The sequence below is a fragment of the Malania oleifera genome, chromosome 9 (assembly GCF_029873635.1).
Source record: "Malania oleifera isolate guangnan ecotype guangnan chromosome 9, ASM2987363v1, whole genome shotgun sequence".
In the NCBI taxonomy this organism is placed as follows: domain Eukaryota; kingdom Viridiplantae; phylum Streptophyta; class Magnoliopsida; order Santalales; family Ximeniaceae; genus Malania; species Malania oleifera.
This window is the reverse complement of record NC_080425.1, coordinates 88,251,818-88,359,282: the sequence shown is the minus strand read 5'-3', so window position 1 is coordinate 88,359,282 and position 107,465 is coordinate 88,251,818. Positions and strand designations below refer to the sequence as shown.

The 107,465-nt window shown below is 36.3% G+C and overlaps 3 protein-coding genes across 7 annotated transcripts; 2 read left to right on the top strand and 1 right to left on the bottom strand.

Annotated features, from left to right (window-relative positions):
- Window positions 1-7,836: 7,836 nt before the first annotated feature.
- On the top strand, window positions 7,837-26,270 carry LOC131163614 (putative disease resistance protein RGA3). 3 transcript variants are annotated; one of them, XM_058120223.1, is made up of 4 exons: window positions 7,883-8,179; window positions 8,422-12,643; window positions 19,510-19,563; window positions 25,921-26,270. In XM_058120223.1, the coding sequence occupies exon 2, from the start codon at window positions 8,492-8,494 to the stop codon at window positions 12,464-12,466; it is 3,975 nt and encodes a 1,324-aa protein (XP_057976206.1). In that variant the 5' UTR covers window positions 7,883-8,179; window positions 8,422-8,491; the 3' UTR covers window positions 12,467-12,643; window positions 19,510-19,563; window positions 25,921-26,270. The 3 variants fall into 3 exon arrangements, with proteins under 3 accessions (XP_057976205.1, XP_057976206.1, XP_057976207.1); XM_058120222.1 differs by lacking the exon at window positions 19,510-19,563 and having other exon boundaries at window positions 7,837-8,179; XM_058120224.1 differs by lacking the exon at window positions 19,510-19,563 and having other exon boundaries at window positions 7,902-8,244.
- Window positions 26,271-28,855: 2,585 nt separating this feature from the next.
- LOC131163626 (SAC3 family protein C) lies at window positions 28,856-37,704 on the top strand. Of its 2 annotated transcripts, none has more exons than XM_058120247.1 (9): window positions 28,856-29,234; window positions 29,394-29,494; window positions 31,396-31,617; window positions 33,045-33,263; window positions 33,366-33,451; window positions 33,682-33,778; window positions 34,341-34,433; window positions 34,528-34,679; window positions 37,476-37,704. In XM_058120247.1, the coding sequence occupies exons 1-9, from the start codon at window positions 28,940-28,942 to the stop codon at window positions 37,477-37,479; spliced, it is 1,269 nt and encodes a 422-aa protein (XP_057976230.1). In that variant the 5' UTR covers window positions 28,856-28,939; the 3' UTR covers window positions 37,480-37,704. The 2 variants fall into 2 exon arrangements, with proteins under 2 accessions (XP_057976230.1, XP_057976229.1); XM_058120246.1 differs by lacking the exon at window positions 37,476-37,704 and adding an exon at window positions 34,766-34,921.
- Window positions 37,705-38,452: 748 nt separating this feature from the next.
- LOC131163627 (GTP-binding protein ERG) lies at window positions 38,453-71,885 on the bottom strand. Of its 2 annotated transcripts, XR_009139077.1 has the most exons (9): window positions 71,236-71,885; window positions 65,434-65,523; window positions 64,386-64,531; window positions 62,125-62,283; window positions 61,963-62,033; window positions 43,936-44,039; window positions 43,688-43,827; window positions 38,897-39,198; window positions 38,453-38,782 (listed from the first exon to the last, which is right to left on the bottom strand). XR_009139077.1 is itself a non-coding variant. In XM_058120248.1 (8 exons), exons 1-8 carry the CDS (start codon window positions 71,716-71,718, stop codon window positions 39,114-39,116), a joined length of 1,278 nt encoding a protein of 425 aa, XP_057976231.1. In that variant the 5' UTR covers window positions 71,719-71,885; the 3' UTR covers window positions 38,453-39,113. The 2 variants fall into 2 exon arrangements, 1 of the variants encoding a protein (XP_057976231.1); XM_058120248.1 differs by having other exon boundaries at window positions 38,453-39,198.
- Between the last annotated feature and the right edge of the window lie 35,580 nt (window positions 71,886-107,465).

Below are 107,465 nucleotides of genomic sequence, written 5' to 3'. Positions count from 1 at the left end.
GAGAATTCCACCAGGAGCGTCATGGTAGCTTTGGATCGTTGATCCGGTGATTGGTAGGGCCGGAATCAAAGAGAGAAGGGAGAGGAAGACGTAGAGAGAGAGAGAGGCGCTGGTAAATGGATAAAAATCCTGGTTTTCCTTCATTTATACTGCCAGATTCGTCGACGAGACTTGTCACCTCATCGATGAGTCCTTCATTAATTTCGTCAACGAAGCCTTGTATTCGTCGACGAAATTCAGGCTTCCCTAGAACTCCTCTCGGTATTTTCTCATTGACGATGCGCTGAATTCATCGACGAATTTTGTTATATACTCATCGACAAAGCCTTGTATTCGTCGACGAGTTTCCTTATGCACTCATCAACAAAGCCCTGTATTCGTCGACGAGTTCTGGCTATCTCTTGAAATTATTATTATCTTCAAAATGCGATGTCGTCGACGAATGCTTCGCCTACTGCCTCCTTTTGTTTTTGTTTTCATTTTTCCTCTCTCTTTAATATTTGAATATCAATATTTTCTGGCTTGTTACACACTGCCCCTTATGGCAAGCGGTATCACTAACATATATATGATCGTAATCATATAGCTACAGTACCGTGCTTCGTGAAAGCCTAAACCATGCCAACCAAGTTTTGATAACATATAATATATTTTCAAACAACGATATATGGCTATATCATAATAATATTTGTCATGTTAATATCTTCATAAAACTTTTTATAACTTATCATATAAAATTCACGGCCCTTACGCCGACATTTTGTATCTTGTAAATCACAGTCCTTACGCCGGTATAGCATATCATAAAAACCTTCGACCCTTACGCCGATATTTCATATAAAACCTTAGCTCTTGCATTGGCATATTGTATAAAATCCTCGTCCCTTACGCCGACATATCATATAAACTCCTTAGTTTGAAAAATCCCTGTATCATTTTAACATTTTCCAGAAAGCAGTAATAACATACTTATTTTGAAAACATAATAATTCATCATCCTAATTTCCATGGTAATTTTTTTTCATGCCACACAAAAGATATAATAATCTTATTCCTGATATTATACATGAAATCCATATTTCTTATCAACAACATTATTTCCAACATAATTCTACAATACACATATTTATCTGAAATTAAATGTTGTAAAATAATAAATACATTTTCATGAAATCTTGACTTAATTTATCCCCTTACCTGACTTCTGGAAAGCTCCTAAAATGATCAGTCCTGCACCCACAGGGTTCCTTGTTCAACACCCTGTAATCAACATCGCCCCGAACAAAACTTCAATTTTTCTTCAAATACTACCTTTCCTACAACTGTAGGAAAGACAAATATTAAATAAAACACCTTACCCTGAACTTGGGATGGAGTCTAAGTTAGCCCCACCAACGATCTACTCCAACAGACTTGGAAAAAGCTTCCCCAAGAGTAGCGTGGCGGCTTCAGATCGTCGATTCGGCAAAGAATGAACCCAGAATCTTAGAGAGAAGGGAGGAAAACCGAAGAGGAGAGAGAATATCTGATTTTCTTGAATAATCTGCGATGAAATCCGAGTTTATGGCTATTTATACACCTGCCCTCGTCAACGAGACACGTCACCTCCTCAATGAGGCCACAAAAGGAGTTCGTTGATGAACGCTTATTCCTCGTCGATGAAATTCAGAACTAAAAATAGCCTCTCGGTAACTTCTCATTGACGAGACACGTGTCCTAGTCGACGATCCCATCAAGCGTGTTCATTAACGAATGTGCTGCGTTCGTTGACAAGACCCTGTTTGAATTCCAAATTCTGTTTCTTTTTCTCTCCTCCTTCTATTATTTAATTAATATAATTCACCGGGTCTCTACATTCTCTCCTCCTTATAAAAATTTTATCCTCAAAATTTACTATCCATATGATTCACTATCCCCTAAAGGTAAACAATCTACTTATTTTATTACTTACCCTCACTTATGGCGGAGGAATACCGTGGTTACATTCAGAGTTCTGGGAGATTACATATATAAAATAAAATTTTCCCAAAACCAAAATACTACTCACTAACTAAACTACTACATATATTGACTAACCTGTAAAAGAAACATTTCATAATTACTTACACTTTTCTGATTACAACTGAACTTCACTGAATAAATGCAGATATTTTTGCCTTATCTGTACCTCGAGCTCCTAAGAAACTTCTTCTATTGCATGATTTCTCTATAGGAATTTCACTAGAGGAATTTTCATATTACGTAATTCTTATTCTTTCCTATCCAGAATCTGTACTGGTACCTCCTTATAAACTAGTGAATCACATTCTAATTCACCATAACTGATTACATAAGAAGGGTTTGAGACGTATTTCCTCAACATGGAGACATGGAATACGTTGTGTATCCTGGACATCACAAGTGGTAAAGCTAACCTGTAGGCAATTGGCCCCACTTTCTCAAGTATCTCGAATGGGCCAATGAACTTAGGGCTAAGTTTACCTTTCTTCGAAAATATCATAACCTCTTTTAATGGAGCTATTTTCAAAAACACATAAGTGCCAATATCAAACTCGAATTTCCTGTAGCGGGTATTGGCATAACTCTTCTGTCGGCTTTAAGCTGCACTGATTCTATCTCTAAAGAGCCGGATTTTATCATATGCCTGCTATACTAGCTCTAGCCCCATAACTCGCTACTCACCTATCTCATCCCAATATAAAGGAGAACGACATCTTCTATCATAGAGCGCCTCAAACGGTGTCATGTCAATGCTGGTATGATAACTGTTATTGTACGCAAACTTTACCAACGGCATAAACTGGGTCGAACTACCCCCAAAGTCCAGCACGCATGCTCGAAGCATATCTTCTAATATCTGAATCATCCTCTCAATCCACCCATCTAACTGAGGATGGAATGTCATGCTAAAAGATAACTGATACCCTAGAGCTTCATGTAAGCTTCTCCAAAATTGTGACGTGAAATGCAGGTCCCGATCTGACACTATAGACACAAGCATACCGTGAGAATAGATTATCTCCTGAATATAAATCTCTGTCAGTCTGTTAATAGAGTAACTAATCTTGATGGATTTCAGCAAGGTCTCATCGATGAGTGAAGAAGTGCTCATCGATGAGCAGGGCTCTTCGGCTCGTCGACAAGAACTTGTGTCTCATTGATGAGAAATTACAAAGAGAACTTCTTCTAGATACTGAAACTCGTTGACGAGAAGAAAGTGTACATCGACGAGATTATCGCTTGGATTGGACTCGTCGACGAGGAGATGTGACTCGTCAACGAGACCATGTGGACAACAATTCTATAAAAGGCCAAGAATTCATTTTTCCTATGAGAAAATTTTCAGGAACTCTCTCTCTCTCCTACGACTCTCTCACATTTTCTCTTCGATTCTGACTCCATCCTTCGTTGGTTCAACAATCGGAAGCCACCATGCTACTCCTAAGAAGATTCTCTTCAAGTCTACTCGAGTAATCGGTTAGGTAAACTTGGGCACCATCCCAAAATTTGGGTAAATTAGTTATTTTAATATTTATTGAGGTATTTGATATTTTTGGGCTCAGGAAAGATATTGAATGGGTTTATACTAAAGTTTTGTTGGGGGAAATATAAATTTCACGGTGTTGAGTTGGGAACACTACGGGTGTAATTTTGGGGTAATTTGTGGGCTTTTCAATAAGTCAGGTAAGGGGATAAATTAAGTTAATATTTTTCATGAAATTATTTACCATATTACAACATTTATTTTCAGAAATTATGTATGTATTAGCACAGTGTTTGGGAATAGTGTAGTTGAACAGGAAAATGGATTTAATGTTATTTATCAGGGAATATGATTTTAGATCAGGTTTTACACTTAAAAATATTATTCATTTTTGTGTGACATGAGTATAATTTTCATGAAATGGTATTATATTAGAATGTTGTGATTTTCCCCGAATAAGCATATTATCACTGTGTTCAAGAAGATATTAAAAATGGTGCAGGAACTATGTTTAAAGTATGGTATTAAAACGGTACAAGGATTTCAAACTATGTATGTTAAAATATACTGGCGTAAGGGCCGTGGTTTTACATGATATAATATGTCGGTGTAAGAGTCATGATTTTTACATGATATACTATGCCGGTATAAGGGCCGTGATTTTTACATGACATACTATGTCGGTGTAAGGGTTGTGATTTTTACATGATATACGATACCAGCGTAAGAGCCGTGGTTTTACATGTTATAATATGTCGGCACAAGGGTCGTGTTTTATATGATATGTCATGCAAAATTTATGAAAATATTATCATGACAGATATTATTATGAAACGGTTATGTATCATTATTTGAAATTTACTATATGTTATCAGAACCCAGATGGCTTGGTTTAGGCTTTCACGAAGTACGGTATCATAGTTATATGTTCACGATCATGTATATGTTAGTGCTACCACACATTCTAGGGGATTGTGGGAGAACAACAGTCGATGTGGTTTTATGGTAGTGTAGGCGTTTCTCTGGTAGTCCGGACTAGGAGGGGCAAACCTATCGTACTTACAGACTTATGTTAATCTAGCGTGGTCAGCCAGCCATTGCTAGGTTCCGCCTTCGAGCCGCGCAACTTAGTCAGGTGGGGGTAAGACATGACACTTGCCAACTATCCATCTAGGGTGTTATTTCATCTACGGTTATATGAGATGATTTTCATGTATAGAAACTCAGTATGATATACCATGATACGATAAATTATGTTTTATCCAGATATGATACAGACAGTTTTACCGAATATGATTTATGTACTGTCACATGTATAATACAAAATGACTCATGATGTCACACACTGATATTAGTTTATTTCCCTTACTAAGAGGTGTCTCATCCCAACTATATAAACATTTCAGGAAACCCAGATAGAAGAGCGGATAGAGCTCCACAACGTTAGAGGTCGACTTTCATACTGTGATGACCAGAAAAATACTGATATTTAAATATTAAAAAGAGAGGAAAATGGAAAAAGGAACCAAAGGAGGCAGTAGACTTCGTCAACGACATCGCATTTTGGAGATAATAATAATAATAATTTCAAGGAATTTCCAAGACTCATCGACGAATACAGGGGTTCGTCGACGAGTGCATAAGGAAATTCGTCAACGAATATAGGGTTTCATCAACGAAGGTCTTCAGTATCTCGTCAACGAAGGCAAGATTTCGTCGACGAGAAAATACTAAGAGAGGTTTTGAGCAAACTGAATTTCATCGACGAGGAGTGGATTTCGTTGACGAAATTACTGAAGGACTTGTTGACGAGGTGATGTGTCTCGTTGACGAATCTAACCCTATAAATAGCTAAAAATCGTATTTTTATCCATTTTCAACGCCGCTCTCTCTCTCTCTCTCTCTCTCTCTCTCTCTCTCTCTCTCTCTACGTCCCTCTCTCACTTCTCTTTTCTTTTTTGGGCTTGTTTCTTGCTGGATCGAAGATCTGAGGCTACCACGACGCTCCGGACGAAGTTCTTTGCAAGTTTGTCAGAGCTAATCGTTGAAAAAGTTGGGTTGGATTTCGTCCTAATCTCAGGGTAAGACATTTTATTCAGTATTTGTCTTTCCCTCAGTTATAAGAAATGTTGTAGGTAAGAAAATACTAATATTTTGTTCTGAGGGATTGTGTTTTCAGGATGTTGAGTTAGGAACCCTGCGGGTATAGAGTCTGAATTTTATAGGGACTTTTCAAAGTTAAAGTAAGGGAAATATGCTATGTTAGGAATTTTCATAATACTATCAGAGATTTCACATACACATATTTATACCAGTTTATTATACAGTATTTACAGCATATGAGTTTAAATACTTGTGTGGCATGAGTAGATTTTCATGTGATGAAGAATTTATATAACTTTTATAATGTATCATACTATACTGATTATACAGATATAGATATATATATATTCACAGAGATTATACAGAGAAATTTATATGCATATATAGCTTTTATATGAATAGTTTCCTGAAACATATATATATATATATATATATACACACACACACATATACATGTATACAGTTATATTCAGATCAGTATATACAGAGTTATAGCATACCATGTCTCCTATTACCATAACATATAGAGTATCCAGAATAAAGTATATAGACAGAGTATACAGACAGATATATAGAGGTAGCATACAGAGATTACAATATTTACGATACAAAAAGATAGCATTATGGTAATTTTGGAAACATGGCGAAAACAGTAAAAGAGTATATATGTATACATGTATATAATATCAGATCCCTGTGGAAAGATTACAGACAGATACAGTACAGATATAGATTACAGAGCACAGTACTGTTGCTATATACAGATAGAGTGCAACCACATATCTCAGATAGTGTGTGGGTACCGTCAGCCGTGTTCGGAGAGATTGCAACTCCCCAGTTCACTGGGTGGAGGGAGCCGGTTTGACGAGTTAGTAGCTAGTCCCGAGCCTAAGAGTGGATGCAGTTTGGTTAGGTTGAGGTAGTGTAGAGTATATTAACTTATCTAGAGGGCTGACCAGATGAAGTCCCGCCTACGGGCCGCACAACCCTGTCATGAGGGGTCAAATCATGACGTACAAAGTCCCAGGGATAAAGCACAGTTATGTATATGTATATAGTTTTACAGTATATGATGAGTATAGTATGATATTATCAGTATGAAAAGTAGAAAATACAGACGATACAGTATATTTTAAATTGAGAAAGAAAGATATGTTTTACAGATTATTTGTTGCATTACAGTTCGGTTATTATTTTAAAAGTATCTTTAACTTAGTTGTCACACACTAGTAATAGCATATTTCCACTTACTGAGCATCGACTCACCCCATTACGTTAACAATTTTCAGGTGAGCCAGTTAGGCGAGCAGATCAAGCTTGCGGATAGAGAGTAGTTTGATTACCCTAATTATAAGGTGAGTTTCTGACAGAGTTGTGTATATTTTGTGAGTAGATGATGCTGGAGGGGTATTTTTGTATGGCTATGGTCTGTATATACTGGATTTTGCTATTGTATAGCATATATGTGAATGGTTGTATGAATTGTGTTTCCGCTGCTTAGGTATGGATGTAGATATACATATATATAAAAAAAAATTGTAAGAATTTTGAGGATGTTACACATACCCTATCAGAAGGGTAAGTTATTATGCTAGGGTCTAATGGATTTTTGGGTTATGACCCTAGGATACTTTTTGGTCTTTTTGGGATGTGTATATGTATATGACAGGTTTGATAGAACTCTGGTATTGTGTTGGTTGGATGACTTGATATGTATATGATTTATGTTTTCCGTTGCTTAGGTATCAGAGTTATATGACAAGTATATCCCTGGTACACATGCGTCTAGGTTGATCATGTTTTATCAATTTAACAGGATATCAAGATTATTATATTAAATGTTATTATATTAAATGAAAAAAAAATTATGGTAAAATTGGCAGGTCGTCACATTACCCATCTAAATTTCTACATCAACATTACAATTATGAAAATATGAATTTATGGCCTCCACAAGCATGGCACGGTGGATAACAGCGGGCAATAGAGTAGGAGCATTGGGAGTTCGAGTCTCGATTGATGCACCTAGATGAAATGACCCCGTGACCTTAGAGGGTGGCTGTCACTGGAATGTGTCCTAAGAAATGAATTGGCCGAATGTTCCCATATTCAGATTAACTTGGGAGGTGCATCAGAGGGGAAGGTCACTGTCTGGTGCCACATCGGAGGGTCCCAAGGGCTCGTAAGTGATCCACATAAAAAATAAAAATAAAATAAAATATAAATTGATTTCAGGAACAGCAAATGGCAAACAATCTGACTAGAAATATGCATGCGACCTTACTAGAAATATCCATACGAATGGTAGCTGGAAACTACATCCATAGTTTGTGGTTGTGGTCACTGTGCGAACAGGACTTTCATCAAACACATGGCGTTCATGCGGGGAGAGCCGTTGATGGCTAAGCTTGCGGTGTTGGCAAAGTACGTGGTTCTTCCTGGAGCCATGGCCGCTGCTCTGATCTATTCTCCTCCACAGTACTCTAGCAAGAAAGATCAGTCCAAGTGGAAGTTTCATCCTTCATCATTTCCCGCTGAGGGGCTTTTTGACGGCTTAAATGTGCTTGCCTAGCGTAGTGCTTTAGTAGACTGGTATGTAATAATTCTCTTGGCCTCCTTCACTGATGTATTCCATTCATACACATATGGAGGCTCAAGTATTTTTATTTTCCCCTAAACTCTGGACAATTCTTTTCACATGCTTTTGCAATAATCAGACATTATTAGATTGATACAAGTTCTTCATTAAACTCCAAAAAAAAAAAAAAAAAAAGATGATAATGGCTACAATCTTATTCAGATCGAGATTTATTAAATTGATTTTCTCCTCTCAGCTTGGATATCACTCCTATCACTTGGACTGCTGCTCCATCTCAAGGTAATCTTCACACAAAGTCATCACCAATGGCTGAAACAATTCTGTTCGGCTTGGCTGAGACCCTCCTTCAAAATTTGGGCTCTCGGGCTTCTCAGGAGATTGGATTGGCGTGGGCTGTCAAAGATGAAATCCAAAAACTCAATACCACAGTTTCAACAATCAAGGACGTGCTTTTGGATGCGGAGGAGCAGAGCATCCATAACCGCAAGATCACAAATTGGCTTCAAAAGCTTCAAGATGCAATTTATGATGCGGATGATTTGCTCGATCATTTCTCTGCCACAGTTTTGCAGCAACAAGTGAGGACCCAAAACAAACTGGCGAGAAAGGTATGCATTTTCTTTTCGAGCTCCAATCAGATTGCTTTTGGTCTGAAAATGGGTCAGAGGATTAAGGCTATAAGGGAGAGGCTGGATGAACTTGCAAGGGTTAAGAACCAATTCATCTTAACTGATCGCCCTGCGGAGTCTATACCACTTAAATATAGGCCGAGCGAGCAAACTCATTCCTTTGTTCTTAGAGAAGAAGTTATTGGGAGGGAAGATGATAAAAATAAAATAATGGATCTTTTACTGGAGAGCAATCCCGTTGCTGTTGGAGATAATGTTTCAGTCATTCCAATTGTTGGAATTGGGGGCCTAGGAAAGACTACTTTTGCTCAATATGTGTACAATGATGAGAAAATTGGAGAACATTTTGTGCTAAAAATGTGGGTTTGTGTGTCAAATGATTTTAATGTGAAGAGAATTGTTGAAAATGTTTTAGAATCTTCAACTCAGAAGAAACCTGAGCGCCTTCAGATGGATGCACTGCAAATTTGCCTTCGGGAAGAAATTGGTGGTAAGAAATACTTGCTCGTGTTAGACGACGTGTGGAATGAGAATTTTGGGTTATGGCGTGAATTAAAAAATTTGCTAATGGTCGGTGCAAGTGGAAGTAAGATTATAGTAACAACTCGAAGCCATAGGGTTGCAGAAATTACCGATATGCGGGTTCAACCATATATTTTAAAAGGACTTGATGAGGAGAGGTCCTGGGATTTGTTTAAGAAAATAGCATTTCAATCGGGTGGAGAGCTACAAAACCCAGAACAAGTGGAAATTGGGAAGGAGATTGTAAGAAAGTGTTCAGGTGTTCCTCTTGCCATAAGGACTTTGGGAAGCTTGTTGTACTCCCACGATACCAAGTACTGGTTATCCATTAAACATAAAGAATTTTCAAATATTGATCAAAAAGAAAATGATATTATACCCATCCTGAGGTTGAGCTATGATGACCTACCATCATATTTGAAGCACTGCTTTGCTTACTGTTCAGTATATCCTAAAGATTTTAAAATTAAGAAGCGAACCTTGATCCAACTTTGGGTGGCAAATGGTTTTGTTCATTCGGAGGATGGAAACCAATGTGCAGAAGAAATTGGGGATCAGTATTTTATTGAGCTATTAAGGAGATCATTTTTTCAAGATGTAAAAAGAAATGAACGGGATGATGGTATAAAGAGTTGTAAAATGCATGATCTGATGCATGACCTTGCAGTATCTGTTGCTGGGGAACGAATTTGTAGTGGGACCTTAGAGGCAGTAAAGTTTACAGAAAAGACGCGTCACCTATCATTTCATTATGAATCGGAAGGTTCATTGAGGGAAATTCCATCTCCATTTTTCAATGCAGGTAAGTTGAGAACGTTTCTTTTGCCATCCCATTCAATTTTTCCGAATATAGAAGTGAATGAAACATGTTGCCGAAAGCTTATTTCGAGATTCAGGTGCCTACGCGTGTTGGATTTGCATGGCCAAGGGATCGAAATGTTACCGGGTTCAATTTGGAAGTTGAAGCAACTAAGGTATCTTGACCTTTCTAGGAACGGCAATATGAAACGACTCCCTGAATCTATTACTCTCCTGGTGAATTTACAGACATTGAAGCTCTCTGTTTGTCGGAAACTCGAAGAATTGCCGAGGGACATTAAGAATTTAGTCAACTTGGTGCATCTTTATTTGGATGATTGTATGAGTTTGAAAGGTATGCCACACGGAGTGGGGCAGCTGTCTTACCTTCGAATGTTGAGTGATTTTGTGGTGGGTGAGGATGCAACCACAAGCAGTGGACTCAGCGAGTTGAAAGGGTTAAATAATCTGGAAGGGAGGTTGAGCGTTGTACTTGGGAGAAAGTTGAAAAATGCAGCAGCAACATCAGGAGCGATTTTGAAGGAGAAGCAACACCTTCGAGAGCTGTATTTGAAGTGGAAGCAAGAAAGGAATGGGCATGGGGAGGAGGTGGGTTATGATTATGACTATGCATCAGTATTGGAAAGCCTCCAGCCGCATCCAAGTCTGAAAAAGTTGGAAATATTTGCGTTCGGTGGAAGAAGGTGGTCCAATTGGATGATGCATGATAAGATGTGCTCCCTGCTGCCAAATCTTGTTGACATTAGATTGCGGGAATGTCATAAGTGCCAACATCTCCCACCATTTGGTCAGCTTCCTCATCTGAAGTTTCTTTCGCTTTATTTTATGGGGTCAGTGGAGTACATGGAGGAGAGTTGGAAAGAATACAAGTCGTCAACGAACCCCCCGTCTAACAATGTGGACTCCTATTGCTGCCTGCCCTCAATATCAGCAGCAGCAGCAACAGAAGAAAATGCAAATTTTGTGACAGGGCGACCATTCTTCCCTGCCCTTGAAGAACTTCGGCTCTCCCTTATGGAAAATTTGAAGGGATGGTGGAGGGAGGAAGTGGCAGATAGTGGTACTGCTACTGCTACTGCTACTGCGATTGGTGGTGTGAGGCAACAACAGCCACTATTAGTAGCACCATTATTGTCATTTCCCCGTCTTATGAAATTGGAGATCAGAGAATGCCCTAAGCTGACATCCATGCCTCTGTGTCCATCTGTTGAAGATCTGTATTTGGAAGAAGTTGATGCGAGGGAGTTAACTCAACAACTAATGAAAAAGGCGATGACGACGACATCCGCATTAACACAAGAAAGCCGCCTAATTGCAACAGTTGCAGCCTCCTCCTCCTCCAGCTTTTCTCTTCCTTCATCTGCTTCTTTCATCTCATCATTCCCTTTTTCCAATTTGAGGTCTCTGTATATAAGAGGAATTGGGGATCTGGAATCTCTGCCAGAGGAGTGGCCTCGAAACCTCACTTCTCTTCAGAGTTTGGGCATTGATGGGTGCCCTAGGCTACTGACCTTGGGAGATGAAGAAAGATTCAGAGGCCTCACCTCTCTGCAGTCTCTCTATATTTTAGAATGTGATGGTCTGAAGGCTTTGCCTCTTCATGCTATTCAACATCTAATTTCCCTGGAGGCCCTCGAGATTAAATATTGCAAAGAGATGGAATTGTCAAATGATGATGGTGATGGTGATGATGAAGATGATAAGCAATGGGAGAACCTCAACAAGAGCCTCAGTTCAGTGAAAATTGCAGGAATTCCAAAGATGGTGTGTCTCCCTAAGTGGCTTCAGCATTCCACATCTCTGTGTTATCTCTATATTTCACGATGTGATTGTCTGAAGGCTTTGCCTCTTCGTGGTATTCAACATCTAATTTCCCTGGAGGTCCTTGAGATTCTATATTGCAAAGAGTTGGAATTTTCTAATGATGATGATGATGATGATGAAGATGGCAAGCAATGGGAGAACCTCAACAAGAACCTCTGTAAAGTGAGAATTGGAGGAATTCCAAAGATGGTGTGTCTCCCTAAGTGGCTTCAGCATTCCACATCTCTGCAGAATTTATGCATTCATGATTGCCCTGGTTTGAGGAATTTACCGGAGTGGATGGGCAACCTCACCTCATTTCAAGAGCTTCATCTATGTGAATGCCCCCAACTAGAATCACTGCCAGATTGGATGTGTTCCCTTACCACTATGCAATTTCTCCATATTTACAGCTGCCCTATCTTAGAAGAGAGATGCAAAAAGGACACTGGGGAGGATTGGCCTAAGATTGCTCACATCCCGCCTTTTTCAAGAGAAACACTGTGATATTAATAACATTATAGATTCATTTCTTTTTTAATTTCTTTTTTTTTTTTCCAAATAAAAGTCTTATCTAGACAAAACATGGCTCCACAAATTTCACTTACTATTTTAATGATTAGATTCATTCTATGCAGAGTTTTGCAGCAGGACTCATGAGGGTACCCTCCTTTACTAAGATAGGTACGTGCTGCCTGCTCCTCCTCCTCCTATTTATTTATTTTATTTCTTGTTGTATCCTCTAAAAAGAAACAAGAGATTCCATGAAATATCCTTCATTTATTTTCCTTCTTCTGGAAATTCTCATCATAAATATCTGTAAATAATGATTCTGTTTATTTCATCAAAATCTCGACATATATCTGGGACAAAAAAAAAAGGCAAAAAGGAAATATCTTCTTGCATACAATACACCAAACAATTTACTTTTTGAAAAAAGAAATTACTCGCATTCAACTTATCGTTCTCCTCCTCCTCCTCCTCCTCCTCATCCTCCTTTTTTTTTTTTCCTGGATAGAATACTCTCCTTCTTCTTTAGAAGTAAATTTTTTGTTATCTAATTAATATCTCAATGGTATTGGGCTTAAGTTTTATTCTATCATTCCCTTTTCCTTCTTGGAGCAAGCTTACTTTTAGGGAGCCACTAAATGCTTTGGTTGGCTTCTTCCTTCCTAAAATATGTTTCGCAATGTAAAATACAATGTGTTGGATAGAGCAATTAAATATAAAAAGAATCGAAGCATCATTATTAAGCTATGAGCTATGTATGGTACAAATTTATTTTTTTCAAGTCTATATAATAAACCCCTCTGCCTCCCTCCCTCCCTCCTTTATTTTCCGATATTAAGCAGCAGTTTTCTGTGGTATTTAAGCCTTGCTAGCATTCGTAAAATTTATTCAGTACCTCTTTTTGCTAAGCAAAATTTTTTGTCTTTTTGGGACTTCATGCCTGCCCCTTTAGTTGAATTTTATGTGTGCTTAAGGGATGAAGAAGTCCCTGATATGCAACTGTCATCCATCATCCTTACTACACTTGGCTACTAAGCTTTAGAGCCTACCTGGCATTTTGTTGTTCTAATCAACAACACTGTAATTGAAGTAAATTCAATTTCTTTATTGAAATCTTTTTTGAGAACACTGGAATTTGTATTCAAGGAAGTTGTAAGACACGCCACACATTGGTCAATTTAAGTTATGTGGTTTGGAGAATCCTAATTTAAATTCAGTGTGTCACCGTGCTGACCATTTGCGGCAGCTTCTGAAGTTTATTCTCATGCCTAATTCTTGTGGAGAATGCTTCTATGCCTTCATAAAGAGAATGTTTTCAACGTGGAGTTCTGGGGATTTGATCAGGGTCTTTGTTTGGGGGCTTCCTTACTTTGTGGAGTATGGATGAATTTCCATACTAAACCGCATAATAAACAACTAATAGTCAAGCACGTTTGGTTTAGGACCCAGTAATCCTTTGACACTGTTATTTGACATAGGCCTCCAAATTGGATCAAAATGCTTCATCCAATACCTGCTTCTGGTCCTGCACCATTTTGTTATCTAACATTTGCGGGAAATGAGTGTAATTTGGTTAAATTTTAATGCTATGTTTTAGGTATGGGCTTTATTTTTTTCTTCTTTTTTGGCCATGCTTTATTATTACTTGTTACCGATAAGCCGTTGTGTCCATGTTTATGTTTTTTCAATGCACATAGATTTTGAATGTCATTTTTCATTAAATTTATCTCAAAAATTTTAATCTATTTTGTTGTCCTTTGAAGTTATTTTCGTATTGTGTTGCTAATGAAATGCTACTTTTTGTGTTCCACTCTTTTCTAAAATACATATAGTACGAAAGACATTATCTTCATGTTTACTTTAGATTTTAAGATTTATCATCTTCAAGTATCTCTAGACTCCTGCTTGTTTTTTTTATTTCCACATTAGTAGAATAGTTCTACATTGGTAAAAAAAATTATTTTGAATTTTTTCTTTGTTTGTCCCACATTGGTGAGAAGTGTTTTTTGAACTTGAGGTTGAAGCTACATAAAGAGCTCAACTTTTCATTTGTAAAATATACATTAAAGTTGTACTTTGTCAAGAAGTAATGGATTGATCGTCAGTGCCCGAAAACGTAGGTAATTCTATGCCGAATTTCGTTAATTTCTTGTTTTATTCTTTTTACTGTTTTTACTATTTGTTTCTGCATTGTTTTAGTTTCTTATATATTTAATAGCATTAGTTGTAGTATTGGTGTTTGGCACAAGTGGGTTGCCCGACACAACAGTTGGTATTAGAGTTAGGTTGAATAGTGTCGATACGGAGGGATATTCTTTTATTAGTATCCTTGATTCCATATTTGATACTTAAGAAAGATCTTGTCTAAGCAAACGCTCAGAGATCATTGCGGCTCAGTCGCTCCCTGGAGGTCGGCGTAGTTAAAGTGGAATTTCATAATATAAAATAGAGTAGACACAGTTGGTACGTACTATTCATCTTAGGTCATTTGCTTTGTTGGTTGCTATTGAATATATAGAAGATGGCAAAAACTAGTGCAGTAGTAGAAGAAACTCTGTCCACACGAACTTCAATCCCTTCAACTTCGACATCATCGTCAAAGACAATAGCTAATGCTCGATTTGAGGTGGAGAAATTTGATGGTATCAATAATTTTGGTATGTGACAATGTGAGGTGATGGACATCTTGTATCAGTATGAGTTAAATATTGCTTTGGATGATAAACCAGTGGATATGAGTGACAGAGATTGGGAAAAGATCAGTCGTCAGGCATGTGGTACGATTTGTCCATGTCTCGCTAAAAATCAGAAATATTGTGTTATGAGGAAGACATCTGTAAAGAAATTGTAGAAGACATTGAAAGATATATTTATGACAAAGAGTCTGGAAAATCGGCTCTATTTGAAAAAGAAATTGTTTTGCTTCCAGTATCAACCAGGTATTTCGATTAATGACCACATAAATGTTTTTAATAAAATTTTGGCTGATTTGTTAAATTTGGATGAAAATGTGAAAGATGAGGATAAAACCATATTATTACTAAACTCTCTCCCTAATGATTATGGACATCTAACCACCACTTTGTTGTATGGGAAAGATAAAGTTACGTTTGATGATGTTTGTACTACATTGATTTATACTGAATGCAGAAAGAAGGATCAAATGGTCCATAAGAAGACAGCAGAAGCACTAACAATAAGGGAACGTTCTCAGAGTCGTATGCTTGGAAGGAGGAGTAAATCTCATGGGAAGAGTAAATCTCATGGGAGACCTGCTAAAGATGAATGTGTCTTTTGTCATGAGAAAGGATATTGGAAGAAAGATTGCCCTGAACTACAGCAAAAGAATAAGGGTAAAACACATTCTAATGTCAATATAGTCAATGATGATGGAAGTGAGTCAGATTTTTCTCTTGTTGGAATATGTTCGTCACGTTATTTTGGTAAGTGGATTTTGGATTCTGGTTGTTCCTATCACATGTGTCCTCATAGGGAATGATTTTCTAATTTTGAAGAATTAGATGGTGGGATTATTTTTTATGGGAAATAATAATATTTGTAAAACAAGTGGAATAAGATCAATATAGTTGAAATGTCAAGATGATGTTAGGTATGTTCCAAGTCTAAAGAAAAATCTAATTTCATTAAGTGTCTTAGAATCTAAAGGGTTCACTATTACTTTGAAAGATGAAATCTTAAAAATTCAATCATGTGCGCTGGTGGTGATAAAAGGAATAAGGAAAAATAATTTGTATTATTTATAGGGTAGTACAGTTATTGGCTCAGTAACTGTTATTTCTAAGAAAGATACAGGTTCAGATACAACCAGGTTATGGCATATGCGATTAGCATATGCAAGAGAAAAATTTTCACAACAATTAGTTAAGCGAGGTTTGTTAAAGGGTGTAAAGGTGTGCAAACTTGAATTTTGTGAGCATTGTATTCTAGGAAAACAGATTAGAGTGAAATTTGGCACTGCAATCCACCAGACTGAGGATATTTTAGACTACATCCATACAGATGTATGGGGCCCCACAAAAACAGCTCCATTGGGTGGTATGCATTATTTTGTCACTTTTGCTGATGATTTTTCTAAGAGAGTTTGGGTGTATTCTATGAAGCATAAAAATGAAGTGTGATATTTTCTTTAAGTGGAAAAAATTAGTTATATTCAAACTAGCAGAAAGATTAAACAATTTAAATCAGATAATGGTGGTGAATAAAGGAGTGACCCATTTATGAAGGTATGTCAGGATGAAGGTATTACTCAACACTTCATAGTTAGAGATACCCCACAGTAGAATGGGGCGATAGAGCGCATGAATCGAACTTTATTGGAGAAAGTTTGATGTATGTTGTTTAATGCTGGGCTAGACAAAAGGTTTTGAGCTGAAGCTGTTAGATATGTGTGTCAACTCATCAATCGTCTATCATCATCTGCAATAGAGGGAAAAACACCCTATGAGGTATAGTCTGGAAAACGTGCTAGTGATTATAATTTTTTACGTGTATTTGGTACTATGACTTATTATCATGTTAAAGAATCTAAGTTTGATTCAAGAGCCAAGAAATCAATATTCTTGGGGATAAGTGCAAAAGTCAAAGGATACCGTCTTTGGTGTCTAGAGACGGAAAAAAATGATTTTAAGCAGAAATGTAACTTTTAATGAACTTGCAATGATGAAGAAAACAATGCGCAAAGAGTCACAAATTGAAGAGAAGACCAATGGTACTCAACAACAGGTGAAGGTTGAGACAATTTTGAGAAACTCAGTGATAAATGAGACTACACAAAGTAACTCTCCAGTTACGGTGGGGAATAGTGTATAAGAAGAAGAGATTTCAATTCGAGAATCTTCACAGCAACAAAAATCAATTGTTTCTCAGAGGCCAAGACGAGAAATTCGAAAACCTGCTCGGTATACTAATATGGTGACCTATGCACTTCCAGTTGTGGATGATAATGTTCTGTACACTTTCAAAGAAGTAATGAGGAACTCTGAATTAGACAAGTGGAAAAGAGCAATGGATGAAGAAATGAAGTCTCTTCATCAGAATCAGACTTGGGAGCTAGCCCAGCTGCCCAAGGGTAGGAAAGCAATTGGTTGCAAATGAGTTTATGTAAAGAAAAAAGGATTTTCAGATGCAAATAATGTTTGTTTCAAAGTTAGATTGGTAGTTAAGGGCTACGCACAGAAGGAAGATATTGATTATAGTGAGGTATTTTCTCCAGTTGTTAAATATTCTTCCATTCGAATTTTGTTGGCTTTGGTAGCACAATTTGATATTGAATTAGTTCAGCTCGATGTAAAAAATGCATTTTTACATGGTGATTTGGAAGAGGAAATCTATATGACTCATTCAGATGAATTTCAGGCTGTTGGAAAAGAAAATTGGGTATGTAAACTGGGTAAATCGTTGTATGGTTTAAAACAGTCCTCAAGACAGTGGTACAAAACGATTTCATCAGTTATGATGGGTTAGAAGTACATCGGAAATAAACATAATCATTGTTTTTATTTCAAAAACTACAAAAATAGATCTTTATATATTTACTCTTATATGTTGATGATATGTTGATAGCTTCAAAGAACAAAGAAGAAATCGATAAGTTGAAAAGTCAGTTAATCAAGACTTTGAGATGAAGATCTTGGAGTGAACAAGAAGATACCTTGGTTGGAGATTCCGCAAGACGATGAGAGAAGAGTTAGTGTCTCAACATATTTGAAGACAGGTATACAAAGTTTTGGCATGTCTGAGCAATTAAAACCTGTAAGCACTTTTATTGCTCCTCATGTCAAACTTAATGCAACTTTATCTCCTAAATCAAATGAGAATGTAATATATTTCACAAGTTTCTTATACAAGTGGTTTGGTTGGTAGTCTATGTATGCACTGGTTTGTACTAAGACCTATTTTTTCACAAGCTAATATGGAGTAGGTATATGTTGATCCCGGGTAATGGACATTGGCAAGCGTAAATGGATTTTAACATATATTATAATACGATATATCGGTATAGTTATTTGAGAAAATAATACGATTGAACATGGGGTGTTGGATGTGTGTATTCTGATTTTGCAAGAGATTTAGATAATCGTCGATCAACTACTGATATGTTTTTTACATTGCGATGTCGTGAGTGAGGTCTATCTTACGTCTACAATTGTCGGTCTATACAGAAGCACAGTACCTGACAGCTTCAGAGACTATTAATGGAAGCTATTTCGGTTGCAGGGGTTTTACTTAAAATTTGGGAGTTTGGAAGCACTTGGTTGTATTTTGTGATAGCCAAGTGCTATTCCTTTAGCAAGATCAATCTACCATGCACGAACGAATCACATCGACATCGTTTATTTTAATGCGGTATATTATTGATGAGGTAAGAATACTTTCAGAAAGATGTTACACTGAAAACCCCGCAAATATGTGACCAAAATTGGGTGGGGGGGGAAAAAAACAACAATCAAGTTCAAACATTGTTTGGACTTGATCAATCTCCTGCGAGTATGAAATTTTTTGGAATGCGTCGTGATTGGAACTTTAAAAATTTGGTGACTGAAAATTTTGTTAAATTTATCGTCAAGGTGGAGATTTTGTTGTTTTTTTGTCCCCACGTGGTAGAAATAGTTCCACATGATAGAAAAAATTATTTTGAATTTTTTCTTTTTTATCGTCACATTGGTGAGAAGTGTTTTTTTTGAACTTAAGGTTGAAGTTATATGAAGAGCTCAACTCTTCATTTGTAAAACACACCTCAAAGTTGTATTTTATCAAGAAGTAGTGGATTGAGCGTCGGCGCCCGAGGATGTATGTAATTATTCCAGAATCTCATTAATTTCTGTCTTTTTTTTTTTTTACTATTTTTATTATTAAGTTTTGCATTACTTTAAGTTTATTATATATTCAATATTATTAGTTGTATAGTTTGGTGTTGGTATAGTCGGGTGCCGCACGACAAACATTTATACAGAATTGTTTCCATTGCTTCCAAATATGGATGCTGTTACATGGATATATTCAACATTTTTTTCCTGCAGGAAAAGGAAGATTTCCTTTTACCGTTGAAGAACCCATAATATTTGATCCACTAGGTACTGTCTTAAATTTTCACACCCAATTTATTTTATTCACGTCATTCATTTAAGTAATTCTGAAAATCGTGTGATTACTTGAGGATAATAAGTTTTAGGATCTGCTTATCAGAGTTGCTTTTTGGCGCATTACCTTTGGTTCTGCTCTTTATTATGAATAATATTTATGATGGTCATTAGAATTTGGGAATTTGAAATCTTCACCGCCTACAAGGCATCATCAGTGCCTGAATCATCATAAGATGCAATTGTGCAAGTTCTCCACCATCACGAGGGCATATCAGATTACCATTTGTTAGAAATTGTTACCTTAGTTCTCCCAACCTGCTACAATCTCTGTTATAGTTAATGCTTTTATAAACGATGAATAGTGAAAAATCATCTTATGATAAAAATATCTTTATCTTTAGAAGTAGGACTAAAAATTCCTAAAAGTTAATTTTTCTATCAAATACATCACAATCTTTTAAAAGAAAGATAGGAGTGCTTCTAAAATAAGAATAAATATTCATCATACCATGCATCTAAGTGAAAATTTGTGTATCATTTTTTGTGCAATAATGTCTTGATTTTTTTTTTTTTAATATGATTAAATATTCTTAAAGAAGTACAATTTAGTATCCTATAAATAAATTGCATTAAACTAGATGAAAATATATTTTGAATGTCTAGGAATTACTTGTTTAAAAATTAAAAAGAACTTTCATTTGGTTTTAAAGTAAATAACTAACTATACAGGTATACGTGTATTTATATCTATATTAATATATAATCAATAAAAGTAAAAATAAGATAAATGATGTTTAAGAAAAAAGTATCCTTATAATTTAAAAATAAGATAAGTAGCTTTAAAATAAAATAATTTAAAGAAAATTTGATAATATTATATTTATAAAATATATTTTTAGATAAAGTTAAATGTTTAAACCAAAAAGAAAAAAATCCATTTGGCTAAAAAGCAAACCAGACTTACACAATTGGTATAAAATATTTTGTAACAAAAAATATATTATCCTTAAATATAAGACAATATTTCTAGAAAAAAAAATCCAGATTAGATAGATTTAGATAATTAAAAATTTTAGCTTTAAATAGCATGAGTAAAAACTGATTTAATAGTATTATTCAAAACTAATAAAATATAGTCTCAACATAAAATAGGTATATTCTTTTGACACCATCGCAAAGTTTTTTTGAATAATGGAAACATTTTAGTAATACTATTTTTTTCTAAAAATTGAATTTTAAAAATAAAATTATAGACCTAAAGAAAAAAAAAAGGAGAAAAAAAAAAACAAAAAAAGAAGGTACTCCCAAATAATTTATTTTAAATTTATGACAAAAAAAATTAATTGATCATGCAGTAGCAAAGAGAAAAAAAAAAAATAATAATTATAATTATTATAGGTAGCCAGCACAATTTAAAATTGAAATAAATTTATTATTTTTCATGGAAGAAGTCATATTTTTTCATTGAATTTCTTTTCCCCCCTTTCATTGCATGAACTGCTGTTCATTTATAATGGGTTTGAGGCTTTGAGTACTTGCATTAGTGAAAATGGAAAGACATATTTTTTTTTGTTTTTGTTTTTTTTTTTTTTTTTTTTTGGTGGTGGGGGGGTTTTTTCTAGCTTTCAATATCACCATAATGGGTTTGATTCAGCTAATTGGCCCCAACAATTCCAGTATATATAAGTGGGATTGATGTCTTTTGCTTATATGAAAGACAAATTCCAACGTATCTAATTGTATGTGGCTTTAGTTAGGGACTAATATAATGCTCATTTCGTTCTTCCATCTTAGGAAAAAATCAAATTGTAATGCTCCAAGCCCAAAACTCGGTACAATACTTTATACCTTAATAAACCGTACTTCGTGACGCCCCGAACCGCCTAGTGGGATCCAAATGTCCCGTCATTCCATTTATTTACCTGATACCTGACATTCTATTATCATTACGTAGTGAAAAATATAAATATTAATCTCTCCAACAATCTAATACTAAAGTTTTCTACATTTGTCTACATTCCAAAATAAATCATTCATGGCCCTACGTGTATCCATATATAGATTTATACATATTTTCAAAAACATAATTTACAACTTTCCAGTAGTCACAACTCAGAAGACTTTAAAATATAAAAAATAAAACTTATACATCTCAAAAGTATCATCAAAGTTTATACCCCTTTTTTTTTTTATATCCAAAAATGTGATAACAATCTCAAACTCTCTAAGTTCGATCATGTGGAAGTCCTGAAAACATAAATTTGTATTCAGGTGAGACACATGCTTAGTAAATGGAATAGAAACAATATATTAAATCAGCGTGCGTTCCAACATGAGCTTTGTAAATAATATTGTATATGGGGTATATGTATTCATTATTTGCAATTCATTATCATAATTTTCTAAATCCTTTCAAGCTGAGTTTTGATCAACCACATTTCAGGTATTTTAAAATCCACAATAATACCTAAAGATAGGGTGATTATTCGCCCATGCAAGTAGCACCCATCTGCTCTCTAACTCTAGGCAATCAATGGTCACAACCTGAAACATATCAAAGGCACTTACCTTACCCAATAAACCCTCAAGTGAAAAAATAATCTCGTATTTCACACATTCATACAAAATTTACTAGCAAATGCTCCCCCGAGAATCTGATAACTTACCCGCCCATATAAGTAATTTCTTTCTGTCCTAATACGTTTATGCAGCTTACTGCTACAAATCTGATACCTACTAGTGGCACTCGCCTTTCTCAGCAAGCCCGTCGGGCAGAAGAGTTTATCCTGCCCATATAAATACATATCATACTAGCATGGTACTGATAATACAATAACTACAATTACTTTATCTGTCATGTATTTCTGTATTTCTTATCTGTTCATGTTAAATCAGCTATTGACATTTCACTCTTTCCCATTTTACACAAACGTTTACAATACAATTTCATTTCATTTTTCATTCATTTCATATTCATTTTATTTTCATTTTTCATTTCATTTCCTACATTCATACTACAACTCTTTTCAGCTGTACATCAGTTAATCCACATAGATATGTACTATTCTACCCTCTTGCTACTACATCGCTCCTTTCAGCTGTTATCAGTTAGTTTACAGCTTCTTTCAATTGTTCATCTGTTTCCTCCTTGGTTAGGAACGGTTACAATCACATTAGCATAATTCATAACATATTTATTTCATTCTCATTGCATTTCCTCGTATAACTTTCATATCACTACTATAACATAATTCAACACAGAATAATTATACATTTTACTCATGCCACACAATTTTCGTAAGATATTTCAAACATTTTCTATAAAATAAGTCAACCCTCATTTATCGTTCATATACTGAAAGTATACTTTTAATTTCCTATACAATTATCTTGAAAAATCTTTCACTTTCATCAATCCATTTTCACAATACACATCTAATAAAACTAGCTTTTAAACTCAGAAATCATAATTTAAACGGTTGACATTTTAAACTCATACGAAAAAAACATATACATATATACATAACATAATCCATTTATCCGTTTAATTCATAAATCTGGTTTAATATATATTCCTCCTCTTACCTGGTGTTCTTCAATTACGCCAATAGGGACCCCAAAAGATACATGCGGCGCTTACCCGAATCCTGAATCAAAAATGTTAGTTATATGAAATCAATCCTAAATAAAATACTATTTTAACATTTCCTAAACCCATAAATTTTAAATATAACTAATTTATTTAATTCCCTAAATCTTACTTTTAGGCTTTGGAGTGGTGTTTTAGGATAACCCAAATTGAAAATTTACTCCGAATCAAAAATGACAATGATCGAAACTAGGACCCTATGGTGGTGTCGATTGTCGATTTAGTTAAAGATCTAAGAAAAATGTTAGAGCAGGAGAAAAAGTGAAAAAAAGGGGTGGGGGGGAGGGGAGGGGGTTTTGGGAAGGAGTTTGGGGGGGTTGGGGTGTTTTTTTGTGTTTGTGGGGGGAAGATTTGAAAAGTGAGAGGATGTCAAGGGAGAGAGGGTGTTGGTGGTGTTTTTGTAAAAAAAAATTAATGAGGTGTGTGTGGTTTTGTGGGGGGGGGGTGAGTTGTTGATGGTGGTGGTAGGGGGTTGGGTTTGGGAGGAATTTGTGTTTTTGTTTAAAAAAGTTATTAAGGGGGGGGATGTGTGGGGGGTTTTATATGGTGTGGGGGGGGTAAGTGGTTTTGAATGGGGGGGGTGGTTATTTTTGAGGGGTGGAAACGGATGGAAGGAATAGGTTGAGGAATCTACTAAGAATAGTGGTGAGGGGGGTTTATTATGTGGGTATATGAGCCCAGTTGTTTAGGAGGGAGCTGGTATGAGGTTGGTTCGTCGGATGGGGGGGATTTTGGGTTAACTGTGTCAACGGGGGGGGTTATCCGGGGGGTGGACATGTAGGCGACGGGTCAGATGGTGGGGTGCAGTTGTGTGTTGTTTGGGGATGTTTTAATTGGTTTGGTGGGGGGTTGTGGTTAAGGGGTGGTTGGGGGGTGGTGTAGGAATGGGAGGTATTATAGGGGTCTCGAAATTGTAGGGGAATAATATATTATTTTAGTTCCTTTTGGTTGGGGGGGGGTAGCATTTTTTTTTCTATGTGGGATAGGGGGGGGGGGGGGGGGGGAAGGGGGTCGAGGGGAGGAGAGGGAGGAGAGGGGGGGAGGCGCTTTGGGGGAGGAGGGGGTGGGGGGGGAGGGTTGTTTTTTTTAAGGGGGAGTGGAGGGGGGTAGGGGGGTTTTGGTTTTTTTTTTAGTGTTTGGGGTGTTGGGTTGGGTCCTCAGATGCCTAAATCGACAAAATCCCATCCGATAGAAATATCGGTGACGGAGATAGGAATCCAACAGTTCCTTCCGTTTTTCGATCGGTCAAAAATCTGCTGAGAAATTTTAGAGAAAGAGAGAAATGACCGTGGAAGAGAGTTAGAGAGAGAAAATGGCGTGAGGTTTCTGTTTGCAATTGGAAAAGGATTTCCAATTTAAATTGTTTAATTTGGATTGCTTACAAAGAAAGCATCCAACCCACTAACCTATATATACTCATATATATCTATCATACCATTTATTTAATTATTTTAATTTAATAATACTTAATTAATTATTTGATTAATAATTAATATGTATTTATTTATTTATTATTTCATACTATTTCTTTTATTTATCTATTTATTATTTTTTAAAATTATTTTAATTATTTTAATTTTTCGGATCTTTATACAAATGCTTTCTCCATAATGACTCAATAGCAGCATTTCAGCTGTCAACCCTATTACTTTGGTCAACTTGCATGTCTCTGTTTAGGCATATTCTTTGGTTTCATTTTCAGGAAAATGATTTTTCTATTTTCAATACCTTGCGTTTTGGAGCATAGCATTCAAGCCGTGAATTTAGACATGTGTTAAATGTATTAAAATATAATACAACTTGTATCACTTTTTGTCTGAATCAATCAACACAAATTTAAAATCCAAAATTAACTCTGCCCCAAAAACAGCCTTGAAAAATAGAATGTGTGAAATCACTGCAAAGAATTTCTCTCCTTTTTTTTTCCTTTTTTTTTTTTGGGCGCTGACAAAAAACTGTAGTCAACGACAGGCAGTCCCCCTGGGTCAATTTTTCAATTATCTCACTTATGTAATGAATAGATCAACAAAGTAATTGCTCACCGAATCGATTGTATTCTCCATTTATGCATCTTTCTATCAGACATTGAAATTTATTTTTTTCCAATTTCTTAGTCATCAGTTGAATTAATCAGCAAGATAACTTAAGTCTCCTTATCAACAGAGCGAGTATGCTTGTGGTAATAGGTTTGTAAAATTGTGACAGAATATCTTGGAGTTCAGTTTCAAGAGTCTGTTTTTTGCTTTTGTTATTGAAAGATATTGATTAAGATTTTTTTTTGCATGTTATTTGTAAGACTTTGATGTCAAATATTGCATCCTTGGAACTTTTTCGCAGTTGGGCAATATGAATTTAATCCATTCCTTATGCTACTAACGTAGCATTGGCATTCGAGTAGATGCCCAATAAATTACACTAGCAAGTGAATTTCTTTATCGCTCTCTTCTAAACTCTCTTTTAAATATTTTTGCTTTTTGTTTATATAAACTTGATGATGCCAATATAATTTGCTAAAGTGGCACTGTATATATCTATGTTGCACTCAACAATATTTATCTACAATTTTTAATTTATTTTTTGCGTCTATAAGTTGCTTTTCATATATCTTATGAATGAAATGCTACTTTTTGTGTGTATTCTCTTTCTTAATTACATGTGGCATCCAAAGCATTTACTTCACATCTACTCTTGAATTTCAGGCTTTCATTATGTCTTCAGTATCTATGGCATTTTGTGAGATAGAGACTTGCGGGCTCAACTTCATTCCTTCCAAGTATTGATTGCTTACGCGCCCCCAACATTTCTTTAGGGGAAAAACCCTATTGAACATTTTTTTTAGGAAAGTAATTCTTTTTAATTGAACGATCATGGTTATTTGTATCAACTAGCAGATTTCAGATTCAGTGGCTGTTTGTAATATATAAGAGAATAACTAAAAATTGCATGGTTATATTGCTGCAAGTTCTGAATCTATTGCAGCAAGCTCAAATCTTTTGCATCTCCAGCATGACCGTCAGGCTTAAATTATATTTTCTGGATTTCATTATTAGTTTTTGGTGCATCTTCTTTCATTATGCTCTTTAGTAACAGTTGTGACGGTCTCATTGTAATTTGGAGTTGAAATTGTTTACTATTTGCAGCACCAAAAAATTCTCATTGAATGAAAATGAGTTAAGATTTGCAAATTTTAAAATAATTTTTCCTCTCCCAAGCACTTTTACTAGAGCTAAGACCCTGCTCAAGCTTTATATTTTTTTACAAGATCAAATGAATTTACAATGTTGTTTCACAAGCAGTGGCACATGCAATTTGTACATTATGAACTAAATGTGAGGAATATACCTTTTATGATGGTTCATTAACCCTAAAAATTTTTAGTGGCTTTTTTTGACTGTTAATATATAATGCATTTTAAAAAGTCGGCAATGGTTTTGTAATTATATTTCTTTAAGAAAAATGAATTAAAATTATATGTTATTATATTCAGTTAAAATTTTTTATAATCATTATATTTATTCACCTAATGATCAATTAGCAAATTTTTAAAATTTTAAATGCATTTGACCTTTAATATCTGGAAGGCATTTACAGTTTTGTAATTTTATTTTCTTGATATTTTTGCCTTTTAAAGCTACTGGATTATTTATTATTCAATTAACTTATATTCTTTATGACCGTTTTGGAAGCAATTTGATAGATTTATTGCTTGTTTTTTATTCTAATTTTGGTCTAATCTACTATTTCGAAAGATGCTTGCCGTACTATTAAAAATTAAAAACATTTTTGTCCATAAAATAACTTATGTCATTCCTACATACATATAAAATATAAATATAGAATAGTTAATTCTTGAATCTTATTAATCAAAGAAATAAGATGACAAAAGATATTAGCATAAGGTAAAATACAAGTTTGTTTAAGATTAAAATTTTTGTATCTTATTAGTTGGATTTGATTAAAGCAATTTTTACTACGAAGTTTTGATATGAATAAGATCAAATTTTATATTTGTTTATATTTTCTTCTAATTTTTTACTTTAGGTCCTGTTTGGAACATGGAAAAACTTAAGGAAGGAAAATATGAAGGAATCTATTTTTTCATGTTTGGTTAGTAAAGAAAGTAAGAAAACAAATGAAAAATATGTCAAATTAATTAATAAAAATATGATTTCACCAATCATTTACATTTGATTTTTCTTAATTTTTAACTATTTTATAATAAAATTTCATTTTTAATAGTATTTGGTAGAAAGGGAAAATGAGTTTCCTTTTTATTTTTCTTTCCCTTTCTTTTCCTAATCAAAATCCTTGATCCAAATAAGCCCTTAAAGTAATGCTAACACGAATAAATGCCAAATATGAATCATGCATCCATAATGGCTGGTTTGGATCAAAGATTTTATTTGGAAAAAGGAAAAAAAATAAAAATAAGAAGGGAATTCATTTTTCATTATATTTTCTCTATATCCAATTCTATTTAAAATAAAAAATTGTTCTAATATGATTAAAAATAAAGAAAAACTAAATGTTAAGGATGTGTATAGTTAAAATTTTATTCATTGATTTGGCATACTTTTTATTTTCTTTTTCATTTTTCTTGATAACCAAACATGAAAAAGTGGAATCTTTCTCATTACCCTTTTCTTTCATGTATATTTTCCAAGTTCCAAATGGACCGTAAAAGTCCAACCTTTTTTTTTTTTTTTTTTTTTTTGATCGACCTACACGAGTTTACTTAACACATTAATCGGACACTAAATTTTTTCCCACATCAAAGTCCATGTGATTTTATTGGGGATGAATAAATAATATCTTTTCGGGATATGCTTAAAATCGATTGTCTATCCTCTTTATACTTCATAACAAATTTAATGTTGTTGGGTAACTTATTGAACTCTTCCTATTTTTACATTATACAATAATAACAAAAACATGAAAAGTTGAAACAATCGGTCTACAATAATAATACATAATATAATAGTAAATAATAATATAGTTTCAAGAAATAGAAATAAAATTATAGAAGACCCTCCAAATAGTAGTTTTGAATTTATTATTGACAATTAATAAGCAAAAGGCAAAAAATATGTAAATATTTCTTCATAATTTTCAAATTGTATTGATGATACATTTATTAACATTTTTATTAATATGTAAAGAAAATATGATACCCCGGCACGTATGTTAGAAAAATACCTATTGCAATCCCCCTGCCCTGCTGCTGCTGCTTCTGTTGAAGAGAATGTTTCAGCCATTGGGGAACTGGGAAAGACCACCTTTGCTCATTTGGTTTTCACAAGGATCAAAGGATTGGGGAACATCTTGGCTTAGAAATGTGGGTTTTCGTCTCGGACAATTTTGATGTTAAAAAAATTGCGGAGAAGGTTTTAGAATCTGCAATTGGCAGTAAACCCGCAGACCTTGAGATGAACGCACTGTAAAAGAAATGGATGCTAAATACTTGCCTGTGCTAGAAGACATATGGAAAGAGCAGTCTCTCATATTTTTATTAGTTTTGAGAATATTATCCTAATATTTTTTCTTTTCATTTAAGTAAAAAATAATATTATTTTTATTATTAGAATAAAAAATAGAAATAATTTATAAGCATTACTATTCGCTTTTATTTTACTTATCGAAACACAAAAGTTCCCAAAATAATTTTTCTCATTCATCATTAATTCTTAATTTAGAGAGAGAGAGAGAGAGAGAGCTGCCATGGAGAGCTGGACGCGACGAAGCCGGGGTTCGTCGCCATCGTCTTCCTCCTCACACTCCTCACAGTCTTTTACCCATTCGTCACGTTTCCGCTCGCACAAATTCCCTTCTAAATCCACAAGGAATGCTGATTCCCGACTCTCAAACCCTAAACATAACCCTGCCGCAGGCACTGGGGATGATTCCGACGATGCCCACCATTTGCAAAGCACAAGCAGTCAAGTAGTGGAACTCGACGAACACAACTCGTCTTGTCTTCCCTCTTTGGTAGGGACCTGCCCTTTTATGTGCCCAGGTATATTATATACGTTGATTTACCACTGTTTGGTTGCCGAGAAAATGAAGGAAAATGAAATGGAAATGGAAATGGAAATGGAAGAGAAATTTTTTATGATTTCTAGTTTGCGGCGAGTTTTAATAAGCTCTCTTATCTCTGTGGCATCATCATGAATAGACGGTGAAAGAATGCAACGTGAGCAGCTTCGAGATTTAGCTGTGTTCGAGAGGCTGAATGGAAACCCTAGGAAATCGTCCACGAGCCTTGCTGTGAAAAAGGTGTGCTTCATCTTTGTAATTTGATGCCTATCGGCTCCTATCGACATGGAACTTTCTTTTTACGCGCATTGTTTTTGTCGTTTTTTTCTTTAAATAATAACATTCTTGTTAGGTCGAACAAGTTATCGTGTGAGAAAGATCTGTTGCAGAAGGAAATTAGAGTCCCACGTTGTGTAATGAGTATTTAATTTTTCTTGTAAGGGGTGGGTGCTACCAGTTTTGACCATAGAAGTTGACTGTCCTGAACAAGCAGTGTAGAATATAGTGTTTTTATTGTTTTAAGATAGCATTTTTAATTCCCTTGATTTCTTGGTTGTTGGTTTTAATGAAATTATTTTTGTTTGATTAACGTTTGTATGCACAGATGACTTTACCTGGACACCAATAAACCAGGATGTTCGCTGCCACCTGCCATACTGCATTTTGCCACTATCACTGTAGTTGTTATTTCAACCATTACATTAGTGCCACCTCCAACTCACCAATTTATTTACAGTTCATTAAATCTTACCCACCATTTTACATCCTCTCATACTAGGCAACCGCCACCACTGCTACCTCAAATACGATCCCCGCATCCGTTGTTCTTAATGCTGCCACAACATCCTGTGGCACTTCAATGGAACTATAATCACCACCACATGCACCATCAGCCTACCATCATTACCACCAACTATGCCAGCATGCAGTGTATTTACTCACCCAATTAGCCGCTTGTAATGTAACAGTATTCAAATCATTTGAATTGATGGCCTAGGGGGTCCCAATGATTTAATCAATGGGCATCCATATTTAATTATTGGACATCTATGTTGCATATCTTTGACTCTTAGTTTTAAATCTTGGCAAGGGGTGGGTAGCAGTGTCAAATGGAGAACAGGTTGCCTTCATCCTTCTTCTGTGTAGTGCTGGTCAGTGGGCCTCCTCATGGATGAAAAGATTTGAAAAAAAAAAACATCATTCCAATTCAGCCCTGCTTTCAATTGTCAATTAATGATTTATTCCTACAGAAACACAAGTTAGTAATTGTACATCTATCGTCTGTCTGTGTATTCTGTTGGTTGACAGTTTACATAGTTTCACATTATTTGATACTTTAAAAATATTGAAAACTCCAAAATATTTAAATAAATATTAAAGTAGAGATATTTCTAATACTATGTGCTTTGTGTTGGGTTTTAGTTTGCTTCTTAAAGGTCCTCAAATTTGAGTTATAGGTGTTCAAGCTGCCTAATGTTAAAGATAGGACAATATCAAGAGCCATATGAAGCATGATACTTTATTGTAGTTCTTATGTACTAAGTTATGTTTCAGTGTTTTACACACATCAATTTCATTTATACTTAAAAAAGGTAGTAAGACAGAAGCTGCAAAACAAATCTTAATTATGACTCTGCCTTATAAATGACGAAGACTGCATTTTTCTTAGGGAATTAGTAATAGGACCATGTACACAATTCTTTTAAACTTCAATAAGAAAACCTCTAATGAAATAGAAGTTCATGTTTTCATGTGCAATATATAGAAGAGGGCAGATGACAATTGGAGATTTAACAGATTTGACCAAAATTTATTGAACACATAATTGTGATCTGCAATTTGTGTTATTGTTAAATTCATAGTTAAGTTGCTCTGCAGCTTCTTGTTGAATTCATGGCTAGCTATGATATACAGATGTAGAGTTTTGGCCAAGACAAATGGAAATTCTGGTGGTCAAATTTTTTGTAAATTTATCCATACTAATTTTTTGTTATCAGCAAGCATGTCACATTTGTTTTATCATTATTTAATTTCTTAAGTTCATATGAATAAAATTTATAGGATTCTTTTTTTTCCACACCCATTATGTGTTTGTGATGTCATGATGCAGAAATTTTCTCATCCTACATCTGCATCACTAGTTTTGCAGAACCATATCCATGAAGAGCATGAATCCATCGGATGTACGGCCTCTCCAAGTGTTGGAAGACACTCTGAACTACCTTTTAAATTTGTTGGATTCTACAGAACATCCTTTTGAAGTGGTCCATGACTTTATTTTTGATAGGACAAGGTCCATAAGGCAAGACCTTAGCATGCAGAATATCATGAACGATCGAGCTATCCACATGTATGAGGATATGGTATTCTTTCTCTGCTAAAACTTTAACTGTCTCCCACTTATAAATAGTTATATCCACATTGAATACGCATTTTGTGTATCTCATTAGTTTATGTCTTTCTTCTCTAATAGACGAATAAAGTTTTTTTGAGTAATTAAGCCACTTTGACTATGAAGTTTCCCCACTTCGATTGATTTTGTTATGGTGTATACTATCTTTCTTGTATTATAGTTGAGATCATCATTAGTGACATTAGAGTAATTCACAGTGCCCTAAATTGATATATAACAATACTTCCAATTTCCATATATATATATATATTGGGGGTGTGGGGGAGGAGGGGCGTGTGGGTGTGTGGTGAGTTGGGTGTCAAGAAGGCTTTGAAGCTTTTGCATCAAACCATGTCTCAAGGAATACACAGTATGACATACATTTTATTTTTTGTGTCTCCTGATTAGGGCTCAATTAGAGCTTCCACAAGCCTTTGGGGTACACTGATTGACGCTCAATGTCATTTGATGTTGTAGGCATACTTCTCAGACTTTAAAAAATAGGTTGTTGTCAAAGGATGATATTGTCCTTGTTTACATTTTAAGAAATCATTTTTTATTGTTTGATTTTTTTAAACATAGATCCTATTTCTTCTTTATCTCTGTGCCTAGAGCTTGTCTTAATGCAGATTATTACAAAATTGCCATCCCTAGTAAATATAAGGGTGAGTGCGAAGAGAAAGAATCTTTTTTTTTTTTTTTTGTGGTTGATGAAATGACACTTAATTATGAACGAAAGCAAAATTTTGATTCTTTGATTGCATATTATTTTTCTGTGGCTTTTGGTTTGCTTAATATTACCTAGTCATGAAACAATTTGAATCCATGGGAATGGGAATTTGATATGCACATATAAGAACAATGTGGTGTGATAATCGAGTTCCTCGTCATATGTTAAGAACTGCTTCTTTTTGGTAATATAGGTTTGCTTATGTGAGAATTGTGTTGTTTGATGAATGTATATGATGTTATATTTAGAGGGTGTTTCAATCTTTGAGGAGATGGGGAAGGAGGTTGGATGATTATTTGGGTGTGAGTAGTCAGTGTAAAGATGGGATACTACATAGTCTTGTGGAGAAGATTAGCGAGCAGAATGTTGCTGTGCGTAATCAGCATCAGGACAGGATACTACCTACTCCTGTGGAGAAGATTAGTAAGCAGGATGTTGCTGTTCAAAATTTTTCAGATGGAATGGGATTGTGGATGGCTGATCATCATGGGAATGAAGTTCAAATTTATGGAGCTAGAAATAAAGCAAATATTGGTTAGGGGGAATTAGTAACACTTCAAAGCTCTATTCTCTAAATATATTTCTTTTGCTATCAAAAAATATATGTATATTGAACTTCAAGACCATGCAAACAGCATAAGCTTATTTTAGCCATGATATCCTGGCAGGTTAAATTTCACATCATATCCCTCCACAAGCTTCAAGGTTGTGATGGCAGTCCAAATGCTTCCATGCATTACCTCAACATGGAGCAACTTACAAAAGCTCTTGTGTCTCTATATAATCTGTATGAAGCAAATCGAAATTCCAGTTCTATTTATGAGAATGAAGCTGAATTCCGTTCATTTTATGTGCTTCATCATCTTGGTTCTAACAGCCAACCAACGGTTGATCTCTGTACTCATTGCTGTCATTAACTTATTTTGTTCACCCTTGTAACCCTGATGCTTGGTCCTAAGTAAGTAAATATAGCCTGTTCTGATCTGCAGGGGGAGTCGCTCTCGTTCTGGCTTTGTAATGTGCCTTCTTCTATTATCAAGTCAAAGGAAATGTCTTTTGCCCGCAGAGTTTTGAGGTGACCTCGAATTATTTGATCAGAATGTTGACAGTTATTCCAATTCTTATGGTTGCTTCTTTTATAGTTGCTTTTCTTTTGTGTGCTTTCTAACCTTCTTTCTGTTTTCCTTTTCTAGACGGAATGTTAATGGCTGTACAATTTCTCTTGCGATTTTTTCTATGATTAATATTGAACTTTGCTTTCTTAAACCTGAAGATTTTCTGTTGTTTTCATTTTTTTGGTTGCAGATTCTATCGGATGGGCAATTATAAACGTTTCATTTGCACTGTGGCAGTTAGCTCATCCTATCTGCAGTATTGCATCATTGAACCTTACATAAATGAGGTGATCTTTTCTATGTCATTCTTTGAATCTGATAATTATATTTTTTTTGTTCATTTCTTGTTTGCTGGTAGTTCTTTTTCTCCTCGAAACTGTGTCTTTAAGTTAGTTTGTGTTGGGTTCACATTTTCAGCCAATTCTGTTTCATTTTCATTTTTTACAATTGATCTACCCTTTGTTAATTTCACAAGCTTGTATTCTGAATGCTGCGTTTCCACTCAGTGCCTAACCTGTTGTGTAGGATTGATTCTGCTTCTCTCTCTCTCTCAGAGGCAAGTTTAAGTAATTATTTTTATTTGTAAATTGACTTAATTGCATTCTGTTACTCTTAAGTAATCAAACAAAATCAGTGCTTTTTTAGTACAACATTGGATTGCCTCTTAAGATAGCGTGCTTGTATTCTTGGTGTTTTGGATGCGAGCTCTAAGCACCATCTTTTGAATTGCTGCTATTCACAATATCTATACATTTTTTGTGGAAAGAATAAAGAAACAAAAAGAAAAATGAAGAAAAAAAGGAAACTAAGATTTTGTTTCTTTGCTTGTTTCTTTTGTTTACTATCTAGATACGGGCTCTGGCATTGTTGTGTGTAAATCATGGCGGGTACAAGCTTCATCCATATCCTTTGGTGCAGTTGTCCAAACTCTTGATGATGAAGGTATGCTTTCTCTTCTACTGGCAACTATTTGTTGATGCTTACGAACAAAATTAATTTTTTACGTTTTTCTTAAAAAATGCATTGGCTATTTTAGGAATCAGATGTGGAATCTTTGTGTAATGTGTGCGGTCTTGAAACCTCAACTGATGAAGTAGGAAATAAGTTCTTACCTGCCAAGCAAATGAGTTTTCGTCATCCCAGAGCATTAAAGAACTACCCTCTTTTGGGTTTGGAATGTTTACAGAGGTAACTACAAAACATGCTGTCTATATATTATTTCCCTTATGGGTGAGCCTGATTTGAGTAAGCAAAATGCTTTCATTTCACTCCAGAATAGCCAATGATTTGTTCTAGTATTCTCCTAACCTGAAGACCAACCCATCAGCTATAAATGAGGAGTCCATATAAATTCTAGGCTTTTGTATGTTGGGCCAATGATGGATGAATTTTATCTTTAGAAGCAGACAATAACAAAATTTTTGGAGATTTTTTTGGGGCTCCTCTTCCGAAGCAACACTGATGCAGATGCACACAAAGGATTGTGAATCGCCATAGGTTGAGCTTACACTTTCTTATGTTTACCATATTATGATGACAGTAGCATTCATAGTTCTTTAACTATTACACTGGCGGAAAATAATGCACCGACATTTAAAAAGAAGAGCAGAAGACCGAGAGGGTGATGGGTGATGTGCCAAATAGAAGCCTGAAGACATCCTAAAAACTTGATTGAGAGGAAACACAATTAATTCCTTCAATACACAAATATTTTAAAAATGCATGCCAGTTAAAACAATTGTAAATTAAATGAGCCATGCTACATATTACAGCATGGATAATTTAAGCGAAGCAGCACCAAGTGCATCTAGAAACCTGGTTGAGAGGAAACACAATTAATTCCCTCATACACAAATAATTTAAAAATGCGTGCCAGTTAAAACAAATGTAAATTTAAATGAGCCATGCTACATATTAAAGCATGGTAAAAAAAAAAAAACCATTCTACATTTGTTTATTCAAATTTCAATTTTCTCATTCTCTCTGCTGATATGGAATTTGAGTTCAATAAGAATTCTTTCCGAAATGGAGTCCAAAATTAAAGGGGATTGACAAACAAATTGAGTAGTCCCAGATTCTACCTTTATTTTTCTTTGCTCTCCCTTAAATGTACTGTTACTTTCTCTAACTATTAAATCAAATAGAACCAACATTGGCACTTCAATGTTGAATCACCAATATGTAGTGCCAGATTATATATCCTGTAATAATAATAATAAGACTCAATATGTGAATAATATGATCCTTGCTACAAAAATATGATATATTTTTATCACTTGTTTCATGTAATATATTATCCACATGCACTGCACTTAGCTCACACTAGTGCATGTATAAATGTGTTTAAATTTAATTTGTCTTATCTATGTAGTCTGCTCTTGGATTGAGTTGACTTCAATGACATTCCAATCCCAAACGAATCAACCTTGGTTGGTTTTATATCGAATGATCTTGGGCCAGTCAGTCCTTATGAGCAAATTGAACCTGCCCAAAGCAGGTTGGCTTGTATTTCTAGGGTGAGTGTGTGCATGTGTGAGCATACATGTTGCATTGTTAGGCAGATTGGTATGCTAGTCTTTTTTGTTCTAATGGAGCTATGTGTGGGTTGTAACTTCATACCTTCTGTCATTAACACAAGTGCACTTACATCATCCACAGTCTGTCCCTGATAATCTTTTTGTTTGTCTCATTAGTGTGGTTTTCTAATAGTTCATCCAATAAATGTTTAGGGCATACTCATCTAGCTAGCAGCTTGTCACATCTAATGTTTTATTTAACCTGCTATATATTTACTATGTTGGATGCTTCTAATTCTCTCCATCCTTAACTTTATGATTTTTTATTTATTTTTATCCTTTTTTGTAATTTTAGAAATCAATAGCTCACATATGCACCCATAGAGAAAAAGTTGGTAGGCATTTTATATTTATTCATGTACTATATTAAATTTTTTTATGATTTTTATTTTTGGGGACTTGCCTTACATTTTTTTTGAAAATAATGAAATTTGACTGATTTCTGCAGATACAGTTTCTGCAGATATAGCGAAAGTTTTGTAGAATTGTCTTGTTTTGTTAAAACATTAAACATAACTCTCTCTCTCTCTCTCTCTCTCTCTCTCTCATATTTTGGTTTTGGATTTCAGAAAGATGTCATTAGTATGAGTAATTACAACAACCAAGCTTGTCTCACTAGGTGGAGTAGACTGTGAATTGTGTCATTTTGCACTATAGACATGTACTATGTTTAAAAATTCACTGAAAGTATGGTACATTACTCGTGGTTCTATGGGAAAAAGCACTTATATTTAGTATGTGCGAGCGGTGCCTGTGCAGTAGGGAGTGTGGGACTTCGGTTCTGGCTGCCAGTCTTAGGGAGTAATAGCGATGTTTTTAGCATGGCTTTAGACTAGTTCTGATCACTCACTTTGTAACTGTCTTGGACCCAATTTCAGTGAGGTATTACCTACGTTGACTTATTGGCTTCATGGACTTGTCCTATAAAAAGTGTTTCACATAGTTAAGAGTTCAAACCATTCTTATAAGTCCAAGATCACCCTAGTACACATATGATGTGAGACCATGACAGTCTCTTGTCCGATCTCTAATGCCCTCATCAAAGTGACTTACACCTCTATATGAGCCACCCACATGATAGTACACCCCAAATTAGCTCTTATACTAATTGTAATAGTCTTGAGCCCAACTCCGATGAGATATTGTTCACTTTAGATTCTGACTCAAGATCCACAAAAGGCATCTTATATGGTTGGAACTCAAAATATCTTTATAAGCTCAAGATCTCTCTAGTTCACATCTAATGTGAGATGGTGACATTAACTCCTACGGTTGACCCTAAGTTTAAGTCTGAGCAAGACATTGCTATTTTCTTTTGATCATTATGAATATGATAATATTTTTCATTAACTAGTATGACAAACAAGTTGAGCTAGTTATAATTTTAATTTGCATTTTGACATTGCAGGTAAACTTTCAGGTTGAATACTTAAAAATATGCAGGGAGGCATTAGAACGGTATTGCAACACCATTCCAGTTGAAAGTGTGGTTCATGAGAACGGACATATTTTGCATCCCAGAATGGATTGTGCGTCTCATTCTTTACCTGTGATAAAATAATTTACGCCATTGACTTTGTATGTATTAATCGAATGCCTCCCCATGATTGGTCAATGCAAGTGTCTTGCTTCTCAAATGCATTTCCAGAGTTTGTTGGTTCTGATCCAGGGTTAGATTTTACTTGCCCATGAAATGGGTAACATGCTGTGGCATTAAAGCCAGAGGTCGCACCACCTATTCTTGCATGATCCTTAACTGACTTAAATTTAAGAATTGTTCATCCATTTGGAAGGTTGGCAGAGTAAGAAATTTTCTTTTATAATTTTTTTCGTTCAAAACCATTGTTAGAGAACCATAGTGGACTGGGCAATGTTCCTAAAGAATTTCAGAGAGATTCAGCCTTTTGCTCCTTAAAACTTGATCATAATTTTTTTTTTAATAGCAAAAGAATTTTGCCTATAGGCTAAGAATGTACGACCACAAGGCATCTCCTTAGGAAAGAATGGAGAAATCCAAACAAGAGAAAAATCCAAAAACTTCAAAAGAAAAAAAAAACAATTAAACAAATAAAAGCAGTACAAGAATGTACCTTATCAATAAAGTGACGAGGTTTCAACGTTTTATAAGTTGCGAGCTTAAACTTGATGGCAAATATAAATTTTACAAAAACAATAAAATATGCAACTCACTGCAAGAAATACACCTAATCAAATATTGCAAGTTTCAAACAAGGGAAATACAGATGCCACTTAAAATATGAGGCAGGTGAAGATTTTTTTCTTTTCCCCATTCTACAATATGATCATGGAAAAATGACCAACTATATCCTCAGCTCAGGTGTGAGGATTTTTTTTCTTTTCCTCATTCTACAATAAGATCATGGAAAAATGACCAACTATATCCTCAGCTCAGGTGTGAGGATTTTTTTTCTTTTCCTCATTCTACAATATGATCATGGAAAAATGACCAACTATATCCTCAGCTCAGGTTTATGCAGGTGGCATAAGTACAAAAATTAGTAAAAAAAACACATGCAGAAACAACAGCCAATTTAGCCTCTCAAAATTTAAATCACCTAAAAGCAGAAGGATTATGAAAGCAAGAGATGAGGACTATTCTGTAAGCTGGGCCTTCCCATCATGCCACTGCCAGCCGCCTGAATTCCAACATCCAAGCAGGCATATCATTGCAACTTGAAGTCAGCTCTCCATGGTCTTGCCCAACAGGATGTTTAAATACAAAACACATGCAGAAACAACAGCCAATTTAGCCTCACAAAATTCATATCACCTAAAAGCAGAAAGATTATGAAAGCAAGAGGTGAGTACTATTCTGTAAGCTGGGCCTTCCCATCATGTCACTGCCAGCCGCCTGAATTCCAATATCCAAGAAAGCATATCATTGCAACTTGAAGTCAGCTCTCTATGGTCTTGCCCAAGAAATTGCGGAGGTGGAAGTAGAAATGCAGGCTTTGCCACTATATACATAGCCGACGACTTGACAATGGAGGAGCAATTTACGATGTCTGCTTCAATCGTTTAAGCATCATTTAAGTCTAACCTGCAGAATGAGATGCACATCCCTCTTGAAGATGGACCGTAGCTCTTCATTAGCCTCAACGCCTATTCTTCTGCATAAAAAACAGGCATACACCTATTGACCAGTAGGATGCATAAAATAATGACAAACACTATCTAGTTGATGTGATGGTAGATATCAAGTGCATCAAGGCTGCCTTATTGATTGGTAACGATACCAGGCTTCCTTGCACTAAATCAATTAAATCCAGTAGGTAAGCCTTATAATAAGCACTGCAAACAGAAAACGTGGCCACAAAATTGAACTGGGCTTCAATTGGATTCTGAGGAATGAGATCGATGGTTTTCCAAATTATGGGCAGGATTTGGATTCAATTGAACAATCAATATGTGCTCCCTCTTACAGGATCAAATAGGCTTGTAATTCTCATGAAATAAACAAGCTCAGCCTCCCAAAACTATGAGTGCTTCAAGACTACCTCTGCAGGCTGCAGTTGTGAAGTATCTCCACACATGCCAAAGCAGGCCTGTGGATATGATGTCCAGATTCATGAATGGTTTCAGTCGTGTGATAAAACAGGTGAGAAACAGGCTTGTAATTCTCATGAAATAAACAAGCTCAGCCTCCCAAAACTATGAGCTGCTTCAAGACTACCTCTGCAGGCTGCAGTTGTGAAGTATCTCCACACATGCCAAAGCAGGCCTGTGGATATGATGTCCAGATTCATGAATGGTTTCAGTCGTGTGATAAAACAGGTGATAAACCAAGACTGGTTCTGCCACTACTAGGCGTTTGGCTCAGGTAATCACAGGCCTGAATCCTACACCTAGGAATAGAAACTCGTTCCCATTGGAATTTGGATTACCAAAAAAATAAAAAGAACATATTTTTTGGGCATAGTGGTTCCTACAGATTCTGAGGAATGAGATCAATGGTTTTCCAAATTATGTGCTGGATTTGGATTCAATTGAACAATCAATGTGTGCTCCCCTCTTACAGGATCAAATAGGCTTGTAATTTTCATGAAATAAACAAGCTCAGCCTCCCAAAACTATAAGCTGCTTCAAGACTACCTCTGCAGGCTGCAGTTGTGAAGTAACTCCATATGTGCTAAAGCAGGCCTGAGGATATGATGTCCAGATTCATGAATGGTTTCAGTAAACAGGTGATAAACCAAGACTGGTTCTGCCACTACTAGGCATTTGGCTCAGGTAATCACATGCCTGAATCCTACACCTAGGAATAGAAACTCGTTCCCATTGGAATTTGGATTACCAAAAAAATAAAAGGAATATATTTTTTGGGCATAGTGGTTCCTACAGATTATCAAATACCCACCATGCATGATTCTTGGACTACTAAAAGGCCATCAGTGCAGAGAGTTTAACAGCAGAATCTTATTATTCTTGCATGACAACAACAACAACAAGAACAAGCCTTAAGTCCCACCAAATGGGCTCAGCTATATGAATCCCTTTCCGCCAATTCATTCAATCAAAGACAATCTTCAACTTAAGAACTATTGAATTCTTCCTCATTATCTCATTTCAAGTCATTGTGGCTCTGAACCTCCCTTTTCTAGTAACATTAACAATAGTTAGCTCATTCCTCATTGGTGCATTAACCTGCATCTCAAATTCTCAAACCATCTAAGCCAACCCTCCATTATCTTATCTTCTACCGGTCCTATCCCTAACTTATTGCGAATATTTTCATTCCTTAGTTTACCCAAATGTTATACCACTTGTGTATGTTGTTTCTTAATTGTCTAGCATTCTAATTCATATAGCATGACTAATCTTATAGTTGTCTTATAGAACTTTCCTTTTAATTTTAGTGGTATTACGATCTTACAACACATTTGAAGCACTCCTCCATTTTACCAAATGGCTTTAACTCTATATACCACATCTTCTTCAATTTCTCCTTCTACTTGCATAATAGATCCAAGGTAACGAAATCTACTGCTGCTGCTGATTTCTTGATTATCAAGTTTAATTTTATCTTCAATATTCTTCCTTACATGGGTGAAAGTGCATTTCATAGATCCTGCTTGTTTCTACTTATCCTAAAACCTTTAGACTCTAACAATGCTCTCCAAAGTTCTAACTTAAACTCTACCCCACTCCTACTTTCACAATCAAAATAATATCACTGCAAGCAGCTTACACCATGGAATCTCCTTTTGGATATTCATAGCCAGTTGGTCAATCACTAAAGCAAACAAACTGGTTCTCGAAATTGAGCCTTGATGTACATCAATTGTGATTATAAATTCTCTAGACTTCCCAGCAGTCCTAATCCTAATCATTACTCTATCACACATATTCTTAATAACGTCAGTATGTCTGCTGCTTACTACCTTCTTTTTCTAAAACCCATCAAAGAACATCTCTAAGTACTCTATTATATGTTTTCTCTAAGGTAATAAAAATCATACGCAAGTCCCTCTTCTTTTCCCTAACTTTTCTATTAACTTTCTTAACATATAGATAGTTTTTGCTGTCGAACTCCCAGGCATAAAACCAAATTGATTCTCTGAGACCCTCACTCTTTATTCTTTGTTCAATTACTCTTTCCTCGGCTTCATCATATGACTCAATTCCATGATAGTTACAATTTTGAATATCACCTTTGTATATGGGTATTAATATGCTTTTCCTCCATTCCTCCAGCATTTTTTTTTTATTTTTATGATAGTGTTAAATATATTAGTTAACCATATAATTCCTTTATCCCATAGACATTTTAAAACTTCAATTGGGGTGTTATTTTACGAATTTACACTATATATTTCCCACTTTTCATCTTTTAAAGCCATCTTAACTTTAATGGCTCTAATTTTGTGAATAAATCTCAAATTTTTATTCTTATCCTCATTTGTCTCTTCTAGGTTTAAGCTTTTAGTTTGGTTTTCATGAAACAGCTTAGTAAAGTGTTTTCACCACCTCTTTTTTATGTCTTCTATTTTTTTTTACCAAGACATTATCACTCTCATGTTTTATATTATTTACATTACCTAAATCTTTACATTTTCTTTCTCTAATACTAGACAGTTTATATATGTCTATTTCCCCTTTTGTATCTAGTCTAACATATAAATTATCATAAACTCTATTTTTAGCTTTGCTAATGATTTTTTTTTGCCTCTTCTTTAGCTTCTTATTTTTCAAAGTTTTCTATATTTCTACAAATTTGCCAAGTTTTATACCAAATTCGTTTTGTCTTCACTGCTTTTTGGACACCACCACCAGCTTTCTTTGCTACCTAGTACCCTTTCTTTCAATTAACCAAAAATTTCCTCTGTTAGCCTTTTAATAGAGTTAGTCATACTACTCATTGTGTTCAAATCTACTTTATCCCCTATTGTCCAATCGGACCAAACCCCCTCTTTAATCATTTTATTTTTAAGATTTATTATATTTTCTCCCCTCAAACTCCACTACCTAATTATCTTGCATTGATTCATGTTGCTCTTTTTCTTCCATTTATTTGTACAAATATCTAATACTAAAACTCTACGTTGTGAAGTCAAGCTTTCCCTGGTCTAACTTAACTATCCTTACAACATAAACAATCTCCTCACCAAGTTGAGAAAAATCTATTTGGCTTTTATTTTTATCCACTCTTAAAGGCTATAAGTGTTCTTGTCTTTTCTTAAAACAAGTATTCATTATATCAAGATTGTATGGCAAGGTAAAATCTAAAAAAATATCACTGGGCTCATTTTTATCTCCACATCCAAGGCCTCCATGTATCCTCTCATAACCTTTATTATCCTTTCCAACGTGTCCATTCAAATTAGCTCCTATGAATGTTTTTTTAGACCCTAGTATCCCTTGTATAATACTATCCATATCTTCCCAAAATTGTCTTTTAAGGTTTTCCATTAAGCCTAGTTGGGGAGCATCCGCACTAATAACATTTATTATCTCTTGAGCTAAGGGTAACTTGATTTTTATGATTTTATCTACTATTCCTTTAAACTGCATTATCTTTACCTACCATAATTCCCATCCCATTTATGTTTTTCTTTTTCAGTGTACTAAACTTCAAATCTTAATTTTCTCTAACTTTCTCCCGTACCCACTTAGTCTCTTGGAGGCATATTAAACTAATGTTTTTCCTAATCATTACATCAACTAACTCAAAGCTCTTTCCTATAAGCATCACTATGTTCAAAGTTGCCAATCTAATCCTAATTTTACTTCCTTCCTAACCCTTTCTCCTGTCTAAAATGGCCTGACCTAGGCCAACCTTATCCATTTTTCACTACACTTGGATAATAAAAATGCAATGCCCTACTCATAGGGGATGCCGCAATGAACATTTGGCAAGGATTCATATCATAAGGATCTAACAAATTTCACATTGGCTGTCAGCTACCTAAGACAACCCTCCTCCTTTATCCGGGCTTCATACCAATTGTGTATGGGTATAATAAGGGCATTTAGTAGTTTTTTTTGGGTAAGAATGTTTAGTAAGAAAATTGATAGCCATATTACTAATTGCAATAACATAGTTTACTGAAATGAAAAAGGTATGGAAGATAAGTAAGCTTGCAGGCTAAAGGACATTACCCTATTTTAGAGCCTTTCTTCCCCACAAGAATCTTTCGCTGGCTTTCTTTATGAGTGATAAGATGCTGCTCAATCCTAAGAGAACCATCTCGCAACTCCTTCCAATCCATCAATCGATGTTCAATACCATAAGGGATTTCCTAAAATGTCATCAATATTACTTTTCATTAGAATCATAACTTGAAACCACAAATTGTTCAAATCAAACCACATTTATACAGTAAACAATGAAAGAATCCAAGCATTACCTGATGTACATGGTCTAGCAACCTTTCCCGAACAACTTCTAATGATATATTCTTCATAACTTCTTCACTCATGGCGATTGGATCCTCATCCCAAGGTCTTTTAACTGCCTAAGCATAAGGAAAAGAATTAAAGAACCAGAGTTAGGTGCAATACTTAATTGAGAAATGATAAAAATAGGAGGACATCCAAAGTTCCATTGTTTCATTTGAACTTTACAAAGATATATGGAATGGATGACAAGGTGAACATGCTTCTCTCCATTTATGATAATAGCAATGAGAATCTTTCATCAATGGGAATTCAATAAAGGCTAGTTATGCTTATCAAAATCAAAAAATTAAATTATCAAAAACCGAAACTTGAAAAGCCATACCAATCCTAACACGTATCTAGATCCCCAATTTCTCATCTACTCACCTAAGATTGCTCAGCAATTAAGGGGTTCATGAGTGAAATCAATGGATGTCATATCAAAGAGGACACCAATGCTATTGCAAAGGAAGCAGCAAAAACAAAAAAACAAAAAAAACAAAAAAACAAAGATTAGCATTTTCAAAATAAATGAACAAATGAGATGACATTAAATTACTTTTTCAAGAATAATTTCCAGGAGAACCATGTTTAGTTTGAAGCAAAACAACATCAGGAAAGAAGTCATGCTAATGGATGAAGCTACTGGTGAAATTACAAATAATACAAAATGCAATACCCAATGCACAAGGCCCTCACACCATATGGAGTTCTGAAGAGTGCATGATGCATGCTGCATGCCTAATTGTACCTCCACATTTGGAGAAGCTGTTTTTGTGACTTCAGGTTTCAGTGCAACCCCCTACTATTGTTGGGTCAGGGCTCACCCTCACCAGTGAAATAATATATATATACACACACATCAAACAGTTTCCCAGATTACGCAACTGAGAAATAGAATGGAAGCCAGTTTACAACTATGAAAACTGCAGGCTTTTTTCTAGTAACATACTACAATCTGCACATAACAAGTGTGTTTGGGAATTTCAAAAACATTATGAATGATATGCCAAACACCAAAAGCAGTTTGAATGATGTACTAGAGAGAAAGAGAGAGAAAAACTAAGAAAATGATGGTTATAAAGGAATTTGAGAATTTCAGAAACATTATTCAAGATTTGCTAAATCCAAAAACTAAGGGCGATTTCAAATGATGTCCTAGATATGTTGAGAGAGAGAGAGAGAGAGAGAGAGAGAGAGATGGTTTTGTTGCAAACTAAACTTTTTTCAAGGGATTTTCCAACCAAGAATCCATGGAACATGAAAGGGCCTATGGGACTCCAAGTAGATAAAAGCATGAAAATTTGAACAAATAAGGAGAAAAAGGTCATAAGCAAATTAAACAAATAGGAATATGTTCATTAGGCATGCCTGGCAGCTGCTTATAACTTTGATAGCCAAATCCTTCACTTGGGAATACTCATATCGACACCAAGGCATAGGATGGATTTTCCAGCTAGATACTAGACAGTAGGATTTGAGACATCCCAACCCCCACTGCCCAAAGAACATATATATATGTTGGAGAGGCTCATATTGAGCGGAACACACGCACAAGGAAAGCATGGTGCGGAAAAAAAAGGGAAGCTAGGTTGCAGGAAGAAACAATCGACAGTTTGGTCGATGGTTACATCGATGGTTTAGCCTCAGGAAGAAACTGTCAATGTTTTGTCTAAAACCATCGACGGTTTTGTTCGGCGCTATTTTTGAATTTTGAATCAGGAAGATCAATAGGTCAAGGATTCAGAGGCATAAGCTTACAGAGGTATTTGGGAAACTTCCTAATCCCCTTGTACATGTAGGGTTAGCATATAAACAATGTTGTAACCCTGGTTTGAGGATGATAGTAAATTTCAGCCGCATGCCCCCGTGGATGTAAGCATATTGTCAAACCACGTTAATTCTTATGTCTTCGTTTATTTGCTTTCTTTTATTATCTTTGTGCGATTGTGTTTCCGTATTATTCATCACTGGTTGCTGCATTACATGATCTTAACAGTTTTCAGCTGCGCATTGATTTGCACAACAAATTGGTATTAGAGTCAGGTCACAATGGCTGGGATTTCTTCTGCAAAGTTCGGTATTGTCAAGCTCGATGGATTGGGAAATTTCGGACTTTGGCAAAGGAGGGTTAAGGGCTTGTTAATGCAGTGGTGAAGGCATTATATGGAAGGCGGCTGGAAGGCCTGGATGACATGAGTTGGAAGAAATTGGAAGCAAAGGTTATGGCGACTATCAGGCTTTATCTGGCTAATAGTAGTCAAAGGCACAAGGCGCACCGAGGCACAGAGGGTACTTGGAGCAAAGGCATGAGGCGTGAGGTACGAGGCGAGGGCATGCGCCTCACCAATTAATAAAATTGTGTACAATGCCTTTTGGTGAGTAATTGATATAAAAAACACATCAATAGTTATGTTAGAATTTAAAATGCCAAAATATTCAATAGTAATTATGACAACCAAGTACCAAGTGAAACAAACATAGTTCAACGTAAGTAATTACGTATGCAAAATTTCAAGCTTCAAATTAGAAATGAAATAAAATTGTCAGGTTGAAAGCCCAAAAGCATCTTCAATATCAAAAGAAAAGAATACAAGAAAACAGCAGCTAAATTCAGTAAAAAAATGTTATATATTTATATATTTCATAAAATGTAAAAAGTTTGTACCCTTCATTTCCAAACAAATTACAAAACAGCAGCCAAATGCAGTAAAAAATGTTATGTATTAATTATAAAGTATAAACTTGCATTAAACTACATAATTAATTACACATTACATAATATTAACTTAGAGGTTTAATGCAAGTTAATATTATAAGAAGCAGCCGGCAGAAGGCAGCAGAAGTGACGAAGAATTGAAAAATAAGAAGAAGCAGAAGAAGAACTGAAAAATAAAAAGAACTGAAGAAGTGAAAAAGAACTGAAGATTAGGAAGAAGTGAAAAAGAAGAACTGAAGAAGAAGAAGAATAAGAAGAAGAAGAAAAAGACAAAGAAGAAATGACCACTTACGAAGGGTCAAAGCATGGAAGACAAGCTTACGAAGGGCCCTTGGTGGTTCGAACGATCGAAGACGCTCGCGAGGGCTCCTGCTAGTTCGAAATGTCAATGACAAACTCACACTACTGGTTCGAAGGCTGGAACAGAAGCTTCTGCTGATTTGAAGGCTAGAAGAGAACCTTGCGAAGGCTCCTGGTGGTTCAAAGGCTGGAAGACGAGCTTGCCAAGAGCTCTTGGTGGTTCGAAGGCTCGAAGATGAGCTCGCAAGGGCTCCTGCTAGTCTGAAATGTCGAAGATGAACTCACGCTGCTCGTTCAAAGGCTCGCAGACGAACTCAGGAAGGCTCCTGCTGATTCGAAATGTGGAAGACGAACTCACGAAGGGTCGTGGAGCTTCGAAGGGTCGAAGAAGGGTTTCATGCTGGCTCCTGTTGGTTCGAGTCGAATCAGGGCTAAGGCTCCTTTTGCTCTGGCGATTTCTTTATTTAACAGGTTCAAAAAGTTCAAGGCGCGACTCACGTCTCTTGGTACCCCTCTGCACCTCATCACGCCTCCCTACGACTCTTGCAAGTACCTTCAGGTCGCCTAGGATAAGGCGCTAGACTCCTCACCTCTCTGCGCCTCAAGCCTCAGGCGCGCCTTTAACTACTATGGTCTGGCTGATGACATGACATATCACATCATGTATGAGGAATCTCCAACGGCAGTTTGGCTCAAACTAGAGAGTTCGTATATGTCCAAATCATTGACGAACAAGTTGTATCTTAAGCAGAAATTGAATGGGCTTAAGATGTCAAAGATTTTGGATCTGAATCAACACATCAACATATTCAATCGGATCATCAGTTATCTAAAGCGAATTGATGTGAAGTTTGAAGACGAAAACAAGGCGTTGATACTGTTGAATTCCCTACCTACATCTCCTACGTATGAAAACTTGGTTAAGACTTTGACATGGGGAAAAGAAACTCTAGAATTGGAGGATATCACGAGTCCTCTTTTGTGTTTTCATCAAAGGAAGAAGGCCAGCGATGAGAATTCACAAGGTGAAGGGTTATGATGAAGGGTAATCAGGATCGTGGGTGAAGCATGTTCCGGAGCGGACCTAGTAACAATAAAGCTCAGTTTAATTCCAGGAAGAGGAAGGACGTACGGTGTTTTAAGTGCAAGAAAAAGGGGCACATAAAACCAGATTGTCCAAAGAGGAAGATGGGGAATGTTAAAAACAAAGAGGGTTCATCAAAATCTGCGAATGTAGTGGAAGAAGAAGACTCAGAGAGCGGTGATGGTGATATGCTTTCAATTTCATTGGGTTTAGATCGTCTCACAAATTCTTGGATGTTAGATTCGGCATGCTCCTATCACATGACACCAAACAAAGAGTGGTTCACCACGTACAGGTTGATAAATTCAGGTTCTGTTCTTTTGGGAAATGATGCTTCATGTGAAATTGTAGGAATAGGGAATATCATAATGAAAATGTTTGATGATCTTGTAAGAACGTTATGTGATGTTAGGCATATATCGGAGTTAAGGAAGAATTTGATTTCATTGGCCACTTTAGACTATAACGGGTTTAGTTACAAGTATTCAAGTGGGATAATGAAGGTGAATAAGGGTGTTCTGACCGTGATGAAGGGGCAAAAGTTAACAGGGAATATTTATACACTGCTAGGCACCACAGTTATAGGTGGAACCAGTGTTTCGAAAGGTGTTTTCTGGACGCGCCTCAAGGACGTTTTGGGAGGAAAACGCACCAAGGCGTATGTGCAAAGGCGAAACTCCATGAATGCGCATGCCTCAGCCAACAAAGCGTACGCCTCAGCCAAAAAACGGCGCCTTTTTACGCCTCATATGAAAGTCGTACGCCTTTCGATATTCCTAGGTTTAAAACACAATTTTATAAGTCCAAACCCAAAACACACTAAACCATATTCTCTCTGTCTCTCCCGCGAAGCTTTTCTCCTCTGCCAAAGCCAAAGCTTTTCTCCTCTGCTCTATCGCTGAAGCCTGACAAAGCCTTCGCTCTCTCTTCAAAGCCTGGATGAAGCATGACGAAGCCTTGACAAAACATCTGCTCCCTCTCGAAGCCTCTGCTCTCTCTTTCGAGGACTCGACAAAGCTTGTCAAAGCCTTTACTCTCTCTTTCGAAGCCTGTACGAAGTTCAACGAAGCCTCTACCCTCTCTCGAAGCCTCTGCTCCCTCGCGAAGCCTCGACGAAGCCTCTGCTCTCTCTCCCGAAGCATCTGCTCTCTCTCTCTTGAAGCATCTGCTCTACTCTCTCTCTCTCTTGAAGCCTCTGATCTGTTCTCTCTCTCTCTTAGCATCATTTGGCTGTCTTTCAAAGTCTGTCCCATCTGTTCCTTCTCTCGAAGCCTCCGCTCTGCTCTCTCTCTCTCAGCATCATTTGGCTATCTTTCGAAGTCTGTCTGACGGGTCTAAGTTCGTCTCAGGTTTTTTTTTTTTGTTCCATATATTAATTGCTTAAATTAAATCTTGCTGCACTTGCTGAAATGTGTGAAGCTAATTCCAAGGGGCAAAAAAAAGCTTTTTTTTGGAAATATATAAAAGAAGCAGATGGAGAAAAATATTTTAGATGTAAATTTTGTGATCAACGTTGTAGCGGGACTGTCACAAGGTTTAAACATCATTTGGCTGGTACAAGGAAGGGAATGAAACCTTGTCCAAAAGTCCCTCAAAACGTGAGTGATGAGTGCAAGAATGCTCTTGAAAAATTTCAAGAAGAGAATGGTAAAAGAAATGAACTACTTGAAGAGATTGGGCAAGGTCCGGGAGGAAGGAGTCAGAGAGCTAGGTCTAATGTTGGAGATTGAGTAGCAAAATAGTGGAAGTGGTCATACTCCTAGGATTAGAGGCCCAATGGATAAGTTTTCATTTTCACAGACCAAACAATCCACTCTAAACTCAAAATGGAAGAAGGAAGAAAGAAATGAAGTGTGTAGGAAAGTTGGTCGTTGCGTGTTCAACAATGCTCTACCATTTAATTTGATGGATGACGTATATTGGCATGTTATGGTGGATAATATTGCTAATTATGGGTCAGGTTTCAAGCCTCCATCTATGCATGAGATGAGGACTTGGATCCTAAAAGATGAAGTGAAAGACATCGATAGCATGTTGAAAGATCACAAAAAAGCTTGGAAGGAATATGGATGTTCTATCATGATTGATGGATGGACTGATGGGTGTTCAAGGGTCTTAATTAATTTCCTTGTGAATAGTCCTACTGGTACGTGGTTTTAAAATCCATTGATGCTTCTGATTCTATAAAAAAAAGGTGATTTGTTGTTTAAGTATATGGATGAGGTGGTTGAGGAAGTTGGTGAGGAGAATGTTGTGCAAGTGATAACTGAAAATGCGAAAAACATGATAAATGGTGGAAAAAAGGGAGAAGCTCTATTGGACTCTCATGTGCTGCACATTGTTTGGATCTCATGTTGGAGGATATTGCAAAATTGAAGATCCATGCAAGCACAATCCTAAAGGCTAAGCAAGTTGTGAAATTTATTTATAATAATTCCTATGTACTTGCAATGATGAGGAAGCATTTCACCAACAACAAAGAACTCATCCGCCCTGCAGTGACACGCTTTGCTACTGCATTTTTGACACTTTAGAGCATTTACAAACAAAAATGATGCCTTCAATCTATGTTCTCTTCGAAGATGTGGTGTACTTCTACATATGCAAACATGCAAGAAGGTATAAGGACTCGCTCAACAGTTTTATTTGACCAACATTTTTCGCCTCACGTGGCATATGTTATCAAGAGTGCTGTCCCTCTTGTGTGTGTTCTAAGTGAAGTTGATTCTGAGGAAAGGCCAGCCATGGGGTTTCTCTATGAGACAATGGATTCGGAAAAGGAAAAAATTGCTGCAAATTTTTCTAGAAATGAGAAAAAATATGGACCCATTTGGAGAAAAATAGATGATAGATGGACTCCACAACTTCATCACCATTTACATGCTGCAGGACATTATTTAAATCCCCAATTGCGTTATAAGGAAAACTTCTCAAATTGTGAAGAAGGGAACAAGGTATTATTTGAATGCATGGATAGAATGAAGACATATAAGGAGGGGCTAGCTACAAACATCCAATTGGATTTGTTTGATAATGCACAAGGGGATTTTGGGACTCGAGTGGTTGTTGACTCCAAAATGTTGAGAAGCTCAGGTAAAAATAATATTTCCATAAAAAATAGTTAATTAGTAGTACTCTATCCTTGTTTCTTCTTATAACTTGAAACTCAAACATGTTCTTTTTTATGTTGTAGCTAATTGGTGGAAGCATTTTGGGACAAAGACCCCAGAATTGATGAACTTTGCTATTCTTATTCTTAGCCTGACATGTAGTAGTGGATGTGAGAGGAATTGGAGCACATTTGAGCAGATTCATACGAAAAAGAGGAATAGATTAGAGCACAAGAGATTGAATACTCTAGTTTATGTCAAGTACAACACCAAATTGAGGGAGAGAGCTATAAGAGGACAAAATTATGATCCAATATTGGTGCCAAGAGTAGCTTCAGATGATGAATGGATCACAAAGAAGGAAGAACCTATCCTCCCAAAAGATACTTCTTGGGTCGATGATGAAAATGTCCTAGATGTTGATGCTATTAAAGCTTTGCCCATGGTACCTTTTGAAGGAGATGATGCTCAAGCAACACAAGCTTTTGGTAGCTTGCATTCTAATCTTCCTAGAAAAAGGAAGATTAGTGATTCTTGTGAGAACTTGAGTACATAAATATCAATAGTCATTTTTTAATCTAATAATTTATAATTCTCCATTTCTCCTAACTCCTAACCTATAGCTTTATTGAATATGTAGGCACTCAAGACAAAGGCAAGGAGCCAACATTGGAAACAATTGAGAAAGACAATGATGTTGAAGTGGGAGAGGAATTTATTATTGGAAGAACTCCTATTTATTATGATGAAGATGAGGACGTTGATGAAGGTCTTGAGAGTTCCCTCTGAACTTTATTGATTAAAATTTACTAGAATCTTAGAAATTATAATCTTGGATGATGAGGCATTGGGATGTTGTAATTTGGGCTTTTCTCTTCTTTTTGAAAACTTATGGCTTATTTTTAACATGCATTGTTTGAGTTTGTTAGCTAAAACCTAAAATTGCCCTATATGATACTTAAGAATTATGAATGCTATTTTTTTTTCCATTATTCTAACATTTTTCTCATTTTAATACTACATATATAATTTTTTTATTTATTAATCATTTTAAAAATACAGTCCCAAAAGGCTTACGCCTCAGCGCCTTAAGGCTTACGCCTCGCCTCGCGAAGGATAAAGCGCCTCACCTTACGCCTTCGCCTATTAAAACACTAGGTAGAACTGCAGCTACAGAGTTTGAGTCGAATAGTACTGTCTTGTGACATATGTTGTTTGATCATATGGGTGAGCGTGGGATGATGAAGCTTCATAAGAGAAATCTTTTGAAGGGTGTCAAAACATGCAAGTTGAATTTTTGCAGATATTGTATGCTTGGAAAACGAGTATAGGGTGCAATTCATGACAGTCACACACAAAACGAAGGGAATCCTTGACTACATTCATTTAGATGTTTGAGTCCGGTAAAAGTAGCATCACGAGGAAAACATATGTACTTCGTGAGTTTTAATGATGATTACTCACAAAAGGTCTGGGTATACTTCATGCAGCACGAGTCAGAGACATTTTTCAAGTTCAAATTGTGGAAAGCTAAAGTGAAAAATCATACCGAGAGAAAGATCAAATGTCTCAGGTCAGATAATGGTACTGAGTACACTGATTTGAGGTTCAAGGAGTTATGCGAGCAGCATGACATTAGGAGACATTTCACAGTACGCAAGACACCACAACAGAATAGTGTGGCGAAAAGGATGAAACGAACTATAGCTGAATGAGCTCGGTATCTTAGGTTGAATGCAGGGCTTGTGTAGAACTTCTAAGCAAAGGCAGTAAATATGACGTGTTTCTTTACTAACATATCACCAAGGGCACTACTAGATGGGAAAGTTGTGGAAGAGGTGTGGATAGGCAGCGCGGTAGACTACTTTGATTTGAGAGTATTTGGATGTCCAGCCTATGTGCACGTTTCTAGTGAGGAGAGATCGAAGTTTGATATAAAGTCTAGACAGTACATCTTTCTAGGGTATCAAAAAGGAGTGAAAGGGTTCAAGCTATGGGATCCGAAGGCAAATAAGGTGGTGATCAGTTTAGATGTGATTTTCGATGAGAAAGCAATTCTGCAACGTACTCAGGAAGAAGAAGAAAAACAAGTGCTAGAAAACTGCAGCAGCAATGAGCATGTGGTGTAGGTGGAGTTAAAGACTCAAGGTAGAGATAACAATGTTCAGAATGCTGAGAGTTCTAGCTCAGGAGACCAACAGCATCACAGTTTTGCTATAGACAGGCCCATACGCACTATCAGGTCACCCCCTAGGAATGGATTTGATGATCTTATTTCTTATGCACTCATTACCAGTAATGGGGATCCTACTACTTTTCAAAAGGCGTTGCACAGCCAAAGGAAAAGTAAATGGATGAGTGCTATGGTAAAGGAGATGGAATCTTTGCATAAGAACCAGACGTGGGAGTTGGTGGAGCTTCTAGAGGGGAAGAGAGCAATAGGTTGCAAATGGGTGTATAGGAAGAAAGAAGTGGTATCAGAAAAAGAAGGAGAAAAGTTCAAGGTTCAGTTAGTAGCAAAGGGTTACTCACAGAGGAAATGAGTTGATTATGACAAGATCTTCTCCCTTATGGTCAGACACACTTCCATCAGAGCAGTGTTAGGATTGGTGGCGCATTTTTACATGCACTTGGAGCAGATGGACATAAAGACAACATTTTTCCATGGTGATTTAGAGGAGCTGATTTACATGGTACATAGCCAAAAGGGTTCAGTAAGCCTGGACAGGAGCACTTGGTCTGTAAATTGAGGATATCATTATACGGGCTGAAGCAGTCTCCAAGGCAGTGGTACAAGCGGTTTGATTACTACATGATCCAGATTAGCCACAGGAGATGTGAGTATGATTGTTGCGTGTATGTGATGAGTCTGAATGATGGTTCACTTATTTTTCTATTGCTTTGTGTGGATGACATGTTGATTACTGCGAGGAGTTTGACTAAGGTCAACAATTTGAAAACCTTGTTGAGCAAAGAGTTTGACATGAAAGATTTTGCTGTAGCCAATAAGATTCTTGAAATGGAGATTCGTAGGGACAGAGCTTCAAGGAGATTGTGGTTATCTCAGCAGAGCTATGTTAGGTGAGAACACCGTTAGCGAATCATTTTAGGTTGTCTACCGCCCAGTGCCCAAATACAAATACATTCGTGACATGTCAAAGGTCTCATATACCTATGCAGTGGGGTGCTTAATGTATGTTATGGTTTGTACAAGACTAGATTTAGCACAAGTTGTTAGTGTGGTGAGCAAGTTTCTTTCAAATTTGGGTCGACAGCATTGGGATGCAGTCAAGTGGATTTTCATATACTTGAGGGGTACTATAGACTATGGCATCACGTTCGGCAGACAACAGGGTGATCCTTCAGTGGTAGGATATGTGGACGCAGACTATGCAAGAGACTTGGATGACAGAAGGTCTACCATAGGGTACATATTCACCCTTGTGGGAAAGCCTACTTGTTGGAGGTCCATGGTGCAATCACTCGTTGCATTATCTACTACTGAATTGAAGTATAAGGCAGTGGCTGAGGCTACCATGGAAGCGTTGTAGCTTGAAGGATTGGTCAAGGAGCTGGGTATTCAGCAAGGTTGAGTTCAGCTGCATTGTGACAGTTAGAGTATCATTTCTTTGGTGAACCCAGTGTATCATGCGAGGACCAAGCATATAGATGTGAGGTTTCACATGATCAGGGAATTGGTTGCTTCTGGAGAACTACTACTTGAGAAAGTTCATACTTCTGAGAATGCAGCAGATATGTTGACAAAGTTTGTTACCACGGACAAGTTCAAGCATTGCTTAAACTTGATCAACGTCTCCAAGTGCTAGATGGGAGGCATCCCAACCTACTGTCCCAGGTGAAGCTACGGGTTATGCTTTCGTATTTCTCGTAAGTGGTAAATATTCACCAAGGTGGAGATTGTTGGAGTATGTGGCTCATATTGAATGGAACACATGCACAGGGAAAGCATAGTGAGGAAAAACAATGAAGTTGGGCTGCAGGAAGAAACAATCGACAGTTTGGTCGACGGTTTAGCCTTGAGAAGAAACCATCAACGATTTCAATCTTCGTAAGAAACCGTCGACGGTTTGCAAAAACCGTCCCGTCGACGACTTTGTTCGACACTGTTTTTTTAAATTTTTCGCGAAGATCAGTAGGTTGGGGATTTGGAGGCATAACCTCCAGGGGTTGATACAAGGGTAATTGGGAAACTTTCTAATCTCATTGTACGTGTAGGGTTAACATACAAAAAATGTTGTAACCCTAGTTTGAGGATGATAGTGAATTTCAGCCGCTTGCTCCCTTGGACGTAGTCATATTGTCAAACCACGTTAATTCTTGTGTCTTTGTCAATTTACTTTCCTTTATTATTTGTGTGTGATTGTGTTTCTGTATTGTTCATCGTTGGTTGCTGCATTACATGATCCGAACGGTTTTCCGCTATGCATTGATTTGTACCACAATATATATATTACATGATCCGAACGGTTTTCCGCTATGCATTGATTTGTACCACAATATATATATATATATATATATATAATAAGATAAATTTAACTCCCACCACTTCATTTTGCAGCCAACATCCAGCAGCCATATTAAGTCCACATAACACTGTTTATGAGACAATTCAAAATTTATAATTCACCATTTGCAAATGGCATAGACAGAAGGAGGTGAAATGCAACTAAAAAAATACAAACTACAATTTCCCAGGATCAAATTAAATTCATTACAAACAGAAAATTCCAATCATCTCTAAGAAAGCACCTTGGGTTGGTTCAATAAATCACATTTCATGCATCTAAAAAAAAATTGCTTTTACCAAGAAAGAAGGAATTTAAATAACTAGATTAAATAAGGTTACAATAAGATAGGGAACCAATGTTTTTAGGCAATCAGAAAACTGTAGAACAAGGTTTAGTCTGGGGTGTGATCACAAACAACATCAACAACAATCACTCTGAAGAAAATGCATCAAGGAATAACATTCTGAGCTGGAACATACTTTCGAAATGAAGAATTAAAAGAAAAAGACAAAAGCTTGCAAACAAAAGGAGGCAAATTATTTATGTTAGATTACCACATTACCTAAAAGTTTAAGCTGTTAGGTTGTGGGTTGACAATGTATAGCAAGCTTTATTAACACTACTCCGCACGTGCAGCCCGACAGCACGTAGAGAAATAAACACATGATAAATAGCACTCATGATAGCGAACACAATAATTTTTTTAAATACCACACAGTAAACGCGGACAACAAGATTAGAACCCAAGACCTCTTGGTAACCAGCTCCGATACCATATTGAATAATTGGGTAAAATGGAAAATGGAAGACCTAAACTCAACAATAGGTCTCTCCCTCTATTTATAATATATGTCAAGAACAATAGGAATGGCCATAATTCCCTTACTTTGTTACTAACTTACCCAAACTCTTAACAATTAATAATAATATTAAATGACTAAATAACCATTAACACTCCCCCTCAAGCTAGAGCATATATATCATATGCTCCTACCTTGTTACAAATGAATTTCACACGAGCACCTCCCAAGGCTTTAGTGAACAAATCAGCAAGCTGAAACTTGGACTTCACCTAAGTGGTTGTAATGAGCTTCTGTACAAGTTTCTTTCGAATAAAATGACAATCAACTTCGATGTGATTTGTCCACTCATGGAAGACAGGGTCTGAGGCAATATGAATAGCAGCTCAATTATCACACATCAACTCCATAGACTCAGAATGTGGAAAACCTAGTTCTTTCAACATGTTCTTCAATCAAACAAGTTCACATGTAGTGTGCACAATAACCATAGTTTTATATCACGGTAGCGGGTAGCGTAACGTAACGGTAACAAGTGTAACGGGAAGCAGGAGTAGCGGATGTTACATAACGGGAAGCGGGTGTAACGGCCGTGAATTTTTTTGAAGCACGCACAACCTTGTGCATATTAGCGTACTTGCATGTTTTAAGCTTTTGGCCATTCTTAGAAAGGGTTTTAGTGTATTTTGGACCCTTTAGTTCGAGTAACTAAGTTATTTGGTAAGGGACAAGTTTACATTTGTTTTAAACCATCATTGATGGAAAATTACGTGTGTGTGAGTATTTATACTTCTCATTGTTCTTATCTGTGATAAATTCTTATGTGTGCTAAATGAATTAATAAAATAAAATACACTATACACTCCATTAATCTATTAGACACATAAGACATACGAATAATATAAATATAAAATAGCTAGAAAAGAAAGAAGGTTGAAGTTGAAAAATAAAGAACATAAATATCACATTACTAATATTATTTAAAAAAAAAATTCCTAACAAGTTAGTATTTTGAAATTGTTAATTAATGCATCTATTGTGAGTTATTAAAGAAAAAGTAAATTTTGTATCATTGTCATCCTCATTATAATCTTTTCCCCCTCTTGCCACTTGGTATATTGAGAATGATATATGAAAGAGAGAGAAAAAGTGAGAAGAAAAAGTAAAAAATAAATTATTTTTTTGGTGTTAACAGTCCTATAGCGGTTACGTAACGGCCGTAGCGGCCTTTACGTAACGGTCGCGGTCCGTAACGGCCGCTACGGCCGTGATTTTTCTTCCCACCGATTTCGCGGTGTGTAACAGTATCGGTAACCCAAAAAACCTTTACGTAACGGTCGCGGCCTTTATTTAAAACCATGACAATAACCCTATATTCTGACTTAGCACTTGACCTAGCTATCAAAGTTTGTTTCCTACTTTTCCAAGACACCAAATTACTACCAACAAAGATATAATTCCTAGTTGTGGATCTTTGGTCGGAAGATGACACGATCCAATCTGCATCTGTATAGCCTTGAATATGAGCATGACCCTGATCCTGATACAAGAGAACTCCCCCTGGTGCACCTTTGAGACATCTCAAAACATGAATTACTGCATCCTAGTGACTTGTTCTCGGGGAATTGAGAAACTAACTCACAACACTTGTTGCAAAGGATATATTTGATCGGGTGACTGTGGGATAATTCAACTTTCCAACAAGTCTTTTGTATCGACCTAGGTTAGGCAACATATCGCCCATATCTAGCACCAACTAACTATTAGAATCCATGGGTGCATCGATAGGTTTGGATCCCAATAGCCCTGTCTCATCTAAAAGATCATGAAGATGCTTTCTCTGTGAAAACACAGTTCCCATACGAGTTCTCGATACTTCTATACCTAAGAAGTACTTCAATGGTCCCAAGTCCTTGGTCTGAAACTTACTATATAGGAAAAGCTTTAGGTCTTGGATGCCTCGATCATCATCACCAGTGATCACAATGTCATCCACATACACAATAAGCAAAGTCCTACTAGACAAAGTATGATGATAAAAAACCAAGTGATATATTGCACACCAATGAAGGCCAAACTCAAGTACTACAACACTAAAACAGTCAAACCATGCCCTTGGAGATTGTTTTAATCCACACAATGATTTCTTAAGTCGACATTCTAAGCTTGACTCCCCCCAATAACAAACCCAAGTGGTTGCCACATATATACCTGCTCATGAAGATTACCATGTAGAAAAGCATTCTTCACATCTAATTGATTTAGAGGCCAATGGCAAGTGGTGGCTAAAGAAATCAACAAACGTACTGAGGCAAGTTTAGCGACTAGAGAGAATGTGTCTAAATAATCCAAACCATAGACCTGAGTATACCCCTTAGCAACAAGGCGGGCCTTCAAACGAGCCACAGAACTACCAAGATTGACTTTCACAGTGTACACCCAATGACAACCAACCACCAACTTATCAAGAGAAAGAGGCACCAATCTCAAGTATCATTATCATGTAGTGCACGCATCTCTTCAACCATTGCAGTCCTCTACCCATAATGGGATAAGGCTTCAGAAATAGATTTTGAAAGAGCAACGGGAGACAAAATACTAACAAAACAATAATAAGAGGGTGAGAAGATATCATAACAAACAAAACTAGAGATTGGATGTTGGGTACAAATGCATTTACCTTTTTGAACAGCTATAGGACGATCAACATCATGAGAAATAAGATCATCTGACGAGGGAACTAAAGGCACAATAGTAGAAGTTGGAGGAGGCACTTCCCCCTTGAGTCACCATGTGTATACCTCCAAATTGGGATGATCCAAGCAACAAGAAGGACTCAAACTGGATGAAGATGTAGGAGGATTGGGCACAGATACTAGGTTTGGATCTGGAAGGCAAGGCAAAGGAAAAGAGTCATTAAAGTCAATAGAACTCAACAAATTAGAGTAGTATGGTGTAGACTCAAAGAAGGTGACATCAACAGAGACAAAAAATTGATGTAAAGTAGGACTATAACATCGATATCCTTTTTTAGTATAGGAATTGCCCAAAAAGATACATATGATAGCACGAGGATCCAACTTATCCATTCCTGGAGTTAATTAATGGACAAAGGACAAACAACTGAATATAGGAGGAGGAAAGGAGAATAAAAAGCGCAGATAACTAAATATGGGATTTTACTGCCAAGGACAGAGGATGGCATTTTATTGATGAGGGAGCAAGCTATGAGCACAACATCAATCCAAAAACTTTGGGGACATTCATTTGATATAATAGGGCACGAGTGACTTCAAGAATATGTTTGTTTTTCCGCTCTACAATCCCATTTTGTTGTGGAGTGTAAGCACAAGAGTACTAATGGATCATACTAAAGTTGGTCTTATAAGCATTGAATTGGGTACTGAAATACTCCTTCGCATTATCACTGCAAAGTATCTTGGCTAGCATATCAAATTGGGTCCTTATTTGGGAACATTAGGCACAAAGGATATCAAACAACTCAAAACAATTTTCATTAAATATAACCAAGTCATCCTAGAGTGGTCATCAACAAATGTAACAAATTACCGAAACCCCAACTTTGATGTGACACGACTAGGACCCCAAATATCGGAATGGACTAACATAAAAGGACAAAACACTCATTTGTTGACCTCGGAAGCAAAGGGAACAAGATGATGCTTGCCCTAACAAGACTCAAATTCAAAATTAGACATAGAACTCAATGTAGGAACCAGCTATTTCAACTTGCCCAAGGACGGATAACCAAGGCGACAACGGATTTGAAGTGGTGTAGCTGCGACTATGCAGGCAATGGATGGAGAAGGCAACTCGAAGTAGTAAAGTTCACAAGCCTCACGTCTTGTGCCAATTGTCTTTCTTCTCTTCAAATCCTAAATAACCACAAAATGAGGAAAGAATGTGACAAAACAATTTAATGACTTCGTAAACTTACTAATTGACATGAGATTGAAAGGAGATTTAGGAATGTATAAATCAGAAGAAAGAGAGATGGAAGGAGTAGGATTTATTGTTCCTATCCCCTTAACAACAATAGTGGACCCATCAGCAAGGGTATCTTAAGGTAGATTTTTAGGATACTGGAGATCAAAAAAGAAGTTGGTTACACCTGTTATATGGTCAGTGGCAGTAAAATCAATAACCCAATGTTGGTTACGCCTGTTATACAGTCTTACCTTTCTGGGCAAAATACGCAATGTGATGAGATGCTTGTTAAGACAATTAATACTGTAAAAACCTTGAATACTGCTCCTCTGATATAGTCACAGTACGCAGTTCACGCAAACAAGTGATTAACGAGGGAACCATACTTTTAGGATTTGCAAACTCCATCCCAACATTCACAAACTCAAACCAATGACCATAAGACTAATAGCTGGAACAATTGAAACAACCACGAACAAGGTGACCAACCATGAACAAGTCACAAATAAATCAGTACAAGACTGCCACAGCACCAAGAAAGTCAGGCACAACCCCAAGAAAGCAACTCACAGCACTGGAACAATTGGAGAAGTGAACCACTGAAATTACCATGGATAAATCACCAACTAATTTATATAATACTGCCACAACCTCACAAAAAACAGTTTATGAGCACTGCCACTGCTCCAAGAGAGTCACCAATGACTGTTACTAACACTGAACGACAACTAAAAAATTACCATGAGTGCATGGTCACAACAAAGATTGGATCTTTGCGCAAAACACATGCCCAACAGCTTGATATTATTTTGATATATGGAAGGAATTAGAACATTAAATCAAAAAACACAGCAAATCCCACTATTTCAGACCCAATAAACTCAATAGCCATTCATAAACTGCTTCACGAAGCATCAAACAACCATTCCTTGTGTCCCACACATGAGCAACTAAAAAAGGTGAGATCTTTGGGCAAAAAACATCACGAAAAACTCCAATAACATGTTAATAGAGGGATTGGATCACTGCTGGATCATTTCAGGTCAAAACCATGCCTGAAATTGGCTTCAAGCGCCAGTGCGTGGGGTCGGCCCTGGCAGCCTTCGTCCGGCACGTGAGACAGTGCCTGGAGGTAGGATTTCAGTGGGGGGCAAATCGGCAGTGTCTGTGGGTAACTATGGTGTTGGTTTTCACAAATCTATAGTAGATTTGATGTTCTTGAACTGGCAATGTTGCCCAGAAAATTCCAGCGACTGGAGTGACTTCCTCCTGCTGCTGACTGTTCTCTAGGGTTATAATATTGCTGAAAAATCTTCTATACTGATAGACATGCAGCGGATTTTGGCTTTTAGGCTTTGGTTTTGATGGTGGTGTAAACACTTGGGGAATCATGCTCTGATACCATGTTAGATAATCACTTTACCTAAGAGCTTAAGCTGTTAGGTTGTGGGTCAACAATGCATTTCAAGCGTTAACAAATTAAGATTGGTATTATCAGAATAGAACATGCCTGTTCCATCAAATATTGGGTAAGATCCTTCACTCCAGAACCCTTCATTCCTGAGATCATGAAATACCTAAAAGGTAAAGGCATAACAAAAAATTAGATACTTTCTTGAGCATGTATGGTAAATTATATATTTAAAAAAAAAAAGCAAACAAACTTACCTTTCATACCCTGGAAGTTCTTTGAATTCCTCAGCAATCTTCAAAAGGTCTTTCTTTTTTTCAACTAAATCAATCTTATTCATACATAACACTCGCTTCTGTTTTGGATGTGTTTGTGCTCCCATTCTTTCAATCAATCTTACTACCCTTGAGTCAGGCCTGCATGGTGAAATAGTTAAAAGGTATGAACCAGTTAGTGATCGAAACAAACTAATTGAAACCGTAAGTGCTGGAAAGTAAACTAAGGTTATCAAGTACAAAATTATATATCTATTTGGATTGCCAGCAGCATATTCATAGGATGCAACTAATAAATCTCCACATATTGACTAGGATTTGAGGAGGCATTATCAGGATATGTAACCACAGTATATCTTCATGTGATGATCTGCAGCCATGGGAGAGTTTAGAAGAAAAAAGAGGAAGCAGGAGAGAGGAGATAAAAGGGCAAAACTCACATTCACTTAAAGTCAATAATCCCTCAACCAATTCTTCTTAATTATTCTCCAACAAAGATATTCCCAAGGGATTACTTCTTGTCCTACATCAAACGTCCCCAACTTAGAAAATTCAAAATTGAATTTTGAAATGCTGGAGATCAAAAGTGAGAATCAAACTAGGAGTCTTCAAAAGCCAGCGCTTGAGTAATACAAGAAACCCTGCTCCATTGGCAGCACCATAGACTTGAATTGAGAATTAGCATCAATGAAAATATCAGGGATGACAAACTCAACAATAGGAACATTTGAGAGACTTTGGATGTCTTCAAACACATGCATTTCCCTGCTCGTAGCATCTCCAAGTTGAGTAATAATGACTCTTGGTCTTGATTGATTGGTAGAGCTGACTTCAAAATGATTTTCTTCCCACTATAGTGGACAAAAACTGAATATCTCATCCCTTCCCGCCCCAACACTAACTCTAGAAACTTCCCCACCCCGAGCCCCACCCCCACCCTTGTTAGTCAAATCTTTACAGAAACCCTTTCACAACCAACCAAAAATCAACAACCCGTCAGAAAACCATTTAGCAGCACTTGCAGGAAATCCCACCCACCTGTCGCAATTTTGATTATATTCAAAAACAAACAAATAAAGATTGTACCCCCACTTTGTCCAACATCAGATCGAAGGTCAAGTCAAACGTTTGCACAACTCTAGTGACATTGAAGTTATTGAACCCATGGCACACTACATGAGAGAACAGGGTTGTTTTCACAAGAGAGAAAGAGAGCATATTCCATATTGCATCTCATTTGCTACAGTGTCCTCCAAAAAAATTTTAACCTTTCACTATTTTTGTTTTGGCTTTCTGAGAGGAGACTTTGTCATCCTCATTTCTTTCTCTTCTCTTTTACTATATTTGTAGCGGGGTTTGATACATCTCTAATGGCTATATCATTTTTTATGTATAAATAGTAACCAAAAACTTCAACTATCTTTCAGATTTTATTTTTGTCTCCCATGTGTAAGGACATTTTGTTTGAATTCACATATGTTGGAATTGACGTCATCTCCTCCAATGGTCTGATTTCCAAGAAGGTGCATATGACATTTTCATTTTAGAAAACCAAAAACAAAAAACTAACATTATAATGATACTTATTAAATGCATCAAAAATATGGTCAATTGAAAGCATACAATTCTTTTCGAATGGATTTAGAACAATCAAGTTGAAATTACCTCAGGCAAATTGTAGGTTAATTATCTCATGAAGAAATCCAATTTATGGGCATCGAAAGATAAACAAAATAAAAAGACAAAGAAAGCAAATTCACAAACTTTCAATGATGCAGACAGAAAAAAGGCACTTAAAATTAGCAAAGGGGTATGGACCAATGTTAGCTTGCTGTCATCTAGAAATTGAATGCGATATAAATCAAAAGGCTAAGGGGAATACTAAAAGAGGTTAATTTTGATACTTGCTTCCCATTTTTATCATAAAATTTCGTCCTAGTGCTAATTTTAGATGGGACTATGGGAGTGCATTTTCTAATGGAAAAGCAGACATATTAAATTTTTTAGATCAGATATTAACTCATGAAACAATACAAGGTACTGATGCCTTCTAGAAGTAACTGTGCCACATGGGTCGTGAGTTTAAAGATTATGTCTATTATCTAATAGAAAAAGACACCCACAAAATGGCTTTCTAGAATTCGTTTCCTAGTGTAACCAAATTTGAAGAAATCAGATACGACATAAAGGACAACAAACTCAAGTTTGTGCAGCCCAAAGATTAAAAAGAAGAGATGGCTGACCTATTCATATGCCTATGAACATCAAAAATAACTATGAGCACATCATATAGATCAACTGAACTCCAAGCACTTTGCACACGAACTTTCATATCATTGTAAGGGTACCCACTTCTCTTCAACGTCAGTCCTGGTGTATCAAAGAAACACTGTGCACAAGAAATCAGAAAATTATTTTCCATGACAGCATCACAACACAGTTACATATTATTAAAAAATGGATTTCCTATACAAAATCCCATACTAAGAATCATATAAATAAAATGGAATTGCCACCTATTCTTTTGTAGACCTCAATTCCATAACTTGGTGAGCATGAAAAAAAAAAAATAGATGTCATTGCCCTTAAAGATTTATAAAAAAATGAAAAACAATAGGTATTACAAGAAAAGGGGCAACACTTGGCTTTTGAGACTGCAGCGATACGAATCTCAATGTAAATTTTATATTTGCTGGCTGATTATCGACAGGTTTCCTTTTTGATACATTAAAAGACTAATAGGGCAGACTGTGTCAGTGTAGAACATGGCAAGATTATGGTTATATTAACAGATTATAATATCCAAAACTACTTCCAGAGAAAATGTCTGCACAGTGAAAAGGGACACAAATGCACATAGCTAGTCTGGGTAGTCTTAAGTGGTTAATATTCATATATCATCACAAAGGCAATAACTACTTCCAGAGAAAATGTCTGCACAGTGAAAAGGGACACAATTGCACATAGCTAGTCTGGGTAGTCTTAAGTGGTTAATTTTAATATATCACAAAGGCGAGCAACAATGCAAAACCAATATTGTCCATAAAATACTTAAAATATCACAATAATTCTTAAGCAGTAGAAAATTATAGTTGTAACATTACATACATTGAACAGGAAATATTGAAGAATTTTTTGGACATGAAAATGATATTTTAATAATCCACCAAGAATGATAATCCATGCATAAGATATTATTGTCATTTTCCATGTCGTTCATATACATAGTATCATAATTTGACTTCACATGCAAATAAGTAAATCAATTTTCAATGAAATTGAGTACCATACAATTTGGGTGTTTCCTTTAGTCATCACTCCTAACACTTCATGAGTAGTTGTGTTTATCTTCCGCGAAACAGCAGCCACTTTTGTCCCAACCTACAAAAATTTCATAAGTATATGACATCGCAGAGACAAGATTTTCCTCATTTTTTTCCTTTTTTTCTTTTTTGTGGTCTGTTTTGGGTTGTGGGGGAGGGGGGCGAAAGGGCAGCAAGAAAAAATCAAACGGCACTTCACTTAATGATATAACAAAATATGTGAATCCTCAATCCATTAAAAAAACGAATATCTTGAAAGCTTTCTAAATGAAAAACAAACAAACAAAAGATAAAGGAACAGGATCACATGCTCTAAAGGTTTCTATACACATAGTTTAAGGGCTGTGAAGCATAGATACTTCTAGAGGGTGGCCGTAACATATTGTAGAAGTATGGGATACTGATACTCCTCACATATTGTAAATTGTGCGTCAAATATTTCAACAACTACTCCATGACGTATCCTATAGCTTTTTCTTGTAGGGATTACATAATCTGTGCTTGTATGTAGAAGTTTTGGAGCACATCAACATTGCATTTCTGAGCATGGATTTGAAGTCTTGGGTTTGGAATTTATGGCAGAAAGTTTCTTTATATTAGGGGGTCTTATAACTTTGATCAATGTCTGTTATCTTCTATTCTACTGTATTTTCTCTCTTTGGGATTCCTGCATGGGCTCATTCAGTTGCTAATAGGTTAGAGAAGTTGATAAGGGATTTCCCAAGATCTGGTGGGTGAGAATAGAAGGGATCATTTGGTTAGTTGGGATAAGGTTTGCAGGCCTAAGTGTGAGGGTGTTTTGGTGTTGGGTAATTCAGTGTCCAAGAACATAGCCTAAGTGGGTAAATGGCTGGCGTTTTCCTTTAGATCCAAAGTCCTAATGGCATAACATGATTCATAGTTCACAGAATGGTACAGTGATTGGGATGCTAGCTACATGTCAATGCTATTCATATTAGTCCTCAATAATTTATTTCTCAGAATCCCTTAGCTCTTTGAATTTCTTATGCTCCTTGTTTTATTTTCCCTTCTCTTCGATTAAATGGCTTCTTTTTCTATTAAAGTAAATAAATAAATAAAGATCCTAATAACAATAACATAGCTCCTCACTCAATATATCTGGTGCGCTAACGAAATCCATTGTCTCATCATTAAACTTATGCTTCAACAGTCCAGTTAATGATCCAGAAGATGATGAAAACAGGATAATAGGACAGAAATGCCAATGCTCTCTCTTCAAACAAAATTAAAGGAGGGATGGATTATGACTCCTGCTGGTTGTGTTCTGCTAGTTTTCTGTATCACTTTGCATTGATTTCAGATTGTATGAAAAGCTTTATGTTTTTGGCTTCATTGCACTTGTCTAGGTTGGCTTGCCCATACTCTCATCTTGCAAGAAATATTTTTCCCCTATCTGTATGTGCCTTTGGGTTTATGTGCTCCTCTGATCATCTTCAGCTCAGTTTATCCGTCTGCTCCATTTTGGCAGAGTAAAACCCTCTTGCATTCCTAAAAAAAGAGGTGGAGAAATAAAGCACTAACAAATTTACAATATCCTGTTTCCTCCTCCATATTCTACTCATATACAATAGGAACTTGATGAAGTAGACTTGCATAAGAGTTTATAATGGCAGGGCTTAAGGATAGAGTATAAAAAGCAAAGCATCTGCTGAGCAGACAAAATTAACCACAGAGACCTAGCACCAATATATGAATGATACAAAATATTAACCAAGTGTACAGGGCTACTACCGCACATAACAGAAGTCGTGAATGATAAGCAGCCCTAACCACATTAATAAAAGGATAATTCTTGAACTAAAAATTCATGCCACGCACAAGGTGGATTAGCACATATCATCTTACCAAATCTAACCATCCTATTAAACATATAAGTCTAGCATTAATAGATGAGTAGTCCTAGACATGTTTTTCTAGCCATCAAATATATTACAGTAACATATTGATTTTACTGCAATTTCCCCTTCCAACAGTCCAAAAAACACAATTTATAAATGAGAATTTCTGTACAACTAATGGAACTTATGGTTCCACTTCCACCCATCTAAAAGGAAGGTCTCATATCCATGAGATTTTCTTTCCTGAATTGTGGGTTTGACTTTTGAGGCATACTGTCAGAAATAATCTCACTTTTTGCAAAGTTGTCTCTAAAATTTTTATGATTTGAACCTGAGACCGGAGTACTGCAAAATAGACAGAAGCACTCTCAATCCCATAGCTTTTGATGCACCCAACTCCAACCCCTCAAAAGCAAAAAATAAAAATAAAAATAAAAATAAATTAAGTGAGCTAGGCCTAGTGTGAAAATTTATCTTCATCCTAGTGGTTACTTTCCAAACCCTGGACACTACCAGCATTGCCCCAGTCCTCTTCCAACCCCAACCCCACCACCACCACCACCACCACCACCACCCCCCCCCCCCAAAAAAAAATCATTAAAGATAATCAAATGCATTGAAAACTCCCATTTGCCAGTCCCCATTCTTTGTACTAGACTTTGTAATTCGTTGCTATACAGTTGTGGGTGGTGTAGTTCATGAAAGGGGAGCAGGAAGGATGTGAGATAGAGAGATGGGAAGAGACTTGGGAAGATAGATTGTTCGTAAAATCCTTCAGTTTCTCATAGGGGAGAACACTTTCGGTTTTCTATTGAAGTAGTTGTGAAACCCTAAGGTTGAAACGAAGGTTCTCTGCTTCAAAGGCAGCACAATGTAGAACTTTCACCGTCAATATCATCCCAAATATTTTATATATATATATATATATAAAAGAAGAAGAAGAAGGAGAAGAAGAATACAATCCTGATAACGGAAATATTAGGGGAAATATTATTCCTGCATCTGCAAAAGGGATGTAGAGCTGGTTGACCATTCTTTGATTCAATTCTAGATGGCATTTGAGCTATGGTCCATTCTCCTCTTGCTTTTTTGTTCAATTCATCATGCAAATAACTGCAGTCTGTTTGTTAAAAGGTTGGGCCTAATTGGCACAGTAAGACGAGTGTAGATTGGTTGATCACAGGTAAATTCATTGCCAAGAGACATTAGAAAAGCTCTTCACCATTTCTAGCTTTTTGGATTTCAGATAATCATGCCAGGGACTACGGTCAATTTGTTAGAAGGGTTGATTGGAGCTTTTGTTAAGAAATTGCTTCTCGGAGCAGGTTTATTGTGGAGTTCATGAAAGTAAAGGAACTCTTAAAGGCAGAGTTCCCTGCATACAAGCTCATGCTTTTCGTATTTACTTCATTTCAGTGGAACTAATCCCTGCAAAATAACTAGTCATTCATTTTTATTCCGGACAACATCCTCTTAGTGACATGGTGTTCTTTCTCACATGTAATCTCCTATATACTTCTGATTTACTTCGGTGTTGCCTCCTTTGATTGTTTTTAATGAAATTACGGTTACTTAACCAAGAAAAGGGCTTAAACAGAAAGGGAAGTTTCAATTGGCAATATAGCCACCCAGATATTACATATAAAAATTTAAAAAGCATTTCTGTTGACATGTAAATAATATCATATGTCGATTCTCAACACAAGGGTACAACAACTCAACTTTTTTCCTTGAAAAACCATACACAATTGATTAAGTGAATATATCTTCTTGATTGGAATTTAAAGGGACTTACTCCTCCTATGCGTGATAAAATAAAATCAATTAAACGCTTAACACTACATTGCTACTTCCAGGACAACAAAAACAGAAACTGGTACAAGGAATCAAGATATAATATGGGACGAAACAACATTTACAAAAAAATGCAAAGCAGTCCTCAGCCATATTTGTAACATATTAACATGTTAAGCCTTGATTTTACATGAATTTAGATCAATGACTACAGAAATAAACACAACTTTTTGCTGACGTCAAGACTTAATAACAAGGAAAAAATTTCGGCTCAATATTTTCAAGTCTCATTTTGACCTTTTCATTTGCCAAAAAAAAATGTTTTTTAAAGTTTAACGGTTAATTTTGATATGTTAAAACCTGTTGTGCCTCCATGCTGTGATTTTTTGAGGAAAACATTTCAGAAAACTCCATACACCAACAGACCTACCAATTAAGCATAAAGATAAATAATGCTTTTCTACATGTCCTGATTGAGCAGCATGCCAGCAACACCAGTGCAGAAATATATCATTCCTTTTTTCCCTAAAATAAGAGGTCTACCAATTTTTTAAATAAAATAATTTAATATTTTGATGTCAGCAAAAATATCACCAGACATTCAGAAATGAATCATAAGCTGGGGAGGAAAAATTTGTACTCAAACACTGGTTGTATACCCATGGCTCACCATCGTCATTTGCCTAAGAAATTGGAGAACAATAATAATCCAGTAGGCAAACAGGACTAAGTATACATGGTGGTTTCAGTATGATCAGTTTGACACACGCTGATTATTAAAAAGAAATCTTCCATGGAAATCTAGTAAATTGAACAAATTGATAGAACTAACATCAAAATATTCTGAGTTTTCATTATATATCAATACTTCCTGTGGAAATCAAAGTATTGTCATCAAAATGTTATTCTTATATTTGATCAGTTACTATGAAAGAGTGGAACTATCATAATGTGCACAGCCCCTCCTGGAATATTTGATTCAAAAAATAGTTCTTGAAAACTCAGAATAGCATCATATTTGTAGCACTGGAAGATTAAATTCTTGTTGTTAACAATTTTTTATCCCCCAATTTGAAGGGAGCCTATGATTTTGCTTGTTATGCTTGATAGGTAAAATTACCACCTATGACTCTTTCGAAAATAATTAATGGGTAATGGTTCATCTATAGGGTATTTTAACAAATATAAGAAGCATAACTTTAAGTTCGCCTTGCATATGACAAGGAAAATATTGTAATAGGAAGTTGAACTATATTAAGAATGTCACCCTATAGAGGAATAGGGACTCCGGAGAATGGCTTTCTCCCATCTACCATCTTGCCAAACTCGAATTTTTTATAGGTATAAGGACTCCGGGAATGTGAAGGAATGGCTTTGTAGGGATAAGGACTCGGGGCTTTCACATCTGCGACAAAACCTTTTGCCTCTCAGTTGTCTATATGACAGACACTTTTGGTTGGGTGAAGAAAGTTCATGAGTTACAACAACCTAAGGAAAAGATGGCTTTTAAAAAAAAAAAATACTGAGGGATAGTACCATAGTATGTTTTCCCTCAAATACACCATAAGACTTTGTTGGCAAACCATAAGAGATAATTCAATGCTCTCCACCATTCAAAAAGATCATCTCCATCTTATTTTTCATCCCTCAAGTAGTGAAATGAGTTTTGGGTGGCTTGTGGATGCAAATTGGAATATTATGCAGTTGGTTTGAGCTTCACATTCTCCATATTTCCTTAGTCTATTTTGCTTTTGAACAGAGTTTTTCAAGCTTCCCAACATCTATAAACTAGTTAGATACTTTCCAGAACTAACAGCACAGGGGTTCTGGCACAACACAACTTTCTAGGATAGCAGTGATCAGTTACTTCAATAACATCAAAAATCAACATCACATTTCTGGATCATACATCGTTGTCATAATGTCATCTTCCTTCCTAAACATTTCATTTTTATCATAACCCAAAAAGTACTGGCACCCAACCACTATCTCTGCTCTAACAAATTACCGAACTTGGCGTGCATAACATCAACTTAAAATCTCATCACTTAATCAAAACTAGCGAAATAAAAATAAAAATAAAATAAAATAAAACAAAATAAAATCAATGGACGCACCATGTAATTAGTGAGTGCCGACTTTCCGGCATTCGGCGCTCCTATTATCCCAACGGAAAGCGACCTCTGGTCCTCCTCCTTCACTGTCGCACCCTCCTCGTCCTCGTCTTCGTCCTCTTCGTCAGGCCTCTCCAATGCCGCTTGAAGCAAAGCCTTTGCGAGAATGGCAGCCCTCTGCTTGCTCTCTTCTTCTTCAACCGCAATTCTCGATTTCCGCTTCTGGGTTTCTTCCCCGAAGATAATTCGATCAGCCTTCGCGCGATACTTCTCGTCCCACTGTGAAGAGGCTTTGCCAGCAGAATCCGAACCCACGTTGGGTAGTGCGTAGTGGGCGCTGTCGAAGACTGAACCATCGTCGCCGTCGGAGGTGTCCTGTTGGGGTTGGGCCGAGTAGAGTCGACATAGGAAGGTGGGACTGATGTGGGCGTTGTGGGTTTTTGAAGAGAGGACAGTGAGGGTTCTCAGAGCCCTGAAGGCCTTCATCGGGTGCTATGTACTTCCAAAGCAAACATGAATATACCAGAGTTCCTGCAAGGAGAGGGAGAGAATTTGGGAAAATAAAACTTCACGCCCAAGGTCAAATGGGGTTGCACACCGCTTTGTCTTTGGATTGTGCCCAGACGCAGAGAGCAAAGAGCTCTGGGTTTATCAAGGGGAGAGGGGTTTAGGGCTTTGTTGATTTGGACTCGATGTTGCAAATGAATCCTATAATGAATTTTTTTAATAAAGAATTACAAATTATGTTTAGATTAGTTAAGAAAAATAAAAAATAATACAGTACAATAATAATAATAATAATAAAGATGAAAAATTATTGAATTTTTCAATAAAAGATTCGAGAGAAAAATACAATTCAACTCAACAATAATAATATAAGTTTTAAGATCAAATTTTCAGTCCTAAAAGTTGAGAGAGAAAATTTAATTCTATAAAAATTTTAGGACTTGTTATAATTTATTAAAAAAGTGTACATAATTAACTTAAATACCCCATTTCTTCTAATAAATTTTGCCTTTTATACAAATAATAATAATAATAAAGCACTTTTGTAAAGTTATGTCATTTAATTGGAGTATACTTATATTTTCATTTTTTTATGTAATATTTTTTTTTTTATTAATTTCATTTACACACCAATCATAATATTATTAAATGGCTTCTCTATTTTTATTTTTATTTTTCTTTCTCTTATACCATATGAAAATGCCCTTTAATACATCAAGAAGAAAAATACCCAACTTTCAGTCAAGATAACTGTTAGAGATGGAGCCGGAAGACAGCCAGGAGATAGCTGGAGACGCGTTGCAAGTTAGGAGCTAAGTCGGAAACGTGCTGGAATTTATCTCTCCATTAATCTCTTCGTTATAACTTCCATTTGTAATTGATTTTATTTAATCATGATTTAAATTCCAAACCCTATAAATAGAGGGTTGTGGAAGAAGTAATTGTATAACAGAGCACAGAGAGAGTGTAGAAGCGTGAGAAGCTCAGAGAGAGCTGAGAGGAAGAAGGGAGGAAGAGAGAGAGAAAAAAAAAATTGTAATATTTTCCGGCGATAGTGAATACTTGGTGTGTGCTCCATGAACGTAGGTCGTTATTGACCGAACCACGTTAAAATTTTGGTGTCACTTTGATCTGGATGCTCACAGGTTCCTAACAAGTGGTATCAGAGTCCGGTTGGAGCAGAAAAGCCTGATCGGAAGTGATCCCAAAATTTAGAGCTCTGTCTAGTAGATCAAAACTGTGTTTTGAGGCCACCATCGCATTCAGCTCGCCAAGACGAAGAGAGGGGTGTTCGCCGGACCTCGAATGGAGTTCAGATAAGGCCACACGAGCCCTCACGCTCCTTGCCGCAACAAGATGCCTCGCCATGCGCCGGTCACACGCGGGTGACCTACTCCACACATGCTGCACACGTTGCACGCGTCTTCCTCACCCAATCCGCCTCGACCCGACCCGAAAGAAACCCAACCCAACTCGGAATCTGACTTATACCAGATCAAACCGAGATCCGGTTCCTAACCCAGGTCCGACCCTCCGCCTCAACGCCACGTAAGCGAGGGCCACGTCAGCGGGTGAGCCACGTCAGCAGGTGGACAAAACTTCCACATCAGCAAGCGGCCCCACCCTGCCACGTCATATGCCACGACATCAGTGAGCCCCATATTGCCACGCCATCACCACATTAGTAGGGACCCCACTGCCACGTCAGCACGCCACGTCAACAGTGCCACGTCAGCAAGCTTGACCAAGTTTGACAAGGTTTGACCAAACTTTGACTGAACTTTTCGAAGTCATTTTGGGTCCGTTTTTCGAGCGACTTGAAGCATTTCTAGGGTTTTCTATTGTTTCGGATCTAACCGCGCTATCCATTTGAACTAATTTCATCTATAGATCAGTGCATCGAGATGTCGAATGAAAAGAGCTCAAAAATCGAAATGTTCAATGGAAACAATTTCGATTTTTGGAAGATGCAGATAGAAAATTATTTGTTTGGGAAGGAATTGCACTTACCGTTGAAGGGTAAGCCAACATCTATAAACGAGGACGAGTGGGAGTTGCTTGATCGAAAAGCCCTCGGAGCCATCAGAATGACATTGTCGAAATCTGTGGTGTTCAATATCAAGCATATAACATCAACCAAGTCTCTGATGGATGCGCTCTCTAATATGTACGAGTAGCCTTCAGCCACAAACAAGGTACATCTCATGAAAAGACTATTTACGATGAACATGTCTGCAGGTGAGAGTTTCAACAAGCATTTGAATAACTTCAATGAGTTGTCTGATCAACTCGCCTCAGTCGAGATAACGTTTGATAATGAAATTTGGGCCCAACTGATTTTCAGTCAATTGCTTGAAAGTTGGAATGGTATTGTCACTGCCATCAGTAGCTCCCTAGAAAAATCAAAGCTTGTATACGATGAGGTCGTCAACATGATTTTGATGGAGGAAATAAGAATGCAGTCAAACCATGGCTCCACTTCGAGTTCAGTCTTGAACATTAAGAGTTGAGGCAGAGGAAATAGGCATGGACGATTAAATAATCGAGGCAGATCTAGGCCCAGACGGTCTAAATCCGGAAATCCTATAGGTACTCAAGTCATAGGTTCCCGAGGCACAAAAGTTATTAAGTGCTAGAACTGTGGAAAAACTGGTCATTACAAGAACCAGTGCAGGAGTCAGAAGAAAGAATTTGAGACGAGGGTAAAGACAGAAGCAAATATTACTTCCAAGAATGATGAGATATTGATTTGCTATTTGGAAAGTAAGCAGGAGTCTTGGGTCTTAGACTCCGAAGCCTCATTTCATGCCACATGTTGCAGAGATTGCCTAGAGAAGTATACACTAGGTAATTTTGGTAAGGTGTACCTTGGCAACGATCAACCTTGCAACGTAATCAGCAAGGGAGTTGTGAAGATCAATATAAATGGGTCAGTATGGAAGCTAAAGGATGTCAAGTATATTCCAAACCTGAGAAAGAATTTGATCTTAGTGGGTCAGCTGGCAAATGAGGGATACACAACGAAATTCATTGGCGATGAATGGAAAGTTTCAAAGGGTGTATTAACGATTGCGCGAGGTAAGAAAATCGAAACACATTTTCTAACCTCCAATACCTCAATGTCTATTTCAGTACAGATTGACATGTGTGAGGATTGTATAGTCGAGAAACAGAAGAGGGTTAGTTTCCAGATAAACACCCATGCCCCAAAGAAGAAGGGACTTAAACTGGTCCACTTAAAATGTGTCGGGACACATCAGCAAAATACCGAAAATCCTCAGGTGGAGGAACTAGTGGAGCAGATTGTCGCACCACCGTCTCCTACTCCAGCTCCGAAGCTTAGGAGATATACTCGGTCCCATGTACCAGATAGAAGGTATATTGATTACTTACTTCCTATAGATGGAGGAGAGCCCGAATGCTATAATGAAGCATGTCAGGTGGCAGATACGAGCAAGTGGGAGCTTGCGATGAAGGATGAGATGAAGTCCCTCACCTCCAACAGAATGTGGAAGTTGCCTAAAGGCCTTCACAACAAGTGTGTGTACAGAATCGAAGAGGAGCATGACAGTTCCAGAAGGTACAAGTCTCAGTTGGTAGTCAAAGGCTTTGAGCAAAAGGAAGGGATTGACTATATAGGCATTTTTACACCAGTTGTGAAGATGACAGCCATCAGATTAGTCCGTAGGAATCGAGCATGTAAAGACCCGAAAATTTAAAAGGATTAAAATAATTTAAAAATAAATAAATAAATAAAATAACAGATAAATAAATAAAAGGAATGGCGTGGGAAAAATAATAATAATAATAATAATAATAATAATAATAATAATAAATTAAATTAAATTAAGATAAATTAAATAATTAAATAATTAATTATCAAATTAAATATTTTTACATTGGATTTAAAAAAAAAAACTAATTAGAATAATATATATATAAAGTAAAGTAAAAGAAGAGATAAGAAGAAAAGAAAGAAAGGAGAAGAAAGCAGAAGAAGAAGAAGCTGGAGAAGGCAACCCCCCTGAAAATATTTCCAGCCACTCCGTCTCCGTCTCTCTCCTTCTCTCAATTACTCGGCGAGTTTGCGACGGATTGGGAAACAGAAGGTGCTGTTGGAATCCTGGTTCTGTTGCCGACATTTCTACTGGAGCAGATTTTTCATGGAAAAGTCTTAGACACTACTCTTGGGGAAAGGTAATTTTTTCCCATTTTCTTAATTTTGCCGTTAATATATTGTTAAATCAACGAACGGACACCACTACGGGGTCTTAGTCATCGATATCGTCATTTTAGCGTAGGTAATTTTTCAATTGGGGTTTTCGAGACCTTACTCCAAAGCAAGAGTGGGACTTGAGAAATTTGACAATTTGGCTAAATTTAAGGGTATATCTATTTATTTAGGAATTATAACCCTAGGAAATATTTAAATAATATTTTATTCAAGAATAATTTATTAGAGTTAGGAATTTTTTATTCAAGGTCCGGGTGAGCGCCGCAGGTATTTTTTGGGATTCCTGTTAGCGTAGTTCAAGAAACCTGGTAAGGGGAAAAATATATATTAAATCAGAATTTTTATAAATTTAATGGAAAAATAAATTGTGTTATATATACGTATATATGTTTCAGTATGGGTAAAATGTCAACTGTTTAAATTATATTTTTTTCCAGTTTAGGGCTGTTTATTAGATATGTATATGTGAAAATGAATTGACAAAAGTGGAAAATATTTTCAGAATATTTATGTAAGACATGAAAGGTATTTTTAGTATATAAACATTAAATGTGGGTTGTCTTATTTTATGAGAAATATGTATGAATTTTACTGTTAAATTGTGTGGCATGAGACTCTGTGCAAATATATGTTAAATGTATGAGATATTGGCTAAGTAAGTAAAGCAATGAGAATAAAATATGATATGAACAATGTTACTTGTGTATGTTGAATGCAACCATGTAAAGGTACAACAGCTGAAAGCCGAGTTAGCAGATCTAGCTTATTTCTATGTGGACTAATTGATGACAGCTAAAAGGAGCTGTATTAGATTCTAGCACATTTTTATGTATACTAACAAATGACAGCTAAAGAGCGGCTATTGTACAAAGGAATGAAATGAAAATATTATGAAATGACAAGGAATAACAATGCAATGAAATGAAATGTGAAATGTGAATGATACAAATGGGAAATAGTCACTTAAAGTGAAATGCAATGCAATGTTAAACCATGAATATGAACAAATGTGTATGATTGAATAATGATAGAAAGAACGATGTATTATGATATTAGAAGTATTTATGTATGTAGAACATGTTACGATTGGGCGAGGCATACTCTTCCCCCGAGGGCTTGTTGAGTAAGGCGAGTGCACTAGTTGTCACGCCCCGAACCCCGTAATGGGACCCAGAGGTGAGAATGTAACCTAACATGTCCCTATATCATACAATCATCAAAGATACAGTACAATGGATGAGGGTCCGACCCCATGGGGTTCCAGGCACCCTAAACAGCATCCAAACACAATCATATACGCAGCAGAAAAATCATACTATATCAACATATGCAGTACCATACCAGAGTCTTTACAAGAGCAAAACATAGCTCTAACAAAACGTACAAACTGGGTGCCCAAATACAACTCAAAATGGCAACCCAACACAATACAGTCCTAGCACTTACCCAAGTACTAACGCAGTACACCGGCCACTACGCTCCCTACACCAAGACGCTAGTTCCGGTTACTCGAAGGACCTGTAAAAAATGTGTGCGTACAGTAGGGGTGAGACACCTCTTAGTAAGGAAGAACACAGGTTATATTGGTGTGTGGCATTTAAGTGTTATCATGACAAATATACACACAGTTGAATGCAATCCAATACTAATTCACACAGTGCATACATGCACACATACGGCGGCCATTTATACACAGCCCCATCAAACACACACATGATCAGGACACAGTGTCGTCACACTTATCTGCCCAAAGCCGGTCTTGCAGTCCGGCGTTGGCCTGTAGCCAACCTGCAAAGCACGGCACCACTGGAACATGGCTAGTCCTCGACTCCCATGGCATCGTACCGGCGCTCAAATGGTGGATCCACACCCTGTGGCCTGATCTACCGGAAAAGGCTCACTCCTTCGGATATAGAGCCGGACACTCTTGCCAATCTATGGCCAGCAATTTTATACGCCCTCGGATATAGAGCCGGACACTCTCAGTACCTGGAATAATTTCGAAACCGCGTTCATACTAGCATTTCAACATATCACACACACATGCATACTCATATAACCAAACAAACCACACCCATTTGGTAATCTAAATCATGGTTTTCCAAACGAATACAGTTTATACAAAGTCAAGGCACGGCCATCCCATTCACGTAGTATAAATCACACATATACATAGGTTTTCATCAAAACCAATGATGCAACCCGTCGCCCCCTTTTTCCCAAAAACTGTAATAATGAAAAACCCATATTTTTTCCGTTAGATCCCCCCAAATGAGTAGCCAAAACATACACAGGACCGTGGACCACAGTTCCACCGAGTCCGATTTCAAAAATAACCAACATAACATAGTTTCCCCTTACCTCAACCCCATAAGCAAAATCTCGAACTCCAAAGCTCCTAAACAGCTAACCAAGTTCCAAAACCTACAAATGAGATTCCAATCCATAGAAGTTGTAGAGAATCCTTCCACGATCCTCGTGGTAACTTCAGTTTTCTAATTCTCTTAACGATCGACGAGGAAATCTAAAGAGAAGGAAAAAGTAGAAAGAGTTTAGAGAGAGAGAGAGAGAGAGAGAAAATTGGATTTCTTAATGAAGAAGAAATGAGAAAATTCTTTTATACCCCTTTGACCTGGCCGATTTTCTTTGACGAAAAGTTCCCTCGTCAACGGAAAATCAAGGATTTCGTCACGAATGTCGACAGCCTCGTCAACGAAGTCTAATGTTTCAATTTCTCCAGGACCCTCGGCTTCTCCTCGTCGACGAACCTCTGAATTTCATCGACTAAAAGTCTACTGCCTTCGTCGACGAAATCTGCAAGAATCCATTTTATATTTTCCGGGTTCTTACAATCTCCCCTCCTTACAAAAATTTTGTCCTCGAAATTTGCCATCTCTCATTCCCAAATTCATAGATACTCTAGAGAATACGGCGGTCATTTATACATAACCCTGTCATACCATACACATACATACCCTTACTTAAGGCGGAGGAATACCGTGGTTACATATATAACAGTCTAAGGACTTCACAATACACACACACTCTAGACAACTAACCACCTATCCCAACCCACAGTAGGATCATGTACCAGTGCTCAAAATAACTGCGGATACTTCCGGCGTATTTCCGTTTCTAGTTCCTAAAAAGCTTCCTCAACCTCATTGTTTCGCCACAATACCTTCACTAATGGTATCTCTCTGGTACGAAGCTTCTGAACTTTATGGTCCAGAACCTGAACAGGTAACTCCTCATACGCTAAAGTATCCTCTATATCCAGCTCATCATAGCTGATAACATGCGAAGGATCCATCACGTACCTCCTTAACATGGATACGTGAAACACATCGTGGACCCTCGAAAGTGCCGAAGGTAATGCAACTCTGTAGGCTACCGGACCCACTTGCTCAAGTACCTTGAATGGTCCGATATACCTCGGGCTCAGCTTGCCCTTCCTGCCGAATCTCATTACCCCTTTCATCAGAGCGATACGCAGAAATACCTTACCTCCCACTTCGAACTCTAACTCACGGCGGCGAACATCTGCATAACTCTTTTGCTGACTCTGAGCTGATCTAATCCTCTCCCAGATCAAACCCACCTTCTTAGACGCCTGCAGCACAAGTTCAGGTCCTAGAACCTAATGTTCACCAACCTCATCCCAATACAAAGGTGATTGACACCTCCGGCCATACAAGGCCTCGAATGGTACAATCCCTATACTAGACTGGAAGCTGTTATTATAAGCGAACTCCACAAGTGGCATAAACTGTATCCAGCTACCACTGAAGTCTAACATGCAAGCTCGCAACATATCTTCCAATATCTGAATCGTCCTCTCCGACTGTCCATTAGTCTGGGGGTGGAACGCTGTACTGAAAGTAAGCTTTGTCCCTAGTGCCTCCTGCAAGCTCGTCCAGAATCAAGAAGTAAACCTCGGATCTCGATTTGACACTATGGACACCGGTACTCCGTGCATTATCACAATCTCATGCACATACATATCAGCTAGCTTACTCAAAGGATAGCTAACCTTCATCGGTATGAAATGAGCAGATTTCGTCAATCTATCCACAATCACCCAGATAGCATTCTGCCCGTGAAGCGTTGGTGGCAAACCGGTCACAAACTCCATGGAAATATGCTCCCATTTCCACACCGAAACAGGCAAAGGCTGCAACGGCCCTGCCGGCCTCTGATGTTCAGCTTTCACCTGCTCACACGTCAGACACTGCTCTACGAACTGAGTAATCTGCCTCTTCATTCCAGACCACCAGAAGGTCTCGCGCAAGTCCTGATACATCTTTGTATTACCAGGATGTACTGTATACATAGAACGATGCGCCTCCTCTAAAATCATCCTTCTAATCTCATCATCATTCGGAACACACAGTCTGGTCCCAAATCTCAACACACCTCCCTCAGAGATGTTAAACCCTGTAGCCAATCCCTGCTGTACCTTTTCCCTAACGTCGGTCAATTCTGCATCACTAGCCTGCGTGGCTTTTATACGCTAAAACAAAGTCGGTTGGACCACCAAACCAGCAAGATAAGCCTGATGATCATCCACCACCAACTCTATACCTAAGCTTTCCAAATCCTGTCTAATGTGACACTGAGTTACAACCGCAGATACAGCCGTAGGCCCTGACTTCCAACTCAATGCATCAGCCACCACATTAGCCTTCCCCGGGTGATAACTGATCGTACAATCGTAGTCTTTAATCAACTTTAGCTACCGTCTCTACCTCATATTCAAATCCTTCTGCATGAAGAAATACCTGAGGCTCTTATGGTCAGTGAAAATTTTACACTGCACACCATACAAATAGTGTCGCCAGATCTTCAGTGCATATACAACAGCAGCCAATTCCAAATCGTGTGTAGGATAGTTTTTCTCATACTCTTTCAATTTCCAGGAAGCATAAGCCACAACCCTACCCTGCTGTATAAGCACACATCCCAAGCCTTTCAGAGACGCGTCGTTATAAATCACAAATCCATCATTCCCCGAAGGAATGGTCAACACTAGAGCAGTATCCAGCAGGTGCTTCAACTCCTGAAAGCACTGCTCGCAATCACTAGTCCAGTCAAATTGTACTCCCTTCCTGGTCAATTGTCAGAGGTCCAGACAGTTTAGAAAAACCATCTACGAATCGACGATAGTAACCCGCCAGTCCTAGAAAACTCCGAACCTCCTGCACATTCTTTGGCCTTACCCAGTTGACCACAGCTTCAATCTTGCTAGGATCAACTGATATACCATCCCCAGTAACCACATGGCCTAAGAACGCAATCTGACTCAACCAGAATTCACACTTCTTCAACTTAGCATAAAACTTCTTCTCTCGTAAAATCTGTAGCACTAACCTCAAATGTTCCGCGTGCTCTTCCGTACTCTTCGAGCACACCAGAATTTCATCAATGAATACCACTACGAATCAATCTAGGTACTCATGGAAAACTCTGTTCATCAGATCTATGAACACCGCCGGAGCATTCATCAACCCGAAAGGCATGACTAAGAACTCATAGTGGCCATATCTGGTTTGAAAAGCAGTCTTCGCTACATCCTCTGCTTTAACCCTCATTTGATGATATCCTGACCGCAAGTCAATCTTTGAAAAGACCCGCGTCCCCTACAACTAGTCAAAAAGATCATCTATACGGTAAAGGATAGCGATTCTTCACAGTTACCTTGTTAATCTCACGGTAATCAATGCACATCCGCATCGACCCGTCCTTCTTCTTCACAAACAATACTGGAGCTCCCCAGGGCGAAACACTAGGTCGAATGAATCCCCTATCCAGTAACTCTTGTAACTGCTCCTTCAACTCCCGAAGTTTTGCAGGAGCCATTCAGTACAGAGCTTTAGAGATAGCTGCCTTACCGGGCAGCAACTCTATCACAAACTCCACCTCACGATCTGGAGGTAAACTAGGTAAATCATCTGAAAACACATCCTAGAATTCGCTGACTACCCGAATGTCCTCGAGTCTCAATTCATTCCGCAGTGGTTCCTTCACACAAGCTAGGTACCCCTGACATCCGTCCAAGAGCAGCCTCCTCACTTGTAGTGCCGACAGAATCTGTGGCGCTGAATGCACACACGATCTCACGAATTCGTACTCCTGCTCTCCAGGAGGTCTGAAAACTACTACCGTCCTACGACAGTCAATAACGGCATAACTGGAGGACAACCAATCCATCCCTAGAATGATATCGAACCCTGACATGTTGTATACCACAAGATTCATCGGTAGCAACTTCCCCTGAATTTTCACTGGGCAGCCTACCAACATCTTCCTACAGAAAGATACACTCTTAGATGGTGTAGTAACAAATAACACCTCATTCATATCTCGGGTCTCAACCCCACACCGTCTCATAAAATTCACAGACACAAAGGAATGGGTTGCACCCGAATCAAACAATACAGAAGCTTTATTCAAAAGCAATAATAAGGTACCTGTCACCACGTTACCTACATGCTCAGCGTCCGCTGGAGTAAGAGAGTATACTCTGGCCGGAGCTGTATTCGTCTGAGCGGTTCCCTGAGGTATCTGATTACTCCCTCGGTTCCTACTAACTGCAGGTACAACTCGCCTCGGCGCTTGACAATCAGGAGATTTGTGGCCTAGCTGGTCACAGTTATAGCAATTACCCCCAAATGTCTGGCACTCACCCTCGTGCCATTTGTGGCATCTGTCACAACGCCCACGAGTCTGGCTCCCCTAAGAACCCTGGCGCTCGGTATTCTGACAATAACTCGAGCCCTTGCTCCTCTTATTCCACGATCCCTGACGAGATCCTGTCTGAGAACCAGAAGGTACGGTCCTCTTCCTTGATTCCTGATCCGCCACATCCTCTCGGATACCAGTCTCAATCACTGTGGCCTTATCCACTAATACCGAGAACTCGCAGATCTGAAGCACACCCACCAGTCTGCGGATATCCTTCCTCAAACCCTTCTCGAACCTCCGAGTCTTCTCGTACTCGCTCGAGATCATACATGGTGCAAAGCGGGACAGCTCTACGTACCGTGTCGCGTAACCCTGCACCATCATACTCCTCTACGTCAGAGCAAAAAACTCATCTGCCTTCGCATCACATACAGAAGCCAGGAAGTATCTGTCAAAGAACACCTCCTTGAATCGGCTCCATGTCATCTCCTCATAACCACCCCTTTGCTTCTCCAGCAGATTCACCGCAGTCCAACATCTACCCGCCTCCCCAGATAGCTGGAAGGTGGCATAAAGAACTCGCTGCCTATCCGTGCAGTGCAGGACCTCCAAGATCCTCTCAATCTTCTCCACCCAATCCTCTGCTATCATCGGGTCAGGTCCTCCATAGAACGTCGGAGGATGCATACGTGTGAACCTCTCAATGGTGCACCCTGCAGCAGTAGGAGAGCGTTTGCGTCTCCTCACACTCTATTCGATCTCGTGCAATACCTGCCTCGTCAAACCTCGAGGCATAGAAGGAGACTCATCACTCGCAGTCTCCTCGGAGCCACTTCCTAGGTTATTATCCTTGGGCTCCATGTTGTAACACAATAGGAATCTATCAGTGTCCCTACAACACATACAGTTAATACAATGATCTACACTGATCATGTTAACTACTCCCTGCCAGGCTAGGTCTGACCTATCACACCGACACGAAAGTCATCAATGATCTGCCCTGCTTTTACTGGAATCGTCATCCTAGGAAAAACACGGAATACCATCGACAATCCCCGGTCTAGCAACCGAACAACCCTCAACCAACACTACCCCTATCCACATCCTATACTCTGGTATGTACTCATAATTAAGCCTAACCAAGTCTACAAGATCTAGTAACCTGGTTAGCTCTGATACCAAGCTGTCACGCCCCGAACCCTGTAATGGGACCCAGAGGTGAGAATGTAACCTAACATGTCCCTATATCATACAATCATCAAAGATACTATACAATGGATGAGGGTCCGACCCCGTGGGGTTCCAAGCACCCTAAACAGCATCCAAACACAATCATATACGCAGTGAAAAAATCATACTATATCAACATATGTAGTACCATACCAGAGTCTATATAAGAGCAAAACATAGCTCTAACAAAACATACAAACTGGGAGTCCAAATACAACTCAAAATGGCAACCCAACACAATACAATCCTAGCACTTACCCAAGCGCTAACGCAGTACACCGGCCACTACGCTCCCTACACCAGGACGCTAGTTCCAGTTACTCGAAGGACCTGTAAAAAATGTACGTACAGTAGGGGTGAGACACCTCTCAGTAAGGAAGAACACCAGTTATATTGGTGTGTGGCATTTGAGTGTTATTATGACAAATATGCACACAGTTGAAACAATCCAGTACTAATTCACACAGTGCATACATGCACACATACGACGGCCATTTATACGCAGTCCCGTCAAACACACACATGATCAGTACACAGTGTCGTCACACTCATCCGCCCAAAGCCGGTCCTGCATTCTGGCGTTGGCCTATAGCCAACCTGCGAAGCCTGGCGCCACCGGCACATGGCTAGTCCTTGACTCCCATGGCATCGTACCGGCGCTCAAATGGTGGATCCACACCCTGCGGTTTGATCTGCCAAAAAAGGCTCATGCCCTCGGATATAGAGCCGGATACTCTTACCAATCTATGGCCAGCGATTTCAGACGCCCTCGAATATAGAGCCAAACACTCGCAGTACTTGGAATAATTTCAAAACTGCATTCCTACTGGCATTTCAACATATCACACACACATGCAAGCTCATATAACCAAACAAACCATACCCATTTGGTAATATAAATCGTAGTTTTCCAGACGAATACAGTTTATACAAAGTCAAGGCACGACCATCCCATTCACGCAGTATAAATCACACATATACATAGGTTTTCATCAAAACCAATGATGCAGCCCGTTGCCCCCTTTTTCCCAAAAACTGTAATAATGAAAAACCCATATTTTCCCCGTTAGATCCCCCTAAATGAGTAGCCAAAACACACACATGATCGTGGACCACAATTCCACCGAGTTCGATTTCAAAAATAACCAACATAACACAGTTTCCCCTTACCTCAACCCCGTAAGCAAAATCTCGAACTCCAAAGCTCCTAAACAGCTAACCGAATTCCAAAACCTACAAATCGTAGTACAGAAAATACTCACAAGACCATCCTTTACAAAACTATCAGATCAGAAATGAAAACCGAGCCTTACCTCAAAATTTCGCCGAAACCCGAAAATCTCCGAAATGAGATTCCAATCCGTAGAAGTTGTAGAAAATCCTTCCACGATCCTCGTGGTAACTTCCGTTTTCTAATTCTCTCAATGATCGGTGAGGAAATCTTGAGAGAAGGAAAAAGTAGATAGAGTTTAGAGAGTTTAGAGAGAGAGAGAGAGAGAGAGAGAGAGAGAATTGGATTTCTTAATGAAGAAAAAATGAGAAAATTCCTTTTATACCCTTTGACACCGCTGATTTTCATTGACGAAAAGTTCCCTCGTCGACAAAAAGCAAGGATTTCGTCGCGGATGTCGGCAGCCTCGTTGACGAAGTCTGATATTTCAATTTCTCCAGGACCCTCAGCTTCTTCTCATCGACGAACCTCTGAATTTTGTCGACAAAAAGTCTACAGCCTTCGTCGACAAAATCTGGCTTCGTCGACGAAATTTGCAGAAATCCATTTTATATTTTTCGGGTTCTTACACTAGTAGCTTTAGATGTGACAGTAGCTGCATAACGCATTAAGGCAGAGGGAACCTACTTGTAGGGGTGGGTAGAATTTCCTATCCTTAGGGCCTTTGCCGGTAAACTATTGTTGAATGCGTGACTATAAGATCAATTTAACACTTGAGGGCTTACTGAGTAAGGTGAGTTGGTATGTTTTAATTGTGACCTTAGGGTTACTTAAGTATCAAAGCAGAGGGGTGCTACTTGTATGCATGGGTAATCACCCCTATCCTTGGGTAATCTCGTGGGTTAAACATTTGTATGTGTTTGATTAGGATCAGAAAATGGTTTCAGGAAATTATGTTAATGATTTGCAAATATTATAAAATGATATGTATAATCTCATGATGGCCGCATGCTAAGTTTAATATATTATTTCTTCCCTTACAGAGATGTGTCTCACCCGAATATGAATTTATCTTTTTTTCAGGATTTCTTCGAGATCGAGCTTAAAGAGCTCGAGGTTTTTATAGCATTACTGGGAGATATAAGAAAAAGGGTATAAGCATTTTTAATGATGTTATTGTAGAAAGTAAATATTTAAGTTTTATGTCTTTATGTTTCAAGGCTATTGAGTAAGGAATGATTGTGAAAATACTGAATTATTTTGGGAGTTATGTAGATTTATGGAAATACAGGTGTTGGATGATTTAATATGGATTATAGTTAGAATTAGTAAACTTTGGTATTATGTTATATGGAGATTTTGTTTATATTTTCCGTTGTGTATGTTATGGATCATGATTTATCAAGGATATGATCAGGTATAACGCAATGGGCCCGGATTTAAGGGTTCGGGACGTTTCAGAGCAGACAGGAAGATGGTGACTACAGAGAAACTGAAGTTGTGTTCAACTTCAGTTGGTCTTCATGCCTGAAAACATATGTTTTGAGCACATCATTTATTCATGATACTGTTTGAGGAGGCGTCTCTATCTCCAAGTGGGAGATTGTTAGAGATGGAGCCAAAAGACAGTCGGGAGACAGCTGGAGACACGTTGCAAGTTAGGAGCTGAGTTAGAAACGTAGTGGAATTTATCTCTCCATTAATCTCTTCGTTATAACTTCCATTTGTAATTGATTTTATTTAATCATGATTTAAATTCCAATCCCTATAAATAGAGGGCTATGGAAGAAGTAATTGTACAACAGAGCACAGTGAGAGTGCAGAAGAGTGAGAAGCTCAAAGGGAGCTAAAAGGAAGAAGGGAGGAAGAGAAAGAGAGAGAGAGAAAATTATAATATTTTCCGGCGATAGTGAATACTTGGTATGTGCTCCGTGAATGTAGGTCATTATTGACCGAACCACGTTAAAATTTTGGTGTCACTTTGATTTGGATGCTCACAAGTTCCTAACAATAACCTTTGTAAATAAATTTAGTTCTCTTAAATAATACTTTGAAAGCATAGGTGCTTTCTTCATTGTAAATAAATTTAGTTCTCTTAAATTTAGATTTAGATTTATATGAATTTTGGATAAATTCATATAATTTGATATTACGTGTGTCTAAATTTATACACATTCAAATTGGAAGTTGCTCCCATTCTCACAAATACACAATGCTTTTGACACCAGTAAGGCAAATTCCGCTCTAATTTTTTCTTCCCTTTCTCTTTTTTCACTTTTACTTACATTTTGGTTAAGCATGTCCATAACCTTCAATGCTTTACTAATTTGTTTGTCATGCGAGTGAGCAAAACTTTATAATTTCATGTTGAAAGTCTTTAATTTGAATTGTCATTAATTCATGTGATGTGCATATGTTTCGGCATTGCACCAAGCAACAATTTTGTCTGGTAAATTTTCCGAAAACAAGAAAAAAAAAGTAAAACAAAATAAAAAATCCATTGGAAAAAGTAGTCTTGGGCACCAAGGACCCTTGTATTAGCTAGTAGAATATTCTTCGTAAAATTCAAGGAAAATGTCAAACTATCATTTGTGCTCGTTGAGAAGCTCCAACTTTGTTGAAACATATATTACTTCATTTGTTTCCCTAAACACATGCTAAAGTTACATTCTTACTCTCTTTGGGTATTACAAATTATATCATCGGTTATGATTATACAAAGGTGGTTGTAAACGATACAAGTGTATCATAGTTAAACATTCTCAACATTTAAAAGTGCATTCACAAGTTTTAGTTTTGGGCTTTCAGTTTAGATTTATATTGGTTTGAGATGGAGTTCAACAAAATTTTATATTTTATTTTCTTCAAATCTACACAAACTCAAATACAATATTTAGAATCCAATATTAAACACATAATAAGGGTTTTTCTTTTTTGATTAAATTTTAGAAAATCGGCCCCATAACTTTAAAGATAGACAAATCAATACAATTTGTATAGGAGAACTACCTTGGCTTAGAGAGAAATAACCCTTATACTTGAATTAGGGTATAAACCATTTTCGGTTTATTGAAAATAAAACTCCTAAAATTGGACAACCTTATTATTTCAAATATACACAAACCAACATGGGTTATAGAGCATAAGTGCTTTGGAATATGGACCTTATACCCGAAGTAGGGTGCAAATCATGCCAATTTGTAGTAGAAAAAACTATCCCAATATTGGGAGAATCGGCCTTATGACTTTAAAGATAGACAAAGCAACACAATTTGTGAAATAACCTACTTTAAATTAGAGAGAAACGATTCTTATACTCGAAGTAGAGCTTTAGTCATTCTGGTTCATGGAAAAGAAAACTATTTTGAAGTTAGAAAAATCAACGCACGACTTCAGAGATAGACAAACTAACATCAAATTTGTAAAGAGAAACTCCTTTCAATTAGGAAGAAAAGACATTTCTACTCGAAGTAGGGTGTAAACCATGTCGATTTACAAAAAAGATAAATTATCCTAAAATTGAGAGAATTGACCATATCACTTTAAAGATAGACAAACTAATACAATTTGTAATATTGGAAGACTTAAAATTTAGGATGTGGTCAACTATTTTGATTGTTAACATCAAAACATAAAAAAGAAAAAAAGAAAAAAAGTTGACATTTGTTTACAAGAAAAAATGGTTTATACATAATCTATATTGACACAAAGTAAGGTGTTATTAATTTTGGTGTTAGATAAATAAAAAGTTAAAGAATAATTTTTTTGAAAAAAAAATGTAAGTGCCTTATTTTTCATCCTAAATCCACTTTTACAATTTCGTTTAAAAAATGATAAGATTTTGCCAATGGACATTTATTTATAACAAGAATATAAATTTTAAATTTTTTACAAACTAAGGGTATAATATTTGTTCCAAATAAAAGGAATAGGAAAAGAAAACTCAGAAGAAGTCAGTGACTCAATGTCTTAACATTTTTTGGAGACCTCACCTCCAAATGAGAAAGGAAAATAAATTTACTATAAATCTCATCATTATTCTTATTACTCTATTTTTTCCCAAAAAATATAAAAATCAAACAAAATCACGAAAAGCAAAATGCAAGAAATCAAGAAAAATCTATCAATTGAATTATAGTATTTTACGAGTTCTTTAATACTAATTCAATTTATTGGTCCCTTAGAAGGGTGAAAATATCCAATATCTATAACATTTACTCGTTTTTATCAAACTCTTGTTGAGTAATGGTCTGGAATGTATATTTTAATGAATGTGTTGCGGAAACTTAAATAAAAATAAGTTTATGTTCACTGTAAACTCTTCAATGACTCAATATAGTGTATGAAATATGTACAAGTATAATTGAATAGTTAATTCAATTAAACAATAAGTAATGTAAAAGAAAATATAAAGAAATGTTCAAATTCTTTTATAGTGATTCGATCTCCTTCACGAACACCTACATTCACTCTCTCAATCGAAACTAGACCAAGATTCCACCAGCAAACTTCTTACCTTTTAATCGGAATAAGAACACAATTATAAGACCTAACCTTTTATCAGAGCTATAATACAAAAAAAAAAAAAAAAGTCTTTTGCCATGACTCAAACAACACTTACAGCAGTGAGAAATTACAAATGATGTGTGACTTAGTTTCCCTAAGTAGATTGATGTCACAACTTAAACTTATAACTCAAACTCTCTCAAAGAGACTTGAAGAGAGTTAAAACTAATGAAAAAACAAAGTTTATAAGAAAGTGTTCTCTTGAGTTAGAACAAAACCCTCTATCAATTAGAAATGTGGAAGAAAATGGAAGATCATTTTGATATTGATTTCTTTTCTCATTCTTCCTTGAAACTAGACTCCTTTTACAGTAAAAATTGTCTACTAGATGTTTGAGAGGTTCTAACTCTTTATGATTAAATTTGGACTTAAACAATTAATGATATCACAAAAAATCTAATTTTTTGGTGAAATGATATATTTTATAAAATCACAAACAGTTAGCAAGTACTAAATAAAATTTTATAAAAACTCGTATTAACTTGTCAATGAGTCTAATTTCCAAAGAAAAAAAATCACACCAATTGGAGTAGCTATTGGAGAGATAAAATTCAAACATGCACTATAAATATGTTGAGCTACTTTTATGAGAGAGGATTGTTGGTTGATTCGTACAATTCATAACAAATTGAGTATTTATTCAAATTAAGCATGTCATGTCGTTTTGGAATCCCCATAACACCCAATTGGAGTAGCTATTGAAGAGATAAAATTCAAATACTATAGATATGTTGAGCTACTTGTATGAGAGAGGAGTGTTGGTTGAATTGTATAATTCATAATAAATCGAGTGTTTATTCAAATTAAGCGTGTCATGTCGTTTTGGAATCCTCATAACGTCTACTTTCATATAAAAAATAAAAAATATTTTCAAAGATCTTATAATAAGATATGTCTAATTTATTGTAGCATACTAATTTCTAATTTTGACTCTGTGGCAGTGCAGAATGACCATAATATTTTAATTATTAATTCTACATTATTGCTCCAAAACATCTACATAAAACTTTTTTGGAGAGAATGATGAGTCTATTTTATATGAGATAATATTATAATTTTTAACTCACGTGGAATAAAATATATAATTAGATTCACAAATAGTACAAATTTATAACTTAACCTTTTTCTTAAAAAAATATGGTGCACTTTTACAAAAACACCTATTTTAGTTATAGATATATAAGAGGCAAATTGAATGTTCTTGAAAAGATTTATGAGTTAGTTTTAAAATATAAAGGGCTTTGTCACATTAGAAACTTTCAATAAAAATATAGTGATTTTACTATATGATACTCAAGTTGGTACATTTATTTTCTAATTATGTATTTACATATTAACCCTAAATATCAAAAATGATTTCCATGTATAAACATAAACATAATAATTCATAAAATACACATTCATATAACACTAACTAATTCTTATTTGTTTTGTTATCATCTAAATTAACATAAAACTTAGTGGGTTAATACAATCAACTTAATAAATAATAAAAAGAGGGTAATTAGTTAAACCATATTGCTTTCCAAACCCTTATAATGCAAATGATATGTGTTTTTTCTTTATTAAATAAAAATAAAGAAAGGATTAAGAATAGTTTGGATGTAATATTTTGTATATATGCATGAGAGTTGTCAAGAGAATCCCAAAATATACCACTTATATATTTGTAATATATACACCATCTTAAAATTATATTTATGTATAAATTTATCTTTCAAAATAGCCCATTTCTTGGAATTTTTTCAGGGTATGTTTGGTTTAAGAATTTTTTTTTTTTTGAGAAAAAAAATGAAAGGAAAATTGGAAGGAAACTCATTTTCCTTTATACTTCCTTTCTCCATTAAATACAATAAAAAATAAAATTCTATTTTAACATGACTAACAATTGGGAAAAACTAAATATTAATGATATATAAAATCAAAATTTTGTTTATAGATTTGCATACTTTTTATTATATTTCTCTCTTTTCTTAATAACCAAACATGAATATATGGATAATTTGATGTTCTCCTTTCATTTTCCTGATATTTTTTTTTATTCTAAACATAACTTTAGTATTTGAGGTCAAAACTAAGTCTTTTAGTTTAAATCTGACTTTCAAATAGCGTATTTTAAAATTTATTATGATTCATGGAGAGGATCATAGCTCAAGAGGAGTAACTATCGAGGAAATAGAAACTATTAGAGGATTCTATGATAATTGAAAAAACAAAGTCATGCCTTAATTTATGTGGAAGGAGAAAAAAGATGGTGAATTTAGGTATGAAAGGAAGAGATTTAAAAGTTAGGCTATATTAAAATAAATATAAAAAAATTAAGTTACCAATAAGATTGGAGATATATGTTTATTAAAATAGAATTTAAATACAAAATTGTAAACAAGTAAATTGTTTAATGAACCATTAACAGGAGTTCAAGAACTAATAAACCAACCAGTCATAAATGAATTTATATATTAAGAAATTTAAAATTATGGAGATTAATTTGTTAAATGAGTCATCAATAGAAGTTCAGGAGTTAAAAACAAATTAATAATAACTTAGTTATATAATTAAACAATTTAAAATTAGAAGAAAAATAAAGTATGATTTATAAGCATATGAGGGTAGTATGATATGATTTAACATATATTAGAATAGATATAGATTTATGTTGTTTTTAAATTCTTTTAATTAAAATGCTCAATATGTCATCTGTTTAATACTAAGTTAACATTAAAACAGGATGTAGTAACTTGTCACAGCCCAAACTTATAGGGTCTAAGGTGTGAGTTCTTATAATAATTGCACAGGTGAGTATCAAACCTGTAGGGTCTAAGATGTGAGTTCCTATGGTAATGCTATTACTGCATTACAAAAGTAACTCCAACATCAAAATCAATATTCTTAAAAATTCCAAAATATGAAAGCGTTTCGAGCTGATTTTATACTAATATTTATTCTATACTGCTCTCTCTAATCCCGCCCACGTGTTTGCTATGCCTGATTCTCAATACGCTCATGAAAGTTATCTATAATGTAGGAGAATAATTAGGTGAGACGACACTCAGTAAGTAAGAAAGATTATATCAATATGTAGTTATAATTAATTTTATTATACCATAATTCTGTAACAGTTAACATTTAATACTGTAATTTCAAAACTGCATCTATTAATTTGTAAAATATTTATAAATTTCTGCATAAACTTATTTCCATTAAGCTATAGCTTTTGAAATTGTATATTGTAACTGTTAACTATAAACTATAACTATTTTTTAAAACAGTGACTAGACTTAGTCAGCGGACAACCAAACTAAGTTAAACTTTAACTATAAAGTATAAGTGAAATTTTCCTTATTAAGTTTTGATCCGAAATTAGGTGTGCACTCGAGAGAATCCACTACTCTGAAAACTACTATATAGAACAACGTGAGTACATTTTCTGTAACTATAAGCTATAAGTTACAGTACCGAGCACCTGTAACTCTGTAATCTCTAAGCCATAAGAGTTTTAAAACATACTAATATATAAATCATGCAATTAAAATAGCATCATAAAAATATCTTCATTGCTCACTATTTCATGAAACATGCAATGTACTTTAATAAAAATAAGCTCATGTCATACGATTTTCGTGCTGAAAACATTTATTCTCAATAGAACATCATAATGCTATAAATTACCCAAGAGAATTAATTTTTTTTAAATAAACTCAGGGATTTTTATTAAAAGTTGGCATAATCAAACCCACTTACCTCGATCTCCTCTGGAATTGAAACTTTCTAGTAAATCTTTAACCTATCACAAGATAACCACAAATCCATGATTTAGAAAATTAATTATAATTTCACTTTGAACCCCCTCAAAGATCTAATTCTAATTGTATTTAATAAACTGCTATTGTAATGACTTGCTTATCTAATCATATAATAAAACATAATAAGTAAAATAGTCAAGACCCCGTGGGTAGCGGGGACACCTGTCATACACAGCATAACCTAAGCAATAGTAAATGTAAATCATCAACCTCATTACCACAAAATACATAATACCAGAGTTAACAATAATCCAAAACACTGTGTTTATATACAATCTCCCAAAATATCCAAAAATACCAAAAGTATTTCCTAAGATCCTACAACGAGACTATTGATCCTAGTTTAAACTTACCCTCCTAACGGGGTTGTACAACAGGCTCAACGGCAACCACAACCCGTCGGTCCTCTAGGTTTCCTGAAAATTATTTAAGTTCGGGCGTGAAACACTTTTCAGTAAGGGAAAATAAATTAAATACAACTGTGTGGCAATATGAATATTTAATGATAATATAGATATACAGTACATTTCATATACCTGAAAACATTCATCATAACATATTGAATAATCATATATTTTTGTATTTTCTAGTAAATCATACAGTTCATAAAATGTCTGGTATAACTGATAATACTGAAAACATACCCAAAATGAATAGTTAGTTGATGTCATATATTACCCCCATAACAGATTGTGCAGCCCGAAGGCAGGACCCGACAATGGCTGGCCGACCACTATCGAGCCAAAAATGTCTATAAGTACGATGGGCCCGCTACACCCTGGTTTGGATTGTCAAGTGGACGTCTACAACTCTACACTAAAAGCCACATCGATTATCCATCTTCCACCCCTTTGTGGGGTGGTTAGCACTAATCTGAATATAGATATCTAATCTATATAACTATGGTACCGTGCTCTTGAAACTGAACTAAACTAACATCCAGATTCTGATAACATATAATATATGATAATATAGCATTTAACATAAATAGATTGATAGCATTTCTATAATTTCATAATCTTGCGCCGAAATCATACGTAAAACATGGCTTTGCGTCGACTATCAATCACGGTTTTGCACTGAATATCTCATACATATCTTTCTGAATAAATAAATGAATTATCATGTATTCAAAATCATAATGTACTGTATTATTTCATAATTCCTGAAAACATGTTTTACTCGTAAAATTTGCCATAACATAATACTTATCATGGAAAACCATATTCATGCCACACAATGTTGAGTAAAATCATATATTTTATTCTAAAATCATATTTCCTGTATAATAGCAGTATTTTCCCAAACATGCATTTTCTCAACAATATTCAAATATAATACATGTTTTCCTAAAATTTAATTTATTGATAAATAATAATAATTTGTATGAAAATTATCTGCATTAGTTTATTCCCTTACCTGACACTAGAAAGGAACCCCCCAAAAATTTCACTCGTCCTGCACTCGTAGGGTTCCCCGTTCAATACCCTAAATTCAACAACTCTCATAACTAAAACTTCAAGTATTTTTACGTGAATATCATTTCCTATAACTAGGGGTGAGCATAATTCGAGGAAACCCGAATTAACCGACCAATTTCGGTTGGTTCGGTTCGGTCAAGAAATACGGTCGGTTCGGTTCGGTTACGATTTTACCAATTTTCGGTTAATCGGTTAGCGGTTCGGTTAATATGAATTATCAATTCGGTTAACCGAATTAACCGAATTGATAATTAATGATTCTAGTGATTCTACTCTTATAGTTTAATACCAAAATATCTTTTTTATTAATAAAATTAATAGATGAGATGCTTAATTAAGCTCGAATTAGTAAAAAAATTATAATTATATTCTATTTTTAATAATTAATTTCAAATTATTTCGGTTAAATTCGGTTAACCGAATTACCCAAAAAGGTAATTCGGTCGGGTTCGGTTCGGTGAGCTTCCTTTGTTCGGTCGGTTCGGTTATCAGAAATCATTAACCGAAAATTTCAGTTAATTCGGTTAATTAACCGAATTTGGCCGAACCAACCGTTTGCTCACCCCTACCTATAACTATGAAAAGACCAAATTTGGCATAAATAGTCTTACCTCAACTCATGGATGAATTTCAACTCACTTCCACCAATGATTCGCTCCAAAAGATTTGGAGAGAACTTCCCCAAGAGCGTTGTGGTGGCCTTAGATCGTCAATCCGATGAACGACGGAGCCGAAATCGAAGAGAGAGGAGAGAGAAACAGTAGGGAGGAGAGAGAGTGTGTGATTTTCTGATTTTTATTTTTTATTTTTTTTATTTTTGCGTTTAAACTAAGTTTTAGGCTATTTAAACTAGGGGCTTCGTCGACGAGCCACGTGTGATGACCCAAAGAATAATGGTATTTAAATAATAAAGAATGAGAGAAATAGAAACAGTAACAGAAGGAGGCAGTCGACAATATCGAACTTTGGGAAAAATACCCCACTAAATTTATCAGGGCCTCATCAACAAATACAAGGGATTCGTCGACGAGGGTACATCAGGACCTCGTTGACGAGGGCGAGCTTCATCAACGAGAAAATACTGAGAGAAGAATTTGGGCTACTCTGAATTTCGTCAACAAAGGGTAAGGTTCGTCGACGAAATTACTTAAGGACTCATTAACGAGATGACGTGGCTCGTCGATGAATCTCGCAGTATAAATAGCCCTAAACTGATTTTAATCGCAGAAATTTGTCGTAAACTCTCTCTCTCTTTACCCCTATGGCTCCTCTCTCTTCTTCCTTCAATTTCGGCCCCGTCAGTCACCGAATTGACGATCTGAGACCACCACGACGTTCCTGACGGAGTTCTCTTCAAGTCTTTCGGAGCGAATCGTTGGTGGGACGGAGTTGGAATTCATCCCAAATCCAGGGTAAGGTCTTTTATTCAGTTTTTGGCCTTCTGATAGTTGTAGGAAATAATGTAAGCCAAAAAATATTGATGTTTTGTTATGGGATTTATGATTTTTCAGGGTGTTGAGTGGAGAACCCTGCGGGTGTAGGACCCGTCTTATTATGGGGATTTTAGCAGGAATCAGGTAAGGAAAATATGCTATGTTAGGCAATTTTTCTATGTTTCAGTATAAACTATACGTTTTTATCGGATGATTATTCACGATAGAAATTTATACAGGTTATCATTTATGTATAATATGTTTAAAATTACTGTGTGGCTTGAGAATATGGGTATAGTAAAGAAACATGTTTTACAGTATTTTTAGGATATGATTTACAGAAATATAACCAGTGGTTATGTTTTATAGTAAATACAGTAACATGATTATATAGTTTACAGTACCATGATTATACAGTTTTCAGTACCATGACTGACAGATTACAGTTCAATTCAAAGATGCAGATGATACAGTTACAGTTTATTTCATTGTCATGGTTTATACAGTTATTACAGAATCATGGTAAAACAGCTAGTTGTATATAGAAATATATTATATAGTATTAGAACCTGTTGGACCATACAGTTATAGAGTACGGTACCGTAGCTACATACAGTTTACAGAGTGCAACCACCTATTCAGATAATACGTGGTCGTAGGTCAATCATATAGTGCCCTGATGTGGACAGGCTCCCCATCAGATATGGGTTGAGGAGGGCAGATCAAACTAAGGAAGTATAGTGGTTTACCCTGGTAGGCCAGCCAGGGTAGATCCCGCCTGCGGGCCACATAACCCTATCATGAGGGGTTAAATCATGATACACAGTTATCCACAGGGAAGTTTTCAGTTATTATTATGTATATACAGATTTACGGAGACAGAAAGTATATTTATTTATAATAGAAGTATTTTGAGTAGAAATATAAATTACAAATGTGTTAAGCAGCATGGAAATGGGGATGATTTCTATTACTTGTACTACATTTATAGATTCAGTTATACGTGATTATATAGCAATAGATCTTCATAATATTGTAACTCATTTGCCACACACTAGCGATAACATATTTTGTCTTACTAAGCGTTGGCTCATTCCAATTAATTTGACATTTTTCAGGTGACCCAGGCAGGCGAGCAGACCAAGCTCGCAGGTAGAGGGGCTTCAGTACTGCTCTGTCAGTAGAGAGTGAGTATTTGGTTTTGAAATATTTTTTTTATAGCCCTAACCAGTTGAGGATATTGCTGGGGAACAGTCATATATGTATATTTTGGGAAATAATTTAGCACTCTGATATTGTATATAATTACACATGGTTATGTTTATTTGATTTATGCTTCTCGCTGTTTGGGTTGATGATTGAGTTTAATTCAGTTGGTATCATATTATTATAAATGTTATAGTATATATATAAAACTCATTTAATTAGCAGGTCGTTACACCACGTCACCTCGTCGACGAGGTCAAAAGGAAATTCGTCAACGAACTCTCCCCTTCGTCGACGAAATTCAGAGTTGCCCAAATATCCTTTTGGTATTTTCTCATTGACGAGGCACACCTTCGTCGACGAAGGCTGCTGCCTCCTTCTGTTCAAATTTAATTTTACTTTTTTTTATTATTTAAATACCATTATTCCTCGAGTCATTACATCATAAAAATATGAGACTTATCTTGAAATGATATTCTTTTTATGCTTAGAATTTAGAGACAAATTTTGTATCCATACAATATCTTTTGGTCACTAAACTTGATTTTTGAATTTGACATTCAGTTCCACCAAATGAACTGGGCATCCCATAATTTAACACTTTGAAAAATTTAAAAATCATCTTCTCAAGCTTCAAAAATCACCAAATTAATTCCATATGTTTTTATATATGTTATATATGAGCCTACCAAGTTTCATGGTCAGATTCGAAGTAAAAGTTATAAAAAAATTTGGAACCTAAGTCTGGTTGTAGCTCTAACGACATACTAACAACATATCGACTGTAGTTTGCAGAATCGTTAGGCTCTGATACCATCTGTAATGCTCCGAACCCGAAAGTAGGCCTGGAGGGTTATGTTCTGAATAAATCCTCTCTGATACCAATAAATATCATTCACAGCGCGGAAATAAATAAACAACCTCCAACGTAATACCAGAGTTCTATGCTATCCAACCCAAAATACAAAGATATTAGAGTAATGTCTGAACATCCCAAAATGTATAACCATAACTTCTATTACATCGCTAGAAATTTTAAAACATAAACTGTTTTTACGACCACTCAAAATTTACCAAAAAGTACTAAACCCTGCCCGGAGCTCTAAGCTCGATCACCTGAAGGACTTGAAAATATAATCAATCGCTAGGGTGAAACACATCTCAATAAGGATGGAATAAACTATAATAGTATGTGGTATAAGAGTTTTAAATAAATACGAAATATAATCATTTGTTATTCAACATCAACAGAGGAGGCACATGCAGAATACACTCACGCATACATAACAGGCAAGGTGCATACAAACTGTGGTCGCACAAACAAACCAATATTTATGACGAAAGTTCCCGAGGATAGGGAAGATTACACGCCTATACATGTACCTTCCTTCTGCTCTAATACCATTCGTAACCGTACCCTAACATTTGGGTGCGGCTACAACAGATACCCATCAGAGCACTCACTTCCCAGTAAGCTCTCGGACAGAGAGTTTTACCTTACTATAAATATTCATGCAAATAAATCCACGACTAGCATTCATACATATTCCAATATCCATTATATTCTAGAGACCCACATATTCACGAATTATGCATCTTATCAAAACACATTTCACATCATTTACCCACACAGGCAAATAGTCCACACAAGACTCACATCCACCTAGGATTCACATCCACATATGATACTGCACAAATTCTTCCTCGCCAACCATCACTGTCATACTTTCACAATGACCTATCCATAGTGTATCAGTAGGACAACCTCCTTAGGCCTACCAATGCTCTACCCTAAATATATAATGACAATATAATGAACTCCTCAAGCCTGCCAACGTTATATCGTGATTATACCTAGGTAATATAACGAACTCTTCAGGTTTGCCAACGTTATGTTGTGATACACACTGATAATCACACAAAATAATTCATTCACACGCATCTATGAATTCACCATCGTATTTACAAATAGACAATTTACACAAGCAAGCAGTATTCACAAATAAACAGTAATCATAACCCATCCAAACACATCAAATCATTCACCACAGCAGTTACCACCAAGCAAAATTCACAAGCAGCCAGTATTCACACCCAGTTAATTACGAAGTTATATTCCCGCCACACGGATGACCCCCAAATATAGATTATAAACAAAACCATTATTTTTCAAATGCCTAAACTGTTTAAAAAAGCATACTATATATAAACAACTTATTTACTCAAAAATAACCAATTTAAATTTAATAAAAACCTGGTATAGTTAATTCCCCTTACCTGTTTATGTAAAAGAAACTGAAACGGACAGAAAAACTGAAACCCTTGCTTTTCGAACTAGTAGAAATGCGAGATCCTACGAGCTGGAAAGAAAGAGAGAGAGAGAGAGTGATTTGGGAGCGAGAGAGAACTCATAGGAGCCTTTTAGTGAAGAAAAGTTGAAACCCTAGCAGAGCCGAGAAGAGAGGATTTTTGAATTTCTAAGAAAAATGAGCTCACTTCTATTTATAGGTGGGCAGCCCAAGAGAAATCCGTCAACGGTTTTGTGGTTGACTCACCTAGTTGACCCAAAATCGGCAACAGTTTTCTCCTGCTTTCAAAAACCGTCGACAGATTTGGCCCTGCCAAACCTAACTCCTTCCTTTTTTTTATTTTCCTTTATTTTTCTTTATTTCTCTTTTTTAAAAATATTTTCTTTCATTTTTCGAGTTCGGGTTCCTACACCTCCTCCCTTTATATAAATGTGTTAAGGCACATGAACAAGGGACAAGGCACATTAATGAGAGAATAAGACACATTAGTGAGGGGATAAGACACTTTAATGATAGGATAAGATACATTAGTAAGGGATAAGACACATTAGTGTGGGGATAAAACACATTAATGATAGGATAAGACATATTAGTGAGGAGATAATACACATTAATGGGAGATAAGACACATTAGTGAGGGGACATGTGTCACCCATCCCTTGACCAAGGGGACACATGTCTCCTTATCATTTTTTATTGTAGTGATCCAAAAAAAAAGTAAATTAAAATTAAAATTAAATTTTTTTAAAAAAAAATTAAAAATTAAATTATTATTATTAATTAAATAATATAGTATAATAAAGATATAATATTATAATAATCTATAAGATATATATATATAAGGTAAACAATTCAATCCAGATTGAGATGTAGAGCCCGCCCACCCACTGCACTCCCGTTTCTCCGTATCCGTCCTTCTCTCTCTCTCTCCTCATTTTTCGGCGGATATTCGACTGATCGGGAAACAGAAGGTACCGTTGGGTTCCTAACTCCGCCACCGACATTTATACCAGAGCGGATTTGTCGTGGGAGTGGTGTAGACACCATTCTTGGGGTAAGATAACTTTTCCCTATTTTCTCAATTTTTCCTTAAATCTGTCGCTAAATCGACGATTGAGCACCACCACAGGGTCCTAGTCGCAATCATCGTCATTTTTGCTAGAGTAAATTTTCAATTTGGGTTTCCTAGGCTCCACTCCAAAGTGAGAGTGGGATTTGGGAATTAAGTAAATTGGTTATATTTGAAAGTATAATTATTTATTTGAAATTTATGGGCATAAGAAATATTAAAATAGTATTTTATTTAGGGTTGATTTAATGGAACTAGGATTTTTTTTATTTAGGACTCGAATGAGTGCCGCAGGTATCTTTTTGGGGTGCATGTTGGCGTAGTTTAAGAAACCAGGTAAAGGGAAAAATATATGTTAAACCAATTTTTTTATGAATTTAATGGAAAATGAATTATGTTATATATACGTATATATGTTTCGGTATGGGTTTAAAATGCCAACCATTTAAATTATATTTTACGAACTTAAGGTTGTTTATTAGATACATATATCTGAAAATGAACTGATGAAAGTGAAAGATATTTTAATGATAATTATGTAAGATAAGAAAAATATATTTTGAGTATATGAATGTTAAATGCAAGTTGACTTATTTTATGTGGAATACATATATATGAATCTTACTACTAAATAGTGTGGCATGAGTAAATTGAACCTTGTATGGGACTATGTTATATGTATGAGATACATGTTATGCGGGAAATGCACTAAAATGAAATGTTATATAGAATATGTTGCATGTGTTTGTTAATGCAACCATGTTTACAATAGCCAAAAGAGAGTTGTGGATCACGTTTATGACAGCCAAAAGGGAGTTGTGGACCATGTTTATGACAGCCAAAAGGGTGCTGTGGATTATGCTCATGACGGCCAAAAGGGAGCTGTAGAAATAATAGCCAAAAGGTAGTTGTTGTAATTAAAAGACAATGAGAATGATAAGGAAATATGAAATGCAAACAATGTGAAATGGAATGAGCCACGTAAAATGAAATGCTATGAAATGTTTAAGCTAAGAACATGAAGAGTTAAGAATTACAAGATAATGACAGGCAGGATAATGTACTATGGTATTATCAGTATGTATGCTAGTAGAACATATTACGTTTGGGCGGAGCAAACTCTTCGCCCAAGGACTTGCTGAGAAAGGTGAGTGCCCTAGTAAGTATCAGATGTAGCACTAGGCTGCATAACGTGCTAGGACAGAGGGAAACTATTTGTTTGAGCGAGTAAATTTCCTTATTCTCAGGGCCTCTGCTGGTAAACCTTTGTATGAATTGTGTGAGTACGAGATTACATCACTACCTAGGGACTCACTGAGTAAGGTTAGTGCTCTGGTATGCTTCAGTTGTGACTTTTGGGTTACCTAAAGTATTAGAGCAGAGGGGTGCTACTTGTATGAGTAGGTAATCACCCCTATTCTTGGGGTAATCTCGTGGGTAAAATGTCTTGCATGTGTTTAATTAGGAACAAGAAATGATTTTATAAATTATGCTAATGATTTGCAAATGATGAAAATGTATACTTATGTTATTTACAAACCTCATATTAGCCACACGTTGTTTTAATATATTGTTTCTTCCCTTATTGAGATGTGTCTCACCCAAATATAAACTTATCTTTTTCAGGACTTCCACGAGATTGAGCTTAGAGAGCTCAAGCTGTTATGGCATTTTTGAGAAAATGGTATAATTTTGATAATATTTTGGGATATAGAAAAGAAAGGGTATATACTTAACTGATATTTTGGGTTGTATGTAAGTTATATTTTATGTTTTGTGTTTTAAATTTTCTGAGATATGGATGGTTGTGAAATATATTGGTATTTGTGGACACTGAATGTTTTTTGAGATATGTGTATATATGAGAATACAGGTGATGAATAGTTATTTTGGATTATAGATAGAAGTAAACTCTGATATTATATTTGTGGAGATTATATTTATGTTTTCCGCTGCATACATGATATTAAAATGTGAATTATCAGGTAAATAAAAGGATTAGTAGCACTCTGGGCCCACATAGAGGGTCGGGCTGTTACATATATATATATATATATAGATCATACACATTAGTGAGTGGCTAAAACATATTAATGATAGGATAAGACACATTAGTTTGAAGATAAGGCACATTAGTGAGTGGCTAAAACACATTAATGATAGGATAAGATACATTAGTTTGAGGATAAGACACATTAGTGAGGGGATAAAACATATTAATGATAGGACAAGACATATTAGTGAGAGGATAAGACACAATAATGAGAGAATAAGATACATTAGTGAGGGGACATATGTCACATATCCCTCCAACCAAGGGGACACATGTCTCCTTATCATTTTTTCTCTCTATATATATTTGGAATCATTACAATAACACTGAATATTATAATTAGTTTTTTTTTTTTCGTTTAATTGGGAGCCCATAATAGGCTTGGGCTATATAATGAAACGTAGTCCATCTTCCATCCTATGCACTTGTCGAGCTAACCCCCCCTTAGCACTCGAATTTGAAACTTTCAACAAAAATGTTTTAAGTTTTTACCTTTGCAATAGTGAGATGCCTCATAGAAGATGAATATTATAATTAGCTACCACTGTAAAATATGAACTTCATACACAATAATTTTATTTTTAGAACAACACCACTTCCACCTCCCAACGCCTCAAAACAAGTTGTGTTAATAGCAGATGCATGGAACGTGTCTTTATTGCTAAAATATTTGTACCTTGTGCCAATTTACTTGGAGGAGGTTGGAACTTAAGAAAATGTCCTTTGCTCCCCTAAGAGTCAAGTCTCAAAGGGGATTTAAATATTATCATTTTTGGGGGTGGGGTGAGGATGGTTCACTTTCAAAACCCGATGGTTAAACAAATTATTAAAAGAACTCAGAATTTTCGTAACTAGATGACATTGTAACACACCCTTGCTATCTAAAAAAGACATTTAACAACTATTGTAACCAAAAGTTTGTCTTTCCAAAATCTTAACAAAAAGATTGATATGATTTTTACTTATTCTCTTAATATAAGTATTTTGGTTACATGTTGTCTTTTTTTTTTTTTCCTTTTTTTTTAAACTCATATTAAGTATTCAATAAGCATTGAGGGAGGCTAAAAAGTTTTGAATATTTTCGATATACTTCTAAAGTTTTTGGTATATATTTTTAATTTTTCAATTATAATATTTAACAATACTTTTAGAATTTATCAAATTTACATGTTAAGATTTTAAAAATGAGTTTACTTTTTTGTTTTCATCCAATCATACCATTAAATTTGCTTGCTCAACATGTTTGCTTAGGATATGCCTAGTATCATGGTTGTTTTTTTTAGAGATCTGAACCAAAAAAATAGAATAAAATAAAATAGAAGAAAAGAGAAATAAGAAAAAAGAAAAGAAAATGAGGAAATCGGTTTGACAGGACCCCAAACCGTCGACGGTTTCACTGAGCTCAGGAAAATCGTCGAATAGTTTCAACTATCGAGAACCTTTAACTGCCAAACTGTCAACGATTTCAGAAAGGCTAGGAAAATCGTCGATGGTTTTCCTCTGGGCAAACTTACTTAAGTTGTAAGCAATATATATATTTTTTTCATAAATTACAAACCCTCTTCTCTAACCTAGGGTTCCGAAACTCTCTCTCTCTCTCTTTTTCTCTCTGTTTAAATTTGGTGTATTCGCAAGAGGGGGGTGAATTGGGTATTTAAAAAATTATTGCCTAGGTTAAACTAGATTAACAGTATTACTTAACCTATGGTCTGTCTATGCAAAGGTAAACCTAATCATTCATAATATAACATACACGTGCAGTAAATAAAATTGTGAAAATATAAAGAACACGCATGATATATTATCAGGGTTCGGCCAACTGTGCCTACGTCCTCGCCTCTACCTCACAAGCCTAAAGATTCCACTAAAGGCTCACTTAATGGGTGGAGCGGCACCTAAAATGGTGCAGTGATTATGTTTTCATATAAAGCAGATATGTACCCAATACGCGCAATCACATACACATCAACAATGTAGGTAAATGTAAGTTCAGTGATGTGTATTTTTGTGCAAGCCACATTCAACAAGATATGATCGCTAATATGCTCAAGAGTGTTCTAAACAAGTTGTATCTTTGAAACAAGCTAAATGAAATCTCAATAGCAAATCAGGGTTTCAAAGATGTTAATCAAGTATTCAAACTAGTTCAAAAAATTTTCCTTCATTGTAATGAGCACAATAGTAGTTTGAAAATATTTTAGCTTGTAGAAAAATATTTTACACGCCAAAATCAAAGCTATAAGACACTTGCAATAAAAATACAAATATCCTAAGCTTGCTAGTTTATCTCAACATAAGATTTATAATATTAAAATTTGTGGGATAAACTAAGCCAAACTCCCCAAAAATAATATCACAATCACACAAGCAAGTGGGAGTTTTTAGCAAGACCAAGCAATCACAATCACACAAAATATGCTCTCACAATCTCAAATGTATCAGGGGAATAAATATTTGAGAGTATTTTGGGTAAAATAAGATTTTGAGATAGAAATGATTTTTGCTAATTATTTTGGTTAATCTCCCATTAATTTTGCAAATGAGCCCCTATATATAGAGAATGACAAAATTATAACCATTGGGGACTTTACGAGTATTATTAAATTTGTTTTAAAACCAATTAGGAAAATTAACCCAGTTAACTTAATTTTAACCCCTGTAAAAATTATTTTAACCCGAGAAGTTCGGGTGCCCGGTCTGAGGTTCGGGTGCCCGAACAAACTCAGTTAAAAAACCATTTTTAAACAGTTCGGTTGCACGGGTCTTGGTTCGGTTGCCTGATCAAAAGTCAAAAACATTTACCACGCAGTTCAGGTGCCTGAAACAAAGTTTGGTTAACCGAATTAACAAGTTCGGTCGCCCGAGCCCTTTTTGAACTAAAAAGTTTGGCATCCAGAGTTGGTGAAAAGTAACCTTCTAAGGGTTCGGTTGCCGGAGGGTGATAGGGTCATTTTATGTTCGGTCGCCCGAAGCCTAGTCAAACTGCTGACTTTCCAGCAGTTCGGGCGCCCAAGGAGTTTTGAACTCCTGAGGTTCGGTCGCCCGACCTCTCATATACTTACCCTATTTTGTCCAATTTTATTTCAATTATTCCCCCTGATAATGTAAGTGATTATGGAGACTTTGTACACAATGTGTAGGAACCTAAGGTTTTTTCAAGTATGCCCAAAAACCTAGTGTGCCCTAAAGTCATTCGATCCCTATGGTCAATCTACGGTCATTTTGAGAGCTTACGAATACCTACATGTATGACATGCAGAGATTATTACAGATTGATATACCTAATTACAATTACAGACCCTCATTGAATTAAAATGAATTACAACATAAAAGAAGTCTTCAGGGTCTTTAGACTTTGAGTTTTCACATGCCATTAGTTGCTCTGCTAATTATATACCTGCACACAAACTCGAAAGTCATCAAATACCAAAAGTATTTGTCATTATCAAAACTGGGTGTGACCTATAAGGTCAACACTCTCTTACCTCTCTCACTGGTCTTTCTCACTCTCGAGGCTCCCCGGAGCTCCCCCTCGTCCTCCGATCACTTCTCCCTTCTCTCTCAGCTCGCCGGATCACTTTTGGTGGCAGGATCAAAAGCTAGGATTTTTATTTTTTCAAATGTGAATGGTGTATTTCCAGGAACAGGTAAGGGGAATAGATTATGTCAACTTGTTTAATAAATTGAACCGATTAAACTGATGTTTATGGATATACGAATACTATGATAGTTGTAATGTGAATTTCAACTGGTTAAAGTTTAGTATAGGTAAAGGTATCGGATCATACCCATTTATTCCAGAAATTGCACCATTTAAAACAGTGTGTGATTATAGAAGTATTATCCATGATTTTATGGATGATTCAGGCTTATTGAAAGAATGGTTTTAGTATATTATACATATACTTGGGAAAGCTAAAGAGAGTAGGGTTGTTCATCTTTGTTCCTTTAAATTATATATATATATATATATATATATATATATATAGATTTTAAATTGGGGAGATGATCATATTCTTATTTTCAAGAAAACCTATTTGAGTATATTATGATATGTAGTTAATCGGGTAGCCTATTAAAGTATGGTATAGCGTTTAAACCGTGTGGCATGAGGTTAATTTATGTTATTGAATTGGTTGTGATTTTAGAGTGTGTACTATAAATGTATAGTATCATATTGATTTTACTGGCAATGTTAAAAATAATGCATATATATATTAATGGCTACAGTGGTGTATGGATCACGGATATAGTAAATGGTTATGGTGATGTACGGATCACGTGAAAGCTCGATACCAAAGCTTATAGGGGGAGTATAGTGCAACCACATTGTTGGGTGAAAGTGTTGGTATTGAAAGTCGATTTGGCTAGTGAAAGGGGTTGAGTACGTTCCTGGTATACGGACAGGTTCGGTAGGCAAATCAGACTCACAGACGAGTTACTTTGACTTGATTAGTCGGGCTAGGTCGAACCCTCTGGTCGCATGA

Coding starts and splice junctions, on each gene's coding strand:
- LOC131163614 (XM_058120222.1), top strand. CDS start 8,492: ATGGCTGAAACAATTCTGTTCGGCTTGGCTGAGACCCTCCTTCAAAAT.
- LOC131163626 (XM_058120246.1), top strand. CDS start 28,940: ATGGAGAGCTGGACGCGACGAAGCCGGGGTTCGTCGCCATCGTCTTCC. Junction 29,495..31,395: donor CGAGCCTTGCTGTGAAAAAG/GTGTGCTTCATC, acceptor CTGCATCACTAG/TTTTGCAGAACCATATCCAT. Junction 33,779..34,340: donor TTGAACCTTACATAAATGAG/GTGATCTTTTCT, acceptor TTTACTATCTAG/ATACGGGCTCTGGCATTGTT.
- LOC131163627 (XM_058120248.1), bottom strand. CDS start 71,718: ATGAAGGCCTTCAGGGCTCTGAGAACCCTCACTGTCCTCTCTTCAAAA. Junction 62,284..64,385: donor GTTCATAGGCATATGAATAG/GTCAGCCATCTC, acceptor TTCACCATGCAG/GCCTGACTCAAGGGTAGTAA. Junction 39,199..43,687: donor AAGAAAGGCTCTAAAATAGG/GTAATGTCCTTT, acceptor TTTTTTATGCAG/AAGAATAGGCGTTGAGGCTA.